Source organism: Diabrotica undecimpunctata, chromosome 9, assembly GCF_040954645.1.
Source record: "Diabrotica undecimpunctata isolate CICGRU chromosome 9, icDiaUnde3, whole genome shotgun sequence".
Taxonomy (NCBI): Eukaryota; Metazoa; Arthropoda; class Insecta; order Coleoptera; family Chrysomelidae; genus Diabrotica; species Diabrotica undecimpunctata.
In genome coordinates, this window is record NC_092811.1 from 126,033,926 (window position 1) to 126,153,987 (window position 120,062).

General features: G+C 33.4%; 5 protein-coding genes across 5 annotated transcripts in view; 4 read left to right on the plus strand and 1 right to left on the minus strand.

The window, feature by feature from the left end:
• Positions 1 to 34,852, minus strand: part of LOC140449995 (cathepsin D-like) — a 40,953-nt gene extending 6,101 nt beyond the window's left edge. Inside the window, exons 1-8 of the mRNA XM_072543413.1 lie at positions 34,832 to 34,852; positions 29,432 to 29,717; positions 25,601 to 25,690; positions 24,748 to 24,862; positions 21,530 to 21,662; positions 17,284 to 17,402; positions 6,284 to 6,474; positions 1,373 to 1,595 (exon numbers count right to left, since the gene is read on the minus strand). Coding sequence (XP_072399514.1) covers positions 1,373 to 1,595; positions 6,284 to 6,474; positions 17,284 to 17,402; positions 21,530 to 21,662; positions 24,748 to 24,862; positions 25,601 to 25,680 — 861 coding nt within the window. The 5' untranslated portion in view covers positions 25,681 to 25,690; positions 29,432 to 29,717; positions 34,832 to 34,852. The remainder of the gene's footprint in view (positions 1 to 1,372; positions 1,596 to 6,283; positions 6,475 to 17,283; positions 17,403 to 21,529; positions 21,663 to 24,747; positions 24,863 to 25,600; positions 25,691 to 29,431; positions 29,718 to 34,831) is intronic.
• A 15,904-nt stretch (positions 34,853 to 50,756) lies between these two features.
• Positions 50,757 to 71,487, plus strand: LOC140451412 (lysosomal aspartic protease-like). The gene is made up of 8 exons (XM_072545201.1): positions 50,757 to 50,908; positions 55,237 to 55,354; positions 62,712 to 62,841; positions 63,172 to 63,290; positions 69,922 to 70,121; positions 70,578 to 70,806; positions 71,007 to 71,144; positions 71,290 to 71,487. Exons 1-8 carry the CDS (start codon positions 50,844 to 50,846, stop codon positions 71,434 to 71,436), a joined length of 1,146 nt encoding a protein of 381 aa, XP_072401302.1. The 5' UTR covers positions 50,757 to 50,843; the 3' UTR covers positions 71,437 to 71,487.
• A 2,178-nt stretch (positions 71,488 to 73,665) lies between these two features.
• LOC140451311 (uncharacterized) lies at positions 73,666 to 76,213 on the plus strand. The gene is made up of 3 exons (XM_072545059.1): positions 73,666 to 73,716; positions 73,834 to 73,997; positions 74,491 to 76,213. Exons 1-3 carry the CDS (start codon positions 73,666 to 73,668, stop codon positions 76,211 to 76,213), a joined length of 1,938 nt encoding a protein of 645 aa, XP_072401160.1.
• A 7,997-nt stretch (positions 76,214 to 84,210) lies between these two features.
• LOC140451413 (lysosomal aspartic protease-like) lies at positions 84,211 to 107,924 on the plus strand. The gene is made up of 8 exons (XM_072545202.1): positions 84,211 to 84,369; positions 85,057 to 85,174; positions 89,464 to 89,596; positions 94,209 to 94,327; positions 97,075 to 97,274; positions 103,771 to 103,999; positions 104,101 to 104,238; positions 107,721 to 107,924. The coding sequence occupies exons 1-8, from the start codon at positions 84,308 to 84,310 to the stop codon at positions 107,865 to 107,867; spliced, it is 1,146 nt and encodes a 381-aa protein (XP_072401303.1). The 5' UTR covers positions 84,211 to 84,307; the 3' UTR covers positions 107,868 to 107,924.
• Positions 107,925 to 116,235: 8,311 nt separating this feature from the next.
• On the plus strand, positions 116,236 to 116,730 carry LOC140451312 (uncharacterized). The gene has a single exon (XM_072545060.1). The coding sequence runs from the start codon at positions 116,236 to 116,238 to the stop codon at positions 116,728 to 116,730; it is 495 nt and encodes a 164-aa protein (XP_072401161.1).
• Positions 116,731 to 120,062: the final 3,332 nt, after the last annotated feature.

Sequence of the window (120,062 nt, forward strand, 5' to 3'; positions counted from 1 at the left end):
TTCATCTTTTTCAGCGCGGCTTGAATTTCGCTTAGTGTGATCTCTGGCAGGAGCTCTGAACCTTGGTTGATGGTTGATAACTTTGCGTGGTGCGGCGGTTTCCAACTTCTTTTGGTCTTCTCTTTGACTTGTTTATAGTTCTGGATAGAAGTTTTCAACTATGTGTAGTAATTCTTCTCTATTTGATATGGGGACTCCTTCTTTGTTCTTTAGTTTGTGTATTTCACATTTTCCATTGTTTAGCCGTCTTCTCAGGACTTTTAATTTTTTATTTTCATCTATAGTTAGGTGGACCTTTTCATTCTTAAATTTTCTTAAATCTTTCCTTATAGCTTTTGATACTTCTTTATTTAATTTTCGTGGTTTTTCTTCGTCAATGCTTTCGTTTCCTTTGATTTCTCTTCTAGTTTCCATTAGTTGCTTTGTTTCAATGGTTATTTTTTCGTCTTGGCGTTTTATAGGGCAGCATTTTACTTGAGCCTCTCGAATAACTTTTACGATATTTTCATTTAGGGTATTTACATTATTTATGTATTTATTTTGTTGTAGGATATTATTGATTTTCATTATTGGTATTCATTTAAATTCGTTGGGTCTTTCTATATCGGAGGGGCTTTCTTCCTAATTATTTTGCCCATGGTAAAGCTATTAAGGACTGTGATATCATTGAATTTATGTTTTTTGTCACTGATTATGTAGTCTATCTCGTTTCTGATCTTTTAATGTTTAGCTTTACGATTAAATAGGTTACTCTTGTGGATATCCTTCTTGTAATTACTATGTTATCTGCAAGTCTTTTGTGTATAGAGAAACGGACTCCTCCTATTGATTCGGTTTCACTACCGATACTGTAAAATATAGCCCTGATTTTAGTGTTGTCAGGTTTTCTCTATGTCGCCTTACTTCACTGACTCCAATGATATACCACTTTACTTGACACCTCGATTTCCATTTTGGTGACTTTTTCTTCAGATAATAATGTTCTGACATTGTAGGTGCAGATAAGGTTTTTTCGTCTTTCGCGTCGTCAGTTTTTTGTGTACCGCCCCCCGCCCCCCAGAATCCTTGGGACAGACTAATAAATCAGTGTGAGACATTCGATTTCTCGCTATACTCACCTGGGGTGCATCCGCTTTTGTTTTAAAATCTGACATTTTGTTGAGAGGTATTTGCCTTGAAACACCACGCTGGCAAGGTGGGTTGGTGAGATTTAAATTCAGCCACTTATTGTGAGTACCGACGCTCTCTCCGGGTCAGACGCTGTTACGTTTATGATCTTATACTATTCCTAAACTCAGCGGTTGTCAACTCCGCCATCTTTACCGTACACAATTATTTATGTTATACGTACAAATAAATAAATTATATTTACCTCGTAAATAACATTAACGTCTGGTCCAAGTATAAAAGAAGTACCGGTATCTACAATAACATTACATCTGTCTGTACATAAACGTTGCTCGCCAATAGAAATACCATCTGCAGTTACGTTCCAAAACCCTTTTTCTGATACTGGTACATAAGTAAACTCTCCTTTGTAATACTTTGGATCTGATCCACCAAGCAACAGTTCTCCTTTATCACCATTGGCAGCTCTGAAAAATATTAAGTGATGAGTAAACTCGGATACTTTGCCTTATGCTAGCCGCTGACGTCCCTTCATTCTATCATAAGGGAGTCAGGCCCTTATACCCTTTTCTATTTTTTTTTTAAACTATTTCCACATACATTCTTGTTCTAAACCAGCCAATAATTGGCAAGCCCGGCAAGATTTTGAAATATACTGGCGGTCAGATAATCTCAGGATCTCCTGACCAGAGACACATTGCAAACAATGCCATTAAACGTTATCAGAAGGCAAATTAACAATAACACAAATGGCCCTTCTCAGGATCCAATGACTAGTAAACTCGGATCTATGATCCTAATTTGTTGCATAAATGTAGAAAGCATGTTATTCAAAGAGCCAGTATTTATCAAAATTTCTAAAAGATAACGACATCGACTTAGGCGCTCTACAGGAAACACACTGCAAAACGGAAGAACAACTGCAAAAAAGGCAAACAATACCTGGCTTCGAACTACTGGGTACTACGTACCATCGATCATACGGCACTGCAACGTATTTTAAACAAAACATAGAAAACCACCGTCCTTCTTTCCACGTGTACTAACGATGAAATTCATAATGTTGTTGTGAAAATTTGAAGCATTACTGTTACTAACACCTATAAACCACCAGCTATAACCTGGCTAGCTCACGTCATTCACACACATCCGCACCCGTCAATTTACGTGGAGGACTACAACAGTCACCATGAGCAGTGGAAATATAAACAATGCAACAGCAATGGGAATGCACTAATAAAATAACTTAAGTTTGATGTTAAAGACCGACCTAAAATCCTGATCTATATTTTGTTTTTACTAATAAAAACAAGCAACCGCTAGCAGTCTCTCGAAAAGTAATGGACGACTTCCTACACAGCCAACACCGCCCTGTTATCATAAAGGAAGGAACCCAGATTCATATAATCACATCCATTCCTCGCCCACGGTGGAATCTAAAGAAAGCCATGCGAAGTAGCTTTTCTGCAGAACTAGACAAAACTCTAGGCAGGATACCCCCTACCATTAGAAATTAAAAAAGATTCGTTGGAGCCATAATAAGCAAAGCCAAAAATTATATACCAAAAGGCTACCGAAAAGAATACATTCTTGGTTGGTCCAATATCGGCAAAGAACTGTACAAAAATTTTCTTTAAAGCGGCGATCAGGAATTAGCCAATGAACTGCTCCCTAGCTTAGATGCAGCGAGACAACAAAAATTAACGGAAACTGTAGAAAGTCTTAATTTTCAAATATCAAGTAAGCAAGCATAAATACTACTAAGAAAATTAGGAAGCGGATCTCCAATAACAAGGAACAAAACAACAATTAACCCAAACACCATTGCCTCACATCTGGTATCGACATCTAGGGCCCCGAAAGGCAAGCCACATACAATCAAGGTAAAACGAGAGCTCAAAACTTTAAAATTTTGGTCTGCTGAAACTGAATACTCCCGCCCTTTCACTTGCGAAGAAGTCACTATAGCTCTCGAGGATTTAAAGCCAGGCAAAACCTCAGTTTTTGATAATATTCTCCCGAATTCTTAATTAACAGCGGCAAATATGCGAGAGAATGGATGACCCACTTTTTCACAGACTTTATGAAGACCGGTACCATACCACAGGAACTCAAACGCTCGAAGATCATTGCCATATTAAAACCAGGACAACCAAATGATAAAAACCCTAAGAACTACAGACCAATAGCCCTACTATCGACAACATTCAAGCTACTAGAACGACTTATTTACAACATAATTAGTCTAAAGCTACTTGAATCAATACCGGTTGATCAGGAAGGTTTCTGACCGAAAAGAAGCTGCGCAGATCAGGTTCTTTTACTTACTACATTTATTGAGGGATGAACGGACTGCCTCAGGGATCTGCTCTAGCTCCTCTTCCCTTTAGCCTGTACATCGCTGATATACCAGCAACCGGATCAAATAAGTTTAGTTACGCCGATGACAGCGTACTTGCAACAAGGTGTAAGTCATTGGAACAAACAGAAAAAATCCTCACGGTGGACATACACACAGTGGCTAAGTATTTCCGTAAATGGAGACTCCAACCAAACGCTACCAAAACCAAGGTTTCGAGTTTTCACCTAAACTACAAGCTTCCAAGAAAAACACTTAACGTCCAATTAGAAATTAGAAAACACCACACTCGTCTACAATAAAACACCAAAGTACCCTGGGGTAACTCTTGACAGAACTCTATCTTTCAAGGAACATCTGTCAAAAACAGCGGAAAAACTTAAATCTAGTGGACAGATTCGAACGTAGTTATAAGGGTCGAATCGTTTTATAATAAACCTTTGTCCGCTTCTTTTCGATCGACAATGATCAATACAATAAAACGTTGAAGTTGTGGAGAAAAAATGTTGGTTTTATTGACAGCTACTACTAATTACACTATATAATGTTGTTTAGGTAACTATGTATAATAGACTGCGCTCACATGAGCTCAAATCCCCAATTTATAATCTCACAAATTATGTATACCTCAGCACAGAGGTTGTCGCTTCTATCATACTAACAAACTTTGAACTATGAGCTTATAATACAATTTAATCTAGGCCGTAATTGCAAAACTTAGGAAGTTCAATTAGAAAAATATATTATTCGACAATTTATATTTATTTAACAGGTAAATGTACTGTAATTATTAAAATATTTCTCGATATAGTTTTACAATGTCTCAATTATACACGGTAAAACTATAAAAGATTAAGAAGTTAAGAATAATGTGAGATTAAAAATTAAGGTATTAATTTGTGATTGAACATATTGGCCACTATATAAAAAAAAGACGACCAATAGAAAATATCTAAACACATTTAAAATATAAAATAATAATAATATAACAATAATCATAACACTAATTCACTCGGTTTTTGAATTATTATCTCACCCGAGTAGTGCTACCTATAACTTGAATATTTAGAATCTATGATTCAGCTAGACTATCTAATTCAAATCTAAGCTCATTAAGTGAAACTGATCTAAGAAGGGCTTTCTCTAAAGTTTTACCTACTTTTGGTTGTGATACCGTATGTCTTCGAGGCGCTGCGCTGGATGAGGTTGGATACAAGAACTTTGATGCCTTTCTTTTCTGGCTCTCTTGTAGTTTCGAATATATATGACAACCTTCCTTTATCTTTATATGTCACTTAAAAATTAGTGCAAGTTATTATAATGTACTGCAAGTAGATTCCTTGGAACCAACAACAAGCGCACAACACCACCTCTTTTTTTCTAGGTTTGTGTCTCTTTAAAATTTCTTCTCTAATTGTAGCAGTCTATTGTAGCAGAAACTAGCCTCAGCCTGCTATACAATGAGATCTGTTTAAGGAAATCAATTTAACATCTTCCAAAATAACATATTTTTCTTTGTTCGAGTCTCATCTTCGATATGGATTTCCTTTTTGGGGTTCCAATACAGCTGCCCAATCTGATGTCATTTTTAAATCACAAAAAAGAGCAATACGGTATCTTGTTGGCCGCAGTAGAAAAACACATTGCAGAAGCTACTTCAAAAATCACGGGATTTTAAATCTTCCCTCTTTAACTGTTTGCCAACGGACTGAAAAAAATTAAAAGAAAAAAAGCCCCGGAAGAAGAGAATATTGTTACAGAAACCGCAAAGATTGCAGTTGATAAACTTTTAGAGAACAGGTAAGGTCATATGGCCAAAATAGAAGACGGGCAGTGAACCCAAAAAATTCCAGTATAGAGACCACGTACAGACAGAGGAAGCAAAGTTAGACCACCTGTCGATGGATAGACGATAGCAGAAGAACTGCTGGGAATTGGCTGCAGGAATTTCAATAACGATAGAACTGGAAGAAATTAAAAGGCCTATGTTTCGTTTTGAATGCAGAAGGCTAGATAATGGCCTATATTGCCTGTTTGGGAAAGTATGTAGTATTTATTTTTATATTTTACATTTCATATTTTTCTTTTAATGTACTATAATATGGTCTAATTTAATAGTATACTCTAACGACTTTGCTTTAAAATATATTGTTTTCGGATATTTTGTAAAATCTCACTGTTAAATTGGCTTAGACACATTTAGTATGTTCAAAAAATTTTACTTGCTTTTGTTATTTTTGGGAAGTATTTCAAAGCGCCCTACAATAGGTTTGATTTATGGGATGCACTTGTCCATGAACCGCCTAACGGTCGGAAGGTTCTTTCTGAAAATCTAAGAGATACTTACACTTCATCGAGACAGCGAACAGTAAGAACGGGACGTCCCCTTTTTTGTGCCTCAGACAACAATAATGAGTAAGGCTAGTTAATTCTCGTAATTTGTTCACAATTGATAGTTGCTATTTTTCGATAATGTATTTAGTCAAAATATTGCATTTTTTTTCCATTATTATTTCTAATATCATTTAATTAGCGACCTCTAAGTTTCATACAAAACATTGTCTTAATATTGCCTATATGTTAATAAGTCTGTCATTTTTAATAAAAATCTTGGTCTATATAGGCACATTTTTATATTGATAACAAACTATATATTAAATTTTGTATTCCTTGTAAAAAATTTGAATAACTACCATGATCATGAATCTTTAAAATAGTGCGACAATTACATTTTTTACACTAGTTTCAGAAGATGTATTTATCCGATCAAGAAATGTATTTGTACTTTTTACTTACTGGCTCAGATAAAATGAAAATACTGCCTTATCCAGAACTTTTTGGTTGATCATGTTTTGGAAAACTGGAGGAATTCTTTGTGATGATAGCGATGGATAAGCTAACCCTAAAATACTGTCAAAGTCATCAAATGTACCGTATTGTACAATTGCTTCAGCGAAGATTTGATTCTTTACTACAATTCCGCCCACCTGAAACAACAGTATTTAAAATAAGTTAACTTTGCATATTTCAGTATGAAACGTTGAAACAAAATATTAATTTTAGGATATTATTATTTTTATAAATATTTCCGGCAACATCGTTGAAACTTCTAGAAGACTGTAGAGGAAGTTGATAGGAAATATATATTAAAGTTTGTAGCAGGCTGTTTCAGGCCCATAGCTTAGTAATTATCTTCCATCTCCTTCTGTCTCTAGCTTCTTTCCTCCAATTTTCTATCTTCTTTTCTTGTAGATCTTCCGCAAATGCTTCCCTCCATCTTCTTCTCAGTCTGACTTTTTTCCTCTTATCTTCCGGTGTTCTCCATGCTAATTTCTTTACATTTCTACTGTCCTCCATTCTAACAAGGTGACCAAGCCACTGCAATCTTCTAGCTTTAACAAAATCGCTGATCCTTCCTTCGCCGAACATTTCATAAAGTTCAGTATTTGTTCTTCGCTTCCATCCTATTTCTATCAATTCTCCTTCAAAAATTCTTCTTAATATTTTTCGTTCCCATATTTCAATTTTCTGTTGTAGTTTCTTTGTTAACACCCATGTCTCGCACCCATACGTTAGAGTAGATTGCAGGATGATTTTATATAGCCTTTTTTTGTATTTCTCGATACGTCTTTCGACTTTATTATTCTTTGCAAACTGCCTGCACATCTGTTTCCTTTTTGCTATTCGTAGATCATTTATTTGTCACAAGAACTCCTAGATACATGTAATCCTCCACCCCTTCAATCTTCAGAATTTCTCTCCGCAATTGCAATTTCCATATTTAGTTTTCTGCTTTTATTTTGCTTATTCTTCAGCTCTATGTATTTTGTTTTATTTATATTTATCTGTAATCCCATATTTCCTGCGGCCTCTAGAAGATTCCAAGCTATTTTTTCTAATTCCTTTCTATTCCTAGCCAAAAGTACAACATCATCAGCATAAGCTAAACACTGGTGACTCTTATTAAATATTGTTGCCGCTCTATTTATATTTCTGTCTTTTATTATCTTTTCAAGGGCCAAATTAAACAGAGTGCTGGATAGAGGATCCCCTTGTCTTACACCTTTCTTTCTTTGTCTTTAATGTATGTCCTTTTGAATTATAACCTCTGCTTATTTCTTTTACATCTTTGTTAAAATATTTTATATCCTTTCTTTGATATTTTTCTTCCATATTTTGAGGTTGACTCTCTAAAAGCTCTCTTTGCTTTACTAATTTCCTTTGCCCATTATATCTTTTTTTATCATTATCATTTTGTGTTCGCAACATCTTGTGTCTATATATTCGCTTTGACTCTATTTCTTTTTCACATTCTGTGTCCAACCATTCTTTCTTCTTTTTCCTTTTATTCTTTGTTCATAGCTGTTTTTATATTATTTTCGAGTATTTGCCAGTTTTTTTATGCCATTTGTTTGGCATTATATCCTGTTTTCAATTCGTCGTTGTTATATGTTACGCTTTGCCTTCTTTTGGGTTTTAACCTAACTTCGACCATATAATGGTGGCTATATATATATATATATATATATATATATATATATATATATATATATATATATATATATATATATATATACATATATATATACATATATATATATATATATATATATATAAACTAAGGTACACTCGAAGAGTGGTGGGTTTTTCGGTCAAAGTGGAGAAATAAAAGACAAAGAAGGTCTTCTTGGAAGAAGAAATTCTTGGCACTGAATGCAATCTCGTTAAAAGACTTTAGAAATGTGTTCAATATTAAAACATCCTAATACCCTTAATAAGAGAACCGACATTAGTAATTTGAGTCAAATTTATCATGCATTAATTTTACAGAATTAGGCTTGATATGTTGTTTACTTAAATTTTGTCCCACATTGGGGTTTCTTTATTACATTTTCATATAATAAATTTAAATAAAAATAAAATAAAATAAATTATTCCTTCCTTAACTAAGATTTATCAACTTACATTTTATTAATATTTGTCAATATCACTTTTACATAATTAAGTAATTGTTCTTTTTGATGAACTTGTTTGATAAAATTTAAACTGAAATTGATTCATAGAATCTTTTTCATTACGGTCCTAAATGTTTGAACCTTTGGACTGTGGAAGTTGTATTAATCTTCACCTGTTAACTGGCTAACTAGTGACGTCATAATATTATAATATATGATATTTTGGATTGACTTCGCATGCTTTGTTCTTTGTTGACAGATCAATCACTGTAGGGTAAATGGTGATCTTAACCACCTTTTCCTTTGATTGTTTGGTTTTTTAACGACAAGCTGTCAACCAAATTTTATCACATTCTTTGAATATACCGCCTTATTATATAGAGGTTGGTAGGTTGCCTTACTGTTTATGTCATTTTGACCTCAAGGCCACTTCCATTCACGTTGTTTGCGTGGGTGTTAAACCTGTAAATTCATTTACCGGCGAGACTCAGTAAGCTAAAGACTGGTAACTTCATTTTATCTTATTACATTAATCTTAAATAACTTATAATGTTAAATAAAGTTAAAATTAAAATCTAATTTATTAAATAAATTTGTTGGAAGTGCATTCTTATGATCTTTCTAGTTCTTTACACTTTAAAATAAACCTTAATGTTTTTTACTTAAGTTTTTATAATAACTTTTTTATACATGTATGTTTATCACATGTTCTTTTGCTGTGCTAATTTTGTTAAATTGCAAACTATACCTAGTTTCAATTAATTGTTTTATACAACGTTAACTCTGAATGTCCAGTTTCGTAAGCTTTTTCATATTTTTAACATCATTGACTGCTACATGTCTTTGTAAGGTAACACACTTTTGTTGTAACTTCTCTATGGATGTTTGGTTTCATATTGTTCTTTTTAGATGAACTGATGATGCTTTCTGAACAGAAAGCGAAACGTCTTCAATAAATAGATGAAGTAGCCACCTTCTTTGTCTTTTATTTCTCCACTTTGACCGAAAAAACCCACCACTCTTCGAGTGTACCTTAGTTTATTTTGGATTGACGGTCGTACTCCTTTTCTCGATATATATATATATATATATATATATATATATATATATATATATATATATATATATATATATATATATATATATACATCCTACTATCATTTTCGCATCGATACATTATGCTTTTACCATCAATTTAGCATCGTCTTGCAAAGTAGCATCTGTATATCGACGCTACTTTACAAGACCTTAATAACTTTTTTCCTGTACTTGTTACAAGAATTTTAACCATCTCATTGATTAGAGTCTTGATACCGTGTTGGTATTTTAAAATATCCGCTTTCTCTTTTTATCCCTTACTGAGTTATATAAGTTTATTCCAGAAAATGTTTGAGTCTAAAATGATGGTACAGTGAAAATATTATATATATTTAGTTCAGGGTTTTACCGTTTACTCGCTGCCATTATATACATGAAAATATATATCCCACTTTCATTATCAATCATTTTAGCATCAGAAATTTGGCATCGTTGTTGAATATAATATTACCCACGACGAAATAGTAAATTTAAGAATATGTATATATTTTTTTCATCTACAAATCATTCTGGCATCATGTTTGGTTAAAAGTAACGGGTTATGATATATTGCAACTACCTATTGTATCTTCACTCCAATTCGTCCAGTCGCGACGTACAGCACCTCAAATGATAGGATTTAACCAATAAAATACAATAAGACAGAAAAATCAAATATAGCAGCATGTCAAAAAGGCCTTAATTATATATCTTCGTTTCTATAAGTCCAATCGTGACGTACAGTATCTCAAATGACAGGATTTAACCAATTAAAAACAATGAAATAAAAAAATTAAATACAGCAACATGTCCAAAGGGCCGTAGTCACGTATCTTCGGTCCTATTAGTCCAATCGTGACGTATAGTACCTCTAATGATAGGATTTAACATAAATAATACAATGGGATAGAAAAATCAAATGCAGAACAATGTCAAAATGGCCTTAGTTATGTATCTTCGGTCCTATTAGACCAATCATGACGTGCAGTACCTCAAATGAAAGGATTTGACAAATAAAATACAATGAGGTATAAAAATTTAATGGAGTTGCATGTCAAAATGGCCTTAGTTATGTATCTTCGGTCCTATTAGACCAATCGTGACGTACGATACCTTAAATGATAGCACTTAACCAATAGAATACAATGACATAGAAATCAAATACAGCATCACGTCAAAAGGGCCTTAGTTACGTATCTTTGTTTTTAGTGGCCCAATCGTGACGTACAGTACCTCAAATGATAGGATTTAACCAATCGAATACAATAAGATAGAAAAATAAAATACATCAGCTTGTCAAAAGGGCCTTAGTTATGTATCTGCGGTCCTATTAGTCCAATCATGACGTTTCGTACCTTAAATGATAGAATTTAACTAATATAATACAATGAGATATAAAAATTAAATAGAGTAGCTTGGCAAAAGAGCCTTAGTTATGTATTTTCGATCCTATTAGTCCAATCGTGACGTAAAGTACCTCAAATGGTACCATTTAACTAATAGAATACTACGACCTACAAATCAAATACATCAACACTAAAAGGACTATAGGTATATATCTTTGCTCCTATATATGTTATGTCAAAAGAGGCTTAGTTGCGTAAACGAATTAACGCACAGAAGTGTGTGGCATATTACGTGACAGGATTATTAGCGAATACCATACGATTACGTCATACATCTCTTTGCATACGTCCACTTTTAGTTAACTACTTAGTATGTATTCAGTACTTTGCTTTACGGTTGTTGAGGCATTAACTCTTAAACAGAAGAATGTTAAAAATCTTGAAAGCTTTGAGATGTGGTGCTACCGCCGTATACTAAAAATAAGTTGGGTGGATAAAATTACAAATGAAGAGGTAATACGCAGAATAAATAACGATCCAGAAGTTATACTGAATATAAAAAAAAAAAAACTTGAATAGTTTGGCCACCTGATGAGAGGACAAAAGTACACATTCCTGCAAAATATAATGCATGGAAAAATCCAAGGACGCAGAAATCCAGGCCGTAGAAGAATGTCCTGGATGAGAAATTTAAGAGAGTGGTTTGGCTGTACCACTAACGAATTATTCAAAACAGCAGTAAATAAAATTAGAATCGCCCTAATGATATCCAATCTCCGATAGCAGAGGCACTCAAAGAAGAAGATATGATAAACTCGAAAAATCTCCAACGTTCACTGTTAGACATATGCCTCCCGTTCAGTACACACATTTACTGCTCCTTGAAGCTGTGACGAGAATGAGATAGGATTTAACAAATAGAATGACAGAAAACTAAAAAAGACAATGTGTCAAACGTGGAATGCGTCGCAGAACGTGAAATATTAGCGTAAAATTATATGACGCCATAGACGGTTCTTTAATAACCAGCAAACTCGCTTTGTAAAGTTACATAGCAGGGATCTGTGCGAGAAAAAGTCGATCATTCGTTTTATAACCCAAAGGGGACCATAAAATATTCAACGTTAAAATTTGACATAATGTAACGGTATGACAAATCTTTTTTCTCCCGCATGTGCTTGCCTGTGTACCTATACAAGGGGAGTCGTGCATAACCTTTAAGTTGATCGTAATACATAACTGCAACAACAATTATGTTGACGACTTGGGTTAGTATATACAGTGCATTCCGTACGTTTTTTAAACATGGTTAGGAAATTGTTGACTGGAGGCTATTAAAGAAGTTCTTAAAATAATTGCGGGTCACCGCCTTTTCTGTAAATGGAGTGAATATTGTTATCGATTTAATTTTTTTCTTCAGTTGAATAATTCCTGCTCGTATTTGGTCTAAGCTTACTTCTTTTTCTCATTCAAACTGTTTCATAGCTAATTTTACTTCCTCTTTATAGTGCCCTGTTCACCTGTTTTGGTAATTTCGGACTATTTCATCTCTTATAACATAAAACAGTTGTTTCAGATATCTTTATCGCGTTTCCTTTTTTTTTATCGATGAATATGCTGCCGTTTTCATCTCCTACTATTTCATATGGAGCTACACGATTAACAATTCCAAATCAAGAAAAGACAAATAACACTCCGAATTATATTATACAACTAATAGTCGAAAAATAAAGAGCAAGAGGTAGATAATCAGACAATTAAGATGAGCGCTACATGATGTACGCAATTCCACATTTGAACACTACATTAGTACATTGTCTAAAGAAGATCATTCACTATGGATAGCAACAAAACACTTAAAGAGACCTGATCAATACAACCCACCAATTAAGAAAGATGACGTTAGTTGAGGGAGATCAGACCAGGAAAAAATGTCAACATTTTCAGAATACCAGATAATAATAATCAAGCAATAGAACACTGAAAACTTTTGTTTTTAACTGTACGCCCGTGAATGACTTATTATTTTTTAAATAACACTTAATATTGCTCCTTTTTATTGTATTTTTTTCATCTTTCAAGATAATTCTTATAGGAATATATTTATTTATAACATACGGTCTTATGGGAACAAGAGTTGCAGTAAAAGATTTTTCTAAATATAGAATGTAAACCATATTTCCAATATATTTGTGAAAAAGAACCAGTTTATAATATTCCGGACGACGTAATAAAACCTTATTTTAGACTATTGGTCGATGAATTGAAATCATTGTTCAAGAAACGAATTATTCATGTGCAGATGTTTTACTATAAAAACATGTAAAACCAAAATCTCGATTAAAAAAATTGCAACCAGTTACTCACGATGAAACTTAACCCCATTATTGATTTTACAAGTAATAAAATGGGTCGACAAAAGACCAGTTTTAATCCTTACAACATTTAAACATAATAGTTATATCTTGGTTTAATCAGATGAAAAGAAAAATTATACACAAGTACTAAAACCACAAACTATTCTCGATTATAACTTGGTGAAAAAGAGTGTTGATTTTAGTGATTAAGTGGCTTCTTACCAAAGCCCAATACGCAAAATTCTGAAGTGGTACCGGAAAGTGGCAGTGGAATTAATATTTAATACCGCATTTAATACCGCAGTAGTAAATGCTTAGTTGCTAAATAATAGAAAACGTAAAAAAGCGACAACCTATCCTTGAGTTCAGACTGGAGTTCGCGAAGGCATTTGCAAATAAAGAAATGTTGTAACCCTCACGAACAGTTACACCCAAAAATACCATCTCAGGCAAAGCGATGTAGATAATACAAAGAGAAGAAAGTGTACAAGATGTAACAAAATTTTAAGAAGAAGCATGACTAGTAGAAAGGACGATAGAAAAGTTAAAAAAGTTAAAACATACTCTGAAGAATGTGATGGCAAAACTGGAATATGTCTAGTGTGCTTCAATGGAGCACATTAAAAAACAATTTTACTTATACAGGAACTATTATTGAGTAAAAACGTATTATACCTCAAGTGGCCTTATAGTATTGGAAGTCGTAAGTTGATAGTTTTAGTAGAACATTTTAATTGTTAATTACCTCCGTAAAAGTGAGTTATAGTATTTATAAAAAGATGGATGTAAATAATATGCCTTCGATATCTAAAAAAGCTAAATGTGAATATAAACGTAGATTGACCACTGCTGAATTACAATCATTGTTAGAAGCATCTGGCGAGGACGATGTAGATTAAATGAATGGTGAAAGTGACTCTGATTGACTCTGACGAAATATTTGCACAAAGTCGTTCAGAAAAATCGAGGATTGCGTTTTAGAAAGAAACAACACAAACAGAATTTAAGACTTTTCTCGGACTTATGTTCCATATGGGGACAATTAAGATGAACCGTCTGAATGACTACTAAAAAAGTATGGGTAACTTCTATAATAGTGTTGACTTGACTAGATAATTGCTCATAGCCCATATTAAGAAATAAGCGAATAGATAATCCTCACTTGTCAAAGAAACTGAAAAAACGTGAAGTGGTCTAAAAACTAAAAAGTCCCCTATTCAAACTGGTTTTTAATAAAAAATTTAATAATATGTTAAAGTTTTTTTAATATACCCTAAAACTAAAAGCGAAAAGAATCGATTGCAAGTTACAAAATACTTGTAGAGTCATACTGTTTGGACAAGTACAGTTGTTTAAATCAATTAACTCATCAATTGCCATAATTGCCTGTCGTTAGGCCAAAAACAAAGTTATTAACATTATTTATAAATTACTACAAACATAATATCATAGAGTTTACGGTTTTTTGGAATTATATCAATTATTTATGTATTTAAATTTGGTATTTCTCTACATAAAAAACTTTTTATGGTCTACAACTATTATTTGAATTATTTTTCTTTAGAATGTATACAAAACGTTTTATAAGCAAAAAATTATTTTTTTTTGCCTTTTAAGATTGTTTAAAAAAACAAAGCAAAATCAACTGTACGTCTTCACGAATTTTTCGTCAGCTACCCCTCATACTATTATAATTTAAATTTCTGTATAAGATTTTTTTAAATTATTTAGCGAGGTTCCATGAACTACTTTCTTATGGCATGGTCAAAGTCAAATATTATTTTTTTATGTGATTAAGCCACAATTATTGGTCGTTATTGAGATGAAAATTACATTTTTAATTAACTAATATTTAACGTTTTGATTTCCACTATTATTTTACAATAGCTTTGTTTATTGTACTAATTATGTAAACATGTGTATACACATTTTGTACAGAAAAACGTTGTTTGAGAACGATTTCCGGAATGGAAATCAAAATTTCAAACATTATCACAATCACAACCAATAATAAAGGCCTTAATCCCATAAAACCATAATATTTATCTCAAACTATTCATCGATAGCTTCGACTAAACAGGTTGTAAATTAAAATTTATGTAAAATATTCCCCTACACGATTCTCTGGCCAAAAATATCTAGGTTAAATAAATATAACATCTAAACGAAGAAAAAAACCTGTTGAGACTGCAACTTGTGAGCAGGTAGTTTCAATGTTGTTATTCGAACTTGACCCAAACAACCGATCGATATTTAGGTATCTAAAATATTATTTTAAGGATTAATACCGGCAACATCTACTGGCTCTAAAATGATGCCAAATACAGTGATTTTACCGCTCGATGTTAAAACGTAGGTTTAATGTAAAAATTAAATATATAAAAAAAATCGGAATATTAAAAAACCGACAACAGTGCCAAGCCTACAAAGGTGCCCTAAACGAACATACACAATTTATAAATAGAAAATGATAGCAATTCTTGGTGATGCTAAATTACTGCAACGTGAAAAGAGTTCTAAAGGATAGCGGGATGTATATATATATATATATATATATATATATATATATATATATATATATATATATATATATATATATATATATATATATTGTAGAGACTACGACCGTCAATTTATATTTCTAAAGTATTCAACTAGTGAATTCAGAGGTTTAATCGGTCATTCAGGCAAATAAAAAAAGAAGTCAACTACTTCATAAGTTTATCGAACACGTTTCGCTTTATATTTCTAAAGCTTCATCAGTTCTCTAAAATATAACAGATGACATGGAGTTTATAAGAAATACAGATGTTAATAGTTCATAACTTACAACTCAATATGTAGTATATTATCGATATTGTTATATATGTACTCTAAACTTTACTCATTACTTAAAACTAACTTAAAAAAAAAACAAAAAACACACAAACTCTGCAGAAAAAATGTTGATATTCGTAGATAAGAAGATTTAAAAATTTTTAAACGGACATTTGGCTTCATTTAATTCTTCTCATTATTTTTTGTATTGTTGTTTTTTTCTTTTCTTTTTTTTTTTCATCAAGTTTAGAATTTCCTGTCATCCAGCTTGTGGTATTTTTTGCCCTAGAACATTCTGTGGAACATTTTATTTGGTTTTCTTACACGTTACAATCTACATATTCCTACTTGATTCTTCTTCTTCTTCTTAGCCTTCTGTCGTCCATGTTTGAACATAGGCCTCACCCAACTCCTTCCATCGGTCTCTATCCTGAGTTCCAATCTGTTTCGGCTATTCTTTTAATGTTATCAACCCATCTCATTTGTGGTCTTCCTCTTGGTCGTTTACTTTCGTAAGGTCTCCAATGTTGTATTGTAGTATTCCAAAGTTGGTTTTTTTGTCTAGCAGTGTGGTCCGCGAAGCTCCATTTAAGTTTGGCAATTTGTGTTGCTATGTTCTCGACTTTTGTTTTGGCTATTACCCAGTCGTTCCTCTTTTTATCTGACAGTCGTATACCTAACATTGCTCTTTCCATTGTTCTTTCTGTTGTGGCTAGTTTATTCATGTTTGCTTAGTTAGGGTCCAGGTTTGACATCCATATGTCATGATAGGAAGGATGCATTGGTTGAACACTTTGCTCCTTAAGTATTGGGGTATTGTGCGGTTCTTAAGTATCCAACTAAGTTTTCCAAATCCTGCTCATGCTAGTCTTGCTCTTCTAGTAATTTCCGCACTTTGGTTCTCTTTGTCAAGTCTCAGGATTTGGCCTAGGTAGATATATTCCTGGATTTGTTCTATCTCACTGCCATTTATAATTATACGTCTGGGGTCATCTGTGTTTGTCATTATTTTTGTTTTTTTCATATTCATTTTTAGGCCGACGTTTTAGGAGCTGGCTGCTAGTTCTCCCATCATAATTTGCAAATCCTCGATTCCAACTTGATATTAGTTAAATTAGCGATAAGTTCTTCTAGTTACGTTTGGAGCTTTTCAAATATCATTATAAACAATTGTAGTTATGATACAGTATGATTTTTATATACTATTACTTATACAAAAAAAACGTAGTGAGATTTTTACTGACCTCTACACTGTCTTCAGATAGAAAACCAAGCACCAATCCAGATCCATACTCACTGAAATAACCTGTCCCATTGGCGTGATAAGTAGAAGATTTACTAGAATCGTATTGTGTAAGGTTATCTGAAAATGTTAAGTAATATAAACAGGGTGAGTCATATATAATATGCGAAATTAAAGCTGTGTGTTCAAATGATAAATTAATATTTCGCTTGAAAACAAAAATAATTTACTACATCAAAATATGGTATACCTGTATAAAGGGTGGAAACCACTTATGGAATAAAACTATTTATGTCCTTGATTAAAAAAATTATGCGTTCATAAAAAACAAAATAATATAATATAAAATATAAATGTAGAGGTTTTCACGAAGTCTGGCATAGTCCTTTAATGGAATAAAATTATTATGTCTTTATTTTATAATATATATATATATATATATATATATATATATATATATATATATATTTGTATATATATATATATATACAGGGTGTGCCACGATGAGCTTACCATATCTATAGTCCGTCTAGAAAGTATCCGGAAAAAAGAAAGCAGAATTATAATTTTACGGTATTTATTTTTATCACTTGAAATACAAAATTTTAACAAATAATTCATCTTATTTACTTATACAACCTCCATTTAAATCTAAACACTTAACTAAACGTCCAGGTACACCCTAAACTAGGTCAAGGTCATAATTTTCGGTAATGGTGTTCCAGGCCTGTAAAACTGACCGAATCAAACCTCCTTTATATCGTGGCGCTGCTCGTTCGACTTCAATCTTCATCAGTCCCCATATGTTTTCAATGGGGCTAAGATCTGGAGATGCTACTGGCCACGGAATTGTTGCCAATTCGTGTTCTTGCATCCAAGCTTGAGTATGCGCAGAAGTATGGCATCTTGCATTATTTTGTTGAAAACTCTACCCCTCTGGATATAAAACATGAGCCGTTTAAAAAAAAAACCATTTAGGATGTCACAATATTTCGCACTATCAACAGTACCATTAACTGATGGTGTACTGGTGTAGCACCACGCTGAGATATTGCTCCAGAAACCATTATTTTAGTGGGAAATTTGGAAATTTGAAAGGTAACATTTTCTCTTGATAGGACTTTTAGATGATTTGCATATGTAGACTTTTCAGTGACATGCAGACAGTTTCTGGGCACACTTTTATTCTTTGTTGATTTCCAAATCTGTTCGCTAATTTTCGAAACCCTAGGCGCGGATTTTGTCGTCCTAAAGCCACTAAAGCATTTAAATTGTTTTCGCAAATCTTACGCGGTCTACACGAAACTGGTCTATGTCTCATATATATGCCATTTTTTATCCAAGTTCAGTCAATTGCACTAATTTTTTAACGTTTCGGACACCCTTTCTAAATAAATATTCCACCACTTTTCTTTTTTCTACTTGCGACATTATTTCACAAATCTTAAGTCTGTTTACAAACAACAATATTTGACAGATGGTGTTGTCATGCGATTTTGTCCATAACCTACTATCTGCACAACCTACTTGATGCATTACTTTTGTCTTAAAATGTTACAAAAAGAAAATCTATTAAAATTAGGAAAAATATTAAATTCCGGATACTTTCTAGACGGACTATATATCGAAAACTGTTTACACGATATTCATGAAAATTGATTTAATGAGAATTACAAGTTATAACAACACTTAAAAAAAATATATTGACAGACATGCCATTTCCAGTTATACAGAAAGTGAACAGAAACTTTGTTATTTTAAATAAAATACCCTATTTATTATTGCATTTTTAAATTTTGCATAAAACTATACATAAAATTTGTGAAAAGTTACTTAAATACTTTACATGTTTTGAGTAACTCATCTTTCTTCAAAAATTTTGACAGAAAGAGACAAACTTAAAGTTAATATTTCATCCATTTACAAGACTAAAGTGTCTTGAAATTCTTTGCATACAAAGAGTATGTAACTTTCTTTCGGGAACTAACATCTAAATCGAATTTCTAAATACAGGTTGTTCACAAATGATACTGTATTTCATAATTTTATTGAAAAAAAATAATAAATTGTCTTTTAAATAGTATTGTAGCCAAGATGTGATTAGGAAGTCAATTATACATATTACAAAAAGAGCAAGACTTTGCCTTCAACAAAGTGGTGGTAAAAAAAGCTTAACTGCAGAAAAACAGGGATGCAGCTGCTCATCGGCTGCGATGTCAATGCATACCTCGGGACCTGGGAGAGCAGAAATATCAACAAAAGATGTGAATTGTTAATGCAATTAACGTAACATCTAAGAATTCTTATGCGTATATTGATACTTAAAGATAAGTTGCAAAGAATTTTCCTAAGGCTGTTAAAACAGCTTCTAGCTTTTTCAATACGAGTTTTTATTTTGTAGCTGTGATCCCAAGTATTCTTAATATTGCAGCCCAAATAGCATATTTTTTTCACTGTATCTAATGGTGTATCGTTAATTATAATTTGGGCGTTTATGACGGTGTTCATACTAATGATCAATATTTTTGTCTTCTTGAAATTTAGTTTTAGGCCGTATTTGTTACATGCTTCTAAAACGTAATCCATCATCCTTTGTAGCATCTGCGCACTATCTGCCAGCAACACTGTATCGTCTGCGTATCTAATGTTGTGTATAAGTTGGCCATTTACAGTAATCCCATCTTCTGATTCATCCAAGGTCTCTCTAAAGATATTTTCAGAGTATATGTTAAGTAATGCCGGTGACAATATGCAACCCTGTCTAACTCCTTTTTCGACTGTGAAGATCTCGGACATTTCATTTTCTAATCATACTTGTAGATGCTTTTTGTTAGAGATATAAGTTTGAGATCAGTCGTATATCCGTACCATCGGCTTCTAATGTTTTTAGGATATCGATTAGTTTCCTATGTGGGACTTTATCAAATGACTTCTCAAAATCAATGAAACATGCATACACATCGCAGTTGACATCCCTGGCTCTCTGTATTAGAACTTGCAAGCTAAAAAGTGCTTCCCTCGTTCCGAGTCCTGCTCTGAATACAAATTGAACTTTACTCAGGTGTTCTTCTAATTTGGTGTATATACTCGAGTGAATGATAGTAAGGAGTATTTTAAGTACATGGCTCACCAAACTAATTAATCTTTGTTCTTCACATTTTCTAGCGTTGACTTTTTTAGAAAGTGGAATAAATATTGATAATAGCCAGTATTTGGTAAGTAACCAGTCTCGTAGATGTTGTTGAATAGCTTTGTAAGAGCTGTGATTTGGTGTACTTCTAATAGATTTAAAATTCCACCATGCACCTCATTAGGTCCTGGTGATTTCCCATCTTTAATCCGCTTAATTGTCATAGTTACTTGTACGTTTGTTATTTCTGGGCCATAGGGATTGTTTATTTCAGACAATAGACATTACAATAGCCTTAAATTTACTGACAAATTTTGTATTAGAATGACACATGTCTGAGCAGGAGGGCTACTTAGACCATAGATACATTGGAAGGATTATAAAAAAGTTCTAGACCAGCACCTGTCGAGGATGAGGACAACGATAAATGACGCCACGGATCTAAAAATGGCAGTGAATGGTCTAAATGATGCTATCATTTCAGCATTGAAAGAAATCTGCCCTCTAATAAAGAGAAGTTTCACCAGAGATACGCTCTGGTGAAATAAAGATCTGTTCGTATTAAAAAAAAGGACAAGGTAGCTATTTAATAGAGCTAAAGCAACCGGGAAATTAAGAAATGGGAAGAATACAGAACCACACGGACGAAATACTATACAGCTGTAAGAGAAACCCAGAGAGACACATGGACGAACCACTTTGAGTAAACTTTTGAAAGCACCCATGCTTGTGCTAGACTTCAAAAGGTGCTCTCAAAGGAAAAAACACTATTAATTAACTCACTATCAATTAATTGGAAATCAGTACGCAACAAGGCTCTGCAATTTAATCATTCCTATTTTGTGCTAGTAGAGGATCTTCATGCTTAAAGCTTAAATTAATAGCTACAAAGACGATTGGTAATTTAATAGAGAAAACATATGAGCACTAAGGTAACTTATCTGTTTCCTATAAATATACTTCTTGTTTGTTTATATTTATAAAACTTGCTTATAAAGTAGAAGCTTTGCTGGAACCACAAAAAGAACCGCTGTAATACTCTCAAGATTTTAAGACCCTATATTTATTTTATTTATTTAAACTATACAAAATAAACGTTACAAATATATGAACTTACTGCATAGGTTTTTGTTATTAACATCGTTTATGCACTTGGACGAAGGAACAAAGAGATCGGTAGATCCAGTGTCAAAAATAACGCTGAACTTTTGTGGAGGAGTTCCAACACCGATTTCTCCAGAATAACCCATCTAAAAAAAATGAATCTTTAACTATACTATAAATCAAACATTAACCCTACCAAGAAGTTATCGAAGAACTTTAAAAATTTATTATGATTAAAAAATGAAGTTAAACAAAGATCAGTTTTCAACCGACAGGTGAAAAAGTATTTTAATTTAATTTAATAGTAAGTAAGATTCTATGCGGTGACTTAAATAATAATTACGCTATTGCTTGTGCTACCCAATTATCCTTGGTCAATATATTCGATTCGTATGGTTTCACAATGCACGTTAACTCTTCTACAAGAATTACTAAAACAACATCTACCATAATCGAATAAATTGTCTTAGATTTCTCACTTCTTAATATACGCTCTACAATTATTAATGCAGGATTATCTGACTATGAAGCAGTATATACCAAGTTTAGCACTCTCCTCAAGTGTTACATTATAAACAAGCCTCGAAAACTCAACGTTTAGGTAGGATTTTTTTCGCTCAGAACTTTCGTAGATTACAAAATTTGCGCTTGACTTCTGGGTGGCACTTTCCCTCTGTGAACGTGGACTATAATTTCAGTGAGTTTTTAGATAGACTTGTCTGTATTTTCAATAAGGCATTTCCTACCATAGAGGTAGCGGGTAGCACTCCTCTATGATTCCGGTAGAGGACAGGCTGCTACAGGGAGTGGGGTCCCTGCCGTACGCTAGCTACTGACTTTCTTCTATGTCCAAGCCTTAAGCAGAGGCCATGTCCCCAACCTATCTTCCTACTCATTTTCCAATCCTTACCACATCCCGATATATCCCGCTACCAACCGGCACTGACCAGCGTGGTAGTTAAATGGCTAATTTTCCCCGTAAATGACATGACACAAACTAGAAAAAGGCCCTTAGTCCCCGGCGGTTCAACGGTCCCTGGTGACAGTAGCCACCAGATTGGACCAAGGGCAGAGGGTGCAAAGAAACACCGGGATAGACATGGCTACCATGGACAACGAACTTTGCATATTGCCACTTTTAACGTAAGAGCGCTTGCAACTGAAGATAAGCTCATAAGATCAACTGAAATACGAAAAAAAGGAGAAAATCAATTAGTTTTAAAATCAGGGCATTTGTTACATTCCATTGGAGAAAACGAAAAGGCAGTTGGCGGCGTAGGCTTTCTCGTGTACAAGAAACACCTAGATAAAATTATAACTGAACGAGAGACGCTCTATTAAAATTATTTAAGTATATGCACCCACGACGTGCCATAGTGATGAAGAAATCGAAAACTTTTATGAAGATATTAATAGAGCTATAGAAAAAGATAAAATACACCATCTAATCTTAATGAGCGATTTTAACGCTAAACTTGGATTTAAAGAAGATAACGCAGAAGTGGCTATGGGCTTATTTGGATACGGTAAGCGATATTATAGAGGAGGTGTGCTACTACATTTTTTGTTAAATCATCGGCTCTATGTGATAAACACATTTTTCAAAAAGAACCAACAACGTTAGTGAACGTGGGCTAGTCCAAACGGCATAACAAAAAACGAAATTGAGGTGACATTTCAGACCTAAAGAACTACAGACCTATTAGTTTGCTCTCCCATACATACAAACTATTTATGAAGATAATAACAAAACGGCTTGTGAACAAACTGGATAGTTACCAACCTTGTGAACAGGCTGGGTTCCGCTCCAGATACGGAACAAATGATCATCTACAAGTTATAAAAACGCTAATAGAAAAGTGTACAGAGTATAACAAGCCTATCTTTCTTATATTCGTAGATTATGAAAAGGCATTCGTAACTATAGATCATTATAAAATGCTTCGAGCATTGGCTGACTGCCGCATTACCTACCGATATATCGCCTTGATTAAAAGTATTTACGAAACTGGTACAGTTTGTGTCCGCCTTCATTAAGATACCAAGAAGTTTCGAATAGAACGTGGAACTAGACACGGTGATACTATCTCCCCTAAATTATTTACAGCTGTTCTTGAATATATGTTCAAGCAAATGGAACGAGAGGATAATATGGAAATTAATATAAATGGGGAAGATCTGAACCACCTAAGATTTGCCGATAACATCGTTTTAATATCTGATAGAGTTGATAAAGCTACAAAAATACTGCACACGCTCTATAAAGTATCAAAAACAATTGGTCTTAAAATTAACACCTCAAAGATAAAATTTATGACCAACCTTGTAGTCAGCGGTAAAATTCTGATTGAGAGCCATAACATCGACCAAGTAATAGCTTACAAATATCTAGGGTATGAGATTCGCTTAGGCCGAGATAATCAGACAACTGAAATACAAAGAAGAATAGGTCTCACATGGGCTACCTTCGGTAGATTGAATAACATTTCTATTATCCCAGTTTGTTTAAAAATAAAGGTTTTTAACCAGTTCGTTTTACCGGTTCTTACATATGGTGCAGAAACACTGACTCTGACAAAAAGAAAAATAGATAAAATAAGAGCTAAACAACGCGCTTTGTAAAGATCAATATTAGGTATTACCATCAGAGATAAAGTACAAAACCTAGAAATAAGAAGAAGAACAGGAGTTACAGATGCAGTTGAAAAAATAGCCATGGCTAAATGGGCTTGGGCTGAATATGTTGCCAGATTAAAGGATGATAGATGATGGACCAGAGAGACTCTGGAATGGCGACCTAGGCAAGAGGCATGTCGAAGCAGAGGACGACCACCGACTAGATGGACGGATGATATCAAGCGCAAACCAAATAAATATATATATATATATATATATATATATATATATATATATATATATATATATATATATATATATATATATATATATTTGGGTATCACATGCAGCAACTTTAGTTAACTCAGCAACTTTAGTTAATTAGTTTAATTATGAAATTTGTCATTTATATAATTTTGCAATGGATTGTATATTTTATTATCTTTTATTTTGTGACATTGACGATTTATGTAGTTTTAATAAATTTTAATTGTTATTGATATTTTTTTGGCTTTTTGTAAGCTTTGTTCATAAAATTGTACAATTTGTACACTTTTCAGTGACAATAAAGCATATTTCTATTCTATTGTTTTCTAATTGATTGTAATAACTCACATCATGCAAATTGGTTAAAGGCACTACTCCTTCTTTTCTAAATTTACTGTGTAGTTTACTTCTTGCCAGATTACTCAATCTTTGTTGTTCATTGTTAATTTTCTTCAGAGGAATCCTATAAAAAATATCTTTATGTTAAAATTACGATATTATACGGCTCTGAAACTTACAAGAGTGATATGACTGTAAAAGTCAACTTTCTAAAATAACAGTAAACAAAGTTACACTATCCCTGAGGGTAAATCGAATGTAAATGATATAATGACTAAAGGTAGAAGGTAGAAAATTTCCCAGTCTTCCTATACTTTGAGTTTAACTGATTAAATCGCTCTTTGCCAGGGGTGGTTTCTCCATTGACTTACTTGTATAGTAAACACTCAATAAAATTTCATTTCAACACAGTTTTTACGGAATTCAAATTGAACCCAGACAGAAGACAGTAACCCTGTAGTTAGAAAGAGAGATCTGAAAATCCGCGAGACCAGCGATTCGCCTATTTAAAAGAGTGAGGATTTGTGCATTGCATAAAAAGAGCGTAGCGTTTTGATTAACAGCTTGGTATTTGCTGTTGTAGGATTGTTTTGAAGATCGAACAGTAATAAATAATATCAAATTTAAACAAAAAAGGGCAAGCTTCCAAACAGTTTTTGCCTGCGGCGCTTATTCACCGTTTCTATTATTACATTCCTTCATTGAACACCTTTTTTAAATTACCACGAGCCACCACTGCTCTTTGCATATAGATAATAGGTTAAACTGTTCGTCGTGATAAGGATATAGTAGACCTTAAAAGCATTAATGTATAGACTTTGCATTAAGTAGCATATGCATAAGAAGTAAAAAATAGACTTACCTTATAAGAGATCCATTGCTCATATTTATCCAGTTTGGCGATGCCACAACAAGAAAAGTGATAAGAATAAACGCTTTCATTATGGTGCTTCTACAAAAAAATATATAAAAATATTATTTAAAACGCAATAAAGGTAATATAAGAAATACACTCAAGTCAAAACAAATGGAGAACTAGCTAAGAATCTTTGGAGTACTAAAAAAGTTAAACATCACCGCGTGCTTTGTGTTTTTGCACTATTTTAAGAGGAACACCAACACAGGTAAGATAATTTAGGATAGTGTCTTGGAATCTTGGTATAAAATTATTGGATATGCTTAAGGAAAAGCTCTGAAGTATGGGTAGTATAATCTTAATATCAAACATATAGCAACTGGCATATATGTCTGGAGGCCAAATGTGGTAATCCCAGTATCATTACGCTTACAGTAACTTATACTTGCGCATAAAGGCCATATATTTAGAGAACTGCTACTCTTTCTAGAAAGTCTTAAGAATTAAATATGTCATTACTTGTATCAAAAATAAATTCCGCTAGATATTATAAAAACAATTGAAAACGTCTATCAAAACTATAATATGGAAGGGATCTTTTTCTATGACTACCTAGGGCTCTTTTCGGCAATCTTTTGGTTTTGATTCTCATCACCTGACCAGCCATCGAAGTCTTCAAAGTTTAAAGAACTCTAAGATTGATATCTCTTTGAACAGTTTAGGTAGGTTAGGCCAATAAACTAAGCAAAGACCATTTATTCCCAATGCCAGATCCCGATCCAGTTCAAGGCCCAGAAATGATCGAGGCATATAGCCAGCAGAGGACATGATTGGCTCAGCATTTATGATAATTGTGACCTTTCATGATCAACTTTGGAAAATTGTTCAAAATTTCTTCTTCTTCTTCTTCTTACTCGCTAACCTGATGCAAGTATTGTGAAATCATAAAACTATCAGCTGATTTTTCCAATGCTTTTTCACGTCTTTCTATCTTTTGTCGTTCTTGCATATTTTGACAATAGAGCGCCAATAGTAACAACACTAGCAACAATCTGGTCCATAAAGTGTTTTCTTTATATTTATCTGGTTCGGTATAGATTCATTTGTTCTTCGGGACACCCATAATATTCTCAGCATTTGTCTCCAGCAGTACATCTCAAATACATCTATAATATTTATATATTTCTCCATGCGGGTCCAGATTTTCAATGCATAAGTAAAAACTAGAAAAACTGGACTTCTTACTAGTGTCTTATCTTATTTTTGTTTATTTTAAGACCCATCGTTAAGCTTCCTTCTTTAATCCATTGTAGCAGGTGAATCAGTTTAACTACGGAACTAGTGAGAATGATTATACCATCTAAATATTTTAAGTTGATGCAAATCTTCCAACTGATAGTAATGTCACCATTCCAGTCCTGAGTAGAGCTCCACATTATCAATTCACCATGTATGTTGAATAGAATTGAACTATAAACCATCAGAAAATGTTAAAAACATTAATAGAATGCCGAATAGACTATGGTTACATCAACATAATTAAATATTTCTACCAAAATTCCACAGCTAACGTAAGACTATATAAACAAAAAACAAATAAATTCTGTATAAAGCGAGGAGTACGGCAAGAAGACACCGTCTCTCTAAAGCTATTCACGCAGCCGAGAGAAGCTCAGTATTTGAGATTTGCAGATGACATCGTCCTTATAGCTGATCGTATGGATGATGCAATAATGTTAGAAGAAAAATTATATCGAGCTTCCCTGGAGGTCGAACTAAAGATTAATATGAACAAGATGCAAATAAGGACTAATCTGGTGCTAAGTCGAAATATTGCTGTTGATGAAAGGGATATTGTGCAGACTATATCGTATAAGTACTTAGGACATAAAATTCAATTAGGCAGAGATAACCAGACATGTGAGCTTCCTGTCGCAAAGGATTAGCCTGGGCAGCGTTGGGTAAATTAAACTATGTATTAAAATCAAATCTACCCAAGTGCCCCAAAAAGGATATCTTTGACCAATGTGTGTTACATATACTCACTTATGGAGCGGAAACATTAACTGTGAACAATAGACGTCATGGAAAAAATCATGTCGTTATAATGGAATTGGGGAGGACACGTCGCCAGATTATTAGACAACCGATAAACACCCACTAACTAGAGGACACCCACCAACTAGATGGACTGGCGACCAGAAGCATGTTAGCAATAACTATATGCAAGCCGCACAAGACAGAGAGAGAGAGGAAAGAGTTGAAGGAGACCTACGTCCAGCAGTGGACCCATAAAGGTTAAAGATGTTGATCAAATGATTCTAGACTCCCACTTCAGACAAAATCTACCATATTTTACTACAGTGGACTAGGTCAAAAGCTTTACTTTTATCTATCGAGCACAGATAAGTTGCAATGTTGAATTCTCTGGATTTTTCTATAATCTGTCGTACATTTAAAATTTCTTTCCTAGTCCTACGTTCCCTTGTTACATCAGGAAGTGAGGCTTTATCGTCTCTAGAAGGATGTATAAAAGTGTCTTACTGTAGTGTGCAATTAAAGCAATTGTGCGATAGCTGCTACGAAATTTTATTATATTAAAAACTTCTTATCAGAAGGAGAAATAATAACAATATAAATTATTAATTGCGCAATGTATTATTCTACAAACAAAAAAATATTCAATGCACATCACTGGAATGAAAATGAGAAATCTTGTACTAAACCTATATTTATTTACCATAAACTCTGATACAAATATATATTTGAAAATAGGAGATGTTGAAATGTAGATATAAAAATCCAAATACATCCGCGCAATTGGTTTTGAAAATGCTAAGAGGTAAAATGAATAATAATATCGTTCCGTTCTGCGGAAGAGATTTGAGCCTTGAAATGAAACTTCGCCTGATGAGATGTTACGTACTTTCTGTGCTGTTCTACGGAATGGAGTCATGGACGTTGAAAAAGATTGATAACAAAAAATTAGAGGCATTTGAACTGTGGATGTATCGCAGAATCCTGAGAATATCATGGACCGAGAGAGTCACAAATGTCGAGGTCTTGAGAAGAATGAATAAAGAAAAGGAAGTCATATTTACGATCAAAAAACGAAAACTGCAATACTTGGGACATATTACAAGAGGCGAAAGATATGAACTGCTTCGAATAATTATGCAAGGGAAAATAGCAGGAAAAAGGTCCATAGGAAGAAGACGAAACTCCTGGCTAAAGAATCTACGGGAATGGTATAGCTGTAGCAGCAACGAATTGTTTCGGTCAGCAGTTTCGAAAATACGTATAGCCCTGATGATCGCCATCCTTCGGAACGAAGATGGCACTTAAAGAAGAAGATCGTTCCAATAATTTCAAAATGTATTATATATAAAGAATAAAATAAAGATTTCTATTAAATTAGATGTGTTATAGACAAAAAGAATAAAATAGTTATACACAAACGGAAGCCAAACAGTGTAAATCAAACATTTTGCTAAGTGATGAATGTGACAAAAAGGCCAGTTAAACTAACTCAGACAGTAAAAGCAATGGCCACAAAAAAAAAGCAAGAACAATTTTAAAGTGCTAGAAAATATAAAAAGGAGATATCAGATAAACCGCATGACATCAATGGACAGCGGATGCTCAAATGTATGGATTGTGTTAGGCAAAATAGGAACATTTTGGCCAATAGGTTTACTTAATTTTGGAAACATCAGGCAAATGGCAAATAGAATAAATAATGAAAAATATAATAATTATGAACTATTCTTAAAATAACCCTATTAAATAAAAATTTATATGAAAAATTAAAAGTTGCAGACTATTCAAGACACTTACCTGAATCTTGACAAAGCTCATGCTAAATCCTGTATTAAAGTGTGCTCTATTTATACTAAAAAATCGTCGTGAATATTGTGTTTCATATGCCTTAAAAATCTTTTATTATTTTCCTGAGACACGACAAAAGTTTATTATTTTTATGAGGCACGACCATTTTGCCACACGATTCGGAAACGCACGTTTTTCGAAAATAAAATTTTTACTGGACTTGTGCTGGTATTTATTTTTAACGCTCATAGTTTTGGGATCACCAATATCTATCATCTTCAAATCTCATATTGTCCTAAAACATTGGCAAATTAATGGTCTAATCTCTTTATTTTTAGTACAAACAAAATTTTTGCTTTGGTTTAGAGTTGGTAATGAAATTTTTGAAAAAAAATCTGGACAGTTTCTAAACTAAAATTGGAATATAGGTATAAATAATAATAAAAATGTACTTATATAGAAATAAAATGGTTTACAATGAAATTGTCTATTACAACAAGATTGTACAATCCGGTAAAAGAAATTTTCCAATATAGAACAACTAAATTTTACAAAAATAGATAAAAATGAATATTTTGGTAGTTTTCCTAAATTATTATTTCATAAAATTATTTCATGTTGGTTTCTGTGTTTGTCTGTCATTTATTTTAATCTCTTGTGAAAATTAAAATTAATTAACTATTATTATTTACTGTAGTTGTTAATTAATTAACTAATTAACATGTTTTGCCCTGCAAGAAACGAAACAACTGGGAAATGAAATAATAAAAATAGGAAAGAGCATAGTGTTCAAAAGTGGAGGGACCAAGAGATATTTTGGAGTGGGATTCATGGTGAAGGATAAGGTAAACAAAGCAGTTGTAAGTTTTCAACCAATATCAGAGAAAATATGTTACTTGATAGTAAGAGGAAAGTATAGGAAGATAAGTATCATTAATGTACATGCGCCCACTGAAGATAAAGACTTAGAAACCAAAACAGAGTTCTACAAAAATCTAAGCACTCTAATAGGGATAATAAACAGAAATACGATATAAAGATAATCATTGGTGACATGAATGAGAAAGTCGGAAAAGAGGAAATACATAGAAGAATAACAGGGGGACGAAGTTAACCTATGGAATCAAATAAAAACGGGAAAAAGTTAATAGAATTTTCTACAGAGAACAAAATGTAGATAGCTAGCACAAGGTTTCATCACAAAGAAATTCATAAGGTAACATGGACTTCCCCCGATATAAAAATGAAAAATCAGATAGATCATGTCCTAATTGAAAGCAAACAGGAGAAGGCAATAATCGATTGCAGGAGTTACAGAGGGGCAGATAGCAACAGTGAGCATACACTAATAATAACAAAACTAAAACAAGAACTACCAATAATACGAAAACCTGCTAGAGATAGATTAAATTACCAATCAGAGCACCTTCAAGAGAAGGTTGTAAACAGACTAGAGGAAGAAATAAATAAAAAACTAGAGAATCCAGTCAAATAGGATATAGATGAAGAGTGGCAGACCATACCGATAGCTACGTCGGAAGCAGCGGTGTATAGGAAGAGAGCATATAAAAAGACGGCAAGACTGGTTCGATGAAGAATGTAGGAATGTTTTGGCAAGAAGAAATAGGGCAAAACTAAAAAGAGATAAAGAAAATACCCAAAATGCGCTTGAAAACTATGTGGCAAGAAGAAGGGAAGTGAAAAGAATTTGCATAAAAAGAAAAAAAAACAGTTAGAAAAGCAATTAAAAAACAGAAGAAGCCTACATAAACGAAGAGGTAAAGAATTTCTACCAAAAGTTAAAAAATCCAGAGAAACTACAAAAAATAATCCACAGTATTGCAGAAACAAAGAAGGCTTACTTCTAGGTGAAACAACAGAAAAATTAAACAGATGAGCGGAATATTTTGAAGATCTATTAAATAAAGACCAATAAGAGGAACTTGAGGGAAATAAAAATTGGTAAGAAGAGAAAGAAGGAATAATTTGGCAAAAGAAAAAAATACCGAAACAATGGAATAGTGCTCTTATTTGTCCTATCTATAAAAAAGGAGACAAAACGGAGTGCGACAACTTCAGAGGTATAGCACAAAACTTAGGATTACATATGCTATTTATTGATTTTAAACAAACATATCATTCCCCAAATCGAACGATGAGACCATGAAAACATTAGAAATACCAGAAAAGCTTATAAGGCTTAGGAACACGATGAATAGGGTAACAATGAAAGGAAGCTTTTCAAGACAGTTCACAGTTATTAGGGGTTTAAAACAAGAGGATCCGCTATCAACGAATTTATTCAACCTAGTATTAGAACAAGTCGTAAGAAGATCAAATATAAGCACAAACAGGACTATTTCAAATAGCAGGGAACAGTGCATAGCGTACGTAGCAGGGAACAGATGGTGTGGTTATACTAGCGAAAACAAAAAAACATTTCGTCCCTCGTATGGTAAAGTAACGAATCTGAAAAATTGATATTTTACAGGAGAGCTAAAAAACATTTTAAGTTAATGTGAAAAATAGGGATATTAACCTAAATAAACGACATTTTTGTATTAGATTCTATAAATGTGTTATCTTTTATCCCTTAGTCCAATATACTTAGGCTAATGTAATGTATTGAATATACTTTAGTATTTATACTAAGCACCATTTCCTACAATTAATTTAAAGCTTATATGCAAAAATTTATATACTTCACATAATCATAACATAGGTACTAACTACTAATAATAATTTTTATTGACAGCTACTAGGAAACATAATAGAAAATAAAAAATATGAAAATAAAACCATGACCAAACACAAAACTTAAAAATTACAACAAAAAGCAATATAATTATATTGTGTCGTCATATTCAGATTCTTCTGAAATATCTGGTTCACGCAGAGTATTCCTTATAAGAGTTTGGGTAGGAAGGCTTCCATAAAATCCATGGTATGCACGTGGAATCTGTCGATCTTCGCATAACTTTTTCAGGTCTCTGTATTTGGCAATGGAAATGGGGAGGTGATTAGTATAAGGCGTAGCTGGTTTGAAGTTTGATGGACGACCTCGTTGTAATTTAAGTACATATTTGGCAAAGGGTGTCGTTTCTTCATAGTTCGTTTTAACGAATACAGCATTTAGATCTGTTTTTTTGTACATAAACCAAACTGCTTTTCTAAATGGTAGACTTGTATTACTGTTGTCTTCACCACGAAAATTACATTTATCTGGACAAAAATCCATAAATTCATGGTACACTAAAGGGTTAACTTCAAATGGGTGAGGTTTATTGCGAGCTGTTCTTATAACTTTCCACGTTCCAGTGTACACAGCAGAAGGTTGGACTCTTGCTCAATTTTAGCGTGTATTGAATCACATTCCATTTGACTGTGTCCCGGTTCAAAAAATCTATGGTAAATTTGTTTTATATTTGAATGCTCTTTAAGGATATGCATACACATGACTATAAACCTAAAATTTTTTTGTTGGTCCCCACAACTGTCAGACATCATTCGCAGATACTCTACCACGTCGTCCTTCAGTTTCGCCCCAAACATAACAAGTTGCACTTGCATCTTTAAGATTATAAATTGTCATGTTATAAACTGCAAGTTTTCTAACATAAAAGAAGGGGCCACTAGGACCTTTCGGAGTAGACCTTTTCGGAGTAGTAGGTCTTGAAGATCTGACTGAAAAGCTAAAATATTGTTTTGCTCTTTGGCAATTTTTTATCATTGTCTCTTAGTTTTCGAGCAGCTTCTTTCCGATTGCAATGTTCTTTATAAGATTCTTCATCATTCTCGCCATATTTAGCACGTTCTTTATTGGCAATGCAAACTTTACAACGATCGTTCTTAGGTTTATGAAATTTAAGTTTATATTCCTTGAAAATCTTTCGATATTTTTCAATTGAAACTGCTGTACGTTGAGCTTCCAAATACTTTTCCTTATACAAACTGTACATAATTGTAATATTCGATGTTGATTCTAAGAATTTATACATACTTTTTTATGACAGTAATGGGACTCGCCACTTGGAAAGGAATGTATGTGATCCCTAATGAAAGTATCGTTTTCTCTTTTATTAACTAAACTACTAAAGTGACTAATTCCCCGAGAGTTGGTTTTTACTCATGGGTGTGGTTTAGTTTACATTATTTTTTATAGTCCGTCCAGTAATATAAAAATATTAATTCTCTTTATAGTAAACTCGCGAATGTGCAATATTTGTAATTTTGGACGAGTAGAACTTAATAAATCCCAATGGTAAACTTACGAATCTAATTATTCGTAAGTTCACTGTTGCAAAAGTTGAAAGACAAGCACATACGTTACTTTGAACCAGTTAATTGTGAGTTTAATATTGAAGATACATATTCAATACTTTAACAGACTGTAAATCTAGTTGTAATATGTAATCCTAACCGGTTAATGCAATTTCGCGAATTTCGCAGATTCGCTACTTTACCATACATGGGACGATTTAGAAAAAAATTTCCAGAGATTTGAAGAAGAAGTGAAAAGATACGGATTAATAATAAACCAAACAAAAACCCAATATATGGAAATGACAGGAGACCCAACAAAATAACAAATATATCAAAATGAAAGGAGTCTATAGTTTTGAAAAAGTGTCAGAATTTGAATATTTAGGAGTAACCATAACGAACACGGAAAAATAAGAAAAAGAGAGTCGAGATTTGGGAAAGAAAGTTGCTCAGAAAAATCTTCGGAGGAATAAATGCCAGAGAATCGAAATGTTAAACAATACTGAACGAGGGAGATATAGGGAAAAAAGAAGAGGACGTTTAAAGAAGAAATGGTTGGAAGCAGTAAAGCAAGACTTGTCAGAAACAGGCATGAGAAATTATAGAGAAAAAGCAAGGGACAGAAAAATATGGAGGGAAATAACCAAGTTTTTAGAAGCCAGTGACCTAAAAGACCTGTGGCGCTGTTATATATGTATATAATTAACATGTTAATTTGAAAAGAGTCATACAACAGCTCAATCCCTTTGATACTCTAGGTATATGAGATGAGTGAATTTTGCCCTTAGAGGGAGTGTGAGTCAGTATGTCTAAATCTGGGATAGAATAAAAGTAAAAAAATCTAGTGAAATTGAACAATAATGGCAAGAAATAAAGAAAATTCTGGAGACAATCTATTGATAAAAACATACACGTAAACACTTAATCGAAATAAGAAGTTTTGTACCATTTGGAAATAAGTTTCTACGAGGATGATTTTCATTTTTCCACAAATGGAAATATTTCTATAAAAATCTGAGTTCAAGCTCAGAATAATCAATTTAATCTTTGCAGATCCTGACTTCACTGTTTATTAATCTATTTGAAATAGTGATCTGGTCAATGGTAAGAAAATATAAAGCAGCAGTTAACGTATTGTAATCTTACCTTAATTTTGACAAAGCTCACATAAAATTGCTCTACCGAATTGGTGGCATATTTATAACCAAAAATTTTAGACGTAAATAAGGTGTGTCGTGTTCCTTGAAATGTTTTATTATTTTCGTGGATCACGATCACTTTACCTCACGATTTTGGACATTCAAAAAGTTGTTTTTGTTTACATTGTTGTGTTGGTAGTTCTATTTTAACTTCCATACTTTTATGTGTAACGTGTAAGACGTGATCTTCTTTAATTTCCATAGGAGATTATAGCATGATCTTGCCGGGATTTTACTTCTTGAAATTGTTATTTAGTCATTTGGTCATAGAACTGGATACCAAAGACGTAAATTCTTTAGCCAGATTGTTTTTTTATTCAACAATAATGCATTAATAATTAAGATATTTTTGTTTCTCAATGTATGGCTAAAATATTACAGTTTTCTTGTAATTTTGTAGTCCACAAATTTATTATTATTTATTTATATATTTATTACCACGCGATTCTCAAATCTTGTTTCGTTGAAAATGCTTCTTACTGTCTTTTCCGATTGATTACACGATTGTGATTATTTTTATATAATTTTTTAATTATTTTATTAACCATTCTTCTTTGTTTTTAATATTATCCATAACTTTTCTCTTGGGACTTTATCAAAAGCCTTAACAAAATCTATAAATGCTATACAGGGTGGTCCTTAAGTAATTGTACAAAGAGAAACCGTAGACTCTACATTTTAAAATATTACGATTTAAACCAAATTGCTTTAATAAAATGTTGATATTAAGAAAGATACAGGGTGTTAAAGAGGAAATTTTAAATTTTATTTTTCGCTATAACTTTTATGTTTGTAAACATATATGTATAAAAATTTACAACTGCGTACTTTTTAATATGAGAAATTATAATTTGATGCACGCTTTGATGTAACTGATAGAAGGCGCCACATATGCCACATATGTGGTATAAATTTGCACTTAACTTTTTTGATCTTTAAGTTACCTGTATGTGGGACAAAAAATATAAAAGATACAATATTTTAACAAAAAAAGGTATACTTGTTAATAACTTCAAAACTCAATAGTTTTCGAGATAATCGCATTTTACAAATCAGCTGCATAATTCTGATTTAAGGCAATTACTCCAGGCAACGAAGAAAAAATAGGCAAAAACATTAATACTTCTGAATTTTAGTATAAAATACCTTTAACTTAAATTAATAGTTAACGAAATATTAAATAAAATAAATATATCAGCAGGATAATTAATAATAGAAGAGGTTAGTCTTTGTATGTGGGTATATTTTATTTTATAAAAACCCTTAAAAGGGCAACATTACAAGCACGAACGTTTTCGGAACAACTGTTCCATCATCAGGTTAAAATGCAGGTTAACATGCCTGAGCCACCAAAATATTTGGGTAAAAACCCTTTAAATTGAAAAATGTTACCGAAGAATGTACATGATGTTTATAATATTATATGATGTTTAATATTTTAATTAGATTTTACTTCAGGTAACATACACCCATGCTTAAGTGAGTTCCAGTGACTGGAACTCACTTAAGCATGGGTGTATGTTACCTGAAGTAAAATCTAATTAAAATATTAAACATCATATAATATTATAAACATCATGTACATTCTTCGGTAACATTTTTCAATTTAAAGGGTTTTTACCCAAATATTTTGGTGGCTCAGGCATGTTAACCTGCATTTTAACCTGATGATGGAACAGTTGTTCCGAAAACGTTCGTGCTTGTAATGTTGCCCCTTTAAGGGTTTTTATAAAATAAAATATACCCACATACAAAGACTAACCTCTTTTGTTATACGTGGTATACAGCCAGCTACAGGAATTATTTTCCTTGTGGATTTTAATTAATAATAGGATTTAACAAAATAACAGAATAATAGGATTTTACATCAAACATTTTACGTTTTATGTTAAATTAAAGTCATAATCATAACATTTTGTTTACAAACCAAATTAAGAAATAGTTAAACTAAATAACACAACTTTTTGTCAAAGTAAGTGTTCGATATGTCCACCATTTTCTTTAATTCATTTGTCAATATATTCCATAAAAGATCGTCTCATATTAAATAGCAACATTTGTTCTAAAAAAACTGCTGCAGTATTTATTTCTTCACATAGTTGGTTGCGAATGTTTATGGGATTCTTATAGACACGTTGTTTTAATGCGCCCCATACACCAAAATCAAGCGGATTAAATTCTGGGCTACGTGGTGGCTATAATGTATAAAGGATGAATATATTCGTTTGGATACATATTCAAATCTTATGGTATATTATGGAACTACATCTTATTTGTCGCAGAGGTTAAATAATGTATTAAACTGTGATGTATCTTGTTCATTGGTTACTTATATACACACGGAATAGCCTATCGATGACATTACTTATTTATATGATTACGTTACAGCTTACGAGTAACTATAATTACATCTCGAACAAATGGACAATTATGATTTACTAACGAACTAATATTATACTGCACTAAATTGCCTGTGTGTTTACTATATTTATAACAATATCGGTTATTAGGCCAACGATGATGTTTTTGTAAAAATGCTGAGTCTTTAAGGTTAGATTTGTAGCAAAAGTATTATGAAACAAGACACATATGTGTTATTCAATACCTGTGCCTTAGTTTCTAATTGTCCTAATAAAAATGGGTAAACAATTTACGTAATGAATAATAAGTATTATTTTCGGATTTTTTATGAATTAAATACTTATATCAATATCTCACCACATTTCCAAGAAATATGACTACCACGACCAATCTAACGTTCAGAAAAGTTGTATTTAAGTATGTTCTAACTGCCTTCTCTGTAGAATGTGGTGGTGCATAAACCACATATTTTGGGTTTTCAGCATTTTACAATAGAAAAAAGTAATAAAACGCCAATAGAAACTTATAAGAAGCGATAGAAAAGGGAAATTGTAAACATGATGTCGTCTGAATACGGACACGGTACCTAAAGAAGAAAAGATGAAGAATATTTTCTTCAATAAGACATTAGCACCCATAACAAAGCATTTTGTGATATAACATTATCAGCTTTGAGTTGTTTAAATAAGAATAAACTATGAATTATGCTTATCTACAGGTATTCAGGGCTTTACCGCACAAATATCAAACTAAGAATTATTATGCAGCTGACTTATAAAACGCGATTATCTCGAAAACGGTTGAATTTCCAGGTTACCAATAAGTATATCTTTTCTTTGTAAAAATAATGTATCTTTAGTATTTTTTAACACAAATAGAGCCAACTTAAAGAGCAAAAAAGTTAAGTGCAAATTTATGCCACACATATGGCATATGTGACGCCCTCTATTAGTTATATTAAAGTATGTATAAAATTATAATTTATCCTACTCAAAAGCATATAACTGTAAACTTTTGTCCAAAAATATTTACAAACGTAAAAGTTATAGCGAAAAATAAAATTTTAAATTTTCACTTTAACACCCTGTATATTTCTTAATATCAACATTTTATTAAAGTAAGTTGGCTTAAATCGCAATACTTTAAAGTGCAGAATCTACGGTTTCTCTTTGTACAATTACTTAAGGACCACCCTGTATACAGCTATTTTTTGCTCGTTTTTTTGGTATTATTTCTTTATTTGTTTAACTATAAATATAAATAAGTTGTCCTATGTACCTCTTCCTTTTCTACAGGCAGTTACGGATATAATATGTTTATTTTTGTTTAATTAACACCTGATCTCTTGTATTCCCCATTCATTATTATAGAAAAAAAATTTAGTAGATTAAAATGAGGTTGCACTTATTGTCCCCAGGTAATATTTTTTTAATTATGAATTATCTGTATTCTGATCGGCGATAAGAAAAATTTACCCGTTCTTTAATCATCTCGTTCAAACTGTATTTAAATTCACTTAAAGATAATAACTGTAATTCATTTATTGATAATTTTGAGTATGTATTTCATTGTGAAGGATATTATTTTATAGGAGGAGGATAAAATTTCTAAAATTAAATTTATACAATGAGGTCATATCTAGAAAAATAAACATTTATTATTTTTGAAAGCGAATGAAATATGTACGTGAATTATACAAGACATATTCTATTTCCTATCTTATAAGTCAGTATGTGGAATTTTAGTTAAATTATACTGTTTAAAGCTCTCTATCCTGTCGGTTTAACCAAATATAAAAAAGAAAAATAAAAAGAAATGAAAATGGATGCTTACGATTATATAGGGGGTCCATAAATTTTAGTGATCTTCATCCACATTTTTGCACGTGCTTAAAAATGTGAGTAATGACATAATATGCAAAAATACGTTTATAAGATTTGAACATGCAGAGATAGGTGAAAAAGTATTTTTTTTTCTACTTAGGGTGAAAATTTTCTAAAAACCGTACCAGTTTAATGCATTCCTGGACATGACTGGCATGTGTTGGATTCAGGGTAGTACATCCCAGCCTATTTCCCTCTAAAAGGAGGTTCTGCAAACGAATGCCTTCCTGTCTACCAACTAAAACCCCATATTTTAACTTAAGAGTTAGACGAAAGAGCTTTTAATCCCATCAGTTAAGCTTAAGCTTAAGAGCACTCCCTTCTCTTATCTAAATCTTATCTCTGTCGTTGGTCCGGCTGCTGTTTCTCTTCTACTTTGTTCTTAATGCATCCATCCTTTCTTTCCGCATCTTCGCGATTATCTCTCTCACACTAACAGGGTTCATACCTATTTCTTTATACATTATGTTTCTCTCCACTATCCATCTATTACACTTCAGCATTGTGTGAGTAACTGTATCGGATTACGGTCAGGATCAGCATCATAGTCCACTTGATAACATTTTCCGTGCTGTTCCATTCTTCCTGCTATCTTTCCATTGATTTTTCTTTCTCTTCTTTTCTTATGGCTATAGCCAAATGCTCTCTTCTCTACTACTAACACATGCAAAGTAACGCAACCCGTGATAACCCACAAGGCTAGTCAATGTTACTCGCAACAGACTTGTTTTGTCCAGTAGTATCGAGTGTAAAGTACGACTGACTGTACAACACCGAAAAAGGGCCCTCTTCTTTTCGCATTTGAGTCCCCGAATATTGGGCATCACTCTTTTCAGCGCAGCCGCACATTTTGCTGCCTTCCAGACTACCACCCGTTCATGCTCCCTCCACATGTTATATTGATGAGGGGCTGTCGCCAGATATTTGAGGTTTCTGCTCATTGGAGTTTCATCCCTTGTCTTTTTAGATTACTTTTCAGAATGATGACTTTGCTGTTCTCTGCCGCGAGTTCCAGTCCTTGATCTGTCATCCAGTCCTTCACAACGTTGTTCGTGTACCGTGTACTGGGCAACGTCGGTTTTTAATATTCTGCTTAAATGGCAACTTAGGAACAAAGCAGAGGTTTTTTGTGACCATTTTACTGCCTTAAAAAATTTAAGTATTTATTCATATAAAATATTTTTCTATTACATTTAAATAAACTAATTTTAAACTTTTAAGGTTTAGTAAATAAAAAGAAAAAAGGAATTTATTATCTTCCTATCGTAATCTCAGTTTTAAGAAAACAGCACTGCGCAAAACTTTGGCATTAGACGACAAAAGTATCGCAGGAGGAATACAAATAGTCTGTAATATCGGTGTATTATATCGGTGACGACAACGGAAATTAGTGGGAGAAGGATTGGTTACGCGATGGCCAGGTGTGGTCTCTGGTCTGCGGTATTCACAAGACACAGTTAATTCTCCTACCATACAGTTGTCTTGCAGAATGGTCGTAGTAGGATAAGTGTTTCCAAGCCTTTACTCTGTACACTAGATATTATGAACTCACATATATATACACGTTTTATCATTATTTTTCTATTTTATTAATTTTAAAAATAGCTGGTGATTATTGAAAAGAAGAATTATATAGAATACAACTTCAGTATTAAAAATTAGAACAGTTTTTAGTTATCACGATTCCATACTCAAAAACGCATAAAATTTAAGTCAGTTTAATCATAATGTATTATGCGTTTCAAAAGTAATCGTGCTTTATGAAAATACTAAAACATTTTTAAAGGGCACGATATAGTACATTTTTAAAAGGTAAACTATTAGTCGTAGAGTTAATATTATCATTCTAATAAATTTCTGCCTATTATAGTTCTTAATCTTTTAGGGATTTGCATAATTTTATTTAGTCTGTCAACTTGCTTGAAGTCAACAAATAGAACAATCGAAGATTTTTCATATTGGTACCGTTCGCGTCATAAAAAAACTGACACAACTCTTATAACCGAAAATCGTGTTTTTCAAGTTGTGTAAGTTGATCTTGTCACATGTGTCATTCTAATTTCTAAGGCAATGTTGTCAGTTCAACGAAAATATTATATTAAACCCGCTAAAAGCAGGGCTGTGCAACAGCCCTCAACTTTTTAGTATACTAAAAACTAAAACAATAGGGAGCATTCTCGATCAGTCAGTCACATTTATACATTTATTTAAACACTAGCGGACCAACTCGACATCGAGTTTTTTAAAAAAGTTTTATAATTTAAAAAAATCTACCGGAAGTAAAAATATTTTTATCAATAACTCAAAAACTATAAATGATAATTTCGTGAACTTACATTTATAAAATTTATTCATTAAATGTCGACATGGATATCATTTAGCAATTAATTTTGCATGCTGATCACGAATCCGGAGTCAAATTTGCTCTATCTTGACGTTTTATGCGCGTTTCGGGTCACTTCCGGTATTGGATCGCAACCAGAAGTACATATTTAGATTCGTCTCGACGAGACCTTTCGATCCTCATATGCATTATGGGGTCTAAAACTTAAAGTAAATTTTAACTTCCGGTCATCTCAAAACCGGAAGTGAATTTTTGTATCAAAAGTATATCTTGACAATCCCATACGTAATACTAATAATATTCCGAAAAAATATTTTTAATTTTGAAATTTTCCATCATCTCAATTAAGTACCCATACATTGATTCGTGTTTTATTATAATTTATAAAAATATTTCAATTCAAAAATAATGATAGAAAATAAAGCTATGTATAACTTTATGTTTAATTTCAAATCAAGAGGTGTGATTGGTTTTTCGTAAAGTGTAGCACAAAACGATATTGAATTGTGGAGTACTAGAATAAATAAAACACACTGGAAAAATTAAAAATTTAATTTGAAATTAAAACAAAATGAATAACTTTTACAGTGAACAAGAGTGGAATTTTATTATATGTATTACAATTCGAAACTGCTGAAAATTAATATTTTGTCATAGCTCCATTATTATTAATCACTTTCTGTAATCTTCTGGGCACTGAGTTAATTAAATTTAGTGATAAATTTTTATCTTCGGCCAAGCTTTCCCAAGTTTCTTCAATGATGGTCCATAAATGATCTTTGTTTTGATTAATTATATTTAATTTTTGTATTTTGTTCATCGTACTCCGTTGGATTAATATCTGGACTATAAGAGGATTGTTTAAGACATATGATGGATCTTACTCCGCTTAATTTAATTCTCATTATCATTTATACACCGTAAATCATTTAATTTTGAAAAAAATATGCATCTCAACCGGTAGGTAAATGTTTTTTGTTTACATTTTATACATAATAATGTAAAAAACTAATAGTCCATTATTTATAGATAAAAGCGGAATACAATTGGGGTGTAAGTATATTCAACCTCCATAAGGAACATTACAGTAAAATATTGGATTGTAATGTACTACCGTCACGTTTTTGAAAAGCGTTTTTTCGCCCCGGAAATCCACGTAGCATCATCATCATCATCATCAATCAGCCCTGAGTTGTCCATTGTTGAACATAGGCCTCCGCTAGACTTTTCCATCTGCTTCTGTTCTGCGCCTCTGCTATCCAATTGGTCACGATTCTTTTGAGGTCGTCGGTCCATCGCGTTGGGGCATCAAGTACCTATAATGTTAGTTTTTCACATTTATCGTTCATGTATAAATAATAAAATAATTTTGGTAATTTGCCTGTTACTAAACTAATTGACATAACATACAGTTAACAATTTGTGTTCGGTAGGTAATTAAAGTTTAAAATTACAGTAGATGCATTCCAATGTTGCCTGTGCCAATACCCTACGTTTAAAGATCTTTCAAACATTTTGGACATTAACTCACCTCTATCTGGTTATTAACACGTTCACGCCGCTACCAGATACATGGGTCTGGTATAAACTTTACGTTCAACCGGCACTGAAATTTGGAGATCTTGCGCTAGCGCCGACAACGATAAAATGGCTAATTATGAACTAAATATTATGATATAGGTACCTACGGAATCGTCATGATGTGCTTTATATTTTAGTTCTGTTTTAAGTTACCAGATGCCAGCACCTGGTAACGTCCCACAAAGAAATTTTTTACGCTATGGGATTTACCAGAACTCCGTATCTGGTTATTAGTGTTATAGTAAACATTGTACAAGTCTGTTGTTTTTTTATTAAAATCCATAAAAATGTCGTCTAGAGGCGAAAAAATGGTTAAAATGGTGCTAAACAAGCACCAAAATGCTTGGATACAAACTGAAAGTGAATCTGATAGTGATCCATTTGAAAACTTGTCTGTTGAAGATCCTGAATACATTCCTAGTGAAGATAGCGACAATTCTGATGGGGACGAATCCATATATTTGAACGAAGAAGAATCCAGTGATATAGAAACTGATAATTATGAGTCGGAAAATCTTATAATTTGATTCTCATTATCTTTATTTTTAGGTGATGCTGAGGAAGATGTATGGACTGACATTCAGGAAACAGATAAATTAGATTTTGATGAATATCCTACAGATTCTAAAATAAATATTCAATGTGAAAATATGAGCCCGTTGGATATTTTCTGTCTATTTGTCACAGATGAAATTTTGGAATTAATTGTTCAAGAAACCAATAGATATGCAGAACAAGAAATTGGTGTACATAGTATTAAACAAAAATCTAACAGTAAGTGGGTTGCGACTAATAAAGAAGAAATTAAAAAATTCTTTAGTATCGTGGTTTGCATGGGATTCGTGAAGGTTCCTAATATTCGATTATATTGGTCCAAAAATGACCTTTATAACAATAAGTTTATCTCCTCAGTTATGACTAGGGACAGATTTTTGTTAATTCTACGGTATCCACATTTTCAAAATAACGACGGTATACTAGAAAGCAACGATAAATTATACAAAATCAGACATGTTTTAGACTTACTTAATGACAGATTTATGAAAATCATGACTCCAGGACGGAATGTAGTCATAGACGAAAGTATGGTACCATGGCGTGGTCGTTTGAGTATGCGGCAATATATAAAAAACAAACGCCATAAATATGGCGTTAAATTAAATAAACTATGTACCGTCAGTGGATATACATATAAAGTGATGGTTTACTGTGGAAAATAAAACAATATGATAAACAAAAGCCATTCTCAGAAAGTTGTGCTGATCTTAATGAATAGCTTGTTAGATGCCCGACGAACTTTATATGCTGATAACTTTTATTCGGGCATTCCTCTTGCAAAAGATTTATTAGATCGCCAAACTTTTTATTGTGGGACTCTTAGAAGCAATCGGAAAGGTATTCCAAAGGGAATAGTTCAAAAGAAACTAAAGAAAAATGAAATAATTGGCATCAAAAATAAGGACAATATAAAGGTAATCCGTTGGCAAGACAAGAGATCGGTATTAATGTTATCCAGTAAACCTGAGCATACCCTAAATTTCTGCACTACGGGCAAGAAAAAGAGATCAAAACCAAGGGAGGAACCAGTGGAATATATTTTTAAACCGCAAGTTATCCAAGACTACAGTAAAGCTCCAAGACTACAAGACCAAATGGCAGCTTATTATTCTTCCTTACGAAAAGGTCTTAAGTGGTATAGTAAGGTAGTCTTCGAACTAATCTTTGGTGCTACAATAATCAACAGCTGGATTATCTATAATAAAACAAACATCGAAAAAAAGATACCAATGCTAACATTTCGTGAACAGTTAGCATTACAACTTTCAAATCAAAATGAGTGTATTTCTGAAACCAACTTATCAAAACGAAAACATTGTCTGCAACGAGAAGAAGGTCCTGGTAAAAAACGTAGACGAAATTGCGTTGATTGTTACAAGAAGTTGAGACAGACTATGAAAAGTAAGGAAGCTGACAAGAAGGTGACCAAAGTAAACACTTTTTGTGAAAATTGCGAAAAGAAACCGGCTTTGTGCTTAACTTGTTTTAATGATAGACATATCTAATTATTAATTACTATTTTAATTATTATATATTTTTGTACACTTTAATATTACTTCAAATAAAAATTGATCATTTTATTTATTGTTTAAAAGTAAAATATTTCAAATTGCCACATAAGTATCAGTATATTTTTTTATATACCGTAAATACTTTACCGGACATCGGAATCTGGTGCTATGTCTGCCACAAATGGATTAGAGTCTTTACTATGAGATGGCAGTGTTAGATTCAAGGTAATTTCAAATAAAAAGTCACAGAAACCATTTATTTATAGATATGTTTACCAGACCCATAGGTCTGGTATCGTCCGAACAGTAGACAGTGTTACCAGATACAGGGATCTAGTAACGTCAATAAATGTTACTGACAAATTTAATACCGTCGTGGACGTGTTAAATTTATTAGATACGGTTTTTGGTTGTTAATAATAAAAATAATACCAATCTAAAAACTTTATACATTTTTGAACGTTATTTGTTTTATTTAGATTTAGTGCAATTCCGTTATCTGTGACGGCAACAACGAATTGATTCACGAATCATTGTGTCCAGTCTGAACACAGGTTTACGTTGGAAAAAAAAGTGTACCAGTTTTATTTGACGGGAAGTGTACATACCTATATCCTAACTTAGACGTCAAATTGCATTACAGACGTAGATAAGTAGAAATACAGAACAGTAAACATTGTGAAGATATAGTGACATATATTTGCCCTAAAAATTTAAGAAAAAAACTTTCCAAATCTTTTCAAATATTGTTTATTGACTCGAAATAAAATGTTTACACAAATTTGTGAATGATTAATACAAATATTGTATAAGAACTCCTTGAAATATTAAAACAAATTGTTACTGTAATACGATATTGTTGCTTAATTTCTTAGTAAGACATAAAACAAACTTGGTAGTTTTTTAAACTGATAGATGACATAATTTATGAGAATCGTTTTTTAAAAAAATTGTTATCCTTTTTCGTTTATAAATATGGAGGTTTCAAAAATAGAAAGAATTGAAAAGAACAACTTAGAACAGGATTCTATAATATTCACAAGAAACGATACAAGGAAAATAGTAATATCGTACAGAAAAGGATAAACAGACAAACTAAAATAAAATAATATTTTAATCACAAATATATTGAGATATATTTTACCTAAAACCAAACCTAACAACGAACAAGAAAAAACAAATAATTATATTTATAAAATACCTTGTGAATGCGAACATTTTTATTTAGGTCAAACAACATGACGATTAAATGTTAGAATAAGTGAACATCAATCGTGTATCAAAAATAGAGGATTTGATCGATTTTAAATATGTAAGTATACCTAGGAAACTGACCATAGAGTTCAATGGAAAGATTCATGTGTAAGTCCTAAAAGAAACAGATGGCCAAAAAAGAAAAATCAAAGAAGCGGCTCTAATTAAACCAGTCATTTCGCAAAGGGCATAAGCCACACTTTTTTTTTGGTGCCATTTTATTAACTGAAGCTTTTACATATTTTTTGTAAAAAAGGCACATCTTCATATATTTCAAGTCAACATAAAAGGCAAACAAACATTGGAATCTGTTTGAAAATGGCACAAGTCCTGGACTTACGATCCTTTCTAATGAAATTGAACGGAAGTTGTAATTAATGGACTTGTGTACTTTTTAAAATGACGGATTTGATTATTTTAAATGAAACCAATTGCGTCGCAAACTCCTCCGCAGAACGCAGTAGGATCTGGTTGGCATTATTGAAGGAAGAAATAAATAGAAAGAAAATATCACTATTAGTAAGTCAATACCATTATTTATCTTTTAAAATCATTAGAGTTTGATATTAATATTTACTTACGAGTTAACTAAATGTAAGACCAAATACTTACCATGTCGAGATAGTATCATGAGTTTATTTCTGGTTTTTCCCATGATTTACTATGAGATCAATCACTTAGCATCATCTTTGGCTCGACAATCCTCTGTGGATCCTGGCCTCCTCTAAGATTAGTCGCATCTGCTTCTGCGGGAATTCGTATTAAGTGCCCGGCCCATCTAAGTCGCTGTGTTTTAATGAACGTTACGGCATCTGGTTGATTAAAGAGTTGGTATAATTCGAAATTAAATCTTTTGCACCACTGCCCTTGCTTCAAATATTTTGTGGAGTATCTTATTCTTGAATATTCCCAGAAGTATTTCATCCTTTTGCGTTAGAGTCCATGTTTCCGCCCCGAATGTGAGGACCGACCTCAGCAAGGTTTATTCGTCTTTTAATTTCTTCGCTTGTTTTATTGGTAGTAGTCACTAGGGAGCCAAAGTATTTGAAGCTCTTAACACGTTCAAAAAAATGACAATCAACATGTACTTGGTTCTGTCTTCTTTAATGACTAGACCGACCTGTTTCACAACTGTTTCCAATTCTAGAAAATATTGATCAACATCTCGCTTGCTACGCTCTATTATCTTAATATCATCAGCATATGCTAAGATTTGTATCGATCTTTTGTAAATAGTACCGCCATCTCTAATTCTTTTGTCTCAAACTGCCTTTTTCAAGACAATGTAGGAGGCAAGAAAAGGCATCCCCTTTTCTGAGTCCATCTTTTATCTCAAAGGATCGAGAATTATCTCCCTGTATCCTAACGCTGGCTTTTAAGTTAGACATTGTCATTCTCGGTAATCGAATAAGTTTTTCTGATATACCAAACTCACGCATTGATTGGTATAGTACCGTTCTCTTGACACTGTCGTATGCGGCCTTGAAGTCAACGAGTAGGTGATGGATTTCAATATTAAATTCCAATGTTCTTTAGAGGATCTGTCTTATTTAATGAATCTGATTAATTGTTGATTTTTCTGGAGTAAATCTGGCCTGGTATTTTCCAACTATGGCAACTAAAGCCTTTCCTAGAAAATATTTGCTAGTATTTTGTAAGCAGTTGTTAACAGAGTTATACCTCTGTAGTTGTCACACTGGAGCTGATTGCCTTTTTGATGTAAAGAACATATCACGCCTTGAGGCCATTCACAGAGCATGGTCTCATTTTGACAGACAATAGTAAAAGTTTATGCAGTGCTTGTAGCAGGGCGTCGCCACCATTCTTGTAGAGCTCACTACAAATTTGATCAGTTCGTGGTGCTTTATTATTTTTAAGCTTTTTAATGGCTTGAGCAACCTCTTCAGTGGTAGGTGCTCTTGCGTTTGGGTTAAATAGATTCTAATCATTTCGATCTGCTACGGTGTTATCTGCTTTTTTGATATAATGGTCGTTAAATTTTTCGTCGAAAAATTCAACCCATCAGTTCAACATTGAGACCGTATTACTTAGGATATTTCCTTCTCTATTGTTGGCTTACAACTCCACAGATCAATCACTAACTATATAATTTTACTGTCATTTTAAGATAAACTTTTAAAAGTAATAATAATTTCTAAACAAGTTTTTTTTTATTTTTCAAAATAATAATACCACATTCAATATGTCTTAACTTGATTTGATTTTATTACACAATTTATCAGCTTTATTATACCAAAACTATGCATATACTAAATTATTATCTTTATTATGATACAAGAGTTAATGTAACTCATTGACCTGAAGTGGAGTATTATACGTGTAACTATTAAGGCTAATATGAAACTTTAAACAGTATGGATTCTTTCTTTGCGACTTCAGGATACCTCGAATGAAGAAGTAGGCCAACGTTTAGATGGTAGGATGGTCTAGATGAAGATGCTAGGCCAACTCAGCTCGGTTAAGAATCGATAAAGTTCATAGGATCAATTAGTTTATCGAAAAAGCTTATAAACACAACTTAAGATGGTCAGCCATATTAATTGATATTTTACAAACATTTGGCAAAGTCTGAAAAGTCTAGGAGATTAGATTAATACAGAAACTAGCTATAGTCTTCGGAAACCATTTATAATGCTGGACAATAAAATAAAACTAAATACGAAGATTTTGCCAAGGTGAAAGAGAAAAAACAGAGAATGTAAAGATACAAGAACTATTTAGAGCAAATGAGCAAATGAGAAAAATATATATTGAACCTCATATTAGTACCTTTGTCAAGACTAAGATAATAAAATAGTTTGATTATGTGATGGTTACAGTTCAGACAAAACAAAAGAGATACTACTGAATTTAAGGAACTTAATCGAGTAATAAGAAAACAGATAAAAAAACATTAAAAAACCTCAAGAAGACCATAGGTATAGAACAAATCATAGAGAAAAACCGATGTCTCAAATGAACAAAACCAAAATTAGGCAAAAAACATAATAACCATTAAAAATGAACAAGGACAACTAGAAAAAAGTCAATCTGATATGGCAAACTCAATTAAAAATTTCTACGCCTATCTGTATCGTTCCAGAAACGATCCCCCCAACTCCTCAAAGCAGAACTTGAAAAGGCTGATATCAAATGTCAACTCAGAAGTGATTCCCGAAATAAGCCACGAAAATTAGAAGGAGCAGTAAAAGAAATAAAAAGAAATAAAGCTCCTGGAAGCGATGAAATCCTAGCAGAAATGCTGAAGGAAGGCGAAGAAGAAGCCATCACATATTTTATCTAAAAATACTATCTTATAAATGTCTATTCTATAGCAGCATATCCGAACAATGGAATACTGCTAAAGCAATACTAATACACAAAAAGGTAAACACCGCAAATGAAAAATTATCGACCAAGTTCACAACTTTACAAAACCTTTACAAAGATTATTACAAATTAGGTTAATTAAATTTGACTGATATCAACCAGTAGAACAAGCCGGATTTAGAAAAGGGTACAACACCTGTGACTAACTACCTGTACTAACATATGGAGCTCAAACCTGGACATTCACTAAAATAAACATGGAGAAGATCAGAAAAACTCAGAGAGCTATGGAACGACAATGTTGGGTATCTCACTCAAAAACCATAAAACCAATGAAGACATTCGTAATAGAACAAAAGTAAAAGATGCTGTCGAACATGCAGCTAAACTGAAGTAGAAATGAGCTGGACATAACGAACGTCTTAAGAATAAAGAATGGAATGGTCTTTAGAATGGAATAAAGAAATCTGAAATTTTCGGCGGCCATATGAAGCCAAAAGACCACGAGGAAGACAGCAAATGCGCTGAAGCGACGATATTAAAAGATCTGCAGGACCAATGCGAAAACATCTTACAGACAACAGAAATGAATGGCGAGAATTAGGAGAGGCCTATATTCGGCAATCCGAATAGAGAGAAGGGCTTAAAAAAAAGTAGCTCAGACATTGATGTCAAACATAGCTCTAAAGGGAGGCGCAATTGCAAAATAAATAAATAAATCAGTAAAATAAAGTACAGGAACTCCTGGGCGAGGATAAATAGAAAATGTTGAAAAAGAGCTCAGAAAAATGGGACTAAACGATTAGAGAAAAAGAGCATTATGCTATCTAATAATTAAGACCTTTTTGTTTCCAACCACCATTATAAAGCGTTTTTAAACATAATAAATGAAAGTATTTGAACTTGACCTGATAGATAAAATTAAACAAAATATCTTCAGAACAATATTGATAAGGTTTAAAGATCATTTTTATTCCGAAATTTGGAAAAAAATACTTTTTCAAGTGTCGTGACGTAAAATAATGGAAGTTTTTGTTAAAAAAAAACAATAAGACTCTTTAAGTATCTCAAGTACTTCAAAAAGCGATATGAAACTGTATATAAACAACAAAAAATAAAAAACTAAATTACTTCATCATGATGTACGCTAAGTTTTTGGTTGTGTTGGTGGTAGCTGCTCTAGCTAGCAGTGAAATTATCAGGTAATTCAGTCTTTTTCTTCCCAGATTACTTTAACCTTTTATTATGTACCTTTTTTGTGCATCAACACTACATTTTATTGTTTATATTTAAAAAAAATCACACTTTGAACATCTAAAAGAGAAAAATAATCAGAATGTTACCGATTTCACTGTACTTCAGCAAACAAGATACTTCTTCTTTGAGTACTGTGCCCATCTGCTGATAAGACAGTCCATTGATAAAGGTTTCGGAGGTATGAGTATTTCTTCCTACCAATTCCTCTTTTTCCGTCGATCTATCCGTTATTATCATCTGCATTATCGTGTATCTGCTTCCTCTCATTACATGCCCCAGATATTCAAGTTTTATCTTTTTTATCATCTTTATTAAGTCGCCTTCACCTTGACCTACTCTGTTCAAGACTTCTATGTTTGAAATGTGTTGAACCCATGATATTCTGAGCATTCTACGATATAACCACATCTCGAAGGCTTCTAATTTGTTCATCATGTTAACCTTCATAATCCAGGTTTCACATCCATGCAATAATACAGGATACACATTACATTTTAGGAACTTAATTCTCAGCTGTAAGTTCAGCTGAGAAGCTCAGAATTGATCTAAGTTTTATAAACGCTCTTCTTGCAATTTCTATACGAGTTTTAATTTCTTCATCCGGATTAAGTGTCTCTGTGTAAGTGTCCTGAGTGTAGGTAATTTCTTTAAGTTTTTTGTGTATATTAAACTCGTCATGTTTCTCTTTGTAGTTCTTCAATCTCACGACATTTCTGTTCCGTTCAGGCCTCTTTTGCTTGCTTAACCTCGTATCCAATGTATCGTATCGTATGGTATGTTATGTATCGTATGTTATCGGTTATCCAATCCTTTTTCTTTACTGTTTTTTTTTCTGATTTCAAAACTTCGTCTGCTATGGTAACCATGGCAGAATTCATTATATCTATATTTTGTCCGATATTGTTTTGTTCAGATCTATCTATACTCCAGTCACTGTGGAGGAAAAGAGGTCAATACCTCCAAATTTTTTATAACTAAATCGATTTTGCTAATAATTTGGAATTAGGCTTATCTTACCTCCCTCTTCAAAAGTTATATATGCGATAGGTGAGCTTTTTATTTTTAAGGGGTGAAATCAACCCTTATTGAAAATAATGAAAAAAATTTATATTAAAGCATTTTATGGATTTAAATCGTGTTAAATTAGGTAATTGAAATATTGTCAATTATATTAATGGATATTTTGTACATTCTCAACCCTTAAATAATCTTAAAAACCACCCCTTTTAATAAAAATAATTGTAAAAAATCGTTTAACAGGTTCAAACGCTTTTGTAGTGCATTTATATCATCTACAATGTAATTATCTGCTTATATAAAATAATTTTGGTTGATTGCAACACTTCAACCCTTAAAAACTACCCCCTATGTCAAAATATATAAAAAAATCTTCTTAAACAACTTCAAAAGTTTTTAATGTACATTTATATTCAAAAATTCCTTTCTTATCAATAAAATATTTTTTGATTGGTTGCTTATTTTCAACCCTTAAAAACCACCTCTATGCTCACGAAATAAATTCCCCTTCGGTAAATGTCTAAATAAAAAAATTAAGTATACTCATGATGTTTTTATTGTAATAAATTATACATGAAAATACTTTACATTAGAAAGTGTACAAAATATATTTACAAAAATAAAAATTATTCACAATATATCAAATTATTCATTGTCTGAAGCGTTATTCTCGTCGTGTTCTAACTCCACCTCTTCGTCTTTTGCAGGACAGTTTTGACAATTGTCGCCAGAGCATGTTCCACACGCAGCATTGCAAAATAGACCTAGTCTACGACAGCTAGACGCTGAGCCGCAACCCTTTTTGCAATTGCAAAAAATAATTTTCAATAGTTCTTCTGGTGCAGGTGAACTTTTCATTTTTATAGGTTGTAAAATATCATCACTCTTGAACCATCCCCAATCCGTTATATCAATCTCTTTGTTTCCAAGCCATATCTGAGTTTGTAAATAAACTCTTTTGATATGCTCATCCAGGGCACTTACAGTTGGTACAAGAGATGATAATTTAACTGCACTATTTTTAGTTGTGGCTTTAATAAAGGATTCGTATTGCATTTATTCAAGTAATGATGAATAATCTTCGACCTTATTCATTTTGTTCATGTGGGTGTCTTTGGCAAGGCCATACAGCAAAAGCGGCTTGCCCACGCAACTTCAAAGAAGTGTCGCTTCTCTGTGTTCGTTAGTTCTCTGAAGCAAATGTTCAGTTTAGAGGTGCCTATATTATATACATAACATATATATATATATATATATATATATATATATATATATATATATATATATATATATATATATATATATATATATATATATGTATGTATTATATACATATTTGTGTGAGTGTTAGTGTGTCTGTTACCAGTTTTTCGAATATACTTGAATAAAGCATTTATATATATATGTACAGAAAATAAGTTGATGCTCCAAAATATAAATAACATGCTCCAAATTTTTTTTAGAATAACTCCGTTAATTTTTACGCTACAGTGTCCATTAAAAAAATATTTTGAAGGTAATTTCAAAAGCTACAAGACTAAGTATATTAAAATATGTTAAAATTCTTTCTTTTTAAATAGTAAAGGGCCAAAGTGCTGATTACAGGTGTGTCAGCCGCTGTATCTCAAACTTCAATTGGCTATATCTCTATTATTTTTCGAGCTACAACAAAAATAAAAAAATCAAAATTTTTGTTAAGAAAAAAACTACATTTTGGTATAGAACCATTTTTCACGTATCTCTTATAGTTTTAGATTTATTTTGAAAAAATGTAAATTTTTAGATAATTAAAAAAAAAGATTTTTTAATTTAAACATGATTTTTTCAAAAAATACGCATTTTAAACAGGCTAAACTTTTAAAACTTATAAATAACACTAAAATAAAATGAATTGTAGAAGATATATGTTTAATTTCAATTCTTATCGAAATAGTGTTACTTATACTGTTCGTTTTTTTTTAAAACGCTAGAGTAATTCAAATTCTTTCCTTCGTATTTCGCTTTGTTTTAATCAAAATGGCTTTTAACATAGCTCATTTTAAAGGTATTTTCTACCTCTTTAAAAAGTGTTGTATGAGTTTTTATCAAAAAAGATGTCCATTTTCCGATATTTGATGTTAAATGCATCGAGTATAGTATCCCAAAAATAAAAAGTCATCTTCAAACAATTATAAATCGCTTAGTATTGTACTTATAAAACTTAATAAAAAACAAACTCTTTGTTTTTTTATAAGCTTTATTTTTGTTCATTATAGATTTTTCAATAAAACGCTTTGTTTTTGAATTATTCGTACAAAATCATTGGAAAACATGTTCTTTTTTGCGAAAAGTTTACTTTTTCAAGTGCGTATAACTAAAAAAGTATTGATTTAGCGAAAAAAATTTATATGACATTTTTTGTTTAAAATTTTATTCTCTATCAATTTCCGAGGTTATTTTGAGTGTAAAAAGTTCAACCCCCTAGATGGGGTGCCAAAAACTCCAGGGGTAGAAGCACACATCGGCACCATATAACTTATGTTTTTTGAGTAATTTACTACCCACTGTAAAAATTTTAGATAAATCGGTGCAGTTATAAAAAATTTAAAGGGAAAATGCCACAGTAACTGGACTACTAGCTGTTTTTTAATTTAATGATTTATTTTATTTCCGAACTCATCTGCTATTTCGGTATTTCTTAGGTCGATTATTATGTTTTTTCTGAGCTTCTGAGTTTTAATTTTAGTTCGAATCCAACACAGAGCAGATTATGATTAGTTGCTGCGTCTGCACTTGGGAATGTTTTTGCAGATGTTATACTGTTTCTAAACCTTCTGTTAAAGATGATGTAGTCGATTTGATTTCTGACTACCTTTCATTCTTGACGAGCTGGAGATTTCCAGGTATATAGTCGTCTTTTAGGTTGTTGAAACAAAGTATTTGCTATAATGCAAATTCTCTGACCAATGAGCCTATCATGGAGTATTTTTTTAGCCAGGTCATTTGGTTTCTGTCCTATTACGTGCCCTATCCACCTTAGACGTCCTGTCTTTTACGATATCTGGTTCCTAATAGATTCTATAAAGTTCGAAGTAGTATCGTCTTCTTTACACTCCATTGTTATTTACTGATACTTACACACTACTCTTTGTTAGAGTTCAGGTCTCTGAAGCGTATTATTATTTTGTAGAGTTTTTTTTTTGTATTTACCCAAAATCTAATATTAATTGTAAATATGTAGGCGTATTAGATCTTTAATACCAGGGTATTTTTGCAGAATTCCTTTGAAAAAAGTACCTGATAATGGACAAAGAAGGTTGCGTAATGTAGCCAGAAGCGGACTACGCAATAAATTTGGAGGACAAGGAGCAGTACCTTTAGTCAACGAATATGACGTAAGTTGCAATTATTGTTTTCACTTAATAATTTTTAAAGAAGATTTTTGTTACGATTTATTTTGTTGAAGCTTTTTACAATTTTTGCTTTTTCTTTAATTAGGTTTGTATCATAATTGATTTGCAGTTTACATTTTTTTATATTCTTCATTTAACTCTACCTGCAAACATTCAGCATCAGCATCAATTTCCACTTCTACAGAGATAATTTTTTTTTCTTTATGAATTCCTTCTATCAAAGATCCGTAATCGTTGCTGCCATCTTAATATATCAAATCCACTACAGTTAATGAAAACTGAAAGCAATTGATGTAGTCTTAGGATCAATAATGAATATCGATTAGGATCGATAAATCAAATAAATAAGACGATCACAAAGGCAATAAGAAAAGATATAAGAAACTACAATGTAGAAAAAACAAAACAGGCAATAGAGCAAAATAAGAACATGAAAGTTTTGAAGAGGAGCGTACAAAAGGGGAAAATAGAAATTAACAAACTGAGAAACAGCACTGGAGAAGAAACAACGAACAGAGATGAAATATTAAGAATAGTCGAAGAGTTCTACACAGAGTTATATAGATCAAGAAAAAAAGATAACAATACGGAACCTCCAATTACACTAAAAACTGGGGTATTAAACCAAGGATCAGATTTAATGCCCGATATAACAAAATCAGAAATCAAAGAAGCCCTGAAGAAAATGAAAAATAATCGAACCCCGGGTGAAGATGGAATAGTATCAGAAGCACTAAAAATTGGAGGGGATGTATTACTTGAAAAAATTAAACAACTTTTCAATATCTGCCTTCACAGCGCCAATATTCCAACAGACTGGAACAACGCTACTATGATTCTATTACACAAAGCAGGAGATAAAGCAAATTTAGAGAATTACAGACCGATTAGCCTCCTCAGCCATATATATAAGTTGTTTACGCGAATACTAGTTAAGACAATGGAAAGAAAATTAGAGACTTATCAACCAAGGGAACAGGCAGGATTCCGAAAAAGTTACGGAACAAATGACCAACAAAGTATAAAAACCCTAATAGAGAAAGCAGTGGAATACAATAAACCTCTAGTTCTAATATTTATCGATTTTCACAAAGCCTTTGACACAGTTGAGCTAAGCAAAATATTACAGGCGCTTAAAGAATGCAGGCTAGATTATAGATATACTAAATTATTATACAAAATATACCTGCAGGCAACAACCACTGTCAGATTACATACTAACAGTAATCGCATAAAAATAGAACGGGGGGTTAGACAAGGAGACCCAGTGTCACCTAAACTTTTTAATACGGTGCTAGAACATGCTTTTAAGAATTTGGATTGGATGACAAAGGGAATAAAAATAGATGGAGAATATCTAAACAACTTACGTTTCACCGATGATATACTTATAATAGCTGAAGATCTAGGTATGGCAAGAGAGATGGTACAGGAACTCGTTGTGGCTACAGAAAGGGTAGGTTTAAATATAAATATCTCGAAAACAAAAATCATGACCAATTTGGTACCCAACCAGAACATCAGTATTGGTGGAAAAAAAATAGAACTCGTAGATAGATATAAATACCTGGGACATGAAATTATGATTGGCAGGGATAACCAGACTCATGAACTGAAGAGAAGAATCGGCCTTGGGTGGGCAGCATTTGGAAAACTGAGAGAAACTTTTAAAAGTGAGCTGCCCACATGCCTAAAGAGAAAGGTATTTGATCAGTGCGTCCTCCCAGTCTTGACGTACGGAGCAGAAACACTTACCTTAACAAAAGCAGCAGCTACCAAACTGAGAGTCACGCAGAGAAGAATGGAGCGGTCCATGTTAGGAATAACTCTGCGAGACAGAATAACCAACGAAGACATCAGGAGAAGAACCGGAGTGACTGACATCACCGAGAAGATAGCCAGACTAAAATGGAGATGGGCAGGACACATAGCCAGAATGACAGATGGGCGATGGACAAAGAGGTTATTGGAATGGAGGCCAAGGGAAGACAAGAGAAGCGTCGGTCGACCACCTACAATATGGACTGACGATTTAAGAAGACTCGATAAAAACTGGATGAGAGCGGCGCAAGATAGACGGGGTTGGAAACATGAGGAATAGGCCTATGTTCAGCAGTGGACTCTTGAGGCTGGATGATGATGATAGGATCAATAAACCAAAAAATAAAAATTATGAGAGTTGTTTATTCAAATGTACTGTAACTAATCGGAGATTTGGACCAATTTGAAACAGTTAACGAGTTGTATTATCTAGCGTTCTACATTAGTAATGCGACTCTTGTGAAACCGAAATACGTAGTAGAATAGGAATGAGTCGATTATCAAACCTATGGAAAGATCACTCGTTATTTATTAAATTACGGGTCCAAAACATGGATAATGAAATCCAACGATAGAAAAGAATTGACACCCTTGAGACAATACTTTGCTGGAGGATAATGCTTCGTATCTCATGGACAGAGCACATAATAAATATATCAATCTTCCAAGAGCTTAACATTAAGATTCAACTCTCTTCTATTTGTATCACAGGCCTTTAAAATTTTTTTGCACATATTAGAAGAAGAAGTAATGACAATCTTAAGACGCTTATAATTTCGGTAAATTTGAAGATTTCTAACCTACTAGCTCGACAGTTTCAGTGCAGCAACACAGTGGCACGATATTCTCTGTGAAGGACTAGTAGGAGATATTTGAAATATCACTTTGATTGGTAAAATTATTTAAGATGATACTCTCTGAAGTCTCTCTAAATTGTTAAAAACTAACACAGTACTGCGCCATGGACATGCACTATCATGCACGCTGTATATATGGAGTAGTTGAAGCTTTCACAAGAATCCTAAACACAGCTGGCACAGAAGACATTGGACTTAATGATTAATACACAGTAAACTGAATATTAGCCTGATGAGCCATTTTCTGGGTACAAAATTTTACTCAAAGTTGTATATCAACGTATATAAAGAGAATGCGAAAGAAATCTGAGCGACAATCAATTAAGATTTCGTATGGGGCTTTATATGAGTTTCTCTGTTTTATCGACTACGAAAAAGCGTTTGATCTAGTAAAATACACAGAACTCATAGAAGTCCTAACACAACATGGTATAGACCTTAACACGATGGCCCATTTTTAAAACCTATTTTGGGATCAAATGGCGTCAAGGAAAATAGACAATCGTATGACAGCAGAAATGTCAATAAAAAGAGGAGTTTGCCAGGTCTGTGTTCTTTGTCCACTATTGTTTAATATATATGACGAAAAGATCTTCCAAAATGCTCTCAAAAATATTGAAGAAGGAATAAAAATCAACGGGGAATATGTATACAACTTAAAATATGCAGACAACATCGTCGTGATTTCGGGCAGTGCTGAGGGTTTGCAAACGAATTTTAAATGCCATAACCAGAGAGGGAGATAGCTTGGAGCTGAATATGAACACAAATAAAACAAAAGTAATGGCCATTACACGTGCACCAAATGCCGACATTAATATTCGTATCTAAAACAAACAGATAGAACTAGTACAAAAAATCCAGTATCTTGGCTGCTGGATAACAAACGATCTTGACTACGAAGTTAAATTACGTGCTCGTATAGAGTATGCTAGGTCCGCTTTTCAAAGAACGAAAAAATTCCTAATAAACTCTACCTTATCATTGGATATCCGATACCAATTTGTGAAAATATTCATTTATTCCATATTGCTATACGGAGTGGAAACATGGACTCTCGGAATCACAAGTATGAGACGTGTAGAAGCCTTTGAGATGTGGGTTTTTCAAAGGATACTGAAGATATCTTGAACAGAGCACGTGATCAACAACGAGGTGCTAGGAATAATAGGGACTGAGAGAAAACTCCTAAATATTGTAAAAAACAGAAAAACGAGTTATCTAGGACATATTTAAAGAGGAGAAAAATACAACTTCGTACGACTGATAATGAAAGGGAAAATTGAAGGAAGAAAAAGTACAGGAAGAAGAAAATGCTCCTGGCTGAAAAATGTAACAGACTGGACAGGCATGGACACACAGGCATCAATACTAAGAACAGCTCAAGATAGAGAGCCATTTGCTGTAGTTATAGCCAACCTTCAGTAATTGAGGGGGCACCTTAAGAAGAAACTGAAAATATGCCGCCATTGTATCGAATTCAACAAAACAACTTAAAGATGCAATATAAAATACTCAAAACAATAAAAGAATTCTGCTACTTGGGGTTACTGGTGAACTGCAAAAACAATCTGACACAATCCAAAAATAAGAAAGCGAATATGAGTGGGCAATCGATGCTACTATGACCTAGGATCTCAGCAAAAAGGGAAAATATGTCTCAAAAAGGGAAAATATGTCTCAAAAAAAACAAAACGTACACTGTTTAAGACGATAATACGCCCTGTGCTTACTTACAGATCAGAAATATGGGTAATGACGACGCGAGAGCAGAATTTAATGAAAATATTTGAAAGAAAAGTGTTGAAAACCATATATGGCCATATATAAAGAACATGGTCTATGGGTAGAGTGATATAGTTTTACTATACGCCACTTATTGTCTATTTTAGCCACACTGCAGCGAGTTCTTTTGTCGAGGTCTACTTCTGTGTGTACCATTGAATCATCCAAAAATATTATAACTCTTTAACCCTTTGAGACCTGACTTTTTTATTTTCAAAAAAAAAAAAAAATCTTATGTGTTTTTATATTTCAAAAGTCTTCAATTAGTAAGATAAAATGAAAAAACTTGTGTACGCTTTAAAAAAAAAATTTTTATTGTACATATGTATGTACATATGGTCTTAAATATAAACTCAACACTAAAAATATATTTACTACAAAGTAATTATTATTACATATTTACTGTTCATGAAAAGCTGCAAAACAGTTTCTAGCCTTAATTAAACACAGATGTATTTTACATTTTGTACAGAACACATGACTACGTCCATTACAATCTGTTTTTACACCTAGTAGCCTCCTTCTTAGAATCAAACTCCGGTATGTGACCAAAATTGTCCGTTTGTATTTCCAAAAATGGTCTCGTCTCTCGTCTTTTAAATGTTTTAAATAGAAGGCTTAGGAGATGAAGATGCTGGTCTTCCTCGTTTTCTACTTACTGAATTGCCCATATTTATTAGGCTTTCGGCAACTCTGACTCTGAAGTCTAGAAATTTCATTCGATCCTTATTGGTTGTATTACATTTATCGCAGTCCTTTCTGTATTCCAGCCAGCTGTTGGTGAGAGCGAAGTCTATCATGTGCATAATAACACGCAATGTCCACTTCGCGATCTAATAAATATTCGATAATAATTAATCATCTGGTCCATTAGATCAACTCCGCCCATTCCATAATTATAATCTTTGACAATTTCAGGTTGGTTAACATCTACGTAACAAGAGCCTTTTTGTCCCATCTTCTAACTATGTCTAAATTACCTGCACCAACATAATTGGAGGCTAAGTTCACAGTCTTTGTATCTAAGCATTTGACCACCACCACATTTTTGTCTTTATTGACGACTCGGAACCTCTCGGTAGTTTCAGCATTTCATTGTCTGGTAACACAGGAGGTTTGAAAAATCTATCTATTCGAATAGTCTCTCCAGCATATATTTTTTTGGCCAATAATATTTCAAGTAGTTCATAAGATGAGAAATAATTGTCATAATATAATTTGTGGCCTTCACTGGTGGAAATTCTTTCGGCTAGTTGAAGAACGATAGATGCCCCTAATCCATGTTTTATTTTAATATCTGCATTCAGTTCTGTAGATTTACCCTGATAAAAAACATAATCAAAAGCCTGACCACTTTTTCGGCACAAGACGAATAATTTTATTCCCCAAGGACAGGGCTTCCCCTTCACATATTGTTTTACCGAAAGTTTTCCTGTGTAAGGAATCATTTGCTCGTCAACACTAAGTACTTCCTCAAGTTCAAGCTGTAAACATCTCTTTCGGACAGCGTCGATAATAGGACGAACCTTATAAAATTTATCTATATCACCTGCTGGTCTTTCCAAATTGTTCACTAGATGTAAACATGTTCTAAGCTGGAAAAATCTGTACCTAGACATGTTATCTAGGAACATTCTAATACTAAGGCTTCTTTCCCAGTACATCCTAATTTTGGGAAATTTGTTTAAATTTCCAATCATTATATGAAGTGCAAATAAAATTTTAGTTTCTCTCTCATTAGTTGGTCTAAAAATTTTTCCGTTCTGTAAGGCATATACATTTGTAAATGTTGCTATATTTTCAAACAAATCATTTGAAATATACTTCGAAAAATACTGAATTGGGTACAGTGGCTCTTTAAGACTTGTATTTGGGGAAGTAGGATGCCATGAAAATACAGGAGTCTCTATCGATGCCTTAGTCCACTCTACGGTTCTCTTTTTTGTTTTAATTTCTCTTTGCTTTGGTTTTTTAGAACACTCCTTTTCTGAGAAACATACTTTACTTCCTAATTTTTTTGTACCCGAGTAACCTGCAACTTCATCTGGTATATATTCGTCGTCTGAATCATAAGTTCTCCCTAACTCCTCATTATCATTTTCGCTGCCATCACCTTCTTACAGTGTCTCAGTGTCACGTCTGGTCAAAGCATGAACCCCTGGTCTTATAATAGATTTAGTCTCACAGTTATCCAGAATTCCATCCTCCTCGTCAGAACTCTCTCCTCCGGGAACTTCCAAATTGTCTATTTCTGGTAAGTTACCGTCCTCTAGCATGTCAATTAACTCTTGGAGATGTTTTGGGTTGTCGAAATCATATTTTTTTCTTTTGTAATCCATGTTATCTACAATCAACAATACTAAGTTAAAACCCAAGTTTAGACCATATGTACATACAGATGTACAATCAGAAATATGCTTTCAGACCCCTTGTACAGGCTCATGTGCATCTAAAAAATGTTTGTTTATTTCAAAACTATCGTTTTTATGGCAATGTTTTGTACTTTATAAAAAACTACTTACCTTATAAATCACACTTAAAAAGTTGGATCGATTTCGTTTCACAAAAGATAACAGTTTCTCGTAAAATAAAACTAGCAGTATCGGTTACGAACTAAACAGCTGACACTTTACAACAAAATCGCTGACAACTTTACATCTTGACCACTAGATGGAAGCAGAAGTTAAAAATGTGGATCGTAAATGTATATTTGAGTGACTGAATGCTATTTCGGTATAGATAAGCGAGTAGTTAGTATTTAACAAAACAATAAAAGCTATGTACATACACATGTACACAGGGTCTCAAAGGGTTAACCAAATTAATAGTTTATTTGTAATCTGTATAAATATTAATGACAATTACTTTTTATCTAGCTTGATTATTATGGAGAAATCGGTGTAGGAACACCTGCACAAAAATTCAACGTCATTTTTGATACTGGATCTACCGATCTTTGGGTCCCTTCAAGCAAATGCCAAGCCACCTCCGCACAAAACGGTTGCAGTAAGTATATATTGTAATATACAAAGGATAGTTTGTAGAAGTTTGGAGATACTTATATAAATGGATTAATATTAGCAATAGTTTTGAATAAACCATTAAAATTTTTACTACTTTTTGTAATGTCTCTTTGGCCACTGTAAAATTAGTTTCTTTAATTTTATTAATATATTTGAAAATTCAATTTTTATCAAACATGAAGTTCATAATAAAAATCTAAGCATAAATAAAAATTCTTAATAAATTTTCCATTATTAATTGAACCTATTTTATTTCATTATATGTTACATCATATTTGGTATAAATCAAAAATTAACAAAACTTATATTTTAGAAAACCATAAACAATACGATGCTAGCAAATCTTCAACATACCAGAAAGATGGCAGATCCTTCCACATTGAATACGGATCTGGTGCTTTGAGTGGTTTCTTATCTAAAGACAGCGTCGAGGTGAGTTAAAACATTTAAAAGTTTAAAAAAATCACTGTTGTTTAAACTAAATATTTAAATTACTTGGAAATTGAAATATAAAAAAATAAGCAAAGTAATCGGAATGGGTTAAAAAAATCATCAAAGATACATAAATGACAAGAAAAGAGTACTTCTAATAGATTTAACCAAGACATTAAGACGATAACTCAGTCTCCATCAGTCTCCTCAGTCTCCTCAGTAGTAGTAGTCCAGAACTCCCCAACACAGTCAGTACATATACAAGGAGAGGAAGCGAGGGTAGACATCGAAACAGTAAGGAAGGCTGTAATGACCCTAAAGAATGGTAAATCCGCTGGACCTGAGGGAATCTATGCTGAAATGCTTAAGAATGGAACTCATAAACTATTTGAAATATTAACTTATGTGATCAATCAGTGTCTAAATGGACACCCAGTACCAGAACAATGGAGAACGGCATACATGTCCTCAATACACAAAAAGGGGGACAAAAGGAATTGTAATAATTATAGAGGCATATCTGTAACCAGCACCCTGAGCAGACTGTATGGACGAATTTTGAGAAATATGATCGAGGAAGAATATAAGCACAATGAAGAGGAAGAACAAAGCGGGTTCCGTGCAGGAAGATCGTGCACCGATAACGTATTTTGTCTTAAACAAATAATAGAAAAAAGATCGGCTAAGAATCTAGAAACTCATATTACTTTTGTAGACCTGCAAAAAGCATATGACAACATCCCCTTAACAAAACTGTGGACAACGTTGAAAAGATCTAACATCAACCACACATTGATAAATGCTGTACAAGAACTATATAGAGATTCTAAGGCACAGATAAAAACAGGAAAATATCTAACGGAAGAATTCCTGGTTACAAAAGTCTTGCGACAGGGATGCTGTATCTCACCAACCTTATTCAAGATATATGTTGCAGCGGCATTAGAAAGATGAAAAAGAAAGGTACATAGGATGGGTATAGAGCTTAGCAATGAATGTATATATACACTCCAGTTTGCTGATGACCAGGTAGTGCTAGCGACCGACAGGGAAGACATGCAGTACATGCTAAGAAAACTGATAGAAGAATATAACGACTGGGGAATGAATGTCAATACAACAAAAACCAAATATCTTTGTATTGGAAACGAGTCAGATAACATAGACCTCGAAAACGGACAACATATTTCCTGCTGTCAGAGCTATGACTACTTGGGTGTTGCCTTTGACAATACAGGAACTGATACACGGGAAATAGAAAAACGAATCACTCAAGCAAAGAAAGTCTTAGGATGTCTCAATAGTATACTGTGGAGTAAAGAGATAACGAAAGGAAGGAAATTTAATATATATGAGACCACGATTAAAACTACTCTTCTTTATGGCGCTGAAACATGGAGAATTAGTGAAAAGAACAAAAAGCGAATAGAAGCAGTAGAGATGGATGCAATGAGAAGATCTTTAGGTATTTCCAGACGAGACCGAATCAGAAATGATGTAATAAAACAACGTATGGGAATAGAAGGAAATATAACTCAAGATATAGAGAAGAAACAATTAAGGTGGTATGGGCATGTTCAACGGATGCCAGCATCAAGACTCCCCAAAAAAGTAATAGAATGGCAACCGATAGGTCGACGGAAAAGAGGAAGACCCAGATTAGAATGGCAACACGGCGTAAACAAGTCCATGAGCGAAAGAAATTTAACAACAAACGACTGCGAAGATAGGAAGAGATGGTGTTTAGGTATCGGACAACGTCGAAAGACGTTCTAAACCGATGTATATATATTAAGACGATAAATGGAGTACGTAAAAGAATTTCTTAAAGATAAAATGGGTGACATGCAGCAGATACAAGACGTAAATCCTTTAGATAGAGAGACAAAAGATCGTGATAAATAGAATCAAATATGCTATTAAAAACTCGATAATCAGATAATGAGATAGCGGAATTAGACGAAATACCTGTAGAACTGTTAAAATACGTGGAAGATGATGTTTACGCAGGTTAATAATAATAACACTATTATTATATCTAATTAGAAAAACAATAAGTCTTATTGTTTTAGAAGTAAGTAAAGCGTAAACACAAGCGTCAACACAATTCGGTTTTAAGGGAGGACTAGGAACAAGAGAGGCAATTTTATGTTTGAACACTTTAATACAAAACTGTTTAGATCAACGAAAAGATGTCTACCTCACCTTCATCGACTACGAGAAGGCATTTGACAATGTTAAACATGATATCATGATGGAACTACTACATAGGGCCAACATTGACCAGAAGGAAATCAGAATTATTCAGAATCTATACTGGAACCAAATGGCAAAGGTGAGGATTGATCAAGACCAATATACGGATGAATTTGAAATCCGGAAAGGTGTCCGCCAAGGCTGCATACTCTCTCCGATGCTTTTTAATTTATATGTTGAAAATATATTTGCGGAAGCATTAGAAGACACGGAATTAGGCATTAAGGTGAACGGCATACCAATTAGCAACCTACGCTATGCGGACGACACAGTGATTATAACTGATAAATTGGAAGATCAGCAGGTATTACTTGATAGGGTGACTAGCATTGGTAAAAAATATGGCCTCAAAATCAACATTTTGAAAACGAAATATATGGTCATTAGCAGAAACCCTCCAGAAAACCCGATAATATGCATAGGTGACGATCGCATAAAACGCGTGAAAACTTTTAAATACCTTGGCACCACAATCAATGACCAATCGGATCCACAACAAGAGATAAAAACCCGAATACAAATGGCAAGACAAGCTTTTGTGAAATTCAGACCGCTCCTATGTAATCAAAACCTAAATTTCGAAATACGCTACAGAATGGTCAAGTGCTACATATGGTCCATCTTGCTTTATGGCATGGAAACGTGGACTTTGAAAAAAACATCTATCAATAAACTTGAAGCATTTGAAATGTGGTCATTAAGAAGAATGATGCGCATACCTTGAGTGGATAGAGTTCGAAACGATGACGTCCTTAAGAGAGCCGGCGTGGAAAGAGAACTCTTTAAATTAATTAAAAAACGCAAGATTGGTTACCTTGGGCACATATTGAGAGGAGCAAAATATGAAATACCACAGTTAATCCTACAAGGGAAGATCGAAGGTAGGAGAGGAGCCGGCCGCAAACAATTATCCTGGTTAAGAAATATTAATGAATGGACAGGAATACACAATACAGGCGAGCTGTGTCACGCCGCCAAGAACAGAATTCTAGTAATGAGATAGTCGCCTACGCACTTTGGTGTATGGCATGTTAAGAAGAAGAAAACAAGCGTAAAGAGACTTGTGACAAGTGACAAGTAAGTCAGCAGTAATCAAAAAAAAGAACACGTGTTGCCAACACTCACAAAATAATTATAGTACTAAATTGTATAGCAACACCCCCCTCTCAATTCTACAAAAGTACACTTGAATTAAGTACAAACTGCAAACAAAATTACAACAAACTAATTAAACTGTAAAATTAAAAATTAGTTTTAGAAACATTCAAACAGTTTTTCAATAATTTAAATTGAGTAACAGGCAATGCCTTGGTCATAATATCAGCTAACTGTTTGTTTGTAGGAACATACTCAATAACAAAATTTCCTTTATTTACCATATCTTTGACCAAATGGTGTTTTTCATCAATATTTTTTGAGCGTTTGGTCTCAAGTAAATTTGAGCCATTTTTATGCAACCCAGGTTGTCAGCTTTGACAGTGCCAAATATTCAACTTTAATGCTACTAAGAACTAGTATCGATTGCTTTTTAGAGCACCAGTTGGAGTAGAGTACTCTTTCTGTCATTAGCATTGCTCGCAAAATCTGAGTCAGCACATGCATGAACCGGAAGTTGATAATTAGATATTAGTAAATTTATTGTATATTAATCCCAACTCATAAGTATAGCTCAAATAACGAATTACATTTTTAAGATGCTTTCAATGATTACTATTAAAATTATTTTAAAATCTTCCAAAAAATGAAACTTCAAAACAAAAATCTGGCTTAGTGGAAAGTATCAAATGCATCAAGCTACCAAGTAACTCATTTTAAGGGACTTGAAAATCAGTTTAAGCTTCTTTTTCTAAATTTAATTTAGGTTCCATTGAAATTTTAGTAATCTTGCAATTGACCATGTTAAAACGATTAACCATTTTTGTAACTAAATTTTTCTGGCTAACAAATAAAGTCTTCTATTTTCTTTCAATTTTTAATCCTAAAAAGACAATTTTTGTCGTAACATAAGTTTTTCCATTGTAATACAAGCAAGGATCAACCTTAGATCTTTTTTATCCTAAATTAGATAAATGCTTACTATTGGTTGTGTTCTAACATTTATGGCTTTCTCGTAAACCAAATAAAACTTTTACTAACTTACATACTACACCAGGTTTAACACTTAAGCAATGCGGTGGCTTTAAAAACACATCACTACACACTGGAAGTTGATAAACATTCATATCCCAATCTACAGCAATGGCTAACAGTACCCTCAAGGTAGCTAATCTAGCTACTGGTGCATACACGTCTTCGTTGTCTAATTTTGGCTACTGATAGCATCTGGCCACTAATCGAGCTGTTTTTACTTACCGACCATCAACATTTTTTCAATAAAAACCCATCGGTAATCAATGATTACGTCATCAGCTTTGGGTTCTACTAAGGACTAGGTACCGTTACTTTCTAATGCCAAAAGTACTTTATCTATGGCCTCCTTCCATCCATTCTTCATCGAAACAGCCTTGCTATAGTTTTTAGCCAATTCAAAAGGGAGACAGCCAGCAGATACAGCCAATATCACACTCACATCATGGTCATCAAGATAAGTCATACGTCTATCTCGTTTTCTTGATTACTATCAAGTTGTATTACTTTAAGTTCAATTTTTACAGCTTCAGTAAGTTTGCTCATCCACACCTCTACGTCGTATCAAAATTTTCATCAAATCTAATCTTACATCTGAATTAGATGTAAACACTGCTCGTTTTAGAGAGTCCCAGAGGCGGTATCCATTGTCACAATACTACTACTACTAAGGATTTCCACAGTTTTCACTGTCTTCCTTCACTCAACCGTTTTCTCCAATTTTCCCTGTCATTCCAGTCTCCATCTCGCAGGGTTCTTTTCTCCATAGCCTCGTCGATTTCATCTCTGAATGACCTTCGGGGTCTTCCTCTCTTTCTTCTTCCAATCGGGCTCCATTCTGTGATTTTGTTTATCCAGCGTCCTCTGTCCGCTCTTCTGACGTGGCCGTACCAGGATAGTCTCTTCTCCTCTATATAGTCGATTATGTCTGATTGCACTCCCATTCTCCGCTTAATCTCTGCGTTTTCAATTCTGTCTCTTTTTGTAAGTCTACAGCTTCTCCTCAGGAACTCCATTTCTACTGCTCTTATTCTACCTCTATTTCTCTTGTTTATTGTCCAGTTTTCGGACCCATATGTCAGGATACTTCTTGTCAGGGTATTATATATTCTCTTTTTTGTCTTTATCGTAATGTTCTTATCCCACAACACTGAGTTTAGTTGTCTTATACAGTTTCTTGTTTGTCTCAGTCTGTTGTTTATATCTTCTTCTGTTGTTCCCTGGTTCGATATTATGGTTCCTAAATACTTGAATTTATCTGTTCCATTTATTTGTCTTCCCTCGTCTATCTCTAGGTTTCTCATATCCTTGTTTTCTGTTGTTAGGTATTCGGTTTTCTCTAAGTTTATTTCCATTCCGTTGTTTTTATATTCTTCTTCTAGTTTTCTGAGCATAAAGCTGAGATCTTCTTCATCTTGTGCGATGACTACTTGATCGTCGGCAAAACTTAAGGTGTATAGGTATTCGTCTCTTACTGGTATGCCCATTCCTTCGCACTTTCTCCTCCATGGTTTGAGTGTCTCTAATAGAGAATTAAAATACATTTTATTGATCTCTCACCATACTTCCCAGATCGATCTTCTTTAAGAATATGTGCATAAGCATTACATCCAAATAATTTAATTTTGCTCATATCAGGTTTGCAACCACATCAAATTTCAGCTGGTGTTCAGTATTAGACAATGTACTTGTACGTTAATTACACATCAGCCAATACAGGTTCTTCCCAAAATGACTTGTCAAGATCGCTGTCCAAAATTAAACATATAGGTTTATCTAAAATAGTACGATTGTATTTTTTCGCTAATCCGTTCTGCTCTGGATTCATAGGTATAGAGTATTGTATAGCTATTCTTTTACTAGTACAAAAATCGTTAAAGCTTTTAGATCTTATCTCCCCAGCATTATCACATCCCAAATACTGTATTTTCATGTTGAATGTTAATTCAGTTAAGGCTACAAAATTCCTAAAGCATGTTTCCACTTCCACTTCCGCTTTCGAACTCTGGTTATATGCATAATGCTTAGTATTAAAAATTACATGAATTGATAGAATTACGAACACTAAAGTACTTGAGAGGTTTGGTACAGAATTAAAACTAATCACCAGAAGAATAAAAGAGTCTAATAACAAAGACGAGCAAGTTTACAAGCTTTTTTTATTTTATGTTTTGTTTAAAAATGCTAACATTTTTGGTTTTTTTTGTTTGAAAATGTTGTAAATTTATTTAAAATGTTGTTGTTTTAGGTTGCCGGTCTTGCTATAACCGACCAAACTTTTGCTGAAGCCACTGTCGAAACTGCCCCAGCTTTCGTAAGCAGCACATTCGACGGTATCTTAGGATTGGCTTATCCAGATCTGTCAGCACAAAACATTCCTCCAGTTTTCCAAAACATGATCAAACAAGGAGTTCTTGACGCACCAGTATTTTCCTTTTATCTGAGCCAGTAAGTATATAATAACTTTTACTTTATTTCCTTTCCATTTTTTTGGTTATGTTTTTCCAATGTAGTAATATCTTGGTGAAATGCAAGGGAAGGGATAAATAGGGATAAAGAAAATCACCTAACCTAACCTAACCTAACACGTTTTTTTAGAGACATATTACAGGATAATATTAAAGAAGTTCTAAAGAAATTACAAAAAATCCAGTAGTGTTGTATTTAAAAGACTTTTTTCCAGTCCCATTTAAAATTTCGTCAAATCCACGCGTTTTCCTAAGCTACTCATTTCCTAGCTTCTTTGTTACTTATCTTTCTATCTATTCCACTCTATATCATCTTCACCTTTTTTATAATTGGTATTTTAATTTCGTGTTAAGGGCAGTTTAAATAAAACTGAGTATATTTACGATATAGCTCGTTATTGCTGCCTACCATCCAACTAAAGATTTTTAATTTCAGAACTGCCAATGGTGACAAAGGAGAGCTGTTGCTCGGTGGATCAGATTCAAAATACTACAAAGGAGATTTCACCTACACAAAAGTATCAACACAACTTTATTGGCAAACCAATTTACAAGGTGTTTCTGTAGGCAGTCGTAGTGTATGCAAATCTGGATGTGAAGCTGTCATAGATACTGGTACTTCCCTCATCTACGGACCAACCGATGACGTTGACGTTGTTAACTCGGTAAATATAATAGTTTTATTATTGTATTATTTAGTTATTAACATTTTATCATAACATTATATTATTTTACAATTATATTTTACAATAATAAAAAGCTTTAATATTTTAATTATTTAAAACTATATTTTATTTCGAAAAAAAATATATAAATGTAAAATAGTATTTTGATCAATTGTGTACTGATAGGTTAATATTTTTAGGCAATTGGTGCTACATATGACTACTCTGTTGGTCTTTACACCGTTAATTGCAACACCGATTTAAACAAACTTCCTAATGTATCCTTTACTTTCGGAGGCAAGAAATTTGACATTCCTGCTTCAGCGTACATCATCAAAGTAAGTATTAGTTCCTTTAATATTACGTCTTTCATCAAGTGATATGCATTTGTGAATATCCATGCAACTAATTTTAGAAGTAAAGGAAAATGCTGTATATACTTTGCTGACAACTATTTAATGTTGTTTTTTTTTTATTTTATAGGACTCTGGTTATTGCATCTCCAGTTTCGTCGCCCAGGAGTTCTTCCTCAGTGGATTTGAATGGTTGGTTGGAGATTCATTCCTGAAAACCGTTTACAGCGAGTTCGATTTTGGCAACAACCGTATTGGATTTGCTGAACTTGCTTAAATAATTATAACTTTATCAGTATTTTATTAATAAATATTGCTGTATAAAATTAAGTTTTATCTTTCTATATCAACCTTGCACTCCAATTAGTCTCCTTAGCTACAGTTATGTAATGGATACTCGACCAAGAGATAAAGTTATAGAAATGTAATAACCAACTTTCACTTAAATCCCTTAAAGAACGCTTCTTTAACCAGGCTTAATATTGTTTCAGTGGAATTATCAGCAATAGATCTCACTCTATGCGATCCCCAACTAACCAATCATTTTTTGGGTAAGCTCTATTGTACATTCATGGTAGCGACCACTATGTCATTAAAATAATTAATCTTTTACTTGCTCCCCATTCTAACAATATATATACACCCAAATGAAAAATCGAGTCAGCAGACTGAGAAAGCTTCTTTGATCACATTGAAACTGCTCTACTAAACTGTAACATAACAGAAAGTATTGACAAATCACTAGAGGACTTTAACCAGATCATTCTGAAAAGCGCAGAAATATACATCAGCAAAATAAAGAAAATTAAAAATCGTATCCCAGTCGCCTCGTGAATTAAATTCTGTTAAAAAGCAATGCAGGACAGCAAAGTATCATTAAATAAATAAAAAAAATACAATTTACCCAAAAATCAAATAGAGTTCAAGAGATGAAAAGTAAAAGCCCAACTAAAAACACTTCGTTGTCAAATTATGTTATTAATATCAACAGCTCCACTCCGATAACGTCGCTCAATTTGTGGCTCCACGACAAACTTATAACTTCTCTATAAGAAATTGCGGATACCCTAGAGGCTGTCTATGAAAATCCCTCATCAAGTAAAAACTATGACGCTTCTTTCCTAAAAATTAAAATAGAAAAAGAAAAAACTATCTTATCCTTAGTGGAACCTAGAGAATATCCCATCCCAAGCCCAATTATCTACCAAGCACTAAATTTCTTTCTTGATCACTTAAAAATTCCAGTACTGGCTCAGACGACACTCCGCTCATATTTCTAAAACTCCTTTCATCTCCTTTAAAACATTATCTTCTCAACTTATTCAACCTTGTTTGGCTAAATATCTGGCAGTTTTTAATACTCTAGATAGATGAAATCCATAGTATTTTCCATTTTAAATCCCAACAAGCTGGGAATAAAATATTTGAAAACGATAACATCGCGGAAAGCTGGGAAAAACTCAAAAATAATATAGTTAACGTACACTGTTAGTGTGTTAACATTAACATATCATGGTTTAGAGAAGAAGTGAAGACAAAATGTGAAGAAAAGAAAAAAGCCTTTTTACAATACAGAACACAACAAGCACAAAAGGCATATAACCACTATAAACGAATCAGAAATGAAACGAATACTCTAGTTAGACAAATAAAAAAGAAACACTGGCAGAGTTTCTCAAAACAGATGGAACACGATTTCTACGGAACACAAAAAGAAATATGAAGAATGATCACAGGACAAAAAAAAAAGAGATGAATGGACTAATAAAAACGAAAAACATTCATAAGGAAACATGGGTAGACTACTTTCGATCTCTATTTGCTAAAGGTGACGATAATGAACCACCAACACCAGAGGTGACGACAAACGAAGAAATAAATATTGTGGAAGAAGAGGTAAAGAAAGCATTAAGGAAATTAAAAAATAAAAAATCCCCAGGAGATGACAGACTACCAAGCGAACTTCTAAAGTAAAGAGAACCAGATCTGACCAAACAACTATTAAAACTAATCCAAAAAATAATAGAACAAAACAGAATTCCTCATGAATGGAGATCAAGCATCCTAATACCTCTCTTCAAAAAGGGGGACAAATCGAACCCAGAAAATTACAAAGGAATTAATTTATTAAACACAACACTAAAATTAATAACCAAAGTGATAATAAATAAACTAAATGAAATTATAGTACTAGCAGAAGAACGACAAGGTTTTAGACCAGGAAGATTATGCACCAACGCTATATTTGTGTTGCCCAGTTCCATAATCAGTTAAATCCAAAATTTAAAAAAATGGACGTTATGATTTCAATGAATTCTTTGTTAGTCTCCTTACATGTGTGTATCTTCAAACTGTTCCAAACTCAGTTACATTGCGTTGAAAATACCGGCTGAAAAGTTCGGACTGTTCCAAAAGCAGTTAAATGTATTCGGTGGTCGGTTTCAAAACCAGTTAAATCTGTCACGGTGTCAAAACAAGTTAAAAGAAATACTAAACCCACATGACCATGAGTTCGGTGCCACAGCCACTGTTAGTTACAAATCGACCACCGAAGCAGGTAGTTAAACATTTTTTGTGAGAAATAGAAGCGCTTATATTGTAGTATTGAGACAAACCTAAAAGCATAACACTATTTTTTTTTTTTTTTTCAAAACATTAAAATAAACCATAACAGGTGCTTTTACTGGACGATACAGTTCTTAATATCATTGAGGGGCCAGCGGAAAATCCTGAAATCGTTGATAATGTTGAAGTAATAGCAGAGGCAACTGGTTCTTTGGCTAAAAAACGAAAAAGCAATCCTTCCACTTGGAAAAAAACCATTGCAAAAGTATCTAGGTAAGTTAATTGTAATTATTATAATAAAAATTTATACAGTGTTTCGTCAATATGCCAACAACCTTCATTATTTTACAGTGACGTAGAAGTTATTGGGATAAAAACCCAAAATTTACTCTGTATCTGCGCCTCTGGAAATGATCAATTTAGAAAAAAATGCTTGTTTTATCAAGTAGTACTAGTATACAAACTTTCATCATATCTACAGTAGGTACTAAAATTTTAAGAGATATCGGCAAACAATACAAAAAAAGTATCTCAACAACGACACATTTTGAATGGTATGTTAACATAACCATTTTTAATGTTTTTTAGAGGTATACTTTTATCCCCTGAAATTTATTGGCACATTTACGAGACACCTTTTATAATCCGTTATTATTCGTCTTTACTTATACCTTTAGATTCAGGCTAATCTTTCCTAAACTCTCATAACGTCAACTACAGCGAAAGAGATTAGGTAACTGAAAGTGTAACAAATTTGTTTTTTTAGGCACCGTCCAAAGGGATTTCCTCAAATGCCAAACTGCAAACATCCAAGCAAAAGCAAGTATCGATGCTCAGAGCTTTCCTTGCAAGACGTAACAAAAATCCATCGCAGATATTACAAAGATGCGGACCTACAATCGAAGACACAATTTATTCTGCAACATGTTATGGTTTTTTCTGCAAAAAGAACCCGGATTCCAGAACGTACCTCAAAAAGAATGGTAAGCACTAGTTTCTACTTACCTAAGCAAAGACACAATAAAACAGAAAATATTAAAGTGTGTCGAGCGGCATTACTTGCAATACTCCAAGAAAGTCGAAACCGGGTGCAGTTACTTTGCCAAAAATTTCTTCAGACAGGTGTACTCCCATCTGAAACTCGTGGAGGAGCCCGCCACGTTGAAAAGTTTAACACAAAGAAAGAAAGCATCAAAACTTTTATTAAATCTTTTGTACCAGTGCAGAAACACTACTGTAGAGCAAAGAACAAACACAGACAATATCTTCCGAGTGAACTGAGCATTAAAAAAATGTGGTATATGTACAGTGAGCAACATCCAACTCCCAAATTAACATGCAAGTATGATTTCTTCAGAAACGTGTTTGCCACCAATTTTAATATCGGGTTTGATGCCCCATACACTGATAAGTGTTCTACATGTATACGACTTGAATGCGAGACAGCAACCGAAAAGGATGGTGACAAACGAGCAGCTTTAAAATTGGAGTTGAAAGTCCATAAAGTTCGTGCTGAGAAATTTTATATGTTCTTACGAGAGAACAATGATAACGAGCTTGTGTTCAGCTATGACTGCCAAAAAAACTTGGTGTTGCCTAAAATACCTGATCAGGCTGCGTACTATAAGCGTCAGTTGTATCTTTATAACTTTGTTATATGTGAGGGGCACTCCAAAGCCACACGAAATTGCCACAACACATTCTCCTATCTTTGGACAGAAAACCAGTATCAAAAGGGATCCAATCAAATAGCATCTGCTTTGTACCATAGATTACAGAACTCGAACTTTGAAAATGTCACCACAGTCAAACTCGTTTCTGATGGTTGTGGGGGACAAAATAAAAACACCATTGTTGTTGGTATGCTTATCAGTTGGCTTATTAAGGATGCTCCTCGTAACGTGAATAAGGTGGTACTATACTTTCCTGTAGTCGGACATTCGTTCATCCCGCCAGACCGAGCCTTTGGAATTTTAGAACGACAGTTTCAAAATTTCAGTGTTATCAACAATCCAGACGAATACACTGATATCATTAAAAATACCTGTACTGTGATAAAGCTGGGTGCAGACTGCTCTGTCAGTAACTGGAAAAGTGTCACAGAAGCTGTGGTAAAACCTCCAGGACAGTGGCATTTCCAATTTCAAAAAGCTAAAAAATTCATTTTCACACGACCTACAAGAAATCCAAACACAGCTTTGATCCAAGGAGAGGCCAACTACAACTTTGAAACGGGTGAGCCCAAGTCAGTTTTAAAAAGAGGAAAAGTTTTCGGAAATCAAGCTGTTCCGGAAATACCAGAAGGTGTGGCAGTTAAAGACGCGAAAATTAAAGATATAAAGTGTTTATTGGATCTCCATTATGGAACAGACTGGAAAAACAACCAGAAGTTAAAGTTTTTTGAGGAAATGTTGCAACAACCAATCGATCCTGTAGATGACGAAGAAGATGATTTTGAACTGAATGCTGAGGACGAATCTATTGATTAAAAAAATAGACACCAAATACTATTAAAAAAATGTACGAATAAAACTTTTCAGTAAAAATTGCTTCATTATTGTAACAATCTAACTAAAGCAAAAATTTTGCCCTCACAACAATATAATACTATGACATAATAGTTTCAAAAGTAGTTAAATCCTATTACTGTTCCAAAATCAGCTATAATAAATTTTTAATATTTTACAGTGCCTACATTTTTTCTTTAATTTTATACAATTTTTATTAGGAAAAAGCTTTATTTTTTAATTTTTTTTTTGATAACAACTTTATCACGTTCCCTATGACGGTAGGTACGCAACTAGTTATTGGCCTATTCCCACAAATTTTTTCAAGTGGATTTAACTGATTTTGGAAATGGGTGACTCATTTATAATAAGCCCAGTGCAAGAGAAATCATTAAAATACAACAAACCGGCATACCTGTGTTTTGTAGACCTTAAGAAGGCATTTAACCAAGTCAAATTAAAGAACGTTATCCACTTATTGTGCGCAAAAGAGATATACCTCTAAGAATAATCAAAACAATCGAAAATATCTACCAACATAATACAATAAAAGTCAGAGTAGACACAGAACTAACCGACCCTATTATAGCTGACAATGGAATAAGACAGGGAGATTTCCTAAGACCTCCATTGTCAATCTAATTATGGATGAAATAGTAAAAAAAATAAGAACTAAAAAAGAATAAAAAATTGGAAAAAAACAACTTAAAATCACATCAAGATTATCTACAACTTATGGTCCACCAATTTAATATAACCGCCAGAAAATTTAACATATTAATTTCGCGAAAAAAGAATAGAACAAGTGATGGAGTTTAAATATCTAGGCATCAAATTATCTAGCTACGTAAATAAGTAGGAGGACCACGAAAACGATAGAACTACAACTTACTGGTGGTAAGAAGAGGAGAAATCCCAATAAATTTCTTCTCGGTCCAGACTCTTACAGACCGATTTTTTTCATCTGTGCTGTGGAAAAAGTGTTGGAAAAATAATAAACTCTAGACTACTGTAGACTTTAGAAAAATCAAATTAAATTCATGAACGAGAATTTAATCATCCAGCCTTCATTTATCACGTCCACTACTGGACATAGGCTTCCCTTAAACTCCTCCATCCTTTACGATTTTGTGCTCTTTGTTGCCAATTCTTGGTGATACGCCTGATGTCGTCAGCCCAACGTGTAGGTGGGCTTCCTCTACTACGTTTGTCTGCACTTGGCCTGAGCATGCAATACATATTCTTCTTTTTCTTTGAATGCCTCTCCTATCTTCTTCTTCACGTGCCATCTCCGCGACGGAGGTTGGCAATCATCATGGCTATTCTGATCTTAGATGCTGCTGCTCTGAATAGTTCAATTGATGTGCATCCGTACCATTCCCTCAAGTTACGCAACCATGAGATTCTTCTTCTTCCTACACTTCTCTTGCCCTGGATTTTCCCTTGTATAGTCAATTAAAGTAGGTTGTATCTCTCATTACGCATAACATGCCCCAGGTATTGCAGCTTTCGTGTCTTGATGGTTTCCAATACTTCCATTCTTTTGTTGATTCTTCTCATGACTTCGTTGTTTAGTACATGCTCGGTCCATGATATCTTCAGAGTTCTTCTATACACCCACATTTCAAATGCTTCCAATTTTTAAGCAGTCGACGCGTTAAGTGTCCATGCTTCTATTCCATAAAGCAGAGTCGAGAAAATATAACACCTTGCCAGCCTAACTCCCAAGTCCAATTTTATTTCTCTTGCACAAAGTACCTCTCTCATTTTATTGAAGTTTGTCTATCGCAGATTGGAGATCATTAGGGCGATTCTAATTTTATTTACTGCTGTTTTGAATAATTCGTTAGTGGTACAGCCAAACCTTCTTCTTCTTCTTAAAGTGCCTATCCGTTCCGGATGTTGGCGATCATCACGGCTATCTTTACTTTATTTATTGCAGCGCGGAACAGTTCAGTGGTAGTCGTATAACAGCCAAACCACTCTCTTAAATTTCTCATCCAGGACATTCTTCTACGGCCTGGATTTCTGCGTCCTTGGATTTTTCCTTGCATTATGTTTTGTAGGAATGTGTACTTTTGTCCTCTCATCAGGTGGCTAAGGTGGTCTTTTTTATATTCAGTATAACTTCTGGATCGGTATTTTTTCTGCGTATTACCTCTTCATTTGTAATTTTATCCACCCAACTTATTTTTAGTATACGGTGGTAGCACCACATCTCAAAGCTTTCAAGATTTTTAACATTCCTCTGTTTAAGAGTCCATGCCTCAACACCGTAAAGCAAAGTACAGAATACATAGCATTTTAACATTCTAGTTCGTAGCTGAATACTAATATCACGGTTACGAAATAATTTTTTCATTTTTATAAAGGTAGACCTGGCAATTTCAATACGTCTTTTTATCTCGTGATTTTGGTCACCTGTTTCATTGATGAGGGTTCCCAAGTATTTGTATTCGCTTACTTTTTCGAGTTGGCTACCGTTTATTGCGATACTAGTGTCATGTATTGGATTCTTACTGAAGGTCATATATTTGGTTTTTTTGCCGTTCATCCTTATGCCGTAATTGTTACATATTATCTCAATCATATAACACGACTACCACTGAACTGTTCCGCGCTGCAATAAGCAAAGTGAAGATAGCCGTGATGATCGCCAACGTCCGGAACGGATAGGCACTTTAAGAAGAAGAAGATCTCAATCATACTTTCAATTAGATGTTGTAGATCTTCCGCTGTTCTTGCCATTATCACAGTATCGTCAGCATATCGAATGTTATTGATAACTTCTCCATTGACTATTATCCCTTCGTTTGCATGTGATATTCTTGGCGTATTTGTTCGCTGTATATATTAAACAAGAGCGGTGACAATATACAACCCTGCCGTACTCCTCTACGTATTTCTATTTCGTCCAATGTTTGGTCTTCTATCTTTATATTAGCTTGCTGATTCCAGTACAGATTTAATATTATTTGTATGTCTCTCTGGTGTCGATGTTCTTACCCTCAATACATATTGGAGATATAATATTTTAGAAAAGCTACACTCCATGAATATCAGAGGCCATACTTTAGCTTACAGCAAAAACTTTTTAAAACAAAGCACTTTTAAAACAAAAGTAAATTATAGCTTTTCCAATATTTATGTTGAGAAGAATGTACCCTGAGGTCTTCACAATGGACCTCAGGGGACTGTAATAAATTCCACATTATTTTTAGTTGCTATTAATGACATAATAAAAGATATACCCAAACCAGTACAAGCTCGCTTATATGCTGACGATGTAGTAGTCTTTATCAAAGGAACAAACATCACATATAAATGTCCTCAATCCTGCAGATATTTCTTATCAAATTAAAAATATGGTCCCTAAAACACGAATTCGAATTCGTAGTCTTGAAAACCATTTCCAAAAAAATATTAGCAACTACACCAGATCTCTTCCTTTACAATAAAAAAATATATTCCAACCATCAATAAAATTACTAGGTATGTAATTCAACTAAAAATTTACCCGGAAAGAACACATCAATCACCTCGCTCTAACTTGTAGTCTCCTTCTTTTTCTTCCTCAGCCTTTTCTTTTTCAATGTCGCTGTACTCTTCGTCGTCACTCATTTCTGTCCATCGGGTCTTCTTCATCTAAAAGTTTCTCTCTCAAGTCCTCTGCCGTAAAGTCTTTACATCTTCTTCTCGATTTTCCTTAACCTCTTCTTTCATCAACTTCTAACAACTCTATCTTTCGTCTCAGATAGTTATCGTCTCTACGCCTGACATGACCAAAATACTGCAGTCTGTGTTCTTGAATCTTTTTTGAGACTTTCAGATATATGTACAAAATTATAAGTGGATAATTATAAATGCAAAAGAAATAAAGAGTAAAATAAAATGAAAAGTAAAGAATCGGATTAGTGTAGCAATGAGAACTCTGAACTCTTGGAATTTTTTCCAGATGACTTTTTCAATATTCACGAATTTTTTATCCAACTTCCAATCGTTTTCATTCTTGCCTCTTATTTCTGCATACAACACACTTGTGTTTATGTCGTTTTTTTTTTGAAAATTGTAACAATTGCTTTGATGGAGAGGTTAAAGGAGTTTTTAAAAAATTGTTTATAGGCACCAAGTTTTCCCCTTCTTTCGGGATTTTGTTGTTTACTGTTTAATCTAGGGAGATATAGATTGCTACGGAATGTTTGCTGTTTGCAAAAAAAAACCTCATTGTAGTAATAAAATCGGTTTTAAAAATTTACCCTATGGAAAATAAACAATGTATCGATACATTACTATAGCTTTGTGCCCTTCAAATAAAATTTGGCAGGACCTTGGTCTACCTGGCCTTTCGGCATACGACCGTTAGCGCCTCCACTGCCCCTACGAGTCCGACACCAAAATAAAGGTGGCACGACGCATACACATACGCGTACGCATCGTGGGGCTCCACCTCCCCCGTAGTAGTTGTGTTGCGATTACCTCACCTACCCGTTATCCCCTCCCACAGGCGGATAGGTGACGCAGGCAGACGAATTTCCACCTCGCACGTAGACAGGTCGCCGCCGAGGATCTCTCCTCTACCACTCTTAAATCTCCAGGTGGGTACGTGCCGGGACACCGACACCCCGATTGGTGGGTAAAGTCAAAAGAAGTGTGTACGGGCCCAGCTCGTTCAACCTCGCCTGGTTCTCTTGGAATAAGAGTAGAGTGGTCCTCGAGAGTCTCTTCTCAGATACTAGGAATGACTACTAGACTAGATACTAACTACCCATTACTCGCCTTTTACGACAGGCAGGGCCTTCTCGGCCGTATTCTTATCTCCGCGAGATGAACGGAGAATGTATCGATACAATCATGTTATTTATAAATATCTATGCCTAAAACATCAGGATGTATTAGAATAAAAATTAAGTTAATTGGGGTATCTCGTAAATCGCCGTATATGCGGCACTAGTGTAGCTAAACCGACGTATCTTTCGTAATATCGCTTGAAATTAAATTTAAAATCATTCAAAATGAATTATCGAGACCTAATTATTTTAGTTGATACTTAAATTATTTTCTAGCAGATAATTTTATCGAAAACAGGCATTCTAACCCAGTGACTCCCAACCTGGGGGCGCGTTTAGCATCCGGAAAACGAGAAATGGGTAAATGAGAAAAATAATAAAAGAGAAAAAAAATACAATACTTTCGATCGGATATCCATAGGATAATAAAAAGTAAATATATGTATACCAATGCAGGTAATAATAACACAAATATCTCGTCTAGTCACAGAGAGCTATGAATCATAATACAATTTAATTCTATACAATAATCGTTATAATTATACATTATAACGAATTCTGCATTTCCTTTGATCGAGCTTTCGTATTGTGCGATCATCCGCACAAAAGAGAAAGAGAGAGAAGTGGGATAAGACTGATGAGAAGTAGGTACCGCTCCTGCCGATCTGACTCGAACAAAAAGCGAACGGCCGAGGTTGTCGTCGCTTCAAATGCGGAGTCTTTCCTTCCCGAGTTTTGTATTGTGGTATATAAAGTTGTTTTGTTTCAACTGACAGTCATTGTGTTCAGTGAGTCAAAAAGTGCCAAGCCGCACACAATTGGAGAAGAACTCATCCTCCCAGTTGTCAAAGAGATAGTTGATACTATGTTGGGACCCAGTCAGGCCGGCCAAGTAACAGATGCAGTTCCTCTCAGCAATAATACTCTCCAGAAGGATTGATGAAATGGAAGCGAATGTCGAAGATGTTTTCTGCAACAAATTGAAAAGCAGAGAGTTTACTGTGCAACTTGACGAGAGTACCCTGAGTGACAGCACAGCTTTGCTGCTGTCATATGTCCGATTCATTGACGACAATGAAGAAATGGCCAAGGAAATGCTGTTTGTTAGAAGTCTCATTACTGATACAAAAGGATCTTCCATATTTGAGGTCGTTAAGAGATTTTTTGAGGAAAAAGAGATTCCCTTATTAAATATGATCGCCTGTGCTACTGACGGTGCAGCAGCAATGACAGGACGCAATCGGGGATTTATTGCTCATCTGAAACAAGCAGTACCTGGAATTTTGTGTGTTCACTGCGTCATTCACAGAGAGCATTTGGCTGCCAAGAATTTGAGTGAGAGGTTGCACGATTCTCTTTCACTTGTCATAGATGCGGTAAATAAAATTAGTAACCAAAGAATGATCGAATATTTCGTACACTTTGTGAAGAAAATGATGAGATATTTACTACATTGCTACTACATATGGAAGTCCGCTGGATTTCTAAAGGCAATTGCTTAAGGCGGTTCTTCAGCCTCATGGATACTGTTATTGAATTTCTTAATACTACTGACCCCACACTGAGTACAGAACTACAAGAGAAGCGAAATGACATCGCTTACTTATCAGATATTTTTCAAAAATTAAATGAAATGAACCTGCAACTACAGGGGAAGAACATAAATATGGCCAAAGCGAAGGGAGTAGTCGGAGCATTCATTCACACTATCTATTTTTGAAGAAAATATGCAGAGAAGAGATCTGACCAAATTCCCCAACTTGAAATCTTCTTGTGTTGATTCTGAGGATCTTCAAACATACTGCCTTCACCTTTAAACACTGAAAGAAGTCCAAGATTCCAAGATTTGACTAGTCTGAAAGTGCCAACTTGGTTTATCAATCCTTTCAGCGTGGAAGTTTCAACGGTATGTCCTTCTCTTTAAGAAAACTTGATTGATTTAAGACATGATGTTGAAATTGAAAGTTTGTTTCGGGAGTGTGGTACGAAAGATTTTGGTTGCGGATAAAAGAAGTGTATCCAATATTGTGGAATGCAATCAAATTATTATTATTGGCATTCCCCACAACATATCTAGTGGAGAAAGGTTTTAGTTCTATGTGTATATTGAAAAACAGACAAAGAAATAGGCTCGACATAATAGAAAGAGGGGATTTAAGGTTGTTATTAACATTGAGCCAGATATAAAGAAATTATGTGAGGGACACCAGGCCCAAGGAAGCCATTAACAATTCTTTTACACACATATAACCATTTATCATTTTACGAAATGTAAAAATAAATAAATATGGATACTTACCTTTTGTATAGATTCATTATTTGTTTCAATTTAATTGGGTGGGGGGGGGGGGTGATTGTAGTATTCATAACCTACCTAAGTGAAACCTGTCTAAGGGGACGATCATGGGAAAAAGGTTGGGAACCACTGTTCTAACCTATATGCCAGTTTGTTTTAAGTGACACCACATTAATTGTAATTATTATTAAATGCAAACTGGATTATCTGGCAATAATAAAGCTAACAGTAAATTATATCTACTAAATAAAACGTTTGCGAAAGTGTCATTTATGAGCTCAGTTTATTTGTATAAACTGTACATTCGTCCAGTTCTGGAATATTGCGGAACTGTTTGGTGTCCGGTATTAGTGCACGATCGTAATATTCTCGAAAACGTACAGCGGCAGTGCACAAGGATGTCTTTTGGTCGCATTCACATGGGCATATGGGTTTTGCGACCCCTGCACAAATTTTCTGTAAGGTAAAAATAAAAAATAATCTTCCACCTTAACCAGTTTAGGAAGCAAATGGTGCATTGCGCAATAGATCTGTCTTTTGTTAAACAAACTGGTGAGCCCTACATTATGCAAACTGTCCTACGCCATTCGACGGACTTTTTTAGTCAAATTTTATGGCGGTTTGACAATAAAAAAAAGAAATTTTTTCATACAAATATATCAAAAATCGTTTTTTTTTGCATATATGCCGATTTGATTTCACTCGAAAATCTCGTCAGTGGACAGCAATATTACATCAGAAATGAAATTATCTGTACTTAAATTAAAATTTTGTTAAAAAATATTAAAAACTATTCATTCAAGTGTTCAATATAAAATAATGATTTTTGTTTATTAAAAGATAATCTAAAATTAGTGAAAAAATACTTAATGGAATCATATGATCAAGCACTTGAATGATTAAGTTGTTGTATATTGGGAAATTTTGATAATAAGCAGGTGATTGAATTGTATATAAGAATCAAAAACTAGCAAATGAAATTACTATATCAAAATGTACGCTAAGTTTTTAGTTGTATTAGTGATAGCTGCTCTAGCTAGCAGTGAAATTGTAAGGTAATTCAGTAATTTTTATTGCTATTATACGTTATTGTTATATTATATAGCTACTCCTTGGTTCAGATTTACTTTTTCGAATGTAAGAATGATGTGAAACAAATATTTTCATATTAGGATGGTTTTTATGATATCTCTCTTTTCAATCCTAACCATGTGGAGAAAGTATAGTGGTCATCGTGATGTCATGATATCTTCGCGATATATTAAATAACTGTGGAAACAGTTAACATCATTGTCTGACACTTTGTTCTGGATGGAATTCATTTGGGAGAATATCAAGCACTTACAAGCTAGTACGGACACATTTGCAGAATGGAAAATAATAGACTAATCAAAAAAGTATACAAAGCAAGGAGAACAAGAAGCAAAAAGAAAGGAAGGTCAAGGAAAACATGGTCCAGCCAATACTCGAATTAGACAGAAAATGAGAAAAACCATAAGAGTAATGAAAGAATTGACCAGAAAGGAGTGAAAAATGGATAAAGAGTCCGAGATCTTCCAGAGCGCAAACGTGCCACCAGTGGAAAGAAGAAGTATTTGTGTATGATTTTATGTGACCGTATTATTTTATTTAATTTGCATTTCAAAAATTCCATTAAATATTGAAAAATATGCAGACAATAATAGTTTAGCAGTAATATTTTTGTTGTATATTATATTTCTAACACTAGTGCATTTTTGTAGAATTCCTTTGAAGAAACAGCAAAATAATGGACAAAGAAGATTACGTAATGTCGCTAGAAGCCGACTTCGCAGTAAATTTGGAAGTCAAGGTGTAGTGCCCTTAGTCAATGAATACGATGTAAGTTTTTAGATTAAGATGTATTAAAAGTTAATTAGTTAGTCAAAGTATTATTAGGAGATCACAACATAAAAACTGGATAAATATGATAATATTATTTCATAAAAAAAAATGTTGTTAAAATTCTTTATAAAAGGTATATAAATTAAAAAACCCAAACAGGCTATGTCATGAAGACAAAACGTTTTCGGAATCCATATTCCATCATCAGTGTCTAGGTGTACATGTTTTGAGCCACTAAATATCTGGGTAAAAACCCGTTAAAAGTTATATGTAGACTTCGGCAAATATGCAAATAAAAATGTAGAAAATATGCGCATAAATATGCACGTGTTTACCCGAAAATATGCAAATATTTTACAAAATATGCATACAAATAAATAAAAAAATCGTAAAATAGTAACAATTTTATTTAAAAAAAAAAGTGTACATAACTAAATATTTCCTACTATTCATTAAGATTTACATTTATTTTAAGTAACTACATCATTTTTAAGTATGAATAAACTTATTTAAAATTATGGTAACAATAAATGACCAAGTGGTGTTCAAAATTTTCTAACAAAAACTTGTGGCTTCTGTCTAAGTACATATATTTATATATGGAAAAACTTCGTTCAACATCAACTGATGTAACGGGAGCATTTTTCAAACTAACCAAAACATTTGGTTCTAAATTAATTGTTTCCGAAATATTTCCAGCTAGAACACTGACTACTTCAGAAAGAATATGGTAACCTTTATTTTTTTCCATAGTAGCTTCAAATTTTTTTAAAATATCTTTTCCAATATTACCTCTAACGTTCCGACAATATGACGCAAATTCTTTTATTAATGCTGTACTTTCGAACAATGACAGTTTTGGTGATTCTAACTGAGTAATTGTTTTTTGAACAAAACTAAAATTTGATTTTATAAATGAAAGTTCTTGTTGAAGCAAGTTACTCTGAAAAGTTTGTTTAGAATCCAAAAGAGATTGGGAACTTTCATCTGTTAACGTATCAATTATGTTCTTTATTTTAACAAAATGATCTGCATAAAAATTAGCTGCTTCTAACCATGTTCCCCATCGCGTTAAAATAGGTTGTGGTGGAAGAGGAATGTTAGGTAGCATTTCTTTATAAAGTTGAATTCTTATAGGAGATTTAAGAAATACTTTTTTGACACTGGATATCATGGTATTTACAAGAGGAAACTTTTTTCGTATTTCCTCTGCAACTCTGTTTAATCCATGCGCTACACAAGTAACATGTATTAAATCTGGGAAAAATATTTTTAAATTTTGTCCTGATTTCACCATATAAGGAGCAGCATCCGATAAAATAAGCAGTAATTTATTAGAAGGAATAGTTGTCGGAAGAAAAAAAGTTGCTAATGTTTCTTGTATAAAACGCGAAATTGTTAAAGCATTTGTTTTCTCAAGTTGCTGGCATGAAATAAGATGAGATTTTGGTAAGGTATCTTCTTTAAGAACACCAATCAATAAATGAGCAATATACTTTCATGAGGAATCAGTGGTTTCGACTACAGATATGTAAAAATAATTATCTGCAATTTCTTCCTTAATATTAATTAACACCGACGAGTATAGCCCGTTCACATTATTTCTTCATAGAGACCGATCACTTGGAACATTAAGTTTGCAATATTTTTTTAGAAACGAACTAAAATTTACATTTGCTAATTTTGAAAGCGGTATGTTTGCAGACACTAATGCGCGACACAAGTCTTCATTAAAAGTTTCTTGCTCATCTAATTTTTTTGAAGTAGATTGGAAACATTTAGCCATTGAAGTTTGATGTTTTCCTCCTATTTTTCCTTTTTTTGCAATGTGTGAAGCAGTTCTCACATGTTGGTCTATCTGAAATTTCTTCTCACATGCTATCTATAAATAAAAATAAAAACCTTTATTTTAACCCAACCTTTAAAATATAAAAATATACAAGGTGTTTTTGGTTAATCAAATAACTGGTTTGGAAAAAAAAACACTCGCTAAGTGTTTTAAATGCAGTATTAATCCACAAATTAGTTTTTGTTACTAACCATTAGTACATCATATAACTTATTTTAAAATTCAACAAAAGTTTTTTTTTTGTTAATTTAATTACAATAAAAATAATTGTGTTTTAGAATAGCTGACTTCATAAAAAAAAGTAAAGGTGAAAAATTTTTCTAAATACACACCATTGTATTGTACCATGGACAATTTTTTTTTACTAAAGGAAGCTATTTTTCATTTAAAAACAACCTACGAGTACTAAATTTCAAGTAAATACGTTTATTGGTTTTAAAGTTATTGTTGGTATTAACTAAAAGAATTTAATTTTTTTTAATATTAACACCCTGTATCTCGAAAAGTAAATAAGTTTGACCCCTCATTAACTATATCGTTTTGTTCAATTTTTCGAGAAGTATCTACAGTCAAACGTTGTAAGTGTCATTTGGAAACACCCTGTATGTATGAAATATTAGATATTTAATAGAAAATATTAGATACTTACAATTTTGCCACAGACTGAACAGTAGATTTTTCCCATATCCATAGACAGCTCTTTATAAGGTTTAATCCGAGTTGAAGCACTGGTTGTTTTAGGCATTATAAAATCACAATCTTCCTTTTTGTTACGCACAACGAGTGTTTACACTTTGAATATCAAAACAAAAATGATTTACAAATCTGAGCATCAAATTAGAAATGTTTAGGTACCTAATTCAATAAACTGGGAGATTTTGGAAAATCCCTAAATTAGGAACAAAACTATTAGCCGTTTACCTGCTGTTAAGATACAATAAATTGTAGATAGATTTGGGGATTAGATCATAAAATGCAAATTAGCGAACCCTTAGCGATTATCCAATAACTGAATGCCTCAGTGACCGAGACTTTCTAAGAATGTTGAGGGCTACTTAAATTGATCTTCTTTGAAATTGTAAATGTTTTGTACCTGTAGAGATTACGTACTTAGATCATTTCTTGATTAAAATGACTACAAAATTTTATACAAGAATTGAAATAAATTGGTATGTTTAAAAATTTTCAAATACAGTATAAAAATCTGAACTTTTATGCACTTTATGCAAACTTTTATACAAATATGCCAAAATATGAAATATTTGCATAAAATATGCACAATATGCAAAATATGCAATATGCATATTTGCCGAAGTCTAGTTATATGTTACAATTTAGTTTACATTATTTAGTCTTATATATAAGGATGTTAAAGTTACCAGTGAATATGATAACATGGCAATGTAAGACTCTACATGAAGTTCCTGGTCCTGAGACGAAGTGTCTACGAGGACTTGATGATAGCAACTGAGTTTGACTAGCAACATGATGAGTTGCTTTTCTCTTCTCTTCTCTTGTAATTTTTCTCTTCTACTTAAGTTAGGTAGCTGAAAGGTTTCGATGGTAGGTTGTATTTTGTGTAATTTCAAGATTGAATGCTTCCATTGGTTTTCCCAAGACTTTTTAATTTGGGACCTGAAAAGTGGTTTTAGATCTGATGGTAGTTCAACAGATTTGATGTCTGATTTGGTTGTAATTTCTTCTTTTGCAGCAGTATCAGCAGTCTCATTACCTAAAATGGAAAATGTGAAGAAATCCAAATTAATGTTATGTTTGTTCCAGAAGAAGTTGCTTCGTGTATGGCATGAACTAATGGATGTTCGGAATACATATTTTTAATCGAGTCGATGGAGGACATCACATCTGTACATATTGCAGTTTTCTTGGCTATAGTTTGGAAACATAAGCCTTTTAATGCTTGTGGGATGGTGTACAGCTCTATTATATGGATAGAGGTGGATTGTGGAAGAACTTCAGAATGATACTACTGAAAGTTGCTACAGAATGTCCAACACCTGTCTCAGTTTTAAAATAATCTGTGCAGAATCTCGTCATATGAGTTTGTGTTGACCAGTTCTAGGTTTACAGTTGATTTCATTTTTGTGATAATTATTAAGCAAAAATTAATAGACTTTAAATCGTCCTTCAAGTATTATTTTAGAATTAAGAATTAAGGTAGTTCAATTATTGTTTTTTTTTTCAATATCTTAAGTGGATTTAAGAACGATTTACCCTCATAACAAAAATAAATTTAAACCTACCAGCATTAACACACTTTTATTTAAAAACAAAACAAAAACAAAGAGGTTTCGGTGCTTAAGACATCTTATCGTTATTCACATGAAAGATGTTTTTTACCTTACTCTCTTTTTTTATTCTTTTGTAATAATTTGATTTAATTGTTTATTTTTAACGTATTTAAATATTTTTTATTTAGCTTGATTATTATGGAGAAATCGGAGTTGGAACTCCCCCACAAAAGTTCAACGTAATTTTTGACACCGGTTCCACTGATCTTTGGGTTCCTTCGTCCAAGTGCAAGGTCCATGCAGGCCAAGCGAACGGTTGCCGTAAGTATAATTATATTACTGTAAGATCTAACACGTAAATCGTTAGAAATTACAACTGAAATAGTATAATTTGAACATTTATCCATAAAAATGTCTATTATAGCCTTCTTCCTTAACTTCTTCTTCTTTCTTTTATATAGACACCTAAGGTCTGTTTCTTTTTTGATAATAACTTCCTGCATTTTTTAAATTATCAAACCAACTCACTCTTTCTTGATCTTCCAATTCTTCTATGATCATTTTGTGATGATTTACGAACGAACAGAGGAGAGACCGCCTAATGAAATTGAAATAATAGAGAAACTAAAGAAAACTAAGAGCCCAGGTAAGGACGAAGTTACAGCTGAAATATTCAAATATAGAAGACCAGTACTAATTAAACATTTGGATAAGTTGCTGAAAGAAATTTGGGAATAGGAAGATATACCGGAATAATGGACGAAGCCAGATTGTGCCCAATCCACAAAAAAAGCGAAAAAATGTATGCCATAATTACAGGGAAATATCGCTACTAAATGTTCATAATAAAATATTTGAAGTACATATAAAATATAAGATATCACAAAAAATATAAATGGAGAAGAAGACGCAGTGTAGTAGATCAAATTTTCTTTTTGTGTAAAATACAAGCAGAAAGCTACGCACATAAGAAATCTACAGTAGCCCTACTCTTTGGCTTTAAGCAAGCTGTTGACAGAGTAAAACGGAAAGAAATATTCAAGGTAGTACGCCAAATTAGAATTACTAAAAAATTAGTAAGAACGATTAAAGTGAGACTGTGAAAAACAGACAAAAAAAACATATCTCACTATGTCAGAAAAGCTGATTGACAGAAACTAGGAAGGAACTGCATGAAGTTAGCACAGATGTCATAGGATGTTCCTATATGATAGAATTAGCTTTTCTGTCAACATAGAACAGAATATTTAGTCTACCGGACAGAAAGAAAGAAGGCGAATATTTATTCTACGGGACAGAAAAAGAAAGAAAAGAAAGACAGAAGGCGCCAACTACTTTTTGAAGAATTTGAAGGCAAAAATTAATAAATAAAAATAAAATAATTATTTAAATATAAATTAATAAAGATGTGACGTTTATAACGTTACAAGTTTGCGCATTCAGTTCTATCTCCCTTTTTGTGTATAGGAATTTTAATGGACTTGTTCCATTCTTGAGGCATTTCTTCGGCATCCCTTGGCTCACTAAGTTGGCATCACCAACTTAGTGAACTAATACTTCTAGTATTAGCTCACTAAGTTGGTTTATTAAAGCCTCTCCTCCATATTTTAAATTCTTTGTCAAAATGCCGCTCTCCTGGGGTTTTTTGATGTTTTATATCTTTTATTTTTTTTTTAATTTCTTCCCTTGGGGGCTTTGGTATTTCTTCTATTACTATTTGAGGTTTAGAAACATTATTTTCCACCTTTCCCATATTTGGTCTTCGTCCACTATCAGGTTTCTTTGCTTATCTTTTACATTCATTGTTCTTCCCTGAACGAAAAAAAGAAAGTGCAACGTAAATTTAATTATCAAAAACTGCGAAAATTTGAGATAGTGCAGGATTATCAAAAGGATATACAAAAAACCTACACCAAACAAGATAGTACTACTGTAAGTAACATACAACAAAATAACTGTTTCGATGACGAATTTAGAACATAAGTTAAAAAAAGATCAGATTTGAGAGTATCAAGAGAGTATATGGATGATAAAGTAAAGCGTATTGAAGAAAATTATAATAGGATTTACAGATTTCAGCAAGAGCTTTGACGAATTAAAATGACAAATATATAAATAAACGGCGAAAGGAGTAGAATTCGTCAAACCGTTTGTGTATGGATTGATATCAATATATTCTGCTATTTCTCACTTTAAGTGGTATCTACAAAAATGCCTTATATTTTGCCGTCTAATAGTAAATCGTTTTCGTTTAAAACTATTAAAATTAGACATATGAGAACTTAAAATGCCAAACTGAAAAAAAAATAAAGCACCAAAGAGGAAAAAATAAAAAAGAATAATAAACCAAGCTATGAGCCACATAGGCCGTGAGAGCTAAATTATATTTGTGTTTATTTCGACTTTTCCCGGAGCTTTTCCTTTTATCCTCTTCTGTATTACTTTCTCTAATTCCTCTATTGTTAGCTCTTTTGAGGTTTCGTCTACTTTGTTTGATTATTTTTAGTTTAATGTTTGCTCTTTCTCATTTATTTTTTCTCGTCAATAGTTCTCGGTAGTGATCTGCTCATACTTACTTACATTATAGTTTATTTTTACGAACGAGAGAGTAATTAGCATAATTTTAACTGGTACCTCCGACCACTCCATGGGCGTGCTCAAGATTAATTGAAAAAATACTTTGAATAATTGTAAAAAATAAATGAATTATTTCAGTGTTATAAAGTGTTATGTGTATGTAAACAAAAGTGACCTCTTTTATCACACACCATATTAGAACTGACTGGCCTACATTAAAAAGGGTTTTAAAAAATTCACATTTTTTTTAATTTTTAAAAATTACAAAAGAGAAAAAGAGTTTTTAAAACCGTCTAAGGTATGTTAAATAGATGAATAAAAATATTAATATAAAACTTACAGCTACTTGTTACAAATCCAAATCAGATTCAGAAGATGAACTTTCAAAACCAAGATTTATAATAACTGGCTCGATCATTTTATCAGTAATATTGTCCAGCTTCCACATTTTTTCCTCTTCTTTAATAGTGTGATTTACTGCCTTTTCCCAGTTTTCAGGTTTTACATTATTTACGGCCTCCAAAAACAACTGTTTAACATCATGAATTTTAAAAGTGGTATTTTTTCTTGAAACTTCACTCTTTATCTGTGCCCATACCAGTTCAATCAGGTTTAATTCACAATGATATGGTGGGGATCTAAGTACTGTCATTCCACGATTTTTGGCAATTTCATCAATTTCGTATTTTTTAAATTTTTCTTTATGAAGGGCACACAACGAATCAAGTTCCTTTCTTATAGATCCGGGATGGTACGTAATATTTTTTGAACTCAGCCAATTCTGCAAGTCTTTTTTTAACCACTTGGTTGTGGGCAGTCCTTCTATAAGTCTGGAGTGATAACTTGCATTATCCATTACTATTACACAGTTCTTAGGAAGAAGATCTATCATTTGTTCGAACCATTCTTGAAAGACATCAGCGTTCATGTCTTCATGGTAGTCACCGGTACGAGTTGATTCAAAAGTTAATAAACCACCTTCAACAAAACCGTCTGAACTGCCAATGTGTACTATTATCAGCCTGCGTCCCTTTCCTGATGGTGGGTTTAAACCAGTAGATAAGTTATTTACAAAAGCGTGCCTTTGACTTGTAACAGTTTCATCCTGCCAAAATTTATTTGGTGTATGACCCTCGTTGATTCATGTTTCATCAAGATAAAATATTTTTCTTTTTTGGTTTCTCATTTCCTTTATGGTTTTTAGAAAATGTCTTCTCCATATGACAATATCGCTTTTTTCTAATAAAATAGACTTTCTGGGATTCTTTTTCCAGCGGAAGCCTATTTCTTTTAAAAGGTTCCATAACGTACTTCGACTCATTTCTGGGTAATCCTTATCATCTCGAACTGAGACAAGAACTTTATCCAATGTTGGAAATTCTTGTCTAAAGAAGAATTCATGCACTTTCCGTCGAAGTCCTTCTTTAAAATGATATTCTATTTGAAATTTTGGTTTCCCTGGAGCATTACGTGGCATTTGAAAACTACCACATTTCTCTTCTTTAATAACTCTGTAAATCGTAGATTTCCCAACACCAAGTGTACTGCTAACTAACTCAACGGTCTCATCAACACTTTCACATAAACGATTGTCTGTAAATGATTTAAAACAATTAAATATTAATGTTTTTTCATTAACTGTTAAAGGACCAATTTTTCGGCGTTTACACGGCACTTCCAAATTTTCCATAACACTAGTATACACAATAAACTGCACCTTGCAACTGAAGTACCTACTTTTAGTGAACTGTTAAGAATTTTGAATACGCTACTTGGACCTTCCTACAAAATGGAAAACCCCACTATCACATTTTCTGTGGAATAAGTTTAGAAGGTTATCTAGTCAATTACTGTCGTAGATTCCTGGAATTAAAGAATAAAATGTTTGATTGTTGAAACCCTTACTTCGTGGAATGCACTCATTTCAGATAAAATAAAACGTTTTATTTTATCTAAAGAATTAAACTTTATTTTGCAAATAGGTAGGTACTTATTAAACTTTTATTGGTTATATATAACCAATAAAATAAACATCTTACATTTCTTGCAAATTCATTAGTACCTGTTAACCTCCATCACTCCGACACTGCCAACCTTATTTAGGGATTAGTAACCCTCACAACTATTGTATTCTATTCTGCTCCAACCTTTATACCTGGTGGTCATAGTGAATTTAAAATTGTTTTCCTATATACTTCTGTAAACTTGTTGACAAATATCTGTTTTTCATTGAGTTACCCGTATCAACAGTTTAGGGATTTGCATACATAATTTATTGTTTTATTACTCTCTCATACATAAAAATACACTATAGATATCCTCGTTTATAATCAGTTAAAATATGTTTTAATTTTAGAAAACCACAAACAATACGATTCTAGCAAATCTTCAACATACCAAGAAAATGGAGGATACTTTTCTATCCAATACGGATCGGGATCTTTGAGTGGTTTCCTATCTCAAGATAGTGTAGAGGTGAGTTTTAAACCTTCCATAAAATGAGTTACACTTATAACGTAGCAGACATAAATAGTGCAAACAAAATATTAGGCTTAATTAGGAAACGAATTTAATATTGTACCTACAATACAATAAATCTAATACTGACTGTTAGAACATGATCCTAAATTATAGCAGTTGGATTAAGAATTGTCTTATCTTCTTTATGTTTAAATGCTCTTTTTCGATCTTTGTTTTATTCGATTGTTTGTTATGAGCTTTCCAACCCTTTACATATTTTTTTAAATTATTTTTTAATTCTTTTAGCTACTTTCGTTTCTCCCTTTTTTTCTTTGTTCCTGGTTATAGGCATTTGTTTTTTTTTCCGTCATCAAATTTTAGCCCATCTTTTCCAGACGTAACTTACACTTCTTTTTCTTTTTTGTTTATTTAATCGATTTTCATATATTCTGGTAAGATCAACAATTCCATACTTCATTCAACAGCAGTGATAATCAAACGACGACCTTGACTAGTTAGTAATTTTTATCCAGTAGGCGGTATCCAGTAAATATTACAGGCGCTTAAAGAATGCAGGCTAGATTATAGATAAACTAAATTATTATACAAAATATACCTGCAGGCAACAACCACTGTCAGATTACATACTAACAGTAATCGCATAAAAATAGAACGGGGGGTTAGACAAGGAGACCCAATGTCACCTAAACTTTTTAATACGGTGCTAGAACATGCTTTTAAGAATTTGGATTGGATGACAAAGGAAATAAAAATAGATGGAGAATATCTAAACAACTTACGTTTCGCCGATGATATACTTATAATAGCTGAAGATCTAGGTATGGCAAGAGAGATGGTACAGGAACTCGTTGTGGTTACAGAAAGTGTAGGTTTAAATATAAATATCTCGAAAACAAAAATCATGACCAATTTGGTACCCAACCAGAACATCAGTATTGGTGGGAAAGAAATAGAACTCGTAGATAGATATAAATACCTGGGACATGAAATTATGATTGGCAGGGATAACCAGACTCATGAACTGAAGAGAAGAATCGGCCTTGGGTAGGCAGCATTTGGAAAACTGAGAGAAACTTTTAAAAGTGAGCTGCCCACATGCCTAAAGAGAAAGGTATTTGATCAGTGCGTCCTCCCAGTCTTGACGTATGGAGCAGAAACACTTACCTTAACAAAAGCAGCAGCTACCAAACTGAGAGTGACGCAGAGAAGAATGGAGCGGTCCATGTTAGGAATAACTCTGCGAGACAGAATAACCAACGAAGACATCAGGAGAAGAACCGGAGTGACTGACATCATCGAGAAGATAGCCAGACCAAAAAGGAGATGGGCAGGACACATAGCCAGAATGACAGATGGGCGATAGACAAAGAGGTTATTGGAATGGAGGCCAAGTGAAGACAAGAGAAGCGTCTGTCGACCACTTACAAGATGGACTGACGATTTAAAAAGACTCAATAAAAACTGGATGAGAGCGGCGCAAGATAGACGGGGTTGGAAACATGAGGAAGAGGCCTATGTTCAGCAGTGGACATTTGAAGCTGGATGATGATGATGATCCAGTAGATAAACTTACAACTCAAAGGTTTATCAAGTCGATTCAACATAAACAGAAACATTTTTGTAAAAACGTCATGTAATAATCCAGGTTTTACCCAGATGAAAAATATTAATGCCTTATCTTCTTAGATTTTGAATTTATCTTAAATATCATTACCTCCAATAAATTATTTCTTCTTTATACGCCTTCACTGTCTATCTATCAAGCCTTGTAATACTTTAATGGGGTAAATTAATGAATTAACTAACTAATACAAGCATAATGAATGCTTGTATTTAACTAAAAAAAAATAAGAGCATATTTTTCGTTTATACTTGAGTACATATTGCTAGATTTTAACCAAAGCTTTTCCTAATCGATTTTTTTAAGCGAAGCTTCTGTACGCGCCAATCTCCCCTACTTAAGTTTAAGTTCGGTGCGCATAGATGCAGAGTTCACCTGCAGAACGAAAGACACACAAAATCATCGTGCTATTTTAATGCAATAAATACAAAGCATTTATAGTGCAGTTTCATTTAATTCAGCAAATACAGAACACTTCAAGCGTAAGCTACTGGCGTATTATTTTTTTTTCTATAGTAAAATGCTGAGCCAAACGTCACGAAACTAGCGCCACGAGAAGGCGTCACGGGTAGCGTCACAAAATAGTGTTTATTCACATCGACTTACTACTTTCGATAAATTCGTTTCAAGTCATCATGTATATATTCTAAGCAGATTTATATTAAAAACTGCATTAAAAATAACTTATAAAATACAGACATGAAAAGTAAAATATTTAAAGAATATCTGTAAATACAAGATTCGATTCGTAATAATTGTCAAAAAAGACACAAATGTCATTTAATGAATACCAATACTTAATCAAATTTTGTTGAATTTTTCTGACATTCCTCGCATTTGAAATAATTTCATATAAATACAATCATTATTTTTAAACATCTTATTTAGTTTATATATTAATTTATATTTTATATATTTTATTATTATTTAATATTAGTTATTGAATTATTTTAATATAATTCAATTTGTTTTAAATATAAGTAATAAGTAAATAATAAAATTACTTGATTCAATTTTAAAAATTATTTAAAATTTAAAAATATAGAAAATATAGTATGAAGCTTCGGGGTAGTCTACTCTTTTCCTTTTTCTTGTTTTTTAATTTATAATTTTGTTTTAGGTTGGTGGTCTTTCTGTAAAGAATCAAATCTTTGCTGAAGCAACTGACGAGACCTCTCAATCCTTCGTTACGAGTACATTCGATGGTATTTTAGGATTAGCTTACCCTCAGCTCTCAGATCAAAATATTCCTCCAGTTTTCCAAAATTTGATTGACCAAGGTGTTGTAGACAAACCAGTATTTTCCTTCTATCTCAGTCAGTAAGTATATATAGATAAATTTAGGTTTAGCGAGATCTTTTTTGCTTTTGGGACTGTGCCCATTCAGCCAGCAACATTTTTTAAAATTAACGCTATTAACAACTATTGTTGTGAGTTAATTCGTTAATTTTTTATGTGTCTTGTTAAAACTATCATGTCTTTTCTGGTATTCTCCTATTTCTGCGCATTGTTATTTTAACCATCGTTCTTTCGCTTTCCTAATTCTGTATTTTATTAGTTGATCCACTTTTTGGTAAATCTGATTATCTTTGTTTTTATATTGACGTCTTTCTTCCATTAAATCTAAAATTTCTTCCGTCATCCATTGCTTCTTTTTATATCTGGTTGGTATTAGAATATCTTTTTGACTTTTATCTATTTCTGTCTTTATTAATAACCATTTTTTATCCGTCTCAGTATTTTGTAGAATTTATTCTTTAACATTCAATCCGTTGTTGATTTCATCTGCCAGGCGTTGTTTTATGTGTGAGTTCCTTAATTTACTTGTATCGATTTTTGCATTTGTTGTTCTTCGTTTTATTATTTTCATTTTGAGCCTAATTTTAGTCACTACTGGGTTGTGATCTGATCCTATGTCGGCACTTGGATAGGTTTTTGCGGATATAATTGCATTCCTGTATCTTTGTCTAACTAATACATAGTCCATTTGGTTTCTTACAATTCTCTCTTCTTGATCTGCTGGTGACTTCCAGGTATATGATCTTCTCTGTGGCATTTTGAATAATGTATAATATATATATATATATATATATATATATATATATATATATATATATATATATATATATATATATAATGGCTATACACCCCAGTGTGGGGTTAAACCGCAAATGCTTTCTAGATCCGATTTCTTAAGTGGATCAGTCTTATTTGTTTATCTTATCTTCTTGACAATATCTCTCCATTTTTTCCTGTCTCTAGTTCTTCCTCTCCATTCTCTGACTCCTGCCCTTTGGAGGTCTTCTTCAACTTCTTGCAGCCACTTTGATCTCGGTCTTCCCCTTCTCTTTTTACCTCCTGGATTCCATTCTATCATTGCGTATGTCACTGCCTCATCGCCTGCTCGCCAAATGTGACCTAACCATCTAACTCTGCATTGCTTTATTTTAGTTACGATGTCTTCCTTAAGTTCTTCCTTAATTTCTGCATTTGTTCTGCTTCTATATTCATTTTGCTCTGTTCTGATTGGTCCTAGTATGGTTCTCATAATCTTTCTCTCTGCTATTCTTAAGTCTTCTTCATCTTTTTTAACCATCGTCATTGTTTCTCCTGCATATAATAATATTGGCCTAATTATGGTGTTATAAATGCTCATCTTACTTTTTTTAGTCAGTGTTTTGCTTTTAAGTAATGTTTTGTTTGCAAAATAAGCTTTATTCGCTGCTAATATTTTTTCTTTTATTTCGGATTTCCTTTCTCTTGATTTACTTATTGTAACTCCTAGGTATTTGAAGTATTCTACTTCTTCAAACTCAGAACTTCCTATTTTGATTTTTTCTTTCATTGGTTTGTTCCCTAATCTTAATATTTTTGTCTTTTCTTGATTTAATCTTAGCCCCATTACCTCCCCTTTCTCTCTTATTTCTTCTAGCATTTCTTTCATTATTTTTCTGTTCTTTGCAATAATAGTAATATCGTCTGCATATGCAATTATTTGACCACCTCTTGTTCTGAGATTTCCTTTATTTATATTTCGTAGTACATATTCTAATGCTAGATTAAATAGCGTTGTTGATAATGCATCTCCTTGTTTCATCCCTTTATTTATAATGAATTCCTCTGTCTCTCCTCTTTGTGTCTTTATGCTTATTTTTGTAGTTCTCATTGTCATTTCTATTAATTTTCTGAGTTTATGTGGAATTTTTAATTTTTTAAGTGCTATCATTAACCCGTTCCTTTTAATTGAATCAAATGCCTGTTTGAAGTCTATGAATAACATTTCCAATTCTAATTTATACTCGTTTGCTTTTTCCATTATTTGTTTTATTGTGTGTATTGCATCTATTGTAGATCTTCCTTCTGTGAATCCACATTGGTACTGTCCTACTGTCATCTTTGTGATCTTTGATAACCTCTTTTTTATTATTGATGTCAATATTTTATATGTTGTATTTAGTAACGTTATTCCTCTATAATTTTCACAGATTTGTTGGTCTCCCTTTTTATGTACTGTTATGATCTGCCCTACCTCCCAGTCCCCTGGCATTTTCTCTTCTTTCCATATATTTTTCAATAGTGCCAGTATTTTTCCTCTTAGTTCCCTTCCCCCGTATTTTATTAGTTCCATATTAATGCCATCTTTACCAGGGGCTTTTCCATTTTTGCTTCTCTGTATTACTTCATCTAATTCCTCTAATGTTGGTTGTTTTGAAATTTCGATATCTACTTCATCTGCTTCTTCTTCGTGCACCGTTTCCTCCTCGTTATGCATTTCTTCTTCTGTTGTTTCCTCCGTCAAGAGCTCTCTGTAGTAATCTCTCCATACTTGTTTGTATTCTTGGTCCTCTATTATCACTATTCCCTCTCTATTTTTTATTCCGTTTGTTTTGCACTTGTATTTTTTGTTTTGTTCTTTAATTTTTTTGTAAAAACTTTTCGTATTTCTGTTTGTTCTTTCCTGCTCTATTTCCTGCATTTTTTTGTCTACCCATCTTCTTTTATTTTGCCTTATCACTTTCTTAGCATTCCTTCTTAATTTTTCATATTCTTCTCTGTCTTCCTCTTTATCTGTTCTTAGCCATTTATTTCTGGCTTGCACTTTTTTTCCTGTTATTTCTCTACATTCCTGGTTATACCATTCGTTTTTTGTTTTAGCCTGACTTTTACCTATCTGCATATTTGCACCTTCTTCTATTGATTTTTTGATCGTCTCCCATTCTGTGTTTATATCTTCTGCTTTATATTTCTTTTTTATTTGAACTGTTACTGCCTCTTCATATTTTTTTCTTACTTCTTCATTACTCATTTTATTGACATTCCACTTTTTATGTTGGTTTTTTTGTTTTGTTTCAATTTTAACTTTTTGTCTTATAGTGGCTGTGACCATGTAGTGGTCTGAAGCTGCACACGCACCTCTGAACGTTCTTACATCTTTTATTGACGATTGCTTTCGTTTATTAATCATTATGTGATCAATTTGACTATATGTTTTCTGATCTGGTGACCTCCATGTTACCTTATGTATTTTAGGGTGTTCAAATTTTGTTGAGCTTATTAACAAATTTGTTCTTGTTGCTAGGTTACATAGTCTTTGCCCATTGTCATTCGTGTTTTCGTGTATTGTATGCTTTCCTGCAATTTGTTGTAAAAAGTCCTCTTTTCCAATCTGGGCGTTGAGGTCTCCTAGTACAAATATGACATCTTCTTTGGGTATTTTTTCAATCTCCTCTTCGACCCTATCATAAAAGATTTCTTTTTCGTCTGCATTGCTTGTTTCTGTGGGGGCGTATAAATTCAAGACTGATATATTAAATGGTTTGCTGTTGACTCTAACATAGGCCATCCTTTCGCATATTGGCTTGAAATTTATAATTTTCTCTCTTAGGTGCCTTATTATCATAAATCCCACGCCTTTTTGCCCTTGTTTCTTTCCTCCTGAATATAACATTGTAAAGTCTTGTTTGTCAATCTGTCCCTGTCCCTCCCACCGTAATTCTTGCAGTGCTGCAATATCTATTTTATACTTTTTGAGTTCTTTTTCTATTTCTAGCATTTTTCCTGGAGTTAGCATGGTTCTTATGTTACATGTGCTTATTTTCAACTCTTTATTTTTTTTGTTCTGTTGTCTTCGTTTTTTATTTTTGTTTTCTTGTCTATCTTTCTTTATTGCACTTTTGTTGTACCCGGGTTTATCTGCAGTCATTTCCTGTTTTTTTGCCTCGTCCGTCAACGAATAATGCATCGTCTCATCCCTTGCTAGTTTTTTGAACCACCTCCATGATGGTCCTCCAGCTGATTGGTGTTTCTATTCCATCTCCTTTCTAGACCATCTATTATAAGTTTGTTGGCTTTAATTTGGACATGTTTACCTTTCTTTATTTCATCTTTTGCTATTCTTCGTATTTCCTTCTGTATTTGTAATTCCTCTGTCGTTAGATCATTGTTTATATATATTTTTTCTTTTTTTACTTCTTTAAGTTTACTTTTGTTTTCCATAATTTTTGTTTTTTCTTCTTTGTTTGGCAGTCTGACTAAACATGTTTTATCTCCTAGTTTCACTGCTTCTTCTATATTTAGGCTAATATTTAGCTCTTTTGTCATAAAATTTCCTATTACTTCTTTTAGTATTCTTCTATCTCCAGTTTCTATTGTCATTCCCTGTATTATCACATTATTTTCTTTTCTTATTCTATCCAGCCTTTCAAGGCGTCCTTTTGTCTCATTCAGATCCTTTTTGATTTGTTGAATAATGTATAAGCTATAACAAAATTATTGTTTTGGCGAAATTCGATAAGCCTGTCACCCCTTTCGTTTCTGTTGCCCAGACCATATCCTCTTGTACATTCTTCTACTTTTTCTTCCCAAACCTTTGCGCTAAAGTCTCCCATTATAATTGTTACATCTTGCGTTTTAATGGATTTTAAAATGTTGTCTAGGTCTTCGTAGAAAGTTTCAAGATCGCTCTCTGGTTTGTCCGCAGATGGAGCATAAACTTGTAGGACGTTTATTTTCGGATCTGCGTAACAGAGTATTTTTATTTTTTCCCATTCTGTATCCTCTTCCTTTGTTAAAGCTTTTGATGATTTTATTATTGATTTAATTAAAAAGCATCTTGTCTTATTCCGCTGCATGTTTCTATAGGTTCTGTAAGTTGTTTTGGCCGATGTTTTCGATAGTTTTTATAATATTTAGGATTTTAAGTTTTCTATTACACAGAAGATGAATTACATCTTTGAGTTTTACTCTGTCAAACGCTTTCTTTACGTTAATCAGACACAGAAATGCTGGTCTATTATACTCTAGTGATTTCTCAGTAATTGGCTTTATAACGAATATTGTTTATTGTTGTTCATCTGCTAAACTTATTCTCTGATTTATTATTACTTGTAAAATTTTAGTTGTTTTAGGGTATAATAGCATTTAACAGGTTTATACCTCTGTAGTTTTCTGGCTGTTTTTTATCTTCTTTTTTGAACAGTAGAATTAGTTCGCTCGTTCTCCATTCTTCCAGTATTTTTTGTACATATATCTTGTTATTCACGTTACATCCCTATCACAGATATTTAATGTAATGTAAACAGCAAGGAAATAAAGAAGGAAAAATTAAGTGATAATTAGCCTAGTAAAGAGTAATAATTATTTAAGTAATTATTATATATTCCAAATTAATAAAGAATAAATTCGACACAGTTTAACGTATACATTTCAAAGTAAAAACAAAACAATTGACCCAGTTTAACACAAGCCTGAATGTTTAAAAAATTACGACACTTAGACCTTGTTGGAAATTAATACAAGGTAAGAATTGTTAAACAAGTGAGAAGAATTGAGCTGACTAAGAAGTTTTTACATAGCGTGATCCAGTAACACATGGAATAGATGGCATAATCAGCGAATACATAAAAAACAAGCAGAAGTTGGTCAGCAGTCAGTAAGAACTCGGCGCCTGAGGGTGGCCCACGCGAGAGGCACCGAGTGAGCGCGCTATTTAACTCGACGGGATAGTGTGACGTATAAAGTGTCGGCAACTGGAGATTTCGAAGGTTCGCAATCTCAAATCCCGGTAGACTGGAGGCGTATCCCCTAGCTAGAGCCTAGATACGCGGAGGTAACTAAGATCTATATACTAACCCCAGGTATATCTAATGATACGGAATTGTCTGACCTTTCATTCCTTGCTTGTCTCTTCTCGTCTCCCTTCGCGCCTGATCGAACATTTTTGGTCTTAACCGATATTCTGTAGTGTACAGTCTAGTTAATACATTGTAAATTCGAAATTTGTTTTTGTTATTCCTAGCCGTTACAGGTCGAGACTAGAAGAGATACCCATTTCGCTTATGCAGTGCTCCGGCTTCTAACGTAAGCCCATAGCCTCTCACTCTTTGCAGGAGCTGAGACCGAGAAGTCCTTAATTCCCTTCCTTTCCAAAAAATTTCTCTACCCTCTTGTAAATCCGCGAGGGCGAAACCAGTCAGTCCAGACTAGTGGAGCCAGTAAGCCTTGCCCCGCTCTCAGGGATAAGTATCCCCTAAGAATTGTAGAGGCCTTGATAAGGATATTGAGACAGACGTCGTCTACCATGGTGACAGCCTTTATCAGAGGGAGACAATTCATTAGAGGGGTTTATTAGATTTAATTACAGCTTCAATCCTAAATTATCACGCTTAACCCCCCCAATCTATTAGAATGGTGTCTTCACCCCCAATATATTTATATTTATTATTACAATAGTAATTATGTATTATTAGAATGGTGACAGCGGTGTTCACCCCCTACTGATTATTAGATTAAGCTAATCTTACTTTTTAAATTTCAGAGAAGCCAATGGCGATAAAGGAGAACTATTGCTTGGTGGATCAGATTCGAAGTACTATAAAGGAGATTTTGCCTATACACCAGTATCAGAAAAACTTTATTGGCAAGTTACTGCACAAGGTATTTCTGTAGACAGCCATAACTTATGTCAACGTGGATGTGAAGCTGTTATAGATACTGGTACTTCTTTGATCTATGGACCAAGCAACGATGTTGAAGTTATCAACAAGGTTAATATTATTTACCAAATATTCTTTCAATTGACGTTTTTAATTATCTAAAGTATCAAATTTCATTATTTAATATTAAATAAATATGTTAATATTTTTAGGCAATTGGCGCAAAATATGACTACTCTCAAGGTGTTTACACTATTGATTGCAATACCGATTTGAGCAGTCTCCCTGATGTATCTTTTAAATTTGGAGGCAAGCAATTTGCCATACCTGCCAAAGCTTACATCGTCAAAGTAAGTATTTTTCGTTTTGTCTTCGTAGTCAGTCATAAACATGTTATAGCATTATTGGGAAACGTCGCCTATATTTTTAATTAAATGTCGCCATTTGGATATTAAATATATAAAAGACAAAATATTGGTTGTATAAAATTTATTTGGTGAATTTAAATCGTGTCGCATTAAGAAAATCAGAAACAATTTAACTGACCATCCATCTTGCTGGAAATCCCAGGTCTTTCTACGTTATTAAGTTAAAGAACAGAAGAAGAAGGTCATTCAAATTTTGTAAAAATAATTGGCAAAATTACACTTCCTGCCTAACACAAAATGCAAACGCCACTTAACTATGGAAAAAAATTTCACAAATCCAAGTCAATAAAACTAACCTTAAAATTCCTCCTCTAATCTTCAACAACACAGCCAAGTAATTTTTGACACTATCGCTAATTATTTCGAAGACAAATTCAATATAAGTAATACTACTTCCCCGCCCAGACCTTAACACACTCGATGTTTCTCCACCATCTCCTCAACTTCACATGATGTCACGTTATGAACGCCTCTTTTACCCTACATGAACTAAAATTTCCATTGTCTTCGTGTAAAAAATCTGCTGCTAGTTCCAATGTATATCCCTTATATATTTTTAAAAAATCTCTCCAATACGTCTCTATCCAAACATCTCGAAACTTATAACCATATCGGAAACATACATAAATTCCCAGATATTTGGCATAATTATATAATCATTCCATTTGAACGAAAAATCCTTAGACACATATATAAGGGGGTAAAGGAAAATGACATATGGCGCAGAAGATATAACTTTGAACTGTACACAGCATACAACGAACCCGAGATCATAACATCCATAAAGATCGGACGTCTGCGCTGGATGGGCCATGTTGAACAAATGTTGGATACTGAAACACCAAAACATATTATGAGACAAACACCAGTAGGAAGAAGGTCAAAGGGAAGACCCAAACTTAGATACATGGAACAAGTGGAGCAAGATCTGAAAACACTTAAGATTACCAACTGGAAAAACAAAGCAAGGAACAGAACAGAATGGCGGAAAATCCTAGAACAAGCCAGGACCCAGAAAGGGTTGTTGAGCTACTGATGATGATGATGATATAATCATTCCAATTAAAAAACTAGATTAATCGTCTGTAGCTCCTAAATCTTTTTATTCGATTTCTAACACTTGTACTAGGTACCTGAAGACTTCTTGAAAAAACAATTAATAAAACACTCACTTGATTCCTTAAAAAGCATAATATCATTTTCTTCTTCTTGTGCCACTCCTATCGGAGATTGGAAATCATCAAGGCTATCCTGACCTTGTTTACAGCTGACCTAAAGAGTTCATTAGTGGTACAGCCAAACCAGTCTCTCAAATTACGCAATCATGACATTCTTCTACGGCCTGGATTCCGTTTTCCTTCTATTTTCCTTGCATTATATTTTGAAGTAATGCTTATTTACGTCCTCTCATCAGGTGACCCAAATAGTCGAGTTTTCTTCGTTTGACCGTTGACAAAATTTCTGGGTCTTTTCCTATCCTTCGCATTACTTCAAAGTTTGTGACTCTTTCAACCCAACTTATCTTCAGCATTCGACGGTAGCACCACATCTCGAAACTTTCAATATTTTTTATGTTGTTCTGTTTGAGAGTCCAGGCCTCTACACCGTATAATAGCGTATTAAATACGTAGCCCCTTGGCATTCTTAATCGAAGAGGGATGCTTATATCGCTGTTGCAGAATTATTTCCTCATCTTTATGAAGGTGGCCCTGGCAATTTCGATACGTCTTTTTATTTAATTCTTTTGGTCTCCAGTTTCGTTTATTGAAGTCCCCAAGTATTTGTAACTTGATCCTTTTTCAATTTGAATGATATTTATAGTAATATGTGCTGGTTGTGTCATGTTCTTACTGAAGACCATATACTTGGTTTTTTTGATATTGATACTTATGCCATAATTGTTGCAGGCAATATTTATATTTGTAAGTAATCGATGTAGTTCTTCTACTGTTCTTGCAACTAGTAGAGTGTTGTCTGCGTATCGAATATTATTTACAACCTCTCCATTGATTACGATTCCTTCGTTTGCTTGCAAAAGGGTTTCCTGGCAGATGCTTCCACTATAAACATTAAATAGCAGCAGTGACAAAATGCATCCCTGTCGTACTTCTCTACGTATTTCTATTGCTTGTGATATCTCATTTTCTATTTTGATGTTAGCTTTCTGATTCCAATATAGGTTGAGAATTATTCTGAGATCTTTATTATCTATGTCCTTTCTTTCAAGAATGTCTCTTAGCTTATCATAGCGTACTCTGTCAAACGCTTTTTCAAAATCGATAAAACATGCATGTACTTCCTGATTAACATCTAGGCATCTTTGTGTAAGAACATTCAAACCGAAGAGAGCTTCTCGAGTACATAGTACCTTTCTGAACCCTATCTGTGTATCACTAATATCTATAATATCATTACTGATGCTTAATCCGGCTTCCGACGTCATCGGTCTACTCTTGACAACCTTCTTCTTCTTTAGACACACATTTCTTAAGCAATCAATAATCATTAAGATATCATAGCAACTATATTTTACATTGAAGGGGCATTTGATTAAATCTCCAGAAGACCAATAATTAACAAACTCTCCTACTATAATTCAGATGGTAATATTTTCTATTTCTTAAAAACTTTCTAACTGGAAGAATCTTTAAAGTTCTTGCTAACTGGTAAACTTTCTCAATATCTTCCTTAAAATCAAGATGTCCCTCAAGGATCTATATTAAGTTCAACTTTGTTCATTCTTGCAATTAACGAAATTTGCAGGTTCTTATAGAAACTTATAGAAAGTGCAGTAAATCTACTTCAAGATAGATCTGATGAACTAGGATTATCACTCTCTCAGAACAAAAAGTAAATTAAAAAATTTTAACTCTATCTTCGAATGATTATTTCAAATATTCTCTTTTATTCCTAGTAAGTCTAAAGAGCTCTTTTCTTAAGAGCTTTCCTGCCAAACTACCTACTACCTTTAAAGTAGTTTCGCTGTTAATTGATACAGCACTAACAAGAATAATTATGCGCTGAGTCTTGGTGCAATCCTACTATCATTTGAAATATATCAGTCCATTTCATAATCTGTTCTAGTAATTACTACCTCACATATATCTCTCACAATCTTCACATATTCACTAGAAATTTGTTTTTGAGCACCCACCAAAGAATCTCTGGGGAAACTTTATCATATGCTTTATCAAAATCAATGATCATGTCAAAATGTTTTTCTTTATTCCTGTATTTTTCCATTAACTTCCTTATAATGAAAATTATGTACCTGGTCTTGTACAAAACCAAACTGATTTTCTGATATTTCCGTAGTTTGTGCATTGTTATATATCTTATTTCTCTTTGTTTGTTGATATAATGCCTACGTACAAATAATTAATTAATATGCTGTTTTTTTTAAGGACGCAGATATTTGCCTATCAAGTTTCTTGCCCCAGGAATTTTTCCTCTCTGGATTTGAATGGTTGGTTGGAGATTCATTCCTGAAAACCGTATACAGTGAATTCGATTTTGGCAACAACCGTATTGGATTTGCCGAACTTGCTTAAATGTATATAAATTTATAAATAATTAATAAGGAAATAATAATAAATATTAAAATATAATACAGTGTTTTTTATTATATATACATTATTTATGCCGAATTTTTTTGAACAGCTTTTGCAGAAAAAAAAAATTAATGTGTTCGTGGAAGAAAAATCACCTACCTCGACGACCAATTTGTTTTCCGAAACAAATGTTTATTGATACAAATATATTTGAATAGAATTTAAAACTGGACAATGTGCATATAAAAGAATAAAATTAAAGACACTCAATAAATATCAGAGATCATGCTTGGAATTATCTGAAAGTTGACATTTGGAAGATTTTAGAAACGTTTTGTTGACAGATAGGCTCCGTTTTACGAGATATTAACCTGATAGTCACTAAAGAGTCTGTGGTAAAGTTTAAATACTTATTATTTTAAATTAAAATAATTCTATATCTGATGCAAAAACCACTTTTAATAAAGATACTATCGACTTTTCCGACGCTGTCTAATTATGGCAATTGGTATACAGAAAATATAAGAACTACTTGATATCAAGAGCTAAATGTTAAAGAACATATCCACATATTAATTTAGTTTTTAAAACGAAGCTTCTATACTGCCGTATTAATTTTTCTCTATAGAAATATGCTGAGGCGATCTTCACGAAAGCAGCGAGACCAAATATAGTCGGAAAAGTCCATTTACGCGATGAGACCAGCCCGTTATACAACTTGTCAGCTTTTTTAATTTTATTAATAAAATATCCTGCACCACTTCTTCTTTTTCTTTTTATGTAGACATGAATCTGTCTGTCTTTTAATGTGCCCCCAGTAAGTTGTCATTCCATCGTTTCCGTGGTCTTCCTACTGATCGTCTTCCTATTGGGTAACCGTCTTGCCATCTTTACTACTCTATTTGTTGTCATTCGGCTTATACAATCGTTCCATTTTACTCTTCTATTTCTCACTCAGTTTTTGATGTTCTTCACGTTGCATCTACATCGTATATCTGTACTTCTAGCTCTGTCAAATAAGGTCTTGCCATCAATTTCTCAAGTATTTCAAGTGTTTTCATCTCTGATATTACTAATATCCTTTATGTCTTTTCTGTGTCAGGTTCTGTTTCTGCCGCGTATGTCATTATTGGTCTGATGACTATTTTGTAAATTCTGCCTTTCATTTTTTCCCGATAATTTCATTTCTCCATATTGTTTCATTCAGGCAGGCTGCGGCTCTGTTTGCTCTATTCACTTGATCTTCCACTTCTTCGAGTTATCTGTAGCTAGATAATGTAATGCCTAGATATTATACTCCATCACTTGTTCTATTATCTGACCTTTTAGCTCCAATTTACATCTTAGTAAATTTGCTGTTGTAACCATGCATTTTGTCATTTTTGGGGAAATTAACATTAATTCTAGGGCCGCAAAGACCACCACCACGCAATGAGTGGTTCGATGCTAAGTGCGAGGACATTACAAAAAGAAAGAACGATGCATATAAACTGATGCAGCAAAGAAGAACCCGAGAAAAAGAACAAAAATATAAAGATCTCAGAAGAGTAGAGAAGTACATCCATCGGAGAAAAAAGCGAACTTTTGAAAATAGAATATTGGAAGAACTTGAGGCATTAAAAAAGGAAAATCAAACAAGAAAATTCTATAAAAATCTAAATTAAGCAAGAAAAGAATTTAAACCAAGGATCGGACTATGTAATGATAAGGGGCATATACTCAATACAAAAGAAGAAGTATTGAAAATGTGGGTGGAACACTATAAAGAACTGCTTACTATCGAAGTAGAAGATCAAAATCAACCACCCCCAGGAGCAAACAACAATACACCATTGGAGCCTCCATCAATTCAGGAAGTACGGGATGCAATAAAACACCTAAAAAATAATAGATCTCCAGGAAGTGATGGTATACCCGCGGAACTTATTAAATGTGGAGGTGCTACTCTGACTAATCATACTGAGAGCCTGGAATGAAGAACAAATCCCAGAAGAGTGGTGTATTGTGATCGTTTGCCCGCTACATAAAAAGGGCGATGAATTAGAATGTAGAAACTATAGAGGAATAACCCTCCTTAATACAGCATACAAAATATTTTCGAGTATTTTATATGGTCGCCTGAGTGAATATTCAGAGGAGCTTCTTGGCGAATATCAAAGTGGTTTTAGGCCTAGTCGATCAACAACAGACCAGATCTTTGTGCTAAGGCAAATATTGGAAAAAACCAATGAATTCAATATCGACACATACCATCTTTTCGTTTTTTAATTTTAAATCGGCCTATGATAGTGTCCTAAGAAATAAATTGTATGAAGCCATGGATGAATTCCACATCCCCGATAAACTGATAAGATTGGTTAAGGCTAGAATGCGTAAAGTTGTTTGCAAAGTCGAAAAACAGGGCAAACAATCACAGGCATTTGAAACGCATGTTGGGCTGCGACAGGGAGATGCGCTGGCGTGTCTCCTTTTCAACACAGCCTTAAAAAAGGCGACCAGTGATGCCCAAATAGACAGCAGAGGAAACATTTTTAATAAATCATCTCAAATTTTGGCATATGCAGATGATGTTGATCTAGTTGCCCGCACAACACGCAAGCTAGAAGAAATGTATACCATTGCGTTAGGCTTTCACGGCCATCGTCTAACTTATTAAACTGTTTATTCGGGCTGTTGGGCCGTTGTCTTCTGTTGAGATTTGTTCTCGACGTTTCGCCAACACTAGGGGTTGGCATCTTCTGGAGATGTTGATGCTTCGCTTGTAAGCAGAAACTGACGACGCGTTGTACTACGGAGGCAATATTTATAATTCCCACTCGCCTCCCCTCCACTGGTTTCGGCTTGAGGGGGCGTGTCGTTGTTTATAGTAGCTTTTCTATCTCCGTGTTTGGCGGGAAGGGCGTTTGTGGATTTTAATACTGGTATCCATGTTTTGTTGATTTTTAGTCCTTCTTCTATCCTATTGAAATTGTTTGGGTGCTTGTATATTTCCACCGCTTCCCGATATAACCGTGGGTAGTACTGTGAAGTTTTGTCCAGCATCTGTGTTTCTTCAAATAGTATTCGATGTTCTCCGCTTCCCAAAGCGTGTTCGGCAACGGCAGATTTGTCGATATGTCCTAAACGACAATGGCTTTTATGTTCATTTATCCTGGTGTTGGTGTGTCTTTTTGTGGTTCCCACATATACCATTCCACATGTGCATGGTATTCGGTATACTCCGGCCGTTGCTAATGGGTCGCGTTTGTCTTTTACCGATCTTAAACAATCCTTGATCTTCTTTGTAGGTCTGAAGATGGTCTTTATGTTGGCTTTCTTGAGTATTCGCCCAATTCTGTCCGTTACCCCCGATATATAGGGCAAGAACGCTTTCCCTTTACATTCTGTTTCTTCGTCCCTTCTTCTAGATACGTTGTTCATCGCCTTGTGTATTTCTCTTCTGGTGTACCCATTAGAGGTGAGCGCTTTTTCAATATAAAGAAGTTCACTTTGGAGATGTTGTGGTTCACAAATTCTCTTCGCCCTCTCTGCCAAAGTTTTGATGACACCTTGTTTTTGGCTAGGATGATGATTTGAGTTCCTGTTTAGGTATCTGTCTGTGTGTGTAGGTTTTCGATACACTTTATGTCCTAAGTGACCTTCCTTTCGATTTACTAATACATCCAGGAACGCTCAACAACTAGCGTTCCTGGATGTATTAGTAAATCGAAAGGAAGGTCACTTAGGACATAAAGTGTATCGAAAACCTACACACACAGACAGATACCTAAACAGGAACTCAAATCATCATCCTAGCCAAAAACAAGGTGTCATCAAAACTTTGGCAGAGAGGGCGAAGAGAATTTGTGAACCACAACATCTCCAAAGTGAACTTCTTTATATTGAAAAAGCGCTCACCTCTAATGGGTACACCAGAAGAGAAATACACAAGGCGATGAACAACGTATCTAGAAGAAGGGACGAAGAAACAGAATGTAAAGGGAAAGCGTTCTTGCCCTATATATCGGGGGTAACGGACAGAATTGGGCGAATACTCAAGAAAGCCAACATAAAGACCATCTTCAGACCTACAAAGAAGATCAAGGATTGTTTAAGATCGGTAAAAGACAAACGCGACCCATTAGCAACGGCCGGAGTATACCGAATACCATGCACATGTGGAATGGTATATGTGGGAACCACAAAAAGACACACCAACACCAGGATAAATGAACATAAAAGCCATTGTCGTTTAGGACATATCGACAAATCTGCCGTTGCCGAACACGCTTTGGGAAGCGGAGAACATCGAATACTATTTGAAGAAACACAGATGCTGGACAAAACTTCACAGTACTACCCACGGTTATATCGGGAAGCGGTGGAAATATACAAGCACCCAAACAATTTCAATAGGATAGAAGAAGGACTAAAAATCAACAAAACATGGATACCAGTATTAAAATCCACAAACGCCCTTCCCGCCAAACACGGAGATAGAAAAGCTACTATAAACAACGACACGCCCCCTCAAGCCGAAACCAGTGGAGGGGAGGCGAGTGGGAATTATAAATATTGCCTCCGTAGTACAACGCGTCGTCAGTTTCTGCTTACAAGCGAAGCATCAACATCTCCAGAAGATGCCAACCCCTAGTGTTGGCGAAACGTCGAGAACAAATCTCAACAGAAGACAACGGCCCAACAGCCCGAATAAACAGTTTAATAAGTTAAATGTATACCACCTTGCCAAACGCCTCAAAAAATATGGGCCTGCAAGTAAATGAAGATAAAACTAAGGTAATGGCATCAACACCCAACAATAGAGCCAGAAACATCGGCCACCAATTCACGGTTGATAATTCTACCTTTAAAGTAGTGGACAAATTCACATACTTAGGCTCCCTGATCACCAAGGAGAACGTCATGACGGAAGAAATCAAGGGAAAAATAATCCTAGCAAACAAATGCTATTTTGGACTAAGTAGACATATGAGAAGCTATGGATGAGACATCATCCAAGGCAGATGAAAATCTCCTGCTTATATTTGAACGAATGATCCTGAGAAGAATATTTGGTGGCATCTGTGAAAATCGTGTTTGGAGAAGGAGGTACAACTACGGGATATACCACAGATATAAACGTATATTTGGTGGTAAAGACGTAGTATCTTTTATAATGATAGGAAGACTAAGATGGGTAGGACATCTGGTAAGATCACAGCAGAACAACCCTCCTAGGAGAATCCTTATGTCACAACCTGTGGGAAGTAGAAGTAGGGGTAGACCAAAACTCAGATGGAGGGATAGTGTAGATGAGGATGGTAGACAAATAAGCGCAGCAAACTGGCAACAGTTGGCAATGGATAGAGCTGACTGGCGTAATAGACTTGGGAAGGTCGAAGTTCTTTTATAGGGCTGTAGCACCAATGACGATGATAATAACATTAATTTTCTGGAGGTTATATCAAATTGGTGCAACATATGTTGTAAATCGTCTTCACTTTTAGAGAGCGTGATTAACGTGGTTAAGATCAGTATCGTTGATTCTGTAAAATTTTTTGGCATTTTTATAGACAGCAACCTTAAATGGTCTATTTATATCGATTTGTTAAGTAAGAAAATTTGTTCGAGTTATCTTCAATATGGTCTTCCTTTTTGCGATTCTAGTACAGCTGCCCAATCTGATGTTATTTTTAAATTACAGAAAAGAGCAATACGGTAACTTTTTGGCCTCACTAGAATAACACATTGTAGAAGCTACTTCAAATATCCCGGGATTTAAACTCTTCCCTCTTTATATATTTTAGAAACTGTTTGCTTAATTCGTAAACACCTACATGTTTTTCCAGCAAGATCTAATCATGACTACTCCACCAGAAATTAACCTTTGATGTGTATTTACCGATCCCGATCACTGAGTTATTAAAGAAATCTATATTATATTCGGTAAAAAATTATACAACCGTCCCCCTTTGCAACTTCTTTTCTTAAGTTCCGTAAATTGAAATAAGCCTATCTATCTGAAAGACCATATTATTCAGTAAAAGAGATTGTTAACGAATAATTAAGAAATTACCGCACATTTAGGTACAAGTAACTACAGTATTTTTATATATAATTGGGTATCACATGCAGCAACTTAAGTTTAGCAACTTATTAGTTCGCAAGGTTTTATTATGCAATTTGAAATTTATTTAAACTGTGCAATGGATTGTATATTTTATTATCTTTGATTTTGTAATATTGACAATTTATGTAATTTTAGTAAATTTCTATTCTATTCTATGTTCTTAATAGTTAGCCCACCATATAAAATATTTTTTGTATTTTCTATATAACACTTACTATAATTAGACAGTGTTGGGTGAATCGTAATTTCATTATTAAAAAGATTTTTACTTCATTTATTTGAATTTGAATTGATAAGTTTTAAACAGTAATTTTATTGCGAAACTTAAAAAAGATTCGTTCAAGTATCCTGACGTAAAGTAAGGGTATTTTTAGTATAGAAAAAAATAGTGTAAAATAATAATAAAAAAGTACTTAGTGTAATCACAATTTCAAGTACTTACTACTTGATATAACTTGTTCTACATCGGGGATATTTTGATAATAATCAAGAAATCTCAAACTGTATATAATAAAAAAAAATTGGTTGCCTGTAAAGTCGGTTTTACGGGCGAAGATTTTACGTGACAACGTCTTTTTCTCGGTAGAATATTTATTGATATGAATATTATTAAATTGCACAATAGGAACAAGGAATTGAATGAAAATAAGAATTGCACAAATTTTAACTATAGAAATATATTTTGTTTACTAAAACATTGTACATGTAAACTTAAACTTAACTAATTTCTATTTGAGTGATTTTGTTGAGGATAGGACGATGATAGGAGAAATATGAAATGAAAGGAAGTGTTTCTGCTGTAATGTGTCTTGAACGCCAAGAACGCTCGAGAAAGACAGAGACACAAGCACGGAAGCACGCACCGATTCAACGCGCCTAATTCTCTAGTGCTGCGCGCGCAGCGGACCGATCATGTTTGAGTGGGAGAGAGACGCAAGGCATTCGCCGGTCCGGCGGGCCTCTCTCTCGTTCGGTGACTCACTGTAACAGACGTGAGCGGGCGTTACACTTTTTCATGAATGACTCCGAGCCACAACCTAATTTAAGACGTTGTCACGTCAAAAAATAATAAATGAAACTAAAACAAATCAAGATGTACGCTAAGCTTTTGTTTTTATTGGTGATAGCTGCTCTTGCAAGCAGTGAAATTATCAAGTAAGTCAGTAGGTACCCGATTAATTGGATTCCAAAAGTGCAAATTTAATAAAAAAACAAAGTAGGTACTGTAGTAATCACGATCGCTTAATTAATTTGTTCACGCTGGTGAATAGCAGGTGGCTATCAGGACAAAATGATTTGAAGTAATTTATTTTTCATTTTTTTATGACAGTTCTATTGCTTGAACTGCTAGATCCTCATAATTGAATTTCATAAATACAAGCTTTTTATTCTTTTCTATTTACGTAGGAAAAATTCTATAATAAAAGGGTATTATCGTCTAAAATTTAGTTTAGTATCATCATAGGTACCATTAATACACAGATTCTTAACGGATAAGAGTAGAATACGATAAGAAAACATGGTTTGAAGGTACGAAACGAAAAATAAATGTATGATGGTATAATTATCTTGACCTGGCCTACATACCTAGATATTACCAGCAGATATACTTGAACCAGTTAGGGTAAATGATACAGGCGTTGGCCATGCTATAGTGATTGGCCATGTTAACATAAATTTATAAATATTAAGAATCTCTGCTGTTACTGAAATAAATCAAATCTACAGAATAATTTTGACAACGTCGCTTAATGTTCACCTAAAGTTTCGTCTGGCTACAGTCACAATAAAGTGCTTAAAAGGTCTGGTTACTTCTTGCTGTCGCCAGTTTAGTTGTTCACAGGTAAAATCTTACGAATTTCTTAAGGATTGTACACTTGTTTTTGATCCATTATAAAGTTAATCGTTGTAGATATAGATATAATTTAGCATGATATATTAAACTAAGGTTCTAACTGATCAAATTTTAGGCCCCAAACATTTTTATATAAAAAAAACGCGCGAATTTATTATGCCAATAACTATATCAATAATTTAGGTATATAAACAGTTATTGGCCGGCCGGCCAATTACTGTGATAAATTTCTAAAATAAATTTTCAGATATAATTTGTTTTCCATAAAAATGGGCACTCTAAATTACATTATTCTTATTGTTGCCTTTAAATATTCTAAGAGTAAACAGTCGTTGGCCGTAGGCTAATTACTATATTTCAATGTGGCCAATCACTATCGCAATCCTTTTTTTTTCAGTTATAACATGCCAAAGGTCTGTGAAGGTGTTTCTTACCGAAAAAAATATAAAGAAGAAGATATAATAAAGGCTTTAGAATCTATAGAAAATGGTATGAGTCAAAGAGAAGCTTCCAAGTTATATCAGATTCCTCGAGCAACACTTCAGTTCCGGTCAAGTGTCAGATTTAATAACAAAGTTTCTCTTGGACCTCACCCAGTATTAATTTCAGAAGAAGAAGCAGTTCTAGAAAGATGGATTTTGACCTCCTACAAGAAAGGATTTCCTCGTAGAATGGAAGACATTCAAGCTTATGTAAAATATTTCCTTGACGCAGCCCCTAGAGAAAATCCGTTTAAAGATAACCATCCAGGAAGAGGATGGTATCACTCCTTCCTAAAACGTCACCCAAATATAACTCTAAGAACCGCAGAAGGAATGACAGCAGCTAGCTCAGTTGTAGCCGAAGCAGATATAAGAAACTGGTTTACTAGTGTAGAAGACTATTTAAAGGAAAAATAATTATTTGAGATTCTTGAATATCCCAGCAAAATCTACAATGGAGACGAAACCTGTTTTTGGCTTTGCCCAAAGAACAAAAAAGTTCTTGCACCAAGAGGAGCGAAAAACGTTTATGAAATACAACATCATTCAAAAAACAATATCACAGTGATGTTTACATCACATTACAGCTTGTGGTGTTGTGACCCCACCTATGATTATCTATGCTTACAAAAGACTGCCAGCTGAAATTGTTAAATCTGTACCTGATACCTGGGCAATTGGATACGGTGATAACGGTTGGATGAAAAATCAGCTGTTCTACGAATATATAGGAAACATTCTTTATCCTTACTTAAGCAAAAATAACATCAAATTTCCAATAGCCTTGTTCGTCGATGGTCACAGCACACATTTAACCTATGAAATAAGCGAATTATGCACAAAGCTACAGATAATTCTAATTGCTCTGTACCCTAACTCGACTCGAATCTTGCAACCTGCAGATGTGTCCGTCTTTAAGCCCTTAAAAGAAGGATGGAAAAGTGCTGTATTAAAGTTTCGGAGAGAGCACCCTACTGAAATTGTAACAAAGGACAATTTTGCTGCAGTTTTAAAAACAGTAGTTGATAATATAAAACCAGAAAATATTGGAAATGGTTTTCGTGCCTGTGGGCTTTTCCCTTGGAATGTATCTGCAATTGATTATTCCAAATGCACTGGCAAGACAAAAGAACAAGATAGAGACACGGAAGTCAGTAAAATTACATTCGAAACATTTAAAAAGATTGTTGGAGAGGAAAAATGGAAAGGCTTAAAAACTTTGTTGAAAGTGATGCACATAATTCCGATTTTTTGACGTTGTATTATGTTTATAAAGTATTTTTGGAGGCAAGTCTATCCGTTAATACTGATCAACTGAAAGATATGGATAAAGGCGAAGATACAGAGCAGCAAGGAGGAACGGACCAATTCCATGGGACGATCCAATCTGAAATCTGTAAGCCAGAATTAACTCTTGAAATCAGAAATTTACAGGATGAAAAAAATGAGGGTTTTATTAAGCATACTTCGTAAATTATCCTAAATGAGCAAATGTTTGACATTGAAAATATTCCTATTATAATAGAAGAAAATACTAGCTTCGACAACCAAATGCCTAGCACTTCATCGCTCGCCTCTGAACACGTCTTATTAAATAAGTCGTCTTCATCAATCAGCGATTATGTTATTTGGCCGAAAACTCCTGAAAGGAAAGGAAAAAGAGAGACGGAGAAACTACCATTTGTTCTGACTTCCTCCGTTAGGAAAAAGGCAATTAAAGAAAAAATGGCAATAAACAAAGAACTAGAGATGAAAAAGGAGAAACGTAAGACTGAAAGGTTGAACAAAAAAGAACTAAAAGGAAAACAAATGACTAAAAAAAAGCAGCAACAAAAAGAAAGCCTAAACATAATTATACAGAAAGATCACTAAACAACACTAACGTTAAACTTGTTTCTAAAAATAATACAGACCCAGAAGCCGTAACAAGCACAGCAGGTGATATAGAAAACAATGATCCCAATATGAAATATTCTCCAAATGTGAGTGTTAATAGCGGTGCAACCAAGGAAGTATCTAAAGTAGTACACACAGACGATGGTGATGTTTTACTCAACGTAACGGAAACCTTGCCAAAAATGGAATTCCAAGATAGACCTGAAAACATCCAAAGTTGTCTTACTGTTGTGCCAGAATAAACAAAAAGAAAACTGTTTAGTGACAACAGTCAAGATGGAATCATTAACACGAATATGGTTATTATTACACCATCTGCTCCTAATCCATTTAAGAACAAAACTATATACACTGGGCTGTGCTATACGTGTGTTAATAATATAACACGTAGTCAATATGGAGTAAAATGTTCAAATGGTTCCAGAACATACCATATAAAATGTATTTCCAAAAATAAGATGTTATCCTCCGAAATGGAGAACTTTTTGTGTAACGTTTGTTTTGACAAACATTGATAACATTGTAATTGGTTTGTAATTTCTGGCATTTATTAAAAATTTTTGAAACCAAATTCGTCTTTGATCAATAAAATTATATATAATTTTTTAAGGTTTTTTAGTTTTTTAACCAAAATTAAAATAACGCATGTAGGATACCTACATAAATAAGAAAAATATGTAGGTACCTAGGATAACTTATCCTTTTATTGGTGGCCAATTACTATCTACTTATTATGCCAATCATTATCAAAATTAGGCCAATCACTATAAAATCTACTTTTGAAAGAATAAAACTTTTTTTATAAATATTAAACATTTTTAAACAATAAATGACATACGGAGTAATAAAGAGGATACTTTAGTCTAATATTTAGTGTATCATTTAAATATATGGTTTTTAATACAAATTAATGCCTTACACATTTATCAAACTCCAATGATTAAGTGGCCAATCACTGTAACCTTTACCCTATCTGTAATGAAATTAACTTCATAAACATAAAGAAAAGTATACAGGCACAGAGATACCAACAAATTACAATATTTTAGTAGGAAATATTAGACAGATTAAAAGATTCAAATTACAAGACTGAAATAGGAGAAAGTTGTACCAAATAAACAAAAAATAACTAGCATACTATAAAATAAAGTAAAATAGATCCCAAATAAAAGACGTTTAAAAACAAGATTTAGTACAAAAACAAAAACAAACAAGTCGAAACAATAAACCTGGTTATGAAAAGGGTATTAAAGAACTGTCTAATCTCTTTAGAAGATTAGAGGAAGAAGAAGAATTTAGGAGCCTGAGTTATTACGAACTGACCTTTTGCTACAATAACAAAGAAATACCGTGCAATTATAAGCAGATATTTAAAAAAAAATTATCAAAGTTGTGTCAACCATAAGCATGCTGTTGCCTAAAAAACATCGAGTTAGAATCTATGGAGAGGGCATCACGTGATTAAAAACGACCTCACTTCGGCCATATTGTTAAGATTGTTTTGACACTTTTGACAGATCGTATATGTTTGTTTACGTTTGTTGTTTTTCGAATATTTTTAGTTTTATAATACTTTTATAGAAACTGTAATAATATATTGTGATAGTGCATAATAATGGTTTCTTGTTCTCGACGTAGTTGCAGTAGCAGAAGCAATGTTAATAAAAAATCTTCAGGAATAACGTTCTACAGGTAAGTATACAAATATGTAAACAAAGTAATGGCCCGTACTTCAAAGAATAAATTAATAGTATTTGACTGTATTAATTTATCTTTATGTATAATATATCGTGTTTTTAGTGTTTACCGCGGGATAAATAAATCATAGTTTATTAAAAATGTATTGCACTTTT

Bases quoted from the DNA above. Each gene is read 5' to 3' on its own strand.
- LOC140451412 (XM_072545201.1), top strand. From the start codon at position 50,844: ATGATGTACGCTAAGTTTTTGGTTGTGTTGGTGGTAGCTGCTCTAGCT. The intron at 63,291-69,921 runs GTGAGTTAAAAC...TTGTTGTTTTAG, and splicing joins TATCTAAAGACAGCGTCGAG to GTTGCCGGTCTTGCTATAAC. The intron at 71,145-71,289 runs GTAAGTATTAGT...TTTATTTTATAG, and splicing joins CTTCAGCGTACATCATCAAA to GACTCTGGTTATTGCATCTC.
- LOC140451311 (XM_072545059.1), top strand. From the start codon at position 73,666: ATGAGTTCGGTGCCACAGCCACTGTTAGTTACAAATCGACCACCGAAG. The intron at 73,717-73,833 runs GTAGTTAAACAT...AAACCATAACAG, and splicing joins CAAATCGACCACCGAAGCAG to GTGCTTTTACTGGACGATAC. The intron at 73,998-74,490 runs GTAAGTTAATTG...TTGTTTTTTTAG, and splicing joins ACCATTGCAAAAGTATCTAG to GCACCGTCCAAAGGGATTTC.
- LOC140451413 (XM_072545202.1), top strand. From the start codon at position 84,308: ATGTACGCTAAGTTTTTAGTTGTATTAGTGATAGCTGCTCTAGCTAGC. The intron at 94,328-97,074 runs GTGAGTTTTAAA...ATTTTGTTTTAG, and splicing joins TATCTCAAGATAGTGTAGAG to GTTGGTGGTCTTTCTGTAAA. The intron at 104,239-107,720 runs GTAAGTATTTTT...GTTTTTTTTAAG, and splicing joins CCAAAGCTTACATCGTCAAA to GACGCAGATATTTGCCTATC.
- LOC140451312 (XM_072545060.1), top strand. From the start codon at position 116,236: ATGCCAAAGGTCTGTGAAGGTGTTTCTTACCGAAAAAAATATAAAGAA.